This window comes from Antechinus flavipes, chromosome 1, assembly GCF_016432865.1.
Source record: "Antechinus flavipes isolate AdamAnt ecotype Samford, QLD, Australia chromosome 1, AdamAnt_v2, whole genome shotgun sequence".
NCBI classification, from domain to species: Eukaryota; Metazoa; Chordata; class Mammalia; order Dasyuromorphia; family Dasyuridae; genus Antechinus; species Antechinus flavipes.
The window spans coordinates 336,889,104-337,008,846 of record NC_067398.1 but is presented as its reverse complement, the minus strand read 5'-3'; the positions used below and the strand labels follow the sequence as shown (position 1 = coordinate 337,008,846).

Below are 119,743 nucleotides of genomic sequence, written 5' to 3'. Positions count from 1 at the left end.
CTTAAATATCATTTTCTTTCCACTCAAACAGCCTTCATCTTGGAGGAGCCAACCAGTGAATAAGTATCCATTATACAATTACTATGTGCCTATACAGAGAAAATGGCAAGGGGAACAGTTTATACTCTCATATATTTTACAGTCTAATGGTGCAGGGTCTCATCACCCACACTGTTGCAAAAGTCTTGGTTGTTCTACCTGCCTCCCTTTTAATCCATCCTCCACTCAGTTGTCAAAGGGATCTTCTTAAAATGCAAGTCTCACCATGTCCTTCCTCTACCCAAGAAACTCCACTGGCTCCTTATTTCTGTCAGAATCAAATATAAAATCCTTTGTTTGGTTTTTAAAATCTTTTGTAAATATTCATTCACTCAAGAGACATTTATTAAGTGATTACTATGTGTTACATTCTGCATTCAGTGTTGGGGGGATACACAAGAGACAAAAGACAAAAGAGACAAAAATATTCAGGAAAAATAGGAAATAATTACAAATTAAAAAAAAACAACAACAACACTGTAATTAAGATGATTGGAGAATGTTTCCTATAAATGACATTTTAGTTGGGACTTAAAAGAAGCCAAAGGAGGTCAGTAGTCAGAGCAGAAAAAGGAGAGCATTTTAGGAATGGGGACAGCTAAAGAGAATGTCTGAAACTAAAAGATTTGATGTCATTTGATCCTTAGTTTAAATTTTCTCATGACATATTATTTAACTCTTGTACTGTTAACTATTTAAGGGCAGCTAGATGGCACAGTGGATAAAGTCCTGGGTCTGGAGTTAGGAAGACTCATCATCTTCCTAAATTCAAATCTGTCATCATATACTAACTAGTTGTGTGTCCATGGGCAAGTCACTTGTTTGTGACTTTTCCTCATCTGTAGAATAACCTGGAGGAGAAAATGGCAAACCTATCCAGTATCTCTGCCCAGAAAACCCCAAGTAAGGTAATCAAGAGTTACATGTGACTAAATTGTATTTTCATGTGCTTTGCCTTCCCAGTTAGATTGTAAGCTCCTTGAGCACATGCATCCTGTTTTATACTCTTATTCCCCACAATGCCCAGTATATGTTTGAATCCTAGCAAATGTGCATTAAATGTTTGAAAGGCTTGCCTCTGTATTGGAATGACTACTTAGCCAATTCGCCCCCTCCTGGCCAAATTGAGAACTAGCAGACCTAAACCTAAGAGTTAAGTACCAAGGAGAGTGGCTAACAGTTTCTCTTAACAGAGCTTCACATGGAAGATTAGTACTAGAAGGAATCTTAAAGAGCTTTTATTCCAAATCCCTCATTTGATAATATTCAGAGAAAGGAAATGTCTCTCCCAACTTCAAGTGGCAGATCTGGAATGTAGATGCAATTTCTGTTGATTCCAGATCCAATTTATTTAGGCTACAAATCACTCATTCATCTATCCTTTCATTCATCCATTACCTATTTCTGCCTTTGGTTAAAAATTCTGAATTATTATTGAGTGTAAGGACAAGATTATCAGTTCACATATCACAATTTACATAATGTGCTAATAATAATTAAGGAGACTTCATCGTGCCAAGATTACACATATCAAAAAATATTTATGCATTGTATTCTGGAAGTAGCTACTTTTGTGAAAAGATCTGGAAGAAGAAAAACATCTATAAAATGGAGACAATAATACCTGCATTACCTACATCCCATAGTTGTTGTCAAGCTCAAATGAGATAGGGTATATAATATAAACATCAATTTTTAGCATTGTTGTTAATACTTAAGGCACATAAGCTGGCATATAGAGGCTGACAGTATGTTAGAATGGGCAAAGAAAGGATAGAAAAAGAAACCAAAAGATAGAATTAAAGGAAAAAAGGATGAGTGATGAAAAGGAAAAAAGGAGGGATAATATTAGCAAAGGAAAAGAGAGGAAGTTCTGAAGCATGGAAGCAAAGATAAGAAGGCGAAAAGGCCTCAAAGTTGAACAACTTCAAAGTAGCCAAGGTGATATTTTCTTAGAGTATTACATCCTCCTGCATTGAGAGAGAAGCCAATTTACTTCACTGAGGAAATTCCTAAGCAGAGCTGTGAAACTTACAGCCCACCCACCTTTGTGGTTCACAGAATTCTCTAGTGTGGTCTGAATCAAATTAAAATGTAATTGGGAAATATTTAAGAAAATAAATAAAAATAGATAATGTTAATGTGTTTTTCTTAGTTAATATATGGTCCACAGAGATCCTTATCTATGGTTTAGTGACTTCTTATTTCTATTTGAGATTGATCCTATTTTTCTAAAGGACAAGGTGAAGAAAGAATAATCTCCCTTATTTTTCTCCAGAAAGCCTTTTTTCCCCCAGTCAGATGAAAACACCCTCAGAAAATTCCATGATGCTATCTTATTGAGGCAAATTTGAAGTTCAAAGATATAATTTCCTTAGAACCAGATACCAGAGATTTGAGTATGAAAATGATATCCTCTTGGAGAGCAAAATCATTCTAATGACATCTTAATGATTTGGATAGACCTCCATGAACTTGCAAATAATATCATTCAAGAGACAGACTAAAGCCAAATAGCAAGAGCTTCTGAGAAAGGCAAAATGTCCTCTTTGGCCCCCAAGTTGCAATGTGAAGTGATAATTTCTTATCTCAGGAATTTTTTATGAAACCTCTCTATGGGTAGTACCTTTTCTCACAGCAGATTCAGTTTCTAGAGCAGATAGCAAATGAAAGAAAAAACTAAGGAGTCATGTTTTAACATTTAGACTGGAGCTTCATAAAATCTGGCTTTCTCAAGAAACTGCTTTTGTGTGTGAAAGATGAGACAATAGATTACATCTTTATTATAATTTGAAATTGTTATTCTAAACTGTAATAATTACCTAATAAAATATGTACATGTATATGCATATATATACACATTAGAATAGAAAAAGACAATTGTACATGGAACTGTAAATCTATTACATACAGCTTTTTTTTCTTTTAAAATATATAATAAATTCAGCATCTAACTTTCAAAGCTGCCCTGCTGGTCTGATTTTTTTTCTGGATTTCTCTTGTATGCATTTTAAAAAATGTTTCACTTTTTTTTACTTTATTTTTCTTGCTTTTTTTTTTTTGCAGCAAGACTAATATGGAACTATGTTATCCATGACTTCAGATGCATAATGAGTATACTATTATGTTCCTTTCTCAATGGGTGGAGGAGGGAATGGAGGGAGGAAAAGAATTTGGAACTCAAAAAAATTTAAAGTGTTTGAAAAAATAAAACTACACTCAATCAAAATAAATTCTAGAACCTTAATTGGTCATTGCATTGATCAGTTTTGTCTTTCTTTTTAATTTATTTTATTTTAAAAAACAGAATATGAAAAAAACAGAAAAGGAATACAAAAACAAAATAAAACAAAACAAAATTTTAAATAATTGTTGTGTGCCCAGCAAAACATCAGGGAAAAATTAAAATATATAACAAATGACCAATTCAAAAAAGTATATATATTAGTAGAAGAAATTATATTCATGAGTGTCCATCTATTCTTTAGTTCCTTGTAAATTATTCTTTTGTTCTCTGCCACATACCTTTTTTACTTTTTTTCTCCCCCTTTTACTCTCAAGGAGGCTATACTTATATATACATATACATACATGCACACACACACTTCCCCATTCTACCTTCACACACACACACACTGATGTCTGATCAATGATGACTCTTTACTTTAATTTTGCTCCTTAACTTGCCTTGCTATTATTTAAGCTCTCCCAACCATGCATCCCTCCCTTGTCTTTTCTCATCCTTTGCTTCCCAGTCTCTCCATCCCTCCCTCATTTCTTTATAGATGTTGGATGGTGCTATACCCTTAATGCATAAATGTAATGTTGCCTATTTAATCCCTGCAGTTTTAAAACTTCAAAGTTGTTTTTATCTATAGTGTTATATAAAATCTTCTTTTAATTTTGTTCATTTCACTCTGCATCAATTCACACAATCTTCTCAAGTGTCTGAAACGGTTTTTCATAATTCCTTGTGAAATAGCAATGTTCCATTATATTATAATCTATCTACTCTCCAATTAATGAACATCTTAAATTTCAGTGCTTGTCATAACAAAAGAGCTGCCATAAATCTTTTTATACATATAGTGTCTTTCCTTCTTTCTCTCACTTCCAGGGAAAAAAAGAGTGTTTTCCTCTGTTCTTTTCCAGTTTTGAGGTTTTGCTCAAATATGCATGTTCTTTGCTTGAAAGGGACTTCTCCAATATCTCCACTCAATGGAAACCCTCTCTTCCTTCAAGGCTCAGCTGTGCATCAGCTCTTTTGAGAAGCCTTCCTTGATCTCCCATTCTACTCCCAAATGCCTCTTTCCTAGCTTTATCATCTTGACTGACCTCTCCCTTACACAGATACCTTACATAATAGTCATTTGTCTCTATACCGAATTGTAAATTCTTTGTGAACATTTTTACATCTTTGAATTCCTCGACCAAACATAGGGGGTTATAAGTAGCTGAATTGAAGATGGACTGTCTGGTGTCATGGGAAAACAATTGGATTTGGAATTGGAAAAGTTTGATTCACAGCCCAGTATTTGTGCAAATCACAACCTTTCCCGACCCCAGTTTCCTCTTCAGCAAATCTTCCAAGTCTGAATCTAGAAATTCATCCTGAAGCTTCATCAATCTCTATCCTCTTCCTCTTGGAAGAAATATATAGTGGCTCTGTGCTTGATGTTTATTAATTTGAATTGAATTTGTTGAACTGCCTAATTAATTATGTTGGTGAATATTCTATATAACAAGGAGGATTTCCAATTTCTGATTGTTCCTTTGCCTGAGGCAGCATGTTTAGTCTGGCCCCCAATTCTTGAAATGGTGGAGATCTATCAGAGAATAAGAACATTTAGAAAATGTTGGAGAGGTCAATTTTTAGAGTAATACATGGAGATTCAAGATATTGGTCTTTTTAGTAGTTTTTCAAAGTTCAGCAGAATTTCTTTCACAAATCTCAAATCAAACTGAACAGCTAGACCGATTGATGTGATCTCTGATGTAAGGTTTGGCACCCAAAATTGGGGGTTTGGTCATGTGAAGAATTCACAATGGCTATTCTCTTTGGCAAAAGGTAGATTTATTTAGGGAAGAAGTTATCCCCTACTATTCCATGAGCTCTGGGCTTCATCTTCTTTTTCACAATTGGAGAATTTACAGGAATTGTATTAGCCAGCTCATCCTTAGACATTGTTCTTCAACTCACATACTATGTAAATGCACTTTCACTATATATTATCAATAGGTGCTGTTTCAGGCAAAATGAAGGGATACAATTAACATCAGGAATGGCAAATGTGAAATTGAGTTGGAGAGCATATGAAAGACAAGTTCCTCAGTGGAACTCATAATTACCCAGTAGAAAGGGAGCATCCTTTGAGGCTGGGGTATGCCCTTAGCTGGCAGACTAAATTGGATTGAGCACCCTAAAAAAGTTAGTTAGCTGTAAAGAAGAGAAGTGGGATTAGGAAGCATAGTGGAAATAATATTTGGCATGAGGGAAGAGGAAAGGGAAAGACACCATGGGGCAGAATGCTGAGGTGGGCTGACCCATAGGAGAGCAGTAGCAAAGCCAACGGCCATAAATTGTTTTATAGGGAAAATTTAGCCTCAGGGACTTGACATGATTTCTGATTGGATTACCTTCAGTGTGTGGAGCCACGGAACTAAATGGACCTTGATTATCACAGCCTCCTTCCTGCCTGCCCCAGGGATCAATTCTTTGGTCCAGAACACCATTCAGGACTTTTGCAGGGTCCATGGAAAGTCTATTTGCATTCTACAACCTGCTCCATGCGGGATTTACTTAGGTCAGTAGGGTCACATGACCTGGGAGGAGTCTAGCACCCCTCTAGAGTTCAAAGTGACTTAATCCTCCAATCCTACAGCCATAGTACTTTTTTTCTCCCATTTTATTTGTTGTTTTTCCCCCCTCTCCAGTCTTCTGGCCTTCTTTGTTTCTGAAAAAAGTTTTAAATATTTGAGGAAAAATGAAAGAGGATCCCAAGAAAAAGAGTGACAAGGGAAAGGATGTGGAAAAGGTTAAAGGCTTGACAATTACCAAATGAGAGGACTTTAATCTTGAGACTTCCTGCTAGAGGAGAAAGAGCAATGAACCCATAATGTGAAGACTTGGGTTCAGTATCATTATTACTTATTAGTTGTGTGACCTTAAGTAAATTACCTCTCCACCTCTATTTTGCTCTTCTGGCAAATAAAGACATTGAGTTTTTTATTTTTTGTTTCACTATTTCTAGCCATATGAAAAGATGCTCCAAGTCATTATCAATCAGAGAAAGGCAAATTAAGACAATTCTGAGATACCACTACACACCTGTCAGACTGGCTAGAATGACAGGGAAAGATAATGAGGAATGTTGGAGGGGATTGGGAAAACAGGGACACTGATACATTATTGGTGGAATTGTGAATACATCCAGCCATTCTGGAGAGCAATTTAGAACTATGCTCAAAAACTTATCAAACTGTGCATACCCTTTGATCCAGCAGTGTTTCTATTGGGCTTATATCCCAAAGAGATACTAAAGAAGGGAAAGGGACCTGTATGTGCCAAAATGTTTGTAGCAGCCCTGTTTGTAGTGGCTAGAAGCTGGAAAATGAATGGATGCCCATCAATTGGAGAATGGCTGAATAAATTGTGGTATATGAATGTTATGGAATATTATTGTTCGGTAAGAAATGACCAACAGGATGATTTCAGAAAGGCCTGGAGAGACTTACACGAACTGATGCTGAGTGAAACGAGCAGAGCCAGGAGATCAACACTTCAACAACAATACTATATGATGACCAATTCTGATGGACCTGACTATCCTCAGCAATGAGATGAACCAAACCAGTTCCAATGGAGCAATAATGAACTGAACCAGCTACGCCCAGCGAAAGGACTCTGGGAGATGACTAAGAACCATTACATTGAATTCCCAATCCCCATATTTTTGCCTGCCAGCATTTTGGATTTCCTTCACAGGCTAATTGTACAATATTTCAGAGTCTGATTCTTTTTGTACAGCAAAATAATGGTTTGATCATGTATATTTATTGTGTATCTAATTTATACTTTAATATATTTTAACATCTGCTGGTCATCCTGCCATCTAGGGGAGGGGGAGAGGGGGAAGGAGGGGAAAAATTGGAACAAAAGGCAATTGTCAATGCTGTAAAATTACCCATACATATAACTTGTAAATAAAAGGCTATTTAAAATAAATAAATAAATAAATAATATTTTTCGTTTCAGTTGTGACTCTAACTCAAGCATTGTCTTCCTACCCATAAAAACCTGGGCATATAACATGATATCATTTGCCCACCTGACTATTGCATTGGATTACTGAGATACTTATGGTCCTGCAAAATTAAATCAACTCTGAAAATCACATCTCTTCAGCACCCTCTGTCCTGGGGCCCCTTTCTCCTTCTGATTAAAGCGAATAGAGGGTGGAAGGTGGACATTGAAGATTACCCACCAAATTGTCCATTTAAGGAGACCCAGGGCAAAATATTCATCATTTCCTACTGGCTGCTGTACCTCCTTTCCTTTTCTTCTCCTCCTTGTTTTTCAATTTCTTTTTCTCTTTCTCTATTATTACATTTGTAAGCTCCTTAAAAGTAGGGGCCATTTTTAGGCTTTCTTTGAATCTTCTGTGCTTAGCACATAGTAGGCTTTTAATTGATGTTTATAAACTGATCATCCTTCTTCCTCCTCCTCCTCTTTCTCCTTCTCCTTGGATTTTCTTGGATTAAGTGCCTTGCCCAGAATTACGAAGATAGTAAAAATCTTAAGTAACATTTGAACTGAGGTGCTCCTGACTCCAGAGCTGGTGTTTTCAGGCTTCGTTTTCCACAATATCGATCAGCAAGTATCCTTCACCATGAAAGTTCATTGTGGTCCTTTCCTTTTTGTCATTTCCTTCAGGAATGCCTATTATTTTATTTATTTATAATTTTTACTAAAACTTTTTATTTACAAAACATATTCATGGGTAATTTTTCCCTTGCAAAACATTTTGTTCCAAATTTTTCCCCTTCTTCCTCCCATCCCCAACCTTAGTTGGCATGTAGTCCAATATATGTTAAATATGTTGAAATACATGTTAAATCATATATATGTATGTGTATACACACACACACACACAGTTATCTTACTGCACAAGAAAAATCAGATCAAGAAGGAAGAAAAAGAAAAACTGAGAAAGAAAACAAAACAACAACAAAAGCAAGCAAAAAACAACAGAAAGAGTGAAAATGCTATGTTGTGTTCCCCACTCAGTTCCCACGGTTCTCTCTCTGGGTATAGATGGCTCTCTTAATCACTGAACAAGTGGAACTGGTTTGAATCATCTCATTGTTGAAGAGAGCCACATCCATCAGAATTGATCATGGTAGAGTTTTGTTGTTGCCGTGTAATGATCTCCTGGTTCTGCTCATTTCACTTAGCATCATCAATTCATGAAAGTCTCTCCACGCCTCTCTTAATCATCCTGCTGGTTGTTTCTTAGAGAAGAATGGTAAGGAATGCCTACTCTAAGGAAACGCCCAGACCAGTCACATTCACTCTTTGTTCCTTTGCTCACTTCCACTATAGATTTCTGCCTGTTGGTTTTCAATTTCTTTCTCTATGATATTCCCCCAAAAAGCATCTGAGTCATGTGTGTGTGTGTGTGTGTGTGTGTGTGTGTGTGTGTTGGGGGAGGTCATGACTACTGAGAGGAAAACTTGAGATAGGAACAAGAGCTAGAGATTTCATATTTTTGATACTTTGAGAACTATTAATCCATTTCAGTCTTCAGATAACTTCAAACCTAGCTAATGAGAGAGTTCGAACTGTTTAGTGAAGGGAAACAAGCTTAGGCTATTAAAGGCTAAATACTCTAGTGACCCGTAAGAATATTTCAACCTTTAGGAAGGGTATACTGGAAGGTCACAGAGAGAAACTGAAGCAGTTACTGGACTGGGTGGCTTAAGAAGAACACCTCTTAGTGGGCAACTATTGTGATCTTTCACTAATTAACACATAAGGACCCTCTTTTTTTTTCTTTGTTGAATATATTTCAATTATATTTTTAAAAATTGGACTTTAAAAAAAATTAGTCCCTCCCACTCCTGTCCACCTGTTGAGAAGGCAAGTAAAAACAATGTGATATTGATTCTACATGCGAATTCAAACAAAATACATTTCCTTAACAGTAAGGAACCTCTTCTTACAAAGCTTGCTATATACTGAGCACCCTGCCAGGTGCAGGGGAAGATAAAAAAGCTTGAATGAAATAGGAAACCAGTACTGATGGCACTCACAATGTGCCTTGTTCCAGAGCTCACAAGCTGGTGGGAAGACAGGGGGCTCTGACTTCTCTGATTTATCCTCTGTCTTTCTGTAAGTTTAAGAAAGGCAATACACAGATCAAAGTGTACTATTTTTCACTTTCTTTTTTGTATATTTTCTTTCCTTTGAAGTCTGTGTTTTCTTTCACCACAGGACTAATATGGTAATATGTTTTGCATGACTGAACATGTATAACCTATATCAAATTGCTTGCTGTTTCAGGAATGGGGGCGATGAGAGAGGGAGGGAGGAAACTAGGAACTCAAAATTTTTTTTAAAAGAATGTTAAAAATTATCTTTGTATGTTAGTTAAAGAAGAAATAATTATTTTTTTTTTTTTTTTTTAAGGGAAAAACAGCATACAAAGCACTTTGGACTGCTTACCCTGCAGAATATTCTAGCATCCCAAATGTCACAAATAGAGCCCACAGGTGTCATACCCATGATTCCCATCCTTCCAAAGTTACCTACAGCCTGGGTTTGTTCATTGGAATTAAATGTCAGGAATCATATGAATGTTCCCAAAATTTGGGAAGATGCTTCTACCCACTATTATAGGACCAGAGATTCAGAGCTGAAAAGGATGCAAGAAGACATCTGTTCCAGCCCTCTTTTTGCTAATGAAGTATTTGAATACTAGAAATGTGAAGTAGTCTTTCTACTGTACTTCTCTTTTTGTCTGGGCAATTTCTGAACCACACATATCAGCAGGTCACAAAGGAGCAAAAGGATGGAAAATTTAAAACTCTTTTATAAGAATATTGAGAGTATTAGATAAACAGGCTACTACAGATATTTGTTTGGTACATTTGTGGTCCTCCACAGTGTTGATATACAACATAGTTGAGGCAGCAGGTTGGCACAGTGACTAGAGAATTGGATCTAGAGTCAGGAAAACCTGAGTTCTGTCACACATTAGCTATAGGATCCTGGGCAAGTCACTTAGTTTCTTTAACAGGAAGGATAATAAACTAATAACTACTGTCTTATGAAAGCACCCATCTTCAAGTGTTATTGTGAGGATAAAGTGAGATAATATTTGGAAAGCATTTTGCAAACCTAATTTTTTTTTCTTTATTCTTATTATCAGCAATTGAAATAATGGCCAGTTGCCTTCAGGCAGAGGAAGGTCCCACTAGATCTATAGCCAAAGGTCTGGCACTTTGGCCCCAAAGAAAGAATTGATTCCCTATTATTCAGGATGACTGAACTCTGAATTGAGTCTGACTGAGACTTAAATTTTCCTAATATGAGTTCTGGGACTGTTCCAAAACAAAGAGCTTATGTTCTGAGTTAAAGAGGAACCACAGTGAGTCAGAGCAACAACCTCTTATTGAAAAGCTTTAGGATCAGAAGTGGGACACTTCACAGTCATGTCACCAAAGACTATACTGCATCTCATCTTCAATATCTTCATCTGTAAAATGGGCATCAACTAGTCTTAATTTGAGGTCAAGAGAATCCCATGGGATCAGTGGATAGATTTCAGGATGTCATCATACTGTCAAAGGGGTTCACAACCCAAAAAGATTAAGAAGAATCCTTGTTCTTCATGAGTATGATTTATTAATTTAAAATTTTTTGGCTGATTGCATCAGTACCAATATTTACATCCCTTGGTAGCAACAGGATGGCTATAGGAATTTTGTAGCCATTTCTACATAGACTTGTTTTAGTGTATGTAAGGTAATTGGGGTTAAGTGACTTGCCAGGGTCATACAGGTAGAAAGTGTTAAGTGTCTGAGTCCAGATTTGCACTTAGTTCTGTCTTCCTTTCTTGAAATCTAATACTCTATCTACTACATCATCTAGCTACCCCTTCTACATTGATTTTTTTTTAAATGTATTTCTCTACTTGAAACAATATAAAATGGAAAAAGAAAAAAGATATTGTCATGTGCATGGAAATACATAAGATTCAAAATAGCTAACAATAAATTTCCATTTTCAAGAAAACAAATATAATAACAGAAGACACATTTAGAATTGTCCATCTTTTCTTTGCTTCTTAATTTTATTTTGTTCTCTGCTATGCATTTTTTACTTTATTCTTTTTCCCCCTGCCCCAAGCAGGCTACAGTTAAGCACAGATATATTTACATATATACACATACATATGTATACACAAACACACAATATATGTACACACATACACTTATACACACACATATATATATACATAAAACACATACACATACATCTAAAACAGTATTAATTTGGCTGACATATAATGTAGAATTCTCTATTTTGATTGAATCTTTTGTATAGCTTTGATTTTGTCTGAAATCAATGATTACTACCCCTACTTTTTTTCTAATGAATTCTAAATAAAATTTTTTCTAATAAATTCTAATGACTAAAAATAAATTGTCTAATAACTTCTAATAAAGTTTTCTAAGTAAGTTCTAATGAATTTTCAATAAATTTATGAGAAATTTTAATAAATTTTCTAAAAAATCTAAAATGATTCCTGATTATTATTTTACCTAGACTTTTTATTTTATTTTATTTTTTGGATACATAGATTTTTTTAAGGAGAGCCAATCATACTTTCTCTGTCTAGCTAATCTCTCAGAATTATTGTTTACTCCTGGTGTGTTTCAGAAAAAACAAAAAAAACTGGCAGCCCAGTTTCTGGCACATGAGAGGGTAATTGCCACTTTCCCCTCACCAGGAGGTCTTAGGGAATGCTTGTCAGAAGTCACATGATAGGAAGAAGGGTATAAGATCTGTAAGCCGTCATCCAGGGTTGACTGCTTCCTGATGACCTTGACTTTGGACTTGTAGGATTGCATGAGGTAGACAGAAGTGTCCTGGGCAACAACTGCAGAGGTCACAGTTTTGAGTATCTGGTGAGTGAGACAATGGGAAAACACCTCTGTGGGACAAACCTGGATCTGGGTGTAGGGTCAGTGACAGAAGCTGCCTGGAGAGCTAGCCTTATTGCCAAGACTGCCAGCTGTGGGAAAACTTAGGAGACTGTCAAGCTCAAGACACAGACTAATTTCCATTGCTCCCTCCCATCCCCCAAAGGACTAATGATTGCCTTGGATCATTGTATTGCTGAGAATAGCTAAATCATTCACAATTGCTTATCCTATAATTTTGCTGTTACTGTGTACAAAGTTCTCCTGGTTCAGCTCATTTCACTGTACATCAGTTCATCCAAGTCTGAAAAGATTCTACTTGCCATTTCTTAAGGTGCAATAATAATCCATCCTAATCCAAATGACTTCCTTAAAAAAAAATTATATCTTCAGTTTCTTCATGAACTTTATTTCCCAACATATTGCTTCCCTTTCCCTATTCCAGAAACTACCCCTTTTAACAAAGAAAAATGCAACAAAGTTAACATATTTTAAAAACCCACTAATATAAAATATAACAATTCACACTCCTACCTTTGCAAAGTATCTACTTATATCTCTTCTTTAATTATAATAATAATTTCATAGTATTTAATTTCAATTGTTTTGCTATTGTTCTCATCATTTGCTTTAACATTTTGTTTATTATATGTTTTCTTGCCCATTGCAAATAAGGACTCTCCTATAAGAAGGACCATCCTCTTACTTTCCATCATTATCATCTAGGTCCTAAAAGTAAACAATTCAAAGCCATTGGCTACATTTTATGCCATAGTATATTCCATGAATATGATAGTTACAAATGAAGATTCATTATAGCTCACATAATAAGATGTATAAGTTTCAACATGTAACACAACATATGTTTTATTAGTCTGCTTACAGGGCCAACATTCTGAAGAAATGTTACTTTTTTCTGAATGATATTGTCTCATTTCTTGTGTGAGCATTTCCCTCCTTAGAAAGCATACAGCTTAGTGTATCATCCCTCAAAAAAAGGCCTTTAAGAAATCCACTTCCAGCTGGAGAATTTAGATTTTGTATTCACCTAAAAATATAATAGGATTAGAATTCTAATGCCAATGGGTCTTGGCTGTAACAAAATTGACCAGCAAGGAAATGTAGTATATAATTTGGCCACAAGGTGTTGCTACTCCCAAGCCACCAGTTTAATGCAACATTATGTTTGCTGGTTTTCCCAAAGACCCCAGTATTCTCATCAAAGGATGTCATAGAGAAAGCTAAGTCCCATTTGGTATCTCAGGTTCATTCAAGACTAGAATAAAATGAGACACTTGTAGATGCTTTTAATATATTAACAAATATCAAAAGAAAAATTATTTAATCATGGTAGGAAAAGGCTGAATATTCAGAGCAAGGAAAAATATTCAGCAAGTATATAGCATACCAACCTCCCCATGTCTTGAATTAAGACCCTGCAAATGCAACTGAGAAGGAGCACTTTGGCAGTTAGGAATAGAACAGAGAGAGAGTGCTGTCACAAAAGCCTAGGAAGAAGAGAGTAATCCAAAAGTGTTAAAAAATATTAATAGTTTCTTTTTTAAAATAGTTTCTTGCCAGATTTTCTAGCTTCCTTGTTTCTGGGGCCCACAACTGGGTCCCAGATCAATCTACCTTGGGACAAATGCTTTCAAGCCATTCCATATGGGCTCCCTAATTTTTCTTTCTTTTTTAAAAATATATTTACTTTTAATACACATTGCTTTATGAATCATGTTGGGAGCGAAAACTCAGAGTAAAAGGGAAAAACCGTGGAAGGAAAAAAAAACAGACAAAAGAAGTGAACATAGCATGTCTTGATTTACATTGTCTCCATACTTCTTTTTCTGGATACAGATGGTATTTTCTGCCTTTTTGGGATCGCTTTGGATCACTGAACCACTGAGAAGAACTAAGTCTTTCATAGTTGATCATTGCACATTCTTGCTGTTGTTGTGTACAATGTATTCCTGGTTCTGCTTGTTTTGCTCAGCATCAGTTCATGTCTTTCTTTCTTTTTTTAATTGTTTTATATATTTTTTTCTGGTTATACATTAACTTTTTAAGTACACAATTCTTTATGAATCATATTGGGAGAGAAAAATCAAAACAAAAAGGAAAAACCACAAGAGAAAAAAAAACAGAAAAAAAAGTGGACATAGCATATGTTAATTTACATTCATTCTCCACAGTTCACTTTCTGGATGCAGATGGCATTTTTTTAAAATAACTTTTTATTGATAGAACGCATGCCAGGGTAATTTTTTACAGCATTATCCCTTGCATTCACTTCTGTTCCGATTTTTCCCCTCCCTCCCTCCACCCCTTCCCCCAGATGGCAAGCAGTCCTTTACATGTTGAATGGGTTGCAGTATATCCTAGATACAACATATGTGTGCAGAACCAAACAGTTTTCTTGTTGCACAGGGAGAATTGAATTCAGAAGGCATAAATAACCCGGGAAGAAAAGCAAAAATGCAAACAGTTTATATTCATTTCCCAGTGTTCTTTCTCTGGGTGTAGCTGCTTCTGTCCATCTTTGATCAATTAAGGCTCTCTTTATCGAAGAGATCCACTTCAGATGGCATTTTGTATCCAAAGTTTATTGGGATTGCTTTGAATCCCTGAACTGCTGATAAGAACTGGGCTTCCTAATTTCTTTCATTACTACACTTCGTGTTGGTATTGCAGGAATATGCTGAAGAGAAGGGGAGTAACTCAAATGTTCCCAGTTCTACCAGTGTCCTGGCTCACAACATAATTCCTTGTGATATTTGAGGCACTTAGAGTATTTGCAATAACAGTTCAGCTCCTTAAGCCACCTTGTGAACTACCTCAGGTTCCTCCTAAGTGAAATGAGCAGGTTGAAGTAGATGGCCCCTCAGCACCTTTCCACTGCCCTTCTATGATGTTCACTTTTCTTTCTTCACAGACATTGGCACTCCATGTCTCTCTGGCAAAACCAGTAGAATAATATAGGCAGAGGATAGCTAGATTGTACACTGGATTGAGCCCTAGCCCTGGAGAGAGAAGGACCTGAACTCAACTCCAAACTCAGACATATGCTGACTATGTGATTCTGGGCAAGTCACTTAACTCCATAGCCTCCCAAAAAAACAAAATATGGAAAGATTGAAGACATTACAAGAGCTTCCTAATTTCCTCAAAGCCATCTAGCACACTTTTCTCCTATTCAGCTCTGGGCCTGATAATGTGGGTTCACTCAGCCTTTCCCAAAGAGTTCTACAAGTTCTACAATTCATACATGGAAACGCATGTTGTCATCTTAACAATAGATACTTCATTCCCTTAGTATTTCCCATGTGACTAGTCATTTTTTTTAACCTGGTTGTTATCAGCACACCCCTTACCCTGCTCATTCTCATAAGATTATAGTGTAATTTTAAGAGTAGAAAAAAATCCTTAAAAATCATCTTGTCTAAAAATAGTCAATGACAATAGTAAACTAATGTTTGACAAACCCAAAGACCCCAGCTTTGGGGATAAGAACTTACTATTTGACAAAAACTGCTGGGAAAATTGGAAGTTAGTATGACAGAAACTAGGCATTGACCCACACCTAACATTATATAACAAGACAAAGTCTAAATGGGTTCATGATTTAGACAAAAAAGAGTGATATTATAAGCAAATTAGAAGAACAAAGGATAGTTTACCTCTCAGACCTTTGGAGAAGGATGGAATTTGTGACCAAAGAACTGGAGTACACTATTGAATACAAAACAATTTTGATTATATTAAGTTAAAAATTTTTGTACAAACAAAACCAATGCAGACAAGATTAGAGGGGAAGCAATAAACTGGGAAAACATTTTTACATTCAAGGGTTCTGATAAAGGCCTCTTTTCTAAAATATATAAAGAATTGACTCAAATTTATAAGAATTCAAGTTATTCTCCAACTGATAAATGGGCAAGGATATGAACAGACAATTTTCAGATGAAGAAATTGAAACCATTTCTACTCATATGAAAAGGTGTTCTAAATCACTATTGATCAGGGAAATGCAAATTAAGACAATTCTGAGATACCACTACACACCTGTCAGATGGCTAAGATGACAGAAAAAAATAATGATGAATGTTGGAGGAGATGTGAGAAAACAAGGACACTGATACATTGTTGGTGGAATTGTGAACAGATCTAACCATTCTAGAGAGCAGTTTGGAACTATGCCCAAAAAGTTATCAAACTGTGCATACCCTTTGATCCAGCAGTGTTACTACTGGGCTTATATCCCAAAGAGATACTAAAGAAGGGAAAGAGAACCACATGGGCAAAAATGTTTGTGGCAGCCCTTTTTGTAGTGGTAAGTAACTGGAAGCTGAGTGGATGCTTATCAGTTGGAGAATAGCTGAATAAGTTATGGTATATGAACGTTATGGAATATTATTGTTCTATAAGAAACAACCAGCAGGATGATTTCAGAGAGGCCTGAAGAAACTTACATGAACTGATACTAAGTGAAATGAGCAGAACTAGGAACTCACTGTATACAACATCAACAAGATTATACAATAATTCTGATGGATGGGGCTCTCTTCAACAATGAGATGATTCAGGCCAATTCCAATGGTCTTGTGATGAAGAGAGCCATGTGCACCCAGAGAGAGGTCTGTGGGGACTGAGAGTGGATCACAACATAATATGTTCACTCTTTTTGTTGTGCTTGCATTTTGTTTTCTTTCTATTTTTTTTTCTTTTTGATCTGATTTTTCTTATGCAGCATGATAATTGTGGAAATTTCTATAGAAGAATTGCACATGTTTAGCCTACATTGGATTACTTGCCATTTGGAAGGGGTGAGGGAAGGGAGGGAAAAATTTGGAACACAAGGTTTTGCAAGGGTAAACGTTGAAAATTATCCATGCATGTGTTTTGAAAATAAAAAAAAATCATCTTGTGTAAATCTTGTGTAATTTAACCCAACTTCTATAATCCTTCATATGAAGAAATTTAGTCTCAGGTAGATCTTATATCAGATGAAAGCAGAGGCTAAAATTCTGAGCCCCAGGGGACCTCTAAAGTCTGGCAATTCCATGGAAACGTGGTGAAAAAGGTTGGGTCAGCAGATTACTTGAGTAAATAAAATATCATTGATTCTATTTAGTGTTCTTTCTCTTGTTACTTAGGGCTTATCTGTGCACATGCTGCATTTCTCAGGAAAACATGGTGACTGTTTCCCTTCTTCAACGCACCCTCCACTCAGCTATCAAACAGATCTTGCTAAAAAGCAAGCTGTTTTTCAGATAAGACTCCCTAGCTCTTAACTCTCGAAGGAGTGCCCTCCTTTCCACCTAACGCCTAGAATTTCTATCTCTTCCTGACTTTCTTCAAGTAAAGCTCCAAGTTCTGCTAGAAGTCTTTTTTCTAAGCCCAAATAACCCTGTATACATCTTACTTGTATTAGATTGGGAGCATTTGAGAAGAGGGACGAATTTTTTTTGTCTTTATACCCACCTAATCGGTGCTTAATACATGCTAGCTGATTGACACAGTTGAACTTGAGGCGGAACTCAAATCTGATCAACTATCCTGTTTTTCTTTTATATCAGCTGAGTTCTTATTTGTCACACATCCAATAAATCATTTTCGTTTAATATCAAGTATGGTTTCTCCCAATGACTTTTAATTTTCCAAAAAACTGTCCAGGTACAGGTAATTAGATAAAATAGATATAAAATATAAAATTAGCCGTTGGCATGGATATTCAAGATTAATATTTATTTTTTAAATAACTTTTTATTGATAGAACTCATGCAGGGTAATTTTTTTACAGCATTATCCCTTGCACTCACTTCTGTTCCGATTTTTCCCCTCCCTCCCTCCACCCCTTCCCCTAGATGGCAAGCAGTCAACATATGTCAAAAATGTTGCAGTATATCCTAGATACAATATATGTTTGCAGAACCGAACAGTTCTCTTGTTGCACAGGGAGAATTGGATTCAGAAGGTAAAAATAACCCGGGAAGAAAAACAAAGATGCAAGCAGTTTATATTCATCTCCCAGTGTTCTTTCTTTGGGTGTAGCTGCTTCTGCCCATCAATATTAATATTTAAATAAGACTTTTAATAATAGAAAAGATTTTCTCCTTTCGTGCAACAACCAATTGGTTTCTTTGCCAAGGCTGTGTGGCACACTACTGGACCTCACCAGGTAAGAGGGGAGCTTGGGAAGAAGGATTTGGATGATAGATGAGTGCCCCATTCCTTTTAGCTTCTTAGGGAGGGCGGGAAGCCATTTGTCTGGTCGCCATCCCTCTCTGATCTCGACGCTGTACTTTTTTTTTACCTCCTCGGGAGGGGGGCGGAATCCCCCACAACCACCTTCCCATCACTATCCCTCCTCCCACCCCTCCTACCTCAGCCAAACAGGTCCTGGCTGCTTGTGACACTGATATCTTAGTTTTCTAAAATCCAGCCCAAATTCTTGAGCATCAATGATAACAGGAGATACAAAGTTTCTTCTCTCCATAAGCTTACAGTCTTATTTCTATAATCAGCCCGTGCAGACACCCTGTCTCTCCCAACTATCTCCAAAATAGGGCTCCCAATCCGGTCCCCAGTCCGGTCCCCAGTCCTTTCCTCCGCTTCACTCCATTCCAAAAAGCTAGCGAGAAACGTGGACCCGCGAGATCCGCATCCCATCTTTTCAGGGCGGATTGGTAAAGCTTAGTTAAGGTTAAAACGCGCAGGCGCATTGCCACAGAAATTCCCTCCCAGTAGCCTCCTCTGCTTTCGAGGGCAAAAAATTAACCACAGCGCCGCTGGTGTAGTGGTATCATGCAAGATTCCCATTCTTGCGACCCGGGTTCGATTCCCGGGCGGCGCACTTCCTTTTCCTTGATAAGTATCTATTTTTCTTGAAAAACTATTCTACTTCCTAGTGGGACGGGAGGATTATTGCTATTTCGTCAATTTAAAATTAGCCTTCAAATTGAAATAAACTTTGGATGGAAAATACCATCCGCACCTACAGAGAGAACAATGGAGATTTAATGAAGATTGCAGAATACTTAATTTTCTCCTTTGTTCTGATTGTTCTTTCCCTACATTACACACATAGAAATATATTAAAAAGGAACATACACGTAGAACTTATTCAGACTGTTTACTAGCGTGCTAGTTCCAAAATATTACAAAAATCAACGGCAAAGACCATCTTTACGTGTAATTGGGAAAAATAAAATACTATTAAAATAAAATAAAAATAGTCTTTTAGAGTGAGGTCCAAGTTTAGTAGACTCGAACTGTTCGCGAAGAAATGGTGAAAAATAGTTCACGCTGAGAAAGCATGGATACACAGCGAACTCTCTTCCACAGTTGAGCTTTACTCCCTAAGAGGTTAAAATCACAAGCGTGGGGAGGTGTTGGAGTTTTGTGGGAGTGGGCCTTTTAACTGATTGGCTAGAGATGCCCATGGTCTTCTGGGAATTGTAGTTTTAGAATTATCTTGGTTACGTAGCCCAAGACTGTGGTACACGTGACTCTCCTCCCATACACCCGGGTGGGAGAAGGAGCGGGGAGTGAGAGCTGGACTACAAATCCCAGCGTGCTTAGCCATTCGCCGGGTGAGGAATTAACAGATCTGCACCCCGCGGAGATCGGAAATCTAGGGTCCGGGAAACCACGATCAATCAGTCTCCCACTCTCCGATCAGAGATTACAGAAGAGAAATCAGATCTTGGGGAGCATCGAAGGTCAGGCTAGTTAGAATCCGGAATAAGAGATCTGAGCGTCAGGTACCTATCAGGGTAAAGGAGGGGACCAGGACAAGATCAGGGCAGAGGTGGGGCCAGGGGTCGGTTAAAGGGAAGAATTAGGACAAGATCCGAGATCAACCGAGGAAGCAACTGGGGAATCAGACTCAAGAGGATGTTTGTGGCCGCAGCAGCTGAGCGGAACAAGGAGCCCATTCTCCGGGTCCTGCAGCAGTACATAAACCCTGCCCTGTCCAACTTCCACGTACTGGAAGTGGCGTCAGGTTCAGGGCAGCATGTGGCCCATTTCTCCCAGGCTTTTCCCAAGGCAGTGTGGCAGCCCACAGAGGTGGACCAGCAGTCCCTCAACAAGTAAGAGGAGAGCTGGGGAAACGTTGGGGGCAGGGTCTCCCATCATGCCCTATTCCCATTGGCTTCTTAGCTGGGTCGGTCTGGCTCGGTGCGCACCCCTGGGTCCAGGACCACCGTTCTTTTTTATTCTTGGGGAGGCCGAAGCTTCTAACGCCCCCTTTGCCCCCGCTCTCACTTTTGCTCCGCCCGTCTCATTCCAAACAGGTCCTGGCTGCTCCGGATTTATTAAATATCCCCCAAACCCAGCCCAGATTCCTTCTTCTGCAGACACGGCAGCGTGTATTGGGTGGGGCGGCGAAAAAGGAGAACATTTTTGTATTTTTTGCCCAGGAGAACTTCTCAAACGGATGACTTCCCTTGGGAGGGAGAGGGGGTCAGGGATAGACTCGTAGAGGCTGGGTGGGACAGAGGGAGGTCCCTGATCTCTTCCCAGCACCCTGTGTTAGTAGTGTGTTCTCGGGCCCCCGCTCCTCCCACCGCAAGCCAACCCCTATCCCGAGGGAAGAGGAAGGTGGGCTTCACCCCTTAGGTCTGCAGCATTCTTGGTCAAGCAGAACTTGATTGTAACCTTTGGGGAAAGGAAAGTGAGTTGTAGCCAGGATGATTATATGCTAGCCTTGGTAGTGTTCAAGACAGCTAGTCCTGGGAAAATCAATTTTGATGGAAAAAGGAGCAGAAATGGAGAAAAACAGAACAGGATTCCAGGGTTTAAAGCTGAAAAGGGCCTTAAAGATCATTTTTATATTTGCTGAGAAAAATCAATGCTTGTCCCATGCAGGTAGCAAGCCCAGAACTAGGATTCCAACAAGCTTCTGAAACCAATTCCAGGGTTCTTTCGGTCCCCATAGCCATATCTGTCCCCCTCCCCCCAGGTGAGAGAGTGCTTATCTTTTAGTGAGAATTTACCTCCTAAGTCATATGGGCTATAATTGGGCCAGTAATGTTGCTGAAGCCATTGGGTCATAATTTGACTTATTTCGTACATTCAGAGTACCTTAAAAATAGAAGACTCCTCAGATCCAGTTTAACCTCTTCATTTTACAATTGTGGAAAGGGAACTTCAGAGAAGAAAAAACTTGCTGGAGATTACACAGTAAACTTACTAGCAGTGCCTTAATTAAAATCCAGATCTCTCGACCCTTTCAATCCCAATGCTACTATTTATTTTTTATCATTAATCATTAACCTGTGAGGTGGTAAGGTCCAGGATAAGAAGGGCAGTGTTTGGACATACAGGGCCATCTCTAGTTGTCCTGATCTATATCTGTCCACTGGACCCAGATGGCTCTGGAAGGGAAACTGAGGCAGGGGACCTCGCACCATCCTCCATCACTTAAATCCAATTCGCTTGCATGTCATGGCATCACCTCCCTGATGTCATGGTCCTCTTCAAGAACCAAGGACCAACTACAACAAGAGTCTCAGCCTTCCCTTCCTCAGGCTCAGGGCTTTCTCTTACTCTAGCATTTCAGCTTTCATCAAGAACGGGCGGCTTCAGAACGTGAGACCTCCCCTCTTCCTGGATGTTTCCTGCAGCTGGGAAAAGTGGGGAGGGATCCAGGCTAGATCTGTGGATCTGGTGCTCTGTATTAATATGATTCACATCACCCCCATGAGCTGCACAGAGGTGAGTAGGGTCTTGAGTGGACAGTAACTTAGAGGATGCATAGAATATCAAAGTTATGGGGGGAGGGGTCTTAGAGCATACAATGCCAGATCTGGAAAAACTCTTAGGATAGAGAAGTTAATATGTTAAGAACTAGAAAAGACCTTAGCTACCAGCTAGTGCAAATAGTTGGGGATTTCATTTAGTTGGGGAAACTGAGGCACAGAGAGGAAGAAACCAACTTCCTGGCACTCAGCAGGATTCTAGTTTTTGTTCAATATGACTTATTTATTGAATGGAGCTGTAGGAGATGCTCAGTTTGGAGGTAGTTCCTCAATATTTCTGTTTTCCAGAGCCCTCTTGTTCTCCTCAGGGGTTGTTCAAAGGAGCCGGACAGCTGCTGAAACCTAATGGTTTGCTGATCACCTATGGGGTAAGTGCTGCTCAAAGCCTTGAGTTCTGTTTTGGTGGGAATGACTCCCTCATCCTGCTGTGCCATCTTTTTAATTACCCGTTCCATATACTTCTTCTCCAAAATAGGCCCAGAACCTAGGAGGAAAGTGGGTTGGGGCAGGCCAAGAGTGTCAGTGGCCACTTGGAAGGAGGTACCTAGTGTCATGACCCAGGAGTCTGTCTTTGGCTCTTTGCTAGTAAATATTTTTTTTCCGTGATAAAACCAGGGCAGACATGGTTGTAAAATTTGCCCGTGATACCATGGTCAGCATGTTGGTAGAAATAAAAAATCTCAATAGGCTAGAATGATGCTTTGAACTGAAGAAGTTGAAGCTTAATAAAAAGAATAACTGTAAAGTCCTACATCCTAGAAGATAAAAAGGCATGACTGATGAGGTAGATGGGGTAGACTACAAGTTTGGTTTGAGGAGTCCTCAGATTTCAGTAGCCATAAAAATCAAATACTTTCCTCGACCACATTGAAAAGTAGAGTGCTCAGAAATTTGGCAGTGTTTTGACAGCACTCAGTCGTGCTCAGAATATGTGTGGAGAACTAGATTCAGTTCTGGGATCACTTTTTAGGGAGAATGTGGATGTCCATCTATAAAGAGAGGCAGTGGGGTGTAGTAAGTAGGGATCTGGCCTTAAATCATGCCTCTGATATATACTGTAAGAATGATCCTCTTTAAGTCACAACCTTTCAATGCCAGAGACAATTCTTGAAAACTAAAAATGGCAGATCAGAGGCAATCTACACTGGCAGGGGTTTCCTCACGGGGTATTCTGTAGATTAGCAAAGTATAAGGTAAAATCTTGGGGGAGAGGAAGGGCTCCAAATTGGAGCCTGGGTACAAAAGACCTGCCAGGAAGTTGAAAGGACTGGACATCATATGCCATGTGAGGATTAATTGGAAAAAAAACCCTGAGGAATGTTTAGCCTGGAGAAGAGGTACTTTGGGTGAAGGAAGAGAAGAAATGATAACTAATATATTTGAAGGGCTTTCCCATGGAGTATAGACTTGTTCTGCTTAGCCCTGGATGGCAAAATGAGAAACCATAGGTTGAAAAAAAAGTGATCCAGGCTTTAAATAAGAGGGGGGGAAGGGGGGGTGACAATATGAGCCCAGGTAGCTATCACAGCGGATAGAGTGCTGGTCCTGGAGTCAGGGAGATGAGTTTTCCTGAGTGTAAATCCAACCTCAGACACTTACTAGCTGTGTGACCCTGGGCGAGTTTGCCTGCATTTCCTTATCTGTAAAATGAGCTGGAGAAGGAAATGTCAATCCGCTCCAGTACCTTTGCTAAGAAAATCCCAGATAGGATCCCAAAGAGTGAGACACAATTAAAGAATGAAAAGCAATTAGAACTGCCTAGAAGTGTTGGAAGCTCCCTGCATTGGGAGCCCCTGCTGCAGGGGCTGGATGACTTTGAGGAGTACTATAGAGGGAATTCTTTTCAGGTGTGGGCTGAACTAGGAAGGCTTCAAGGTCTCATGAGTCAGAGTCTGTAAAGGTTCAGATTACTTTGGGGAAGGAAGGGATCTAGAGCTCCTCCTCAGTTTCCCATTGGCTGCTCCTGCAGAGGGATGACAGGATTCTACTGACTGACCTGTTGGGGGTCTCCATGTCCTTGACAGCCTTATGCCATCAACGGGAGGATCACCCCTCAGAGCAACGTGGACTTTGACATCAGCCTCAGACGCAGGTACGGGCACCGGCGGGGGTGTGGCTGGGGTGGCTGGGCCACCCAGGTCTTTGCTTCCTCACTTACCAGAGAACAGAGGAGTGACTTCATCTCCCTTTCCCTGTTTGATGGTTTTGCAGGAACCCAGCTTGGGGGCTCCGGGACACATCCCTTTTGCAGCAGCTTGCTCAAGCCAGTGGCCTGTATCTAGAGAAAATGGTAGGAACCCGCATGGGTACCAGTTTGGGCCGTGGAGTAAACGGGTGCTGACCAGGGCTGTTGTTGCATAGAACTGGGTTTTCTATTTTCCTTCCTCCCCTTCTGGTTTGGGTCTCCCTGGAAGCCAGAGGCAGATCTGTCTGTGTTACCATTGCGAGGTAACAGCAGTTACATGTCACCTACCAGGGTCAACATGGACAAGACGGCAGGTAGTGAGCTCACCAGGGGAGTCTCCATTCTCTTTATTATTCGTACTTCTCTTCCCAGATTGACATGCCAGCCAACAACAAGTGCCTGATTTTTCGAAAACAGTGACTTGCTGACCCCCCACCATCACTTCTCACTGCTTTGGGGAGGATTCCTGCTTTTCCCATTGCACTTGCCACAGTTCCAGGGCTTCAGAAAAATTAGGCCCCCGGTCACTACTGGCAATTGCAAAATTCATCCTTATACACAGGCTGAGCTTGGTGCTCAACCGGTTAATAGGCTTCCACCCTGCCAATTGGGGAATATTTATGAGTGTGTCCTAGCTTTTCAGAGGCTGGAGGACTTTTTCTCTAGGGTCCTGCCATGCAGGAGCAGAACTGGGGCTGAATGGCAAGCCTTGGCAACTCACCAGGTCCTAGTGTCAACCAGCTCTTGGCTGGCCTCCTTCCTGGGCCTCTGACCTCCTTCTCTCTCACCCCCCTGCATGCCTTCCAAGACATTCTCGTCTTCCGTGTGTGGGGAGAGTCCGGGGTGAAAGGTCAGCCTGGTGTCTGCTTGCCACCCTGAACGAGATCTACTTTTTTTGGCATGTTCTGCCAGTCACTGACTTGTGGCACTTGGGGGCCTCCGTTTCTCTTTCCACACGAGTGAGTTGTAATAAAGGGGCTCAGCTCTAACCTTCTGTGCCTCTGTGGTTTGGGCTGCTCACGTCCTTCTTCACGGGGGGAAGGGCCCCGTCCCAAGGCCTTTGTATGGTTGGCACCAGGCTGGGAGCCCTTGATCCAGAAAATGGGAACCAAGGGACCTCAGCAGCAGACTCGGGAGCATCCCTCGGTGGAGTCGAGGCTCCCCCTGGCGGCCGTGCTGAGAAGGGACTGCTTGTGCCTCGCTGGACTTGGGGTCAGGGAAAGGAAGCTGGGAAGTAAAAAGGGGCTGCCTCCCAGAACCAGGGGCCGGGAAAGCTGGCGCTTAGAAACTAGGTGCCCCCGTTAGTGATGGGGGCTGCCGAATCAGCTCTGGCTGGAGAGAGGCCTTTATCCTGTGGTCAGGGGAAGGCGCTGGGTCTCTTTAGGGTGAAAGAGCCGTTGCACCCCCTTCTGAGGCCTGCTTCCCCTGCAAACCTTTCCTCCCCGAGGGCTGGAGCTCTCTAGAAGCTCCTGGAAGAGCTCTGTCCCTCTGCCTTCCCTCCCTCCCCCCACTATCTCTGAAGCAACAGCCACCTCTGGGCCCCCAGTTCTTTTCCCCTCCCATCTTTCTGGCCAGTACCCCAGGCTGAGAGGCCTCTGTAGGGGCCCTGTTTGCCTTGTCTCTCAGCAACCACAGCTGATCAAATGGTTCCCTTTCTTAACCTCTGAGTCCCAACCCGGAGGACAAGAACAGGCCCTGACTGACTGCCAGGAGGAGACGTTGCCCTTTCCCCAGGGAGGTCCCCGCATGAAGGTTCAGGTTTGTCTGCCTGGGATCTAAGGAGGCCTCCTCTTCTGTGAGTTCTGACCCTTTCCCTTCCTATCTGTTCCCACTGAACTCTGACCCCAGCCCAGACCAGGGCTACACAGGGAACCCCAAAGCTGTCCGGGAACAGGAAGCACCAGGGGGAAGGAGAAGGCGACTGACTCCCCGACCCAGTTCCGCCCTCCTCTCTTCCCGCTGACCCAGAGGCGATGCCCCCGGGTCTGGAGCTGGCCATGTTTGGGAGAGAAGTCATGTTCCTACGGCTGTGGGGGCGGGCGTCTGGCCAGGCCGTTAGGCGGGCACTGCTGCCGGCCCCTCCGGGTCCCTGCCCTCGGCAGAAGGGCCACAAGGCCGTGAGAGAGAAATACTTTTTATGCACCGACTGGAGAACACCGGCTGAGTGGGGCGCCGGCCGGAACTCGGCCTTCAGGGACCCCCAGGCTCAGTCCTGAAAACGGTTGAGCAGCTCGCAGGCCTTCTTCTCGATCAGCTCCAAGATCTTCTTGACCCGCTTGTCGCTGGCGGCCCTGACGTAGCTGCTGGGGTGGAGCACGGCGACCCCGTCGTGCACCTCCCCCATGATGACCAGCGGCCCGTCGCCCGCCGTCATGTTGGGACAGGGGCAGTCCCAGTCCATGCCTGTCAGCGTCACCTCCAGATACTTGGTGTCAAAGAACTTGAGCCCCATCTTATCATCCTTGAGCACGCCCTCCAGGGTGAAGCGGGCAATGCCGGCGTCGGGCTCCTCGATCACTTCGGTCAGGCGCCCGATGATGGCAAAGTCACTGCGGCACAGGCTCAGCGCCATCTTGCTTTTGAGCCTGCAGGCCTTGCAGGGCAGCGTCCGGGGGAAAGGGCACGCGTCTTCGCAGCTCTCGCGGCTTTCGAAGTTGTTGGCGTTGCCCTCACAGCCCCCATACACAAAAGAATGGCACTGTTTAAGGAGCGGGCTGTAGGCCCAGCGAGCCTCCCAGCTCCGGCAAGGCCCCTGCACGGCGGGCAGGGCGCACACATCCCCGGGGCCCCGCGCACAGGCCCGCTGGCAGGCCTCGTAGGTCTCAAACCGGTTGCCGTTGCCCCCGTCGCAGCCGTTGTCTCGGAAGGTGGTGCAGCCGCCCCTTTTGGCATCGAAGTGCCACCGTACTCGGCCGCCGGCGCCCTGGCAGGCCTGGCGGTCGGGCTCCTTCAGACACTCCATCGGCGCGGGCGGGGGCGGGCTGGGGGCCGGGGGCTCCCCTCTCGGGGGCTCCCGCTGGATGACGGAGAGGGGGAAGTCGGCCCGGAGGAGGCCGGCGGCGTTGCGGGCGGTGCACGTGTAGAGGCCGGCATCCTCGGGCCGCGCATTGTAGACCACCAGCTGCCCGATGTTGGTGACCACCACGTTGCCGTACATCTGGTCGGGCCGCATGATGAAGTTCTCGCGCTGATCGCTCTGCTTCTCCCAGGTGATGTCGGGCGGGGGGCGGCCGCTCACGTCGCAGTGGAAGCTGGCCGTGCCCCCGGCGTAGACGGACTGGTGGAAGGGGTTGCTGTAGAGGGCGGGCGGGATGGGCACGTCGGGGGCCGCGCCCGGCGTGGGGGGGGCGGTGGTCTCGGGAGGCCCGGGGCTGGTGTGGGGCCAGCTGAAGACGTACTTGCAGGGGACCACGCTGAGGCGGAGGCCCCGCAGGCAGGCCTCGGCGTCCATGTAGCAGCGGTTGTAGTAAGTGAGGCCGTCCGAGGCGCAGGTGAAGTTGGGCTCCTTCTCGCAGCGGTCGCGGCACTTGCACAAGGGCTGGCCGTCCCAGATGTCGCAGTCGGAGCCCTGCTGGGGGCAGACGAAGCTCTCGCAGGAGGCGGCCGGCGCCGGGGTGGCCGAGCTCCCGTCGGCAAAGCGGGCCGCCACACAGCTCCGCAAGCCGCACACGTTGGTGCAGCACTTTTCAAACCCGCTGCAGTCCTGGGAAGGGGGGAGAAGAGGCGCTTAGAGCGGGCCCACCTCCCTTCTGCCAGGCCCGGGCTCCGGGGGGAGGCGCCCTGGACCCCCCTTTCTCCCGGGCAAACCCTCCAGGAGGTCCTGGCCTTTGTCGGGGGCCGGGAGAGGGGCCTAGAAGGCCCCAGCGAGAGCTTCCCTAGCGGCCCTCCCTCTCACAGAAGGGCTTGCCCAAGGTCAGTGAATAGACCGCCCTGGGTCTCCTGCTGGGACTAATTTGGGGCTCCTTCGGTGCAGACTAATTTAATTGTAGCCCCTTGGCTCCACCACTAACTGGCTTTTGGGAAATGGAAAAATCACTTCATTCCTCTTCAGCTCAGTTTCCTTTTCTGTAAAATAAGTATAATCATCCCAGCCATAACCACTTCATGGGAGAGCTGGAGGATCAAATGAGATGGGAAAGCACTTTGGATGTGAAAGTTTGCAGATGTAAAACAAGTAGGATTAGCTACTGGCTCCACAGACTAAGTGCTGGGATCTGATTGCTATTTTCAAAAAGGACTTGAACACAGTAAGTTTACTAGTAATACCAAGTTAATGGAGTGATGTAATTTAGGATAGAATCAAATTTTTAATAAATCCCAGAAAATCAGGAAGCCCTGGCAAATTTGAAGAGAATAGGGAAAGACAAGACTGCACGATTTTAAATTGTGGCTTTGGGAAAAATGGTCTGTGGCTTATGGTGACCTCCAGGACAAAGTACATAAGCAATATAACACCTCTCCCCCTTTCTTTAAAGCCACATGGCCCCTTGAGAAATTCTAGGCAAGGTTTGGTCGCAGAAGGCCTATCCCCCCTTCTTCATCCTTTCCCCACCCCCACCTTTGAGCCTTCATTTTTAACACAGCCAACTTGACTCACCACAAAATAAATCACTATGTGGCATAGAGAGTGGAATTTTTTTGGCATTAAAATGTGTATTTATAAAAGTCATATATTTCTTTTTAAAACCTCTCATTGCCTTCCACCACTCCTCCCCCCATGTTTTTGGGTGAACTTTGCTCTCCCTCATTTCTGGCATGATGTATAAATTAGGATCTAGGACATGGGACCACAAGGCAATCAAGGCTGTGCTGGCTTCAGGGTTGGTAAAAGGCCCTTGTCACAGGGATCCACGTCCAGTTTGGCATGCCGCTCACAGAGACTAATGGCGGAAGGGCTGGAGAATATAGAAGCTCAATTGATTTAGAGAAGGCTGAGATATAGTAGGGATTCAACTACAGTGCTCCAGCACATGAAAAAGGAATGGAGTAGACAGCAAGTAAACTGTCACTGCTGTATCCTCTGGCTCTGGGGCAAAAGGGAATGGGCTTAAATAGCAGCAGCGAAGAGTCAAGTCAGACACTGGGAAGAACTTCCAAGCTTTTCGGGTTGTTAAGTACAAGAACACTATACTAAAGGAGGACTGGAGGTAGGGTGGAGGAGTCTCCTGGGAAAGTGGAAGAACATCATTTAATTATCCAGGAGTACTAAAGAGTGGACCTAGACCCAGGTGTTCTTAACATTTTTTGAGTCTGAAACTTCAATAATCTGGTGAAACTAATGGATCCCTTCTTGGAATAATGTTTTTAAATAAAACACGTAAGGTAACAAAGGGAAATTGAAAAATCATTAAACAATAATCAAAACAATTTCATAGATTCCAGGTTAGAATCCTAGACTAGACAGAGGCAGATGTGGTATAACAATCCATTTAGGGATGTGATAGGGGGAAAAAAGAGCTCATAAGTGACATCTTTAGAAGTTTGTAGGAAAAAAATGATCTGCTCTGTACTTCCCTGGCTTCCTGATTCCTGAATTTCCAAAGACTTTGGAGTTTGTTATTTTAGTAACCTTTGGATGATGGTACGGGACTGTTTTGGGACCGATGGATGTGGAATCTTGAATAAAGATCACTGCTTAGGATTCTGACTGGGGAATACTACGGTTACTTGGTACTAAGGTGATCCGCATGGACTATGCTAGATAACTGAGTCAGTGAAGAGGGAAGTGGCTCTCTTTTGGCAATTCCAGAATACTAGCCTTAGAAGGAGCTCCTGCAACCCCAGTCAGAGCAGGAAGGCCCCCAGATACCCTTAAACTAATCTCCCCCAAGTCAGCCCCCCGGTTCTCACCTGATCCACATGGCATTCCCTCTCACAGGTGCTCTGGGCATCCACCCACAGGTTGGGATTGAGCTGGTTGGGGCACACACCTGGGTGGCTCACAGGTTCAGGCTGGAGGCTGGCCCCCTCAGTTAGCCCTGAAAACAGGGTCAGGATCAGCAGCAGGGCCGGCATGAGGATCATAGCCCCGGCCTTCCCCCGCCACCAGCCCCCAGCACCTCCTCCAGCTCCCCGGTCCCACTCTCCCTGCAGGCATCCACACTGTGGGGGCCCTTGGCTCGCTTCCTCCTTCTGAACAGCTCGCTCTTCTCGGGGTTTCTCTCTTCCCCTGTGCTCCAGTCAGTTCTTTCTCTCCTCTAGTGATTTGACTTATCTTCTTTGCCTAAATTCACCGGATTCACAACCTCCTTTCTCCCTGTTCCCTGGATCTACCTGAAGCCAGTGAGTGCATTAGATGCTGGGTCCTCCTGGAGTGGAATGGCTTAGCGCTCTCAGATCCATTGGGGAGAGGCTGTGGGCTAGTGTTGCTGAGACAGGGCTAAGAAGGCAGGACAGGACCCAGGGCATCTCCTGCTTCTGAATGAATCAGTCCATGTGGTTCTCGGCCCCTCCCCAGCCTCCTCAGGCTTGTTCCCAAACAGCCCTCAGTGGCTCCCAGGGGCTGGCCAGGGCAGTGAAAGGAGAATGGGGGTGGGGCGGGGAGAGGGAGGTACAGCCACCAGTCTGGGGAACTGTGGAGCTGACTGACTGAGAGAGGGGGAGACAAGTATGGTGAGGAGGGGAGTCCTAGGGGGAAAGGAAGAGGCCCATCCCTGGCGAGAGAGGGGGAGGGGGAGAGAGACAGAGACAGAAACAGGGAGAGAGAAGGGAGGAGAGAGAAAAGGAGGGAGAGAGGGAGAAATAGGGGGAAAGAGGGAGGGAGAGAGAGGAAGGGGGAGAGAAACAGAAAAAGAGGTAAAGAGGGAGAAAATGGGGAAATGGAGAGAAAGAGGAAGAGAAAGAGGGAGAAATGGGGAAAGAAAGAAAGGGGGAGAGAGACAGAGACAGGGAGAGAACGAGGAAGAGAGACAGAAACAGGCAGAGAGAGAAAGGAGGAGAGAGAAAGAAAAGGAGGGAGAGAAAGAAAATGGGAGAGAGGAGAAACAGAAAAGGAGGGAGAGAAAAAGAAACAGAGAAAGAGAAGCAAAAAGAAGGGAGGGAGACAGAGACAGAGGAGGTGGGAGTAGGCAGTTGTAATCTGAGTCTGGGCTTTGAGAATTGAAGCACCACTAACCTCAGACCAACTGTCTTGGCAGATTAATTAGGGAAATCAAGGTTCCCACCATGGGATGAGAATGGGAGGCAGGAGAAAGGAAATACCTATTTTCAGGGAAGGTATGGATCATTGGTCATGTGTTACCTAGCCCGGACACACACAAATACACACAAAAGAGTTAGTATGGGTCAACGGAGACCACTGGGCTGTAAAGCCATATTCTAGTCTGCAGCTTGATAAGAGAGGGGATTGGGCTGCCAGACAGATCAAGGTCTACTATTCTGTGACTGGGGATTCTCATCTGCTCAGGACTCCAAAGCTCTCTTCTCCCTGATCTTCCCAGACCATTTAGGTTAGTTTCATTTCCTCCCCCCACCTCCCAGTATCATTGTTAATGCTAGCCTAGAATGCCTCCAAATCCATATTTCACATTTCTTGATAGTTCTAGGGGTGTCGATCTTGACACATACTATTTTCCAGATGGCAAATGAGCCCTGGAGAGCACACACAATATACTCAGAGAACCACGAGGACTGTGGAAATCAACCTCGAGACCGATGCTCACATTTTACAAGTGAGAAAACAGACTTGGGGAATTCAGATGACCAAGGCAATGTCACACACCTAATGACAGGACCAAGACTAGAACCTAGATCTAATGCTCTATTTACTACTTGGTATTTTCTCGTGTACTGTGTCCTCACCCACGTTACATATCAATAAAGCCAGGGCTGGAACAAAAATCCAGGTTTCCTCACATCAAGTCAAATAAGTTTTAAAGCCTGACTTTTTGCTACTAGATACACAGGAGATCTGTATATTTTCACCAGAAAATTGCAAATATGTCCAATGACCAAATTTGGAGATTCTTAATTGGTTTTATTTATTTATCATTTATTCAAAATTCTATAAATCTTTCAAGGGTGAACTGAAATCTCTCTTTTTTTTTTTAAACTTTTTATTGACAGAACCCATGCCAGGGTAATATTTTACAGCATTATCCCTTGCACTCACTTCTGTTCCGGTGAACTGAAATCTCACCAGGACTCCAGTAAAGCCTTTCTTAGTACATCTCAAGCTAAGCATCCCTTATCTTTTTTGAAGTTTTACAACATTTGTCTGTTCTTATCTTCCAGGTTCTTATCATCCACAATATGGCATTGTTTGCCCTGCCACAGATAGCTTATCTCCTTAGTTGGAATGAATGGTCCTTGGCGAGAGTATAAAGAGCCAGCCTTACATTTTGGAAACCTAATAGTTAAACAAATAGCAGATGCTCAAAAATATAATAGTATACCTAGGACAGATTTAGAGTTGGGGTTCAGGAAACTGGGCCCTGAGAATGGGACTTGTCTAAGATCAGACAATCCCAGGACCTTTTGACTGCAGGTCCCGTAACACTTTCTAGTGGAAAAAATAAAATAAAATTTGTTCCTACATCTGGTTCCTATCCAAACAAAAGAGAGAAGAACAAACTCCTCTATTTCCTGTTTCCAAGATCCATCCTCTTCTTCGTCCATTTTGGACCCTTTATTTATTTTTGATGTCCTCCCAGCTATATTTTGGGAGCTGTTTTAAAAAAAAAAAAAAAAAAAAAAAAAACCAAAACCAGAGTCCTAGAGCCCAACAACATTGGCAGAAGAGCCAACAAGGTCATCTGCTGTAATCCTCTCCATTTTAGAGATGAGAAGGCTGAGGCGCTAGATGGGAACTAACAGATGTAAGGACACACAGAGAGTTTGTCGTGTGGAGCTGACCAACCACTCGAGTGCCTCTTTCTTCTGCAATATGTTGACTCTCTATTTTGGTTAATATTCAGTGGGCCATTTTTCAAATGTTTCTATACTAAGATCATATTAGTACAAGCAAAGAGAGCATCTCCACCCCTTCCAAGAGTAAACTGGGCTGTTTTGTGACAGATTTCATATATTTAAGTCTGCAGTTTAAATTGACTCGGTCCCCACATGAGGTCCCTACTCCCTGTGTTCCTCTTCCCAACCTCAATTGAGACAAAGACCCTGGACAAATCTGTCTGAGCGGCTCGTGGAGGCGGAGGAGAAGTGAATTGCCACATGAATTCTGCCTGAGGTATTGCTCTTCCAAGACTGGCTCCAGCCAGGGCCCCTTTAACAGGCTTGGAAGTGGAAGGGGGGGGGGTAGGAAAAGCTCCGGGCCCTCCCACTACAAAGATCAAAAGTGGGGTAGCGGGACAAAGGGCCCGCCAAGAATCTGCCCCTTTCAATCCATCAGCAGACTCCTCAGAGGTCCAGGGACCCTAGGGAGTGATTTCCTCTGACATTTCGAGTAAAAGAAATCCCAGTGACCCTGGAGCCTGACCTTCTGACCCAAGAGGCAGATCAGAGATGCTTGGCCTGCTCAGAACAAGAAGCAGGAGGGGAGAAGGAAAAAAGGCCAAGACAGTGGCTGGGGCTCTGAGGGAGAACTTATTCCCTCCTAAAACTAATGGGAAAAGGCAGCCTGGCTATGGGCTGGGATCTGGCTGGGCCAGACAGGTTCCCCTTACCTGGCCACTGTCACAGCTGGCTGGCCTGAGGAGACCCTGTAAAGTGGGCTCGAGTCAACAGTGTTAGTAGCTAGGAGATAAGATGGGGTGGCAGGCTGTGTTGCCTCTAGAGCTGAGCTCAAGGAGTTGCTGGGGAGTTAAAGGATTTACTTCACTTCCCTTTCCAGCCATCTCTTATTAAGCCTATAAAGGCAGGCCAGATAATTCTCTCAGGCAGAGTGATCAGAGACTAACTGCTGCTTCTGATCTCCATACCCACTGTTCCAACCTACCCCACCCCCACCCCCTTCCACCCAGCTTGGGAAAGTGCCTGAAAGTATTTTAAGAGTTCTCCCTTGCAGGTATTGTGCAAGGGCACCTCATTTATAGCCTGCTTCCTTTTCTGTGCAGGGGCTGGAAAGGGATTTGAAGGACGGTGTTACTCTGTGGTATCCTGAGTGAGGGGGCTTTCCTCTGTATTTTTCAGCAGCTATTCCAAGAGAGTCAGAGAAGTGTGCTTGCAGATCACTCATAAGTCTTAACTCATTTATGGAAAAGTAAAAATGACGCTCAGAGAGGTTTGAGGTTACACCCAGAGAGACTTTAGAAATTCAGGACTCTGATGTCATCAACCAACAGAAAAGCAATCAGAATTAGAGTTGGGGAGAATATAGATTTTTTAACCCAACTGGGCAGTGTCCAGTGCAAACAGCTCCAATGTAATTACTAGATGCTGAGGAGAAATCCCCAAAGTGGTAAATAGAAGGGAATTAGATAGGTTAACTGCTTGGGGGAAAGGGTCTGCTTATATTTCCACAGGTGGAGAAGGAATCAGATGGCTGACAATGAGACTGTTAAAAGAACTTTAAAATCTTCAGCTTTCAGTTCCTGAAAAACCAGCAACAATCATTGGATTTCCTGAGATGAAACAGAAAGAGAAAAACTTCAAAACAAAGGAGATTTAAGAAGCATCTGACACTGAAAGAGTATGGCTAACAATGAGACTGTTAAAAGGACTTTTAAAATCTTCAGGAATCATTGGATTTCCTAACACAAGATGAGACTGTTTTAGTTCTTGAAAAACCAGCAAGAATCATTAGATTCCTTGAGATGAAAAATTGTTGATGAGACTTTTGCAGTACTTCAGAGCTTACAGGGAACTATTGGATTTCTGGCACATGAACTAATGGACCATGGATTCCTTATGGATTATGGACATGTGTAAATTCTCAGGTTGATTCATGTTATTTGTTACATTACTACTAGCCTGTGTTATATTGCTATGTGCTTATGTAAATTATGTGCCAGATCTAGGACCAGAACCTAGACTCTCTAGACTTCCATCTTCTACCATATCGTGTAAATTTAACATGTTTCAGTTTGGGAACAATTAAAAAAAAAGTTTCAACAATTCTTTTGAAACTGCTTTCCAACTTACCAGGATCTGTGCTTATAACCATGAGGGTACACAGTTGGAGAGATTCCAATTAGAGACTTATTTCTTCAAAGCCAATCCCCTCAGATCAGAGATCTCTTTCAGGGAGAATTAATACAATGTAGAAATTTCCAAATTAAGTCTTGCCAGGTGGGATAAAGACTCTCAGGATTGAAAAGGGGGAGAGGAATTAGAGAAGATAAGAGAAAGGAACAGGAATTGATGTTAAATTATTAAAGATGTAGTAATAGAAAATGAAGTGAAAGTAAGACAAAGAGCAGGTACTCCATGGTAAACACAAGTGTTCTTGGCTTTTACGGCTAGATTAAGGATGTAAATAATTTAAGGAATGGGAACTAAAACTGTGATTTCACTGATATGTATGGGAAATTCCTGGGTTAAGAGACTCTATCCACTAATACAGGCTGGCACTTTCCCTGGAGCATGGAGTTTTAGAATTATCAAGAGGTTGTGACTTGCCTAGAATCATTTGATGAGTGTTTGAGTAAGGCTTCAAATGGAGGCCTCCTGGCTCCAAGAACAGTTTTGTCTCTGTCAGAAAAGTGAAACCTTGTGTGAAAATCACACTGAAAATATATTTTGTTGTTAGTCATTTTACTTATGTTCGATTCTTCGTGACCCCATCTGGGACTTCCTTGGCCAAGATACTGGAGTGGTTTGCCATTTTCTTTCTCTGGTTCATTTTGTAGATGAGGAAATTTTAACTAGCAGGGTAAAAGGATTTATCCAAGGTCACACAACTAGCACGAAGCTGTATTCGAACTTGGGAAGATGAGTGTTCCTAACGCCAGGCCTAAAACACTATCCATTGCACCACCTCCCTATCTAAAGCTAAACCCATTTCAAAATTAGAGGAAACCCTTTCCCTCCCACTCCCTCATTCCCCCATCCTAAATCAAGTCTGGTGTCAAGAGGAAGAACCGAATGGCCGAATAATCTGCACATTCCCCATAAAGTTCAAAACTGTTTTCTTGACATAAGGTATGAGAGGGAAGTCAAGGTTCCCCCCAATTCAGACAGCTTTTCAAGGAGATGCAGTCTTAAAAGCTACAGCAATCGCGTATATAGAAGGACTAAAGATTTGTATCTCACTTATTCACGAAAACCTGTTTCAGGGTTTGGAATCTCTTCTATATTTATGCTGTTATAAGCAATAATGCTGGGGCTGTGCTTTTTTTTTTCCCTTTCTGGGAGGGATTTAATTCCTACTGACACTGGGATGTTGGCTGAAATTTACTCTGATCTCAAGTGTATTACATCTCACCAAATGCCTGGAGGTAAGTATCACTCTCATGGGAAATAAAATCCAGGCCCGTGATTCACCCAAGGTCTCACATGGTGTCAGCAGGATGGCCAACAGCACAAGTGAGGGATCCTGACCCCCCGGGTCCGTTGCTCTCAACGTGCAGACCACCCTGGTTAGTTCTGGCAACCTGGTAAACAGGGGAAACTATGATAACCTTGTGATGTAGCTTGGACTCAATCATTTTACAGCTGCACATGAGTCATGGAAAACATTTTATTCCCAAACTCATCTGCTTCAGTTAGCCCGTTTCTGTACCTCACCCCTTGCCCTCCCTGCTAACCCCTACGTGTTCTCTGTTACTATCGACAGGGCAGGAAAACAGGATCTCTCTTCCTGGGGCTCCCTGAGCACCTGCATTCACACCAGCCTTTGTTTAGATGGCTCACAGTGATCAGAGATCACAGGGCATTTTCAGAACTACCCCAGGCATCAGCCACTCTGTCCTAGCAGAATGTTTATTTACTCTTTCTTGATCAAATTTCTACCCTTTTTATCTCCCCACTCTGCAGCTGCTATCGGATTTCCGGCACACACATGCACCAGTGTTTTCCCCCGACGCAGGAGGGTATGGGAAGAAAAGAATATTTAGAAAAAGGCTCACTACCCTAGAGGAAGAGAAATGCTGGCCTTAGACTAGACAGGCTGGTAGAGTGAAAAGTCCATTCAAGTCCCGTCTGGGCCAGACCACACAATGGGTTCTAGCTAGAACGACCTATCCTTTCCTTCCACACTTAATACCTTCCTTCCAAACAAGCATTTGCATGGCTTCTTCAGCTGTGAGTACAGTGAATCACAAAAACTAAACTGGCTAGACTCCTTGTGGTAGGATTAAAATCCACCCACCTGACCTCCCAGCTGAAAACCAAGTTCCAACTGTGGATTTGGGAAAATTTCAGCCCCACAATAAGTCACCAGAGGACTGGAGTAAAATAAATGCGAGTTGAATGCTGCAGGGTAAGTGGAGGTCAGGACACTGCCAGAATGGCACATTCAGTGATAGGAGACCCAAGAGAGGCCAGGGAGGTAGAGTCTGCATCTGCCAACAAAGCCCTTGGGGTCAATTAAGTGGCCACAAACCAGCTCAAACTCTGTAGCTCTGATTGTGAGACTCAGACGACCACCCAGGGAGAGGAATTAGAGATGGGGGGCCCCCACAACTGGGACTCACTGGGAAGTCCAAGTATTTTCACTCTCACTGTCTTCAGTATGGAGTCAAAAGACCTCAGAGCTACCTAGAGAAAAAGAATCACATCAACTCAAAATAATTTCTGTAAACTTCTTAGTTGTTTAAAAACAAGGAGACTTTAATTTATATAAAACAAAACATGTATATCACAGTTGAATTACATTTACTGTACAAAGAAATAAAGTCAAATAGAACACAGGAATGGTACAAGTGTCAAAACAGCAGCTAAGAATAGTGTTGATATCATAAATGTCAAAACCATTCCTCAATCCCTTTCTCCCCACGCCACCCCACTCCCAATCCCTAGGTCAATTTGATTCTGTTTCAGATTTTCAAAGAAAATAGATTCCATTTTATTTAGACGTCTGCAGGATCTTCCAGGTTTGACTTGTAGCATAGAAAAGCTAGGGAGAGCGTCAGAAATGAGAGAAAGAGGTCATAATGATCCTTAACCATCATCTCATTTCCTTCTGCTGCTATAAAGGCAAGAAACCCAATCCCTGTCCTCACATAGAAAACTGCAATCAGTTAGTGGATGGGTGTTCCCCAAAATCATAGGATGATAAGGACTCAGAATTCCCCAAGAGGCAGTGAGAGAATGTTCCAGAAAAGGCTCCCCAAATCCAAGAACAATCAGCTCCCATGACTATCCCAATTCATTCATCAGCCCATGCTTCCCTCAATGTTCGGTTCTGAAGATGATGATTGTCTTCTGCTCCACTGAATTTGAGTGAGTTGATGGCTATGGGGTTCTTAAACATTGATAGCCTTTATTTCCTAGGAAGGCTTAGTAAAAAGCCATTTGCCCATAGAGGTTAGGCCTATTTATTCTGTCCATGAATTCCATAGATTTCTATAAAGCAGTGGGACTTGATTTGGGAAATTCATGTTTGCGATTTGTTATGGAGTCTTTGGAGAAAGGTAAAGGAGATGAAGATACAACTAGTACACTGAAGGAGGTTTCTGGCCAGCTACCACCAGCTGGTTGCTGTGGTTGCTGAGGGCAGTCTATGCTCTTGGAAAGGAAGGAGCAGCTGCCGTGTGTGGCCACACCAACACTGAGTTGGGAAGTTGAGACAGGAAGAGGTAGAATACAGCACCGATGTGACTTAAGCCCAACACCCCCCGCAGGCACAGATGTAGATGAGACAGAACTCAGTGGGAAAGGCATAAGAAGAGCAATGGGAAGAGTACAAGAATCAATCACAAGCTGAGGGCAGTGAGTGTCAAAACACAATAGGATGGGTTTGGTTTGTTGTTTTTGTGGTCACCAGTCTTTTGGTGACTGGGACATGCAATTAGTTCTTAGAAGGCATCTTCAGTGGTCCTCATGTACCAAACAAAAGAGGCTATTTCTATGATGATGTAATATTTATCTCCCAAATGGACTCCAGAGAATCTAAGAGTTGATGACAGATCTTTTAAGTGTTGAAAATGGATGCTCTTTGTTCACAATGCACCAGATTACAAAGAAAACAAATTTAACTTGCCTGTAAACCAGCGCCCAGAGCCTTGTATACACTTGAGTACTACTACACAATTCGCTGATTTAGAACAGTTTCAGATGGTTGTTAAGCTTATTCTATTGTTTCTGATCAGCAGCAGAGAAAAGCAAGTTTTTTTTTTTTAGGGAAAAGGAGTGATAAAAATATTAGATTAGTATGCTGAAGCTGTTGGAAAAAACTGAGTCAATTTTATGCATAATTTACAAAGAAGAATGTGTGGCAAGCACATTTACAGTCACAAAGATGGACAGTGTCTATGTCTCTATGTCAGATGGAGTCCAAGAATCCAGAATCATGGATTCACTATCTCTGCAAAAGACTAAGCATAAAAGTAGCTCTACTACTCCTAGGCTTCCCTTAATCAAGTATTTAACAACTTGTGAATAGCTTAGGACTTTTCATTCTGGCACATATTTCATCTATCAAGCAACAAATATGAAGACAACATTACATATAAAGAGGGAATGATTTCCATGGCCAGTTTGAAGCAGCACATTTCTGTAGCAAATAAACAAAACAAAACAAAACACACGAGGTCATGGGAGCATATGAGGAAAAGTGTGAAAGGTACATTGGAGTAACCCCCCAGATTTTTTCTCACTGTGAAACCTTTTGATTTGGAGGCCTGCTGAAGCTTTCATACCTTCAGAAGCAAGGAATGACACATGATGGGTGAAAACTGAAAGGACAGAGTAGAGTCAATGGGATAGGGAAAACTGTAAACAGATGAAATCCAAAATGACTCCAGACTGAGCCCTGTGCTTCTCTAAGTGCACACCTTCCAGAAAGGACAGCTTCAAGTAACTGTGCTTTTATTCTCTTACCATGCTTGCATTACCCAATACTGTATGACAGAGGTGAGGAGACCCACAGGAACAAATTAGTCCAGATGTGTCCAGCATAGCTACCAAAAAGCAGGCAAAGGATGTGCAAAGCAAAGAAAACTCCCAGTCAGCATTCCCCCTCCCTCTTCCTATCGGCGTCTTCATCTAATCCACAACATTCTTCCTGTTTTCCCCTTGGGGTGAAGTGTATTCAAAGAAAGAACATTTCAAGCTTTAACAGTAAATTCCTTATTACCTTTGTGGAAAGAGTACTCAAACATCAAAAATACTTGCCACTGCAAAACACCTGTATCAGTTCATAGCTTTCCTTAAAGTGTTTTCATTCCCTTAGCAGATGCACTAGTAATGAGTGCAACGCTTTATCACATGGCTGATAAAGGTTTCCCTGACTGCTTTTTAAAAATTTACCCAAAAAAGTGAGATATTATATATACTTCTATATAAATAAGTGAAAAAGGCAGGCAAAGCTTCCTTTAAAATCCTTAACAGCCAGCTCCGCAAGAGCTTTTTTGTTTGTTTGTTTTTTTGGCAATAGCAGTATGATCCACCGCAAAATTGCCATACCCCCAAACCCTTTCAGTCTTTTTTTTTTTTTTAAATCAAGGACCTCTATAGCACCGGCAATTCATTTATGAGTTTATGGGTTCATGCGGCAGCACAGGTTCCCCTCACCACACCCTTTAGCTCTCTAGTCTCCACTATTCCATTCCTTTTGAGACTAGCTAAATTATTTTCCCTCCCGGCAATCATATTTTTTCCCAACCTCTCTTTCTCTAAGTGAAGAGGCAATCCCAAAGCTTTCTGGGTAGGGTGTAGCGTCCAAGACTTCCCTGCCAGTGTCATGAGATTCAGCCAACCCAAGACTCCAAGCACACCATCAGGAACATTCCCTAAGTGAAATACCCTGGCAAGAGATTAACCAAGGAATAACAGTGGGATCCATTTTTTTCTTTTTTCTTTTAAGAGAGTTGAATGTGCAAACATTTGTACATGGGTGGGTGGGTGTGGGTGTCTTTATGCTCACTGAGTTCTTCATTTTGCTAAGAGATCTTGCAGTTGCTGCGTGAGCAGTTCTGTGGGGGGCTCTGTGGAGGACGGATAGATTTAGACCTCTTCAGGCTATTGCCTTTGCTGCTGCTCCCACCCCCGCTGCTAGCTAGGGAATATGAGCGTCCATGCATCATCACTGCATTCATGCCATTGGCCATGGAGAAAGATTTCAGGTGACTTTTGATGGTGACAGGCAGCGGAAGCTTGTCAATAAGATGGACTGGGGTACAGGAGACAATTGCACGACAACAGAGGTCCTGTAAACTGAAGACTGGGGAAAAGCCAAAAGAGAAAAGAAAGTAAATTTCTAGCATTAGCAATATTATACCTCTGGTATGTAGCAAAGATGCTGTTTTTTCCGCTACAGAATTAGAAAATGAAAGATAAGATTATCAAAGGGAAAGAACTTTTGAATAGTAAAAATGAAGCTTAAAAAACACTTAAAGAGTTTAAAACTGGCTTATTTAGGAGCAGTGATAATAATATGAAAGCAACAAAGAGCAGAACAAGAACGGATAGAGAAACACACTATCATATATTTGGAGGTAGCCGATGTGTTTAAATAGAGTTCTGAATTTTTTTACAGACGAGGAGAATGGGGCCCAAGTTCATAAAACAATTTGTTTAGTAGATTTCTAAGTTTTTTACAATTCTAAAAAGTTTTAATCATATCACCTAGTGGAAGTTCAGGCCCTCTGGCATTAAATCTTGCTCTCTAATTCCAGTCTTTTTTCTCTTCTTTTTTTTAGTTAGTACTTGAAGCAAAGTCTTCTGAATCTCAGACCAGTATGCTTTATGCTACTCCATGCTGCCAAGAGAATATCCTTTTAGCCTACTTTCCTTTTAAGAAAAGTGTTTATAAAAAGCAACGGGACAGCTTCAATTGTCCACTTGATGGCACCTCTCTCCTCTTGGTCTGTCCAACAATAGAAGGGACTAATGAAAATTATTCTTGGTTCTGAGAAGAGCTGAGAATAACACTGAAACATCGCTTTGCTGAAACAAAGTCTTTTTTATGGACCTGCAGTGTTTTCTTTAAAATATTAGCTTTCAGTCTTATCTTATTATTTGGGAACTAAATAATAACTAAATAGCTATAAAGAGATTATATAGATCTGAGCCACAAGAGGTCATAGGGTTTCTTTTCTAGACTTACTACAAAAATAAATGAAGTATTTTTTCTTTAATAAGAAATAATTTGTGATAACCCTCAATTCTAAATAAATCAAGTATTATTTATAGAAAACTTGTGTGCTGCCACCCAGAGGACAATGAGAATACTTACTGATGTCAAGCAAAAAAGGACTTCTAAATTAGATTTTGTTTTTTGTAGCCTCCTTACAATTTAGGAGGCTTTTAAAGTAGATTGAAAATGCCAATCATTACAGATAGTTTTTGTTTTTTATAGTAATACATTTATGGGAAAAGATTAATAAATACAAAACAGATACTGTTTTCCCATGGGAATAATGTTATATTTGAAGCTTATGCTCGGAGAGATTTGGCTAAATTGTCATAGGGGTTTTCAAGCCAAACGGAATCTTAGCTTACCTAGTTCAACAATCTCTTTTTAAAACTAAGGAAACTGAAGTCTCAAGAGCTAAATTTTCTCAAAGCCACATTCACATTACTCTTTTTATTATACTATTGAGATGTTTAAAAATATCACAAAAGTAAATGTGTAATTATAAATTTTGTATAATTTTAGATAGCAAAATACAAAAATGTACCATACATATTATACTCAGGATGTCAATGTATTATAACAGATACCATAATTCTATTAAAAATAAGATCTAAAAAGAAGGTGCACATTATGAAAAAATATCAATTGCACTATTTTGTTTTCTTAAAAACTAGAATGAGTTGGGGGACTCCCTTAACACAAAGTATGAATAGTGGGCTCCATATCTCTCAAAAAAAAAAAAAAAAAAAAAAAAGGATTTTAATTGATAGCTTTTTTTCCCCTTAACAACTTTCTTTGTTGCATATAGAAACATTTGAAATTAGAGCACAGACTTTAGAAGTGTACTTAAAGTTAAGATTTTTTTTTTTGCTAAGGCAAATGGGGTTAAGTGACTTGCGCAGGGTCATACAGCTAGGAAGTATTAAGTGATCAAATTTGAACTCAGGTTCTCCCAATTTCAGGACTAGTGCTGTACCCACTGCACCACCAAGCTGCCCCCAAGTTAAGATCATTCTTAAAGCAACCTTTCTAGACATTCCAACTATGTATAAGAAGCTCAGTAAAGGGACAAAAATGAAAAGACAGTATGAAAAGTAAAGTATAGTTGGTAATAGCATGAATAAGACAATTTCTACAAAGCAAAGCCACTGCTCCTATTAAAGAATGTGACAACCTGTCAACTAAAAGTTGATATAGCTAAGTTACCCCTTCTGATGCTTAAGGAAAGGACCCCCCTCCTCCCCATTTTCAACTCTTATTAATATGATTAAACTAAAGTTCTCAAAGCTTTCCTCACCTCTATTGGGCCTCCAGATCTTCTCCATGCCATGTCGCATGAGAACAATCCTGGACAGTTCTGTGAAGGACTCAATCACATTAAAATTACACAGTGGGCTGACCTCAAAGAATGTCATGCAGTTCTTCTCAGCATAGGAGCGGGCTTGCTCAGTTGGTACCTGCCGCTTGAAGGCCAGGTGGAGCCTATTTCCCACTAAAATTCGGGGAACACCAGGAGCATGCTATAAGAAGAAAACAGAATTCAGATCTGCATCAGGTAAAGGAAGAACTTGGCAGTGAGGCATAAAGAAAGGAGAAGTAATAGCTACTAGTACAAAGCATGGATATTTTTCTGCCATTTTCATTCTAACAGAAATTGATTTTTTTCTACTTTGGCTCTCTGGGTTAGATGGAAAGAATAACATCTTAACAGGATATCTACGCCAGGCAGCTCCTATCACTGTTCTATGATTCATTTAGATTTTGGTTACTGGAGGCCTTTGTCAAGGGTGGTAGTGATAGTAGAAGCATCTTCCCAAATTGACTATTTTAGAAAATAGTCTTTTCTTCCTGATATGTTTCTTTATCCAAAAACCACACATACTACTTACCTCATCGATTTCCTTTATCCATCTGTCTATGCCATCAAAGGACCAGCGGTTTGTGATATCATACACTAGAAGAATTCCCTAAAATGGGCGTGGGGGTGAGGTAGGAAGGGGAAGGGAGAGAGAAAGAAAAAATTTATAAATTCCTGCTTTAATTAGGGTCACTACATAAAGATCCTTGGTAAACTTATTGACAGCATGGGAAAGACTTTCCTATGATCCTTGTAACCAAAGAAAAGGCTAAAAATATAGTCAACTCTCAATGTGCAACACACATTTCTATTAATTAGTGGCTATAGACTGGGAATCTTATACTTATATTATTTAACAGTAAAAAATAAGATTGCCCATTTGATTACACGTTATATCTTCCTTGAGGGAAGGAACCAGAGCTGTGCCCATAGTAGGTACTTAATAAAAATTTGTTCACTTGAATTGATATCCATGAAAAACTACATACCCAAGCAAAGGAGGTAGTAATATTATGCCCACTTTGCAGGCCAAAAAAAAAAAAAAAAAAAAAAAAAGACAAGATTTTCCTGAGGTCACAAAGTAATTGGTGATTCTGGAATTAGCCAGTTAAAGTGATTTATTCCTCTATATTATTTTGCCTTTTCTTTACCCGAACAGAGGTGGGTAAATCATCTGTGACTTTAACTTATCCACAACAACACTGCTCTATACAGATATATATAAGACTATAAGCTTCTAGAAGATAGGGGCTATTTAATTTTTTACTCTACCTTCAGCACCTAGCATATAGAGAGCATTTTCTTTGCAGGGAGAAGGGAACTATATTTGAAGAGTATTGCATGTACTGACAGACTTAACCTGATATGTTGGCTTTGTGGAACTCTTTTTTTTCCCCCCATTTGTAAAGAAATGAAGTATTTTAAATTCAGAAATTAATATATCAATAAAAAATTTAACCTACATAGGCTAATTTTATGAACTGCTTGGGAAGTTACATAAAATTACCAAAACCTTTATTTGGCTCTGTTTTCTCATCTATAAAATGTAAAAATGTAAAAAATAGCACTTACTTTCCAGGATTGCTAAGTGTCACAAAAAGATAGCTAAGCAGCATTGAGGTTCTTTTCTTTTTTTTCTTTTTGGTCGCAACTGAGATTAAGTAACTTGCCAGTCATACAGCTGTTATCTAGTTCTGACCCTATGGCTAAGGGAGCCATTGTATTACCTAGTTACTTCAGCAGTGTGGTCCTAATTGAGAATGGATTATATAAATACTTTTGTATGTTCTCATGATTTTTTTTTAAAATAAATGATTCTATTATTGTTCTGTAAGAAATGACCAGCAGGATGAATACAGAGAGGACTGGCGAGACTTACATGAACTGATGCTAAGTGAAATGAGCAGAACCAGGAGATCATTATACACTTCGACAACGATATTGTATGAGGACATATTTTGATGGAAGTGGATTTCTTTGACAAAGAGACCTAACTGAGTTTCAATTGATAAATGACAGACAAAAGCAGCTACACCCAAAGAAAGAACACTGGGAAACGAATGTGAACTATCTGCATTTTTGTTTTTCTTCCCGGGTTATTTTTATCTTCTGAATCCAATTCTCCCTATGCAACAAGAGAACTGTTCGGTTCTGCAAACATATATTGTATCTAGGATATACTGCAACATATCCAATATATAAAGGACTGCTTGCCATCTAGGGGAGGGGGTGGAGGGAGGGAGGGGAAAAAAATTGGAACAGAAACGAGTGCAAAGGATAATGTTGTAAAAAAAAAAAATTTACCCTGGCATGGATTCTGTCAATATAAAGTAATTATTAAATAAAAATTTAAAAATAAAATAAAATAAAATAAATGATTCTAAGGTGAGGAATTTAGATGGATAGGAAGAAAAAGCTAACAAGGGGATAAACCAGTACTGGGATTTCATGGACAGCATGGCAGAATGTCAAAAGAGATTCTATTGTATTGGTGAAGGCAAAGTTTAAATAGTTTAGGATCTAGGCTAGATAGGTAGAAAAGGACTGGCAGGGTAAAGGCATTAGGAAAATGTCTAGGGTCTAAAGTCTAGATGAAGATAAAGAATAAGTACATTGGCTATGAGGAAATGGTAGACTTGGAAAGCAAGGTTTTATGCAGAAAGTAGAAATCTAACATTAGTAGTTTATTCAGAAATTTTGGTTTCTAAGATACCTTTCTAGTTCTAAATCCTTTAAGTTAGAGAATTCTGAGTGATGATACACTGATGGGTGTAGATATGAAAGAGGAACTAAAAGCATAAAAGAATTTCAATGGCAAGGTGTTCAGTCACTGATTTAGCTATAGTTATCTCTTTTTCAGAAGTAAAAAAAAAATTCCTAAGTCATATCAAACCAGTGAATGGTACTATCAGAAGAGAATTTTTCTAATTCCTGGTTGCAAAGTATCCTAAGACCATGGTTTCACTGTTTATGACATAAACCATAGTACCCTGAATCATTTAAAATTGCAATGTTTAATCTAGCAGTTAGTCCAATTTCTTCATTTTTACAAATAAAGAAACTGAAGCTTAGAGGGGGGGGGAGAAATTACTGCTAAGGATTCATGCAAGTTATTGGAAGATTGGCTGTCTTAAGTCTTATAATATGAACATAATGGAATATTATTGTTCTATAATAACAATTCGAAATCAGCAGGCTGATTTCAGAAAAGCCTGGAAAGACTTACAACAACTGATGCTAAGTGAATCAGAACCAAGAGAACACTATACAGCAATAAGATTATGTGATGATCAATTGTGATGGACTTGGCCCTTTTCTTTAAAAAAAAAAAAAAAGATTTTAAAAAATTAATAATTTTATTTTTTTTAAATAAAGCCTTATTTTCAAAATACATGCCTAGATAGTTTTAACATTCACTGTTGAAAAACTTTACATTCCAAATTCTTTTTTCTTCCTCTCTTCCCCTATTCCCTCTCCTAAATAGCAAGCAATCCAGTATATGTTAAACATGTGCAATTCTTCTATACATATTTCTACAATTATCATGCTGCACAAAAAAATATAGATCAAAAAGGAAAAAATGAGCAAACAATAAAAACTCAAAATACTATGTTATGAACTACATATGTCCTCTCTCTGGGTAAAGTTGGCTTTCTTCATCACAAGGTTATTGGCACTGGCCTAAATCACTCACTATTGAAAAGAGCCATGTCTATCAGAATGGATCATCATATAATTTTGCTGTTGTTGTATACAATGTTCTCTTGGTATTACTTATTTCACTTAGCATCAGTTCATGTAAATCTTTCCAGCCTTTTTTGAAATCATCCTGCTGATCATTTCTTATAAAATAATACTCCCTAACATTCATATACCACAATTTATTCAGCCATTATCCAACTGATGGGCATCCACTCACTTTCTAGTTTCTTGCCACAACAAAAAGATCTGCCACAAGCATTTCTGAACATGTGGGTTCCTTTTTCTCCTTTAAGATCTCCTTGACATATAAGCCCAGTAGAAACACTGCTGGATCAAAGGATACGAACAGTTTGATAGCCCTTTGGGCATACCACTACATTACTCTCTAGAATGGGCTAGATCATTTCATAACTCTTCCAACAAGGTATTAGTGTCCTAGCACATCCCTTCCAACATTCAATCTGAGGTGTGTAGTGATACCTCAGAGGTGCCTTAATTTACATTTCTCTAATCAATAGTGATTTAGAGCATTTTTTCACATGATTAGAGATGGTTTTAATTTCTTCATTTGAAAATTGGAATCGGCTCTGTTCAACAATGAGATAATTCAAGGTAATTCCAATAGAGTTGTGATAAAAAAGCCATCTGTATACAAAAAGTGGACTGAATGTGGATCAAAGCATAATACTGTCACCTTTTGTTGTTGTTTGTTTGCTTGGTTTTTTCTCTGATTTTTTTTTCTTCCTTTTTGATCTGATTTTTTTTTGGCATAACATGAAAAATATGGAATATGTAAAAGAACTACATGTATTTAAGACTGTATTGCTTGCTGCCTAGAGGAGGGGGGAAGGGAGGAGAGAGGGAAAAAATTTGGAGCACAAGGTTTTGCAAAGGTGAATGATGAAAACTATCTTTGCATATATTTGGGAAAATAAAAAAAAACTATTATAAAAAAAGAATTCATTTCTATATGAAAAACAGCTAAGATGGATACTCCTTGGAGACAGAGAGTGCATCTAGTACCTCTTCATATCCTCAATTCCTAGAACAAATATGTTGAACATAATAGTTGATGTGTTTCATAATGATGATGATGATGATGACATTTATGGGATGAAGCTCTATTTTGAGGTTTTGGTCAGTTTAGGCACACAGGTAGGATATTCTACTTGCTTTAATGTCAGTTCCAAAATGGGTTAGCAGAGTCACTCTGCAAGCCAGCTCCAAGTTCTTGGTAGCTTGGTCCACACACTGAACTCTGCCCCCAGGGGCACTCTGGGGATATTTATGCAGAGGTGTTCCTGGGTGTTCAAACTAGAAACTTAGAGGATGGGATGTCAGTCACTTCAGGAGCATTTTACTGTGAAACCTTCCAGTAGTTCAGTGGATTAAGATTTGCTACAGGGACTTTTCTGTTATATCCCTCAGAGACCAATTATTCTGAATTTCAGAACTTTGGGATATTTCTAGTCTATCATGGTATCATGTTCACTTCTCTTTTCCTATGCCCCAAATATCAGAAAATTTACACTGTGTCTCAGGAATAATTTTCTATGAAACCAGCAGTGCTAACTAGAAAGTCATCTATAGTTGGTGAAAATAGATGAACAAGTTCTTTATTTTCACAGTTCAAGGAACAGTTTAGAAGTAGAAAAATAGGTATACTTTACAATTTTCTCCCATCTCATAATTCTACTTTGAAAACAGAATTGAAGAAACAGAAATCAGAGTAAAAATTCATACTATTTTCTCCACAACTCCATTCAACACACATATAGTTTCAAAATTGTCATCTACTTAACTTCTCTATTAAAAAGGAGAGCAAAGTAGAAAGTATAACTCAATATAATGTTTTTCAAAGATGACTTTTTCCCTTTTTTGGAAAAGATAATCTTCTAACTCCTTTCTACTAAAGTATCCTTCAAATACTGGGAAATTTATGTGTACTTCCTGAGGTCCTGCTAAAATAACAGAATGCACATAAATCTACCACTTTGGATTCTTTTTTTCTAGGTGCTAGTACCAAATTATTAGCTCATTATAGACTAAATACATGTAGAGGTCACTTCTTAGAAGAAGTCTATTCAAAACCAGCTGGCTATAGAAACATTATTGCCTGAGTGGGGGTGTGGAAACCCTTGTGGCCTAAAAATTATTGAAATAAAGAACAATTGGGTTAGTTAACTCCGTTAAGCACCTCTCCTATATTCCAGATGCATTCTAAAATCATCTCTAAAGTCTCTGATGTCCTACTTCTTAACCATAGCACTCTATCTGCTTTCCCCTCCCTTCAGCAATCTTTTAGATAAACATAAGATTAGATACCAGGAGACTGATTTAGCCACAATAATTTGGCCATCATTCAATAATGCTATTCCCCACCTTAATTCCCAAAGCCAGGCATAAATGATAATAAGCCCCTATTTTATGGAACATTAAGATTCCTACTGCTATTGAGGTTTTAAGCAAAAATATTTGTAGAAATCATGAAAAAAAAGTGATGGTTAAAATACATGAATATAAATCAGAATAATACACTGTGGGATTAGAGATTTTCCAAAATAGTTAATAAATCCCTCCCAAATTTTGTTGCCAGAAAAATATATTGAGTACCTTATAAACAATATAATCATTAATCTACACACTAATTCATTTATATTTTCTTTATTTTCGATAACTAATAAAAGTTTGGTTAAGAATTTTAAAACAACACATCCAAACAAAACTATTATTGGTATTTTTTAAATTATTATTATAAATCTTAGGGAATTCTTTTTTAAATTCTTGATTTCTATATTTCAAAGAACAAGCATTTATTTTTCTTCTTTCACTCTCCCCCTTCCTCCCTGTAACCAATATTCATAGTCAAAACCCACCCCCATCCCCAAATACCTGTACTGGACATATCTAAAGATGCACGTCTCCTTTTGCACCTTTAAATTTAAAAAGGATTTCCAAATAACTCTTTTCATTGGAGCCCAAAGTTATATGAGGCAACAGAAATAGCATCAACCACCCCCCAAATCCACCCATCTCTGCCCCACCCCAAAAGACAGAAAGAGCAGCAGAAACTAGGCTATGAATAAATATGACAAAAAAGATGGTCTTAGCTAGAAGTAACTCTATAAGTCATTTTTTATATATCTACTCCTCTCCCATGAACTTTTCTTTATAATATAAAGGGAAATAAAATCAGTTAAAAAAAAAAACACAATGGGCAAGGTGACCACAGTTGACAATGTAAAGCAAACTGCATATCCACAGTCCTCTTCCTTATCTCTACTGAAAAGAAGATGCAGTGTAAGACAACATGCATTTGAAAATGCTTTGTCTGATTCTCAAGCTAACAAAAAGGAAAAAGAAAAATATTAAATATTTAGAAAAGTTCATGGATATAAAAATTATGGAAAAATTAACTTTTTTAGTAAAAAAAAGTAAATCAGGAAATAACAACTACTGATATTTTCTCATTTCTACAAAATCTTATAAGAAAAATCTACACATGTATTAAGGGCATTTATTGATGAAAGTATGAAAAGGAAACAGCTTACCAAGGGACATATGTGCAATCTGGACAGAATATACAATCTATATTATAGATTTATTTTATAGGATATCAGTTATTAGAGAAATAACTTTTTCTTCAGTCACCAATCAAATAACAGAATTGAAGTTGGAAGAGATTTTGGAAGCAATCTAGTGCAAACTGTACTTAAAAAAGAAAGCCCTCTATATTATACCTGACAAAGGATCATTTGCTTGAAGATCTTCCTTCTATGAGGAACCCATTATCTTGAGAAAGTCCATTCTACTTTTGGTTAGATAGCTCCAACAGAAAATTTTTTTTTCCCTTATTTAATCCTACACGCACCTCTTTGGAGGGGCCAAGTGAAATAAATCCCTCTTCGGCTGGATAATACTTTAAATACTTGAAGATACCTATATTGTTTCCCCAGTCTTCTTTCCAGTCTGCTCTGGTTTTTATCTCTGTGGACAGTCCTTGAAGCAATTGAAGACAACACTCTACTTTCTTCTCCAAGTTTTTCTTTATAGTCACACAAATGGTTGAAAAGAACATAAAATACAAGACCTCACTGTGATCATTCTTTGCTGAATATAAGAAAGCAACTGATTCAGTAGAACAAAAAGTAGCCTGAATAATTTCTCCTCCAATAAAGTATTGTACATACTGACAGGTAGGTAGTCTCATGTGATAGTTGTAGCTTATTGCATGATTTGTGATATCACTGATCCATATATTTCTGCTTACAGAATGCCAAGTTCTTAGTATGCCTGTTAAATATTCAACAGTTTTTCTTTCCTTTCCTTTTAAACTTTTGCAAGAAGACTTATTTTCTGTGCATATTTTATTACTTCAATATTCCCAAGATAATAATTTAAGACAGTTTTTATAAAACTAAATGGAAATGCTGTGTACACTTATCCCACCCAAATAAAAGCCACTTGTGTCTAAGGCTGCTGAGGATGCAAAATTGTACAAAACACTAAAGATAAGTTAGCCTCTGTCATGTGCACCAATACTCAACCAATACTCTCGAAACCTTTAAAGCTAGAATGAACACTACTGACAAAGTAGATCAAAAGCAAGATTCTTTTCTCTTTATGCGAACAACAATTTCAAGTGGCACTGATGCAAAAAAATTTACCACTGCCTTTCCTCCAAAGAAGTAGGAGCAGACTATTGGTGTACATATGTGAAGACTCTATATAGGCCTGGGAAGAAGAAACAATGATGGTCCAGCAGGCTTGTTAACTGCAGGCTATGCTATGTCACTATTAAATCTCACTTAGACACAAAGGTTATATGTTGAATTGTGCCATCATTTTTTAGTGGCATGTTGGTAACTTTAGAGAATATCTGCTTGTAAGCATGTAAATATGAATTTAAAATATTCCTTGAAGTAGCTAAAAACAGAAGTGACCTGTTTGAAAGGTCTCTAAATATTACTATCAAGTGAGGCATAAAACAAGGAGACACAGCTTTCTAAAGATCTTTACCTCTGTCATAGATGATTTGCAGATTCCAAACTGAAGATTCCAAGATGCTCCTGTTTGCTGATAACACTGTACTATTCTAATGAAATCTATAATTACTCAAGGAAGTTGGTCCTTACTATCCACAAATGAAAAAAACCAACTAGATAAAAATGCCTATTGCCCAGACAATGCTGTTTCATCTTAGACACTGAAGTTGGACAATGAACTAGATCCAGAACTGAAAAGGAGGAAGAAATTGAGTTGAATCACATTTAGAAGATTATAGCATTTTTAAGGCTTCTCTCTGAAATAAAAACGAATCTTTTAAATATTAATCATGGAACACCACAGTCTCTGAAGAATTGCAGTTTCAGGTCAACCCCAAAGCAATTGAGAGGTTGCATGGTAGGCATTAATATGTCATACATAGCACATTGCTATGTTATGACGATATAAGAGAAGCAGCATAAGCACCAGAGAAACACCTGCTTGGAAAAGGTGACCTAGTCATGAAGGGAAATAAGACATTACTGTTGGACAGCCTGAATGTGCCAATGGTATTATACAATGTGAAGAGACTCAGGAGAAACCTTTAGCATAATGGATAGATTCCCTATAAGTGATTTATGGGAGAACATGGACAAGAATTATTCGGGATGGGAAGATATCCTTAAGAGGGCAATCTGCACTGCTGAAGGAGAAATCATATTGACTAGATTATGGAGACAATGAGGTATTATCAAAAGGTTTCTGTCCTGCCTACTCCTTTGGTTAAGGTATTAACAGGCATCTTGTACATAACACAAGTCAAAACAAAACTCCTTATATTCGTTCTCCCCAAACTCTCTCTTCTTATGAACTTAAAAAATAAAGTTTTGGTCAAGGGCCCCACTAGCCTTCTAGTAAAAAGTTCACAATCTCACTGTCATCTTCTACTCCTAATTCTAACTGACATGACATGTTTATTATGTTCACAACTTTTGTTTCTATCTTCACAGTATCTCTTGTATATAATTCCTTCTCCCCACTCTAGATGAAGCCTTCACAATCTCTTTTTTGATCATTGAACGCAATAGCATTTAATCTAGTTCAAGTTGCCAAAAAGAGATTATTTAGCACCTGCTCAATCAGTGTCAGGTATTCTATAAGGTTCTGGGGGATAAGGGGGAAAAAGAGGGAAAGAAAAGCAGTCCTTTCTCTTAAAGAGCTTATATTCGAAGAAGAAACATGGAATACTCTTCCCTCTTTCCTTGTACAGGCCTTCTAACACTTAAAGACTCTATTATGACCCCTAATTTTCCCTTTTTCAGACTTAACATTCTCAGTTCCTGAAAGAATTCTTGTATGACAGACTACTGTGTTCTGTTGCTTCAGATCATCCAGGTCCTTCCTAACATTTGGTGTCTAGAACTGAACATTATATCCCAAGTGAGATCTGATCAAAGCAGAGTACAACAGGATTATCAGTAGGCACATCCTAGACATAACTGAAGATATTTAAAAAGAATTCATCAGAACTTTGCAACTGATTATAAGCAAAGAGGAATGAGTATAGGATGATACCAAGATTTAGTACATGAGAGATCAGGTGAATGGTATCACTCACAGAAAGACAGTGAGTTCTTTATCTTTTTACTGTACCTTAGAACATGCCTTTATTATTACCTTCCCAAACTATAGCAATAGCCTCCTGATTTTGGAAAATGAAATGGAATCAACTGCTCTGCCATTTTACACCACAATGCCCTAATAAGACAAGTCAGGTGGTAATTATGCATTTATTAAATGCTTATTATATAACAGGTACTGTGAGAAAGGCCAAAATATAGTCATTCTCTCAGAGCTTACATTGTATTGGGGAAGAAAATATGCAAATAACTATTTACACACAAGATATAGACAAAAATTGGAAAGTATTATCAGAAAAGAAAAAGGGTAGGAATAAAGAGACTGGGACATAACTCCAACAAAAAGCTGGGGTTTGAGCTGAGTCTTGAAGGAAACAGGGAAGCAGTGAGCAAGGAAAGTAGAGGTGAGGAAGAAAAGCATTCCATGCAGAGGGGACAACCAAGGCAAATTTATGGAATAAGGAGATAAGAGTACCTTGTATGAATAACAGCAAATAGGCCAGTATCTGGATTGTAAAGTGTAAAGAGATCTCTGCTCAGTCCTCATCCTTTCCAATCTATCTGATACATGTGATACAGCTAATCATCCCGTCACCTCCAATATACTCTCTCCTCTCTGGGCTTTGGGTGACACAATTCTGTTTTCCTTTGTCTCCTACCTGCCTGACTGGTTCTTTAGTCTCTTTTGCTTGCTTATCATCTATGTCATACCTCCAAACTGTGGCTGAGTTCCCAGAGTTCTGTTCTGGTCTTCTCTTCTCCTTTTTCTCCCTGGATGCCTCCCAGATCTACATATCCAACCTCAATTTCTCTACCCAAGGTTCATTCTTTTATTACTAGTTATCTATTTAGATGTTTTTTTCTTTTTTTGCCTTCTGATTTCTTTTATTTCCTTTTTTATTTTATTTTATAGCTTTTTATTTACAATATATATGCATGGGTAATTTTTCAGCATCAACAGTTGCAAAACTTTTTGTTCCAATTACTCCCCTCCTCCTCCCTACACCCTCCCCCAGATGGCAGGTTGACCTATACATGTTAAATATGTTAAAGTATAAGTTAAGTACAATATATGTATACATGTCCATACTTATTTTGCTGTACAAAAAGAACTGGACTTTGAAATAGTATACAATTAACCTGTGAAGGAAATCAAAAATGCAGGCAGACAAAAATAGAGGGATTGGGAATTCTATGTAGTGGTTTGTAGTCATCTCCCAGAGTTCTTTCCCTGGGTGTAGCTGGTTTAATTCATTACTGCTCTATTGGAACTGATTTGGTTCACCGCATTGCTGGAGATAGCCATGTCCATCAGAACTGATCATCATATAGTATTATTGTTGAAGTATATAATGATGATCTGGTCCTGCTCATTTCACTCAGCTGTCTATTGGATGTTTCAAAAAAAAAAAAAAAGCCAGTGAGATTTTTTTTTCTTTAAATTTTGTTTTCAGTTAACAAAAATTTATGGCTTCACCTTCCCACCTAATCCACCCATTTAAAAAAGAAAAACACCCTGGTAACAAACAAGTAGACCCAATCAAAAATTAATTCTTTTAATTAATAATCACATCTCCATCTATTCATCTCATCTGATACCCTGAATGCATTACCTCTCTATCAAGAGTTTGTTCCATGATGGCTCCTCTGACATCACAGCTGGTTACTTCATTAATAAGAAATCTTAAGTCCTTTAAAGTTGTCTATAGTGTTATTTTCTAAACTCATCCAATAGTGATTTCCAGCACCTTGAAAACTATCTTTACATATATGTGGAAAAATAAAATAGCACTGAAAATTAAAAAAAAAAAAAAAAGATAAGGTGGTTGGTTTCAGAAAAACCTAGGAAGATATGTGAATTGATACAAAGTGAAGTGAGCAAAACCAGGAGAATATGGTACACAATAAATATGTTATGATGATCAAATGGGAAAAAATTAGCTACTCTGATCAAGACAATGATGTATGGCATTTCCAAAGGACCCATGTTGAAAAATATTATCCATCTCTGAAAAGAGCTCCTAAATCCTGGCTTGGGCAAGAACATCATGATCTCAGGTTGCTGAGGCCACGTGCGCGTGTGCGCATCCACGCATACACACACACACACACACACAGAGCCAATGTGAGAATGAACTTTTGGTTGAGTCTACATGTTTGTTACCAGTATGTTGTTTTTCTTTTCAAATGGATGGGTTAGGTGGGAAGGTAAAACCGTAAATTTTTGTTAATTGAAAACAAAATTTAAAACCAAAAAAAAATCTTCATGACATCTAGTTTCAAACATGCAATAGACAACCAGTGATATAAGAGTGAAACTTGGGTAGAAAAATAGAGGTTGGATGTGGGAGCCATTCAGGCCTCAGGCATCCTTAGCTGGAATCTGGTACAGGTTCTCATCATCTTGATCTTATAAATAACTTCAAACTTCCATAAACTCTACTGCTAGGATGGGTTTTTCTGTTTAGACTACTTTCTTAGTGTCTGCATACTTTGGGCAGTCTCTTTGTATAGACCTAAGCTGGTAATAAGCAGTAATTGTTTTTTTCTTGAATTTCTTGACCATTACTTTATTCAATGATCCTTTTTCATCCATACTGGATTAGTTGTGAAATAGCTAACCTATTCTACTTCCACGTACTCTGCCATACTGAGGAATCTCTCTCCTATGGAATGAAACTCACTTTTTCAGGCTTTAACATGAATAAATATTTGCTTTATAATTTGCCAAAGGCATCTATTGAAATAATTATATCACTATAAAATTTTGGTTAATTATACTATTTTTTCCCTGATGCTTAATCAGTCTTATAACTTTTGGTACTTCTAATTTAGTTTTATTTTCCAGATATATTTCTATATGGTCTATATAGGATTTTACTTAAAATATGGACATCGATATTTATTAGTGGAATTAGACTATACCTCTTTCTTGGCTTTATCTGACTTTATTATTTGGAAAATATCTGAGAAAAATTTTTGTAGATTAACTACAGTCTATTTTATGAGAAAATTTTCATAGCATAGCTTTGAATTGTCTTTAAAGTATTTGTTAAAAAAAATAGTTTGTCTGGAAAATGAATGGATGCCCATCAATTGGAGAATGGCTGGGTAAATTGTGGTATATGAATGTTATGGAATATTATTGCTCTGTAAGGAATGACCAGCAGGATGAATACAGAGAGGACTGGCGAGACTTACATGAACTGATGCTAAGTGAGATGAGCAGAACCAGGAGATCATTATACACTTCGACAACGATATTGTATGAGGATGTATTCTGATGGAAGTGGATTTCTATGACAAAGAGACTTAACTGAGTTTCAATGGATTAATGATGGACAGAAACAGCTACACCCAAAGAAGGAATACTGGGAAATGAATGTGAACTATTTGCATTTTTGATTTTCTTCCCGAGTTATTTTTACCTTCTGAATTCAATTCTCCCTGTGCAGCGGAAGAACTGTTCGGTTCTGCAAATATGTATTGTATCTAGGATATACTGCAACATATATAACATATATAGGACTGCTTGCCATCTTGGGGGGGGTGGAGGGAGGGAGGGGAAAAAACGAAACATAAGCGAGTGCAAGGGATAATGTTGTAAAAAAAAATTATCCTGGAATGGATTCTGTCAATACAAAGTTATTATTAAATAAAATAAAATTTAAATTAAAAAAAAAAAAATAGTTTGTAAATCCACCTGGTCCACAAGCTTCCCTCCCTTTGTTATATGCTCAAGTCTTTTTTGAAAATCTTTCCTTTTTGTTTTATTAGTTTGAATATTTAAAATGTTTGTAATGCTTGCTTTTATATGGGAAAGGTTTTCATCCAAATAAACTAAAAATCTTTTCTTTTGAAAGAAACTTCCAAGTATATTTCAATTACATTAAATGATGCAGTTATTCCACTACTGAAACATGTTTCTAATACAAGGATTGATTTTCAAAGCTCAAAGTTGTACAGCAAGAATCCATCTTTTCTCCTTACCCCACACAGAAGAAGATGGAAAGGTACTCTTGCAGGAAAAAAATGATGTATCTTAAACAAAGCATTTCAATGAAAGTATTTTATTCAAATTGGGGGGGGGAGGATGCCCACAATAAAAATTTGTTCAAACAAAATAAACTTCCTGGCAGTAATCTTAGGAAATTATGTGCCTTGTGTATTCCTTATTACTCATAATTGTCTTCTAACAGATATGAACCATTCCTACCAAGGGGACTTAAAAGTATAAATTGTTTAGTTCCTTTCCTCAAGCAGATATATATAAAATGTATATATCCAGTTAAGAGTATGGAAAAATGTTGAAAATTTATCAAACTCTCTCTACCCCCAAGTAAAACTGAAGGAAAATAACAAAAGTTCACCTAAGTGTTGCTCTGGAGAACAGACTATAAATAGAAGAAAGGCATGTACTAGTATAAGCCTTTAGTGTTTGCCTTGCTTGCCTGTCAAAAGCACATGCCCCCACATACTGTCCATCACAGTCATTATTGTGTTGATTTATTTTCAATTAAGTTTCTTAAGTCTAAACAGCACTGAAGGTGTTTGAAGATAGGCCATTCACACAGGTTTCAATGACTTCTTTCTTCCTTTCTCCTTTTCAATTAGCATGAAAGAGTACTGAGAATGAATGACATCTGTCATAAGAGAGATGAATATGGGTAATAAAAATGACTTCAACACAGGTTTTAAATCCCTAGAATAAAACCATAAGATTTTTCTTGAAGGAATCAATTCAAATGATTAAAAATTCATTAAATTTGGCACCAGTAAAAAACAACATTTATAATGAAACTGGAATGACATTATATTTAAAAAAACAAACAAACAAACAAAAAACCTGAAGCCAGTTCTCTATCCAATTTCAGAAATCTCAATTTATGGAACCATTTATATTTTTATTCCCCCACTGAGAAAAGTCAGCACTAAACTCCAACGACTGCCTGTAAAAAAAAAAATCAAACTACAGGGTGTTTTTGTTAACAAGCCTTTTAAAATGAACCTTGAAAACCAGAACAAACCTGTAAAGTCATACCCTGGAAAGAAATTAGGCCAAATTTATAACTGAGTAATCTTAAAGACACAAATTATTAAAAATTTAAAAGTTTATTAGGACACTAATTCTGAACTTCAGACTTCAATATTTACCACTGTTATCTAACATACTAATTAAGCATAGTAAGAGACTGTTGAATACTATGCAGCTTATTTTATTTTATGATTTACATTTCATTTTTTCCAAATTACATGCAAAAACAATTGTTAACATTTGGTTTATTAAAATTTTAAGTCCCAAATTCTCTCTCCCTCCCTGCCCTTGAGAAAGCAAGGAATTTGCTATAGACTATGCATGTGCAACCATATGAGACATTTCCATATTAGCCATTTTGAAAGAAAATAAAGACAAATATACAAACACACACACATATGAAAATACCAAGAACAATAAGGTTTTAACAACATATGCTTCAATCTGTATTAAGACTCCATCAATTCCTTTTCTGGAGGTGGATGCCATTTTTTATTTTAAGTCCTTCAGAATTGTCTTGCCTGATTATATAGTCTTTCTAAAGATGGTCACTGTCTAAAGGACCTCACACTTTATTTTCTATGTTATTTTTTCCCCAATTTCATGTAAAACAAATTTAAACATTTTTAAAATTTTGTGCTCCAAATTTTCTCCCTTCCTTCTCACCCTCACCCTCCTTATTGAGAAGGCACACGTGAAGTCATATACAACATTCCTGTATGACTTTGTTGCCTAGAACAGCTAGATCATTCACAGATGATGACTACACAATATAGCTATTATTGTGGACAATTTCCTCTTCATTTTGTCATTTTACTTTGGTGGTAATGTGTGAAAACCGAGTTAGCAGCCTGGATATCTTAGAATCAGCAAGAGTCAGGATAAGCAAAAGTCCTTGATCTTTATTCTTGGTCTTTAGAGATAGGAAGGAGTGAACTGGATGGCTGCAGAATCTCCATGACTTCTACTCTTCGTCTCCTGCCCAGAAGTGACCCTGGCTAGTCTTACTCCACCCCGTAGTCCCTCCTACAATTCTCCATATACACTAATTATCAAGCCAGCACAGGATAGTGGGAAGGGCCATTTGCCAAGCATATGCTTATAGAGTATTGTTCAATCAGTAATTAGCCTTAAGTGCTTGGTTGTCCGACCCCAGTGCATTAACTCAAGCGTTTCAGCCCTTTACAGTAATGGGTAGATTTTTTTTATTAAAAAAAGCACTACTTGGACAATATAAACAAAGAGAGCATACTCAGCCCCTCACTGAAAGCTACCCTGGAGATAGGGTGAAGGGATCTGGTGGGAGAACAATGTTACAGCTCCAAGTAAGCCCTGGCTATAACCACCCAGGAGGCTCAGCACTCACATAATCCTACAGTCAGAATTAAGTTTGACTTAAAAAAAAAAGTTTCCTCACTTCTGGATTCAGATGTCCTATTGCCTTAGCAGATTCTGTAACAGCTTTCTGATAATGACTTTCTTCTTAAGGTTAAATATCAGTTTGAAAAATTCAGGGAAAGAAGTCACCTTAGAAACAGATATAAGATCTTACAGAAGTTAAGGACTCTTAAGAACTGCAAAAGAACTTCTCAATTTAGTAATTAAAGAGTCATTGGTGAACTCTGTAAGAGCAATTTCAGTCAAGGAATAAGAGCAGAAACCAGAATGCAGGAATTAAGGAATGTTAGAGGAAAAGAATGTAGTGCAATGCTTTTTGTACCCATTCTCTCCTTTCAATTACTATAGGTCCCACTTTAGTTTCAAGTTCTCATCTCTAATCAGAGTTATTTTAGTTTTCAAACTATCTTTCCTCACTCTTATCTCTTCTCTGTTCAATCTATTCTATGAAATTTAAGTTATTAAATAATAATAACAGTAAGTACTGTAAGTTATAAGGTGTGACTCCTCCCCACATGGAATTTACAATTTAGTATAACAATATCCTCTCTTATAATGTGGCCAGTTGAATTTTGTAGCTTTATCTCATTTTTCTCTCCTCCTGTCTGTACCCATGCTTAAAGCAAAATGTATTTTGTGTTTATTATTCTTTAAACAATTTTGGTTCTGATACCAATCATTGGATTAGTTTTTATTGAACAGACAACTTAAAATGTCTCCTATAAAAGATGAGTTTTAGTCAAAAAAAAAAAAAAAGATGGTTTAGCTAGTGTTGTTGTTATTTTTAAATCCATACAGGGGGTACTAAAGAGTATTTAATTGAATTTAAAGCATTTTACTGGCATCTTTACAGATCCATCTGGTATTTATACATTATTTTTTATTTCAGTTATCTGTATATATCATATCCCAGTTAGTCAGCAAACATCAAGAGAATAGACTTCCATTTTTTCTAGCCTTTGGTCCAACTTTTAATCACAGAAGAGATATTTAATACAGAAGTAATATCAGTTTTAATAACTCCTCTAAAATCTACTACATTTTCCATTATAGAATTTAATTTGAATTCATATCCTCTAAGTTTTAGACTAATATTTTCCCCAAACATATCACTCTTTTCTGCAATATTAATCTTTCCTAAGGGACTATAATTCAACAGTTTGTGACACTGACTTAGTCTCTGTGGAATGAGAAAGAAACTATACTTTTTACTTTTGTCATTAATAACAAATTAGAGTTACAAAGCTAAACATCCTATTTACCGGTAGCTATTATTCCTTGAATACAAGTGAAGTGTGTAATACTCATTTGAGAAAAAAAGTCTCTACTTGTGAGAGACCATTTATATATACTATGGAAAAGATGTAATATTCTTAAGAGAATTAAAACGTACTTATGTGCTTTAATTTTATCATGCTAACAATTCAAATTTAAAAGAAAAAGCACTAGAAAATCAATGACAAGAGAAAAATGTTTTAGTTTTACCTGAGCACCTCTGGAGTAGGATCTGAAAATAGTACAAAACCTCCCCTGACCAGATGTATCCCTGAAACAAAAACAGAATTTGGAAAATTAACTATATAGAACCCAGCCAATTCTTCCATTTTCATCAATGCTTAACAGAAATAGAAAGTCCATGAACTAAAAAGATCAGCAGTAGGTAAATGGCACAATGGAGATTACTGGCCTTAGAATAAGGAAGATCAAATCCTATTCTTGATACTTGAAGGTTAGGTGATACTGGACAAATTACTTAAATTCTTTCAGCCACCATTTCCTCAATTGTAATATCATGATAATATTACCTATCTTATGGACTTTTTACAGGATCAAATGAGAACATTGTAAGGACTTTGCAAATTGTAAAAAGCCTTCTATCAATGATACTATTATTATTATTAGATATTATTTTACATTTAACTTCAAATTATATTCACAAAGGTGGAAGATTTAATTCAAGTCAAAGTACAGGAAGGATTAACATACAAAAGATGGTAACTAGCTCGTATTTGTCAGTGATGACAAATCTTGACAATAGACAAATGCCAGTAATATTTGCTACCTCACAGGATTGGTTTGAGCAAACTTTATAAATTATGCATAAACAATGATGAATACATATTTAGTGTATCTGCAAGAGCTACTTCCTGGAATAAAATTCATTAACTCCATAGCTCACATTCTCAGAATGAACGTATTTGGTGTAGTACAACAATGCTTCTTTTAACACATACTATATGTGGCAACAGAAATGAATTCTTGCTCTTAAATTTTAATTTAAGAAATAAAGTTATTTTATGCTGTAAACAAACCATCAAATGATTATGAGGATGAAAAATCTAGCCTTTTTGATGAATAAAAACCGTTTCTGTGTTATTAATAATCAATAAATTGATGATCAGTGATTTTTATCAGTAACCAAAAACTCCTAAGGATATTATGAAAGACCTTAAATCCTTTCTGAAAGGCAACTCCCCTAATAAGAAAAATCAACCCTGATTGGTGGGTATTTAAGGAGGAGATGGGCTAAAAATCTTTAGTTCTTCCTTCTGAGAACAAGGCTTGATCATGAGTCAAGTAGCCTCATAACACAGGGGAAGGGCAGTCATCTACTTTGGGACCTTTCTGGCTAGTTTTTTCCTCCATGAGCTGGGTTATACTGAACTTTATTGAAGGGAACCAAAAAACAAGGAGTTCCTCCTCCAGGCAAAGGCTCAACCAGACTGAATTCTGTTTATAAGCTAAATTAGGCCTCTCAGTTGGATGTCTGGCCCAAAATTAAGGACTAGTAGCAAATCTCATCACTTAATCATATCCTTCAGAGGTTGACTGACCTTTTCAGGAGTTATGTTTTAATAGAAATAAAAGGAAAAGGGGTGAATCATAAATTAATAATAGTATAATATCAATTTCTCTCAATCCCTTTCCTAATGAAAGACTTCTGAATAGGGCAACAACTGGTACTGAGCAAATGCTATCATATCTAATACAAATGTTTAGGAAATGTGATTGACCTAAAGCAAGTTACTTAACTTTTCTGAAACTAATCACTAACAAATGTCCGCTTCCTTAGCTACTTAAAGACAAGTCTTTGGAAATCCCTCTTAATTTTATAAAAACTATTACTGCTACCGCAACATATCTAACATATATAGGACTGCTTGCCATCTGGGGAGGGGGTGGAGGGAGAGAGGGGAAAAATCGGAACAGAAACAAGTGCAAGGGATAATATTGTAAAAAAATTACCCTGGCATGGATTCTGTCAATATAAAGTTATTATTAAATAAAATACATATTAAAAAATAATAATTTAAAAAAACATGTAAAAACTGCTTAAAAAAAAAATAAATAAATAATTATCACCGCAAGATTCAATAGAAGTTTTCTCCCCCAAGAGGTGACACTATGGGAAGGGTATAAAAGGATACCAAAATTTCTTGAATTTTTCTCTCTTTTCTCAGTTGGATACTTAAAAATTTCTCTTTCAACTCTAAAAATCCTAGGATTTTAGGGGAAAAAAATCATCACTTATAGAGAAGGAGAACTAAAGCTCTTAACAACCTAACTTTTGAAAACTAGTTTCTATAACAAGTTCTGGCATTACATCCGATGTTTAAAAAACAAGGCCTCATTGTGAACTGCCTCATCTATATATAAATAAATCTAAATGAGACATCTTATCACCTATGAAATTAGGCCATAAAAAGTTAAGTGTTTTAAAGTTTCACTTCCTAACCTACTAACTCACCCAATCTTTGAAGTGTTATAATGCCAGAGTCATACAGAAGAGCTTTCAACTAAATTTTTTCAGCAATATAAACTCACCAAAGTTCCAGCTTGACCCGTCTTCCATCCAGTAAAATTGTAGTCGTTTTATAGTCTATCCCTGTAAAAAACAAAATGGAAAAATACAAGTTTAAATGAAGAGAATAGAGCACAAGGGAATTAAGACCCAATGCTTATTAAAAGCATTCTGTATGGGTCTGCAAAAATGTGTGATGATGCAATTTCATATTAGTGGCCACAGAAATAATGCTGGATTTGGAATGAAGAGAAACTAAATCTACTATTTATCATCTATAAGCAAGTTGTCTCACCTCTCTGGACTTCAGTTTCCTCATTTATATAATGAGAGTTTTGGACTAGATAAGCTAGAAGCTTCCTTTTCAGCCCTAAATCTTATGAGCCTATTAAAAGATATTTCCTATTCATCTTCAGATTTTCTATAATGCACTAGGGAGCATAAACTGATAAAATGATAAAGTCTTACTGAAGAATATTTTTTTGACTTGAATATTCTAACTATTTACCTTCAGTTACTTTTCTTCAGACACAAGACTTTTTCTTTTTTTTTTTAATACCACCCTTCTTTCTTTAAAAAAAAAAAAAAAAGAGCAATAAAAAAGTCAGTCCCAAAGACATTAGTGGGAACAGAAGTATCTGAAAATTTACTAAACTAAAATTTAATTTATTGTCAATTCAGAAACTCATTGGCAGCTTTTAGTTTTAGGGTTTTGCTCACTTTTCTTTATCTTTCATAATATTTGATCCAATGGGCCAAAGATCATGTTCATTTTCTTTAACATTTATTCATTTTTAAGAACTATATAGGTGGACATTTTTCCTATGTGGCTGAAACATTACCTAACATTGGGACTCTCTAAGAACTGTGCTATTACTTATTATCTGTACCACTTGTCTGCCACTTAGATTGACTTATTTCTTTTGTGGGGTTTTTTGTGTATGTGTCTAAGCTTCAGTTATATTGTAAATTTTTTCAAGTGAAGAATCATCTAATCTTTTAAGCTGTAAAAAAATTTATTAAGGAGAATAATATATAATATATTTCGAATGGTTTCATTTTACAAAATAAGCAAAAAAAAATAGTAAAAAACACACTATCTTTCTATAACGAATGTAACTGATATGACAAAGCCCTTCCCATAGTCTAGAGTCTATAATGATCTCAGACAAGATGTCCAAATTTGACATCTCCCCCTATTAAACAATAAGGGAAACAGTCAAAATCTGTATATTTCAAATGTTTTCCCTATTAAATGATACTAGTTCAAGTTATTTCTTCAAAATTTTTCACAGAATCATACATTTCATAAACATTTATATATGCCCTATTTACTAATTTCAGTCATGCAGACTTATACACAGTAGGATACAATAAGAATAGAATGTTGTATTTAAGTATGAAATCCTAGACTTTTGAGCCAAAAAAAGCCTTTTATCTATGGTTCGAACAATATGAAAATACAATTCTTCAACACCAGTATTATCTTTTTGTGATAAAAGGAAGGTACTTAACTAACACTTCTATTTCCCTCCTGCCTCCCCCAACTTTGGTATATCAGAAGTATTCAGATCACTTAATGTCCATAGCTAAGTAATTTGGAAGATGTGGCTTTTGTAGATGTAAATATAAGGGTTAAGTTTAAGGATCTGCAAAACTCACTTCAAACATCCAAGCTTATGCTTCTAAGTGCACTTAAAACATTGTATCAGGTTAAATAACTCAATTTCTCACAGAACGTTAGACATTGATTCAGAAATCATATTTCATCTTGGTATAGAATTGGAGTATGAAGTTTCAAAGACAAGTCCCATCAATTCGCTAAGCCTGTTAAATGCTAAATGAAAGTGCTGGACTAGATAACCTTTTAAGATCTTTGCAGTTATATAAATCTAAGATTTTATTATCACTTCCCCCACTCAATTAAGTTCCCAAAGCAAAATCTTTTTGCCAGTTTTTTTAATTAAAGCTTTTTATTTTCAAAACATATGCATGGATAATTTTTAACATTTACCCCTGCAAAACCTTGTGTTCCATTTTTTCCCTCCCCCTCCCATTCACTTCTCTGGAGGTTAAATAATCCAATATATGTTAAACATGTGCAATTCTTCTATACATATTTCCACAAATATCATGCTGCAAAAGAAAAATCAAATCAAAAAGGAAAAAATGAGAAAGAAAACAAAAAACAACAACAAAAAGAGTGAAAATACTACGTTGTGATCCACACTTAGTTCCTACAATACTCTCTCTGGTTGCAGATGACTCTTCATCACAACACCACTGGAACACTGCCAAAGTTTTATTTTTATTTACTAAATTAGCCTAACTTTTTGTGACCTCATTTGGGGTTTTCTTGGCAAACACATTGGAGTGGTTTGCCATTTCTTTCTCCTCATCATTTTACAGATGAGCAAACCGAGGTAAAGGGAGTTAAGTGACTTACCTAGAGTCACAGCAAGTAAGTGTCTGAGGACACATTTTTTAACTGAGGTACTTCTGACTCCAGGGTTAGTATTCGAGCTACTGAACCGCCTAACTGTTCAGAAAAATTTTATTGTACCCTAAGAAATGACTATGAAGAATACAGAGAAAAATGAGAAAATGTACACGAACTCATGCAAAATAAAATAGGCAGAACCAAAAACAATATAAATATTAACAATAATTTATATATATATAAAAAAAAAACTTTCAAATGCTGTGTAATCTGTGACATATTTAACACGTATAGGACTGCTTGCCATCTGGGGGAGGGGGTGAAAGGAGGGAGGGAAAAAGTCGGAACAGAAGTGAATGCAAGGGATAATGTTGTAAAAAAATTACTTAGGCATGGGCTCCTGTCAATAAAAAGTTATAATAATAATTTTAAAAAATACTGTATAACTATAATGACTAAGGTTGGGTCCTAAAAAAGAAATGCACAATCTCTCTTTTTGGAATAGAATACATTTAGAAAAGTGACAAAAACAAAAGATATCAATACATTTTTTAGAAGAGATATACTGTTCACCAAATAAATATGCTAGGGGAAAGCAAATTTCCAATGTGAAAATTCATTTTGCCATTAGCATTAGAAAATGTTTTAACCTTTTATTCTTGAATGGAGAAATCTAGAGGTTTTTGAAACTATTATCAACAAATGTTGTATGAATTTGCAGATATTCTCCTCTATCAGGAAAAGTTGTACAGGGAAACATTTATTTTACTGATACAAAGGCTTTTTTTTTTTTTAATGGACACAAAGGATATATTACTACACACATTGAATGAGAGGCATTCATTAGTTTCAACTGCTTCAAACAGAGAAGTGGTTGATTAGAACTTATGTTTAAGCTTTCATTTACAACAAAACAATAGGGAGGCCAAAAGGTTTGCTGGAAGGAAAGGGTATAATATATATAATGAAAGAAACCTAATGGGAAGTTCAGCAGATCCACATCCACCAAACTACTCTCTTCTTTGGTGCTTGGCCAAGAAAATCTGCTTCCCTACATGCAGCTGGGTAAGGTCAGATGTGGGAAACCATGTTTCAAAATATTGTAAAGTATTTTGAGATCCTTTGACAAATAGTATAAAATAAGCCTCTTCCTAGAATAGATTAATGAATTTAAAAGACAGATACATATTGAGACAATTCTACTGTACCTTATTTTTGTTTTAATATTTGCCTTCAACACAAAATCACTGAAAGAAATAAATTGATTGTATTACAGGGGTTTTGTTATATATACCTATATATATATGGGTACTTTTCTTTTTTTAATATAAAGTAGTTTGATATTATCAAGCCAAATAAAATAAAATAAAAATTCAGCCAAACCACTTGCCAAATAAAATGGCCTGCTAAATTTTACCAAGAAAACTTAGTTCTGGGCAAGCACAGAAATAAACACAAAGTGACTTCTCCTTAATCATACATGTGTAAGATATTTTGGACATTTAACCTCATCTCTTACTTTACTATGAAATGAGCACAGATTAGGTGAAATTCTAGTACTTAGCAACATATCTAAAGAGAAGATTTTAGTTGCTAAATTATGCAGACAAGCAGAATATACAGTAGCAGTCATTAGGCTCCCTCACTAGATATCCTTTCTATATTTGGAATAAGCTTTTTAGAAGAAAGGCACTCAATTCTGAAAGAAAGATTCCTGAGGTTTTTTTCGCCTATTGTTCTTACTAATACCCAGGCATCTACTAATAGCTATAAATTTTATTGTCAATTTTAAAAAATGGCTTTTTACTTTTTAAGCAATATCAGGAGGGGTCTGCTAAAAGAATTAAAGTGAAGCCTTGTTATTACGCTATAAAAAGCCATGCAACCTATTATCTTAAATTCTAACTACTTTTGGCATTTAATCACAGAGATTAGACAGTTTAAACATTATTTTCAATTAAGACAGATTAGTCATGTTTTCATATGTAAAAATATATTATTCTTAGAATCCTGGATCCTACCAAAGCCCTAATAAAAGACATCACAAATAACTGCTCAGTTTCATCAATGAGTGCACCCAAATACTTTCTCAGGGAAGGTCCCTGGTCACTTCTCTTTGACAAAACATGTTAAATGGAGTATGAGGTTAGTATAAGAAAACTGTTCTGTTTTACAGAGGTGCCAAATAGGCACAAAAGCTTTCTGCTCTGGAAAGCAGTAGAACAGGAACATTTCAGTATGTTCAAGGAATCTTAAAGTTGCTAAAATGCAGGCTGCACTAGAAAACAGTGGAACATTATTAGGAGATACAAAAGCCAAACTGTTTTTGAAATGCCAAAACCAAGGAAACTGGTTGTGGAGCAAGAGGTGCCTTATTGCTCCCACAAAGGAGTAAAAAGAGATTTAAGTGAAATAGAAAGGAGCACTTTCTAATGGTAAAGGCTGCTAAATATTATATTCAGTGAAGAAAGTAATGGCATCTCCTTTGGAATTCTTTAAAATGGCTTTCTTTTGTTATACTTATCTCTATAAAAGTATTTCTAGAAAAAGGTTCAAGTAAAATCGCAAAGAAATCTAAAACTCACTCTTAAAACAACTTGTGTTTCAAACTTCTCAGCAGAAGGATTCAAGCTATTTTTCAAGTAAAAAAATTAGAAAACCAAAAAGACTTTTTAAAGCCTGTGATACAGGCTGGATACAAACTAAGCTTAATTCTCTAAAACCTTAGATGTAATTTCAGAATCTCACATCTCTAGCTAGAACTTGATGAACAATTAACATATTCCAAGTCTGAATTACTTTTCCCCTTAAGTATTTTGTGAACCTTCTGACACTAAAACATATTTTGTGATTTTGTGGAATTCTCAAATCAGGCCATACAAAAAACAAATAGATTTCAGTGATAACTATTACATTTTTCTTGGACATTCCCACTTAGATTTGGAAAGAAAATTAAGATTCATTTCCTAATTTATCCCATTATAGGTTAGCACTGTAACATCCCCCTGATGTGTGTATGAGCAATCTTAGTTCGATATGTTGTCAGTATCAAAAGAGTGATCAGGGTTGAACCAAAGAGAAGTTTTCACGTATGCTCAAGCATAGTCTGGAAGAAGAGATTCAATTCATTTCATGACAACTGTATGGTCTGTCTGTTTTTCTCTTTTCCTATCCCTATCATATATGGATAATTTGTGGGCAACTATAGAAGTCCCTTTTGGATGGGGTTGAAAAGAATAAGTTGAATAATTTGATCTACTAGTTAATCCTTACCAGTGAATCCATTCCCACCTCTTTTTCCTTACTTCTCATAGGAACAGCTGTACTGAGGACGATTAGGTCATCCCCCCTCCCCCCCCATATAATTGACAAGGCAAGTAAAGTGATGTTTCAAACCCTCACTGTTGACATAAAATAAGAGGGTAATTACTGTAACAGACTACAGTTTCTTCTCCCTCCTAAAGAGCTGCACTGTTTATCACATAGTAAAACAAGCTCCATTTATAAATCTTCCAATAACTGCCCATAACCACTGTTAATGTACATATGCACCTTACACAATGAAATATCAGACTCCAGCCAAAGAGTGCGCCCTTCAAATGAAGAGCAACTATGCTCTATTGTTTATAATTAGATGTTAATTTTCATCTGCCTAAATGCATCATTCACAACACCTTAACAAATCAATCCCTTTTTGCAGCTGTGCCTCAGAGAAAAGCATTATGTTCTGCATCTATCACTAGATGTCGCTATAGGAAAATAGCTCTCGGCTCCTGCGCTATTTTCTCAAGTTTCTTCACAACATAAGCTTTTTCTTCCTTTCCCAACCCCCACTCCTACCCAAAGTGCTATCTGCTTCTATTCTGGAGTAACTTCGGGAAAAGAAAAATTGATCATTTAGGTGCTATGTTTAAAACATGCTTTTTCTGTAGTAGACTGAATAAGCAGTACTAATCAAAGAATCAGACAAGTACAGAATTATAGCAAAAAGATACCTTAATCCTCAAATATATTTTTTGTGAGGCGGTGCCAGACCACTTGAACTTATAGGAAGAAGCAGCTATTTGCTAGGTAGCTCACACTGTTCCTCACTTCATCACATTTCCACATCCTTTTCTGGACAAATGGTGCATTGAACACTACCAAATGGAGACACATAATAACCATAGGTGCCTCTTTATGTGCCTCCTTTCTTGCAAGGTTGCGAGTTCAAAGGAAGAGAGGAAGAGGGACAGGAAAAAGGTAAGGTGCATACAATACTTGGGGAGAGGTAAGTCACCAATAACTGCCAATTTGTCTACTGTCTGGATCAGAAATTTCTAACTTGCAGTCTAAGAACTTAAAACGATATTTTTGATAAATGTATTTCAATTTAATTGGTTTCTTTTGTAATCCTATGTATCTTGTTTTATGTGTTTAAAAACACTATTCTGAGAAAGGATCTATACACTTAACCACAGAGATTCACAACACAAGAAGGTTAAAAAATTCATGGTCTAGATCAGAAGCTATCATCAAATGTTTAATGAATAAAAATATAATAAACACAGATAATATTAGTTTATAATTCTCCAAGTCTGTAGACTACAGTACATAGCCAGTCCCTGCCCCCAAGGAGGTTACATTCTTTTGGGGGAAGATAACTTCCACTCTTGATTATTCCTTGATATCTTTCTGGGTTTCAGTTTTCTAATTTGTTTCACTTTTCCAATTTAATTTTTATAACTGTAGACTCCTTCCCCCCACCCCCTCCCCTAGATGGCAGGTAGACCAATACATATTAAATATTAAATACGTTAAAGTATCATATTTAACATGTATTGATCATGCCTCCATGGTGGAGGGAAGGAGGAGAAACATTGGAACAAAAGGTTTGGTAATTGTCAATGCTGTAAAATTACCCATGCATATAACTTGTAAATAAAAAGCTATTAATAAAAAAATAAAAACAAATATGTTAAAGTATATGAAAAACAAACTATCTTACAAGAACTCCACTGACTCACTGATGAATGCAGGAAAAGACTTATTTTACATTCTTGAAAGAATGGGTGCCTAGTTGAGTAAACACACCTTTGGGACATCCTTGAAGCACAAGTCCCTTCCCTGATTCTCTATTAAATGGATGTTACAGAAGTTTCATGACATGAATCTCCACCCCTCAGTATATAACCAGTCCCTGCTCCCAAGAAGGTTACATTCTTTTGGGGGAAGACAGACAATTTTATGGCCCAGATGTAGAACTGAGGAATGATCTTTTCACTTTTGTCTTAGGAATTTGGTTATCACTGACTAGTAGATTATATCTATCTGACAGTGAGCAGTGTTTGTAGGAATATCTGAAGGCCAGAAGACTTTAGAATCATGGACATGGTTAGAACAAAAGCACTCTAAGGTCATGGGATCTCATTCCTGCTAAGTTTCCTCTAGAAGCAGTACCCAATCAATAGAAGTCCAGTGGCAAGACAAAAGGTCAGGACAACTGGAGATGGCCTCAGATACAATGGATGACCTTGGCATCTTTGATGTCTGACCAAACTCTGAGCCCTCCACAGGGCTGCTTCAGCCACCCATTTTACATGCTTGAAACAGATACCTCCCTAACTCACCAACGTGTTTGTGGCTTGTCAGTGACTCTCACCATGATTTAGCCCATCTGCTGAGTGCATTTACTTGAGGTGTGGCTGTTGCACATACTATGGCTTCTTGGAAATGCAGGTGAGTGTGGAGGGCCGGGTGGACACCAAAAGTGAATAAGCAACTCTGAAAAGGGCTAAGCAAGCCCTATTACCAGAAGTGCTAATCCTCCTAGATGGCTCACCTATAAGAGGTGTAGATGAGAAGTGATAAGAGTCTGAACCAGGGCTGTACTGTGTACATAGAAAGAAAGGAACACAAATCGAAGATGTTCTTAAGATGGAAGGCCAAGATTTGGCAATGGATCAAATATGTGGGAAGTGAGCAAGAGTATAAAAGAAGACACTGGGATTGCAGAGAATGGTGGTATCTTTGATAGTAATAGGGAAATTAAAAAGAAGGCAACATTTGGATAAAAAGTTAAAAAAAAACTTTTGGATGTTTTGGATGTGAAGAGTCTGGAATGTAGATGGAACATCTAGTACAGGAAGTACAAAAGAAGTTGTTGATATGGAGTTGGAAGCTCAGAAGAGAGACAGGAGCTAGATACACAGTTCTGGGAATATTAAACTAAAAAAGAAATGGATAAAGGATTTCTTTAAAAAAAAAAAAAAGGGTAAAACCACTTTAGTCTTACCAGACAACAAGCAGATGTCTATTTCTTCAAATAGCAGACAGTAATTATTCCAGAAGGTGTTTTGTCTAGGACCCAGACATATATACTGCACTGGCTTTGGACTGTTTTTAGCTACACAGATAATAAAGATGAGGATGACCCACTAAGTCTCCAGAGAGGGAACCAAAAGACACAAAGGGATAGATTATTCTTGTTAAGCAACCTAGAAAGCTGCATTCTTCTCTCTTTGCCAAAAGATAAAAACACTGTGCCTGAATAACTGAGCTACTATTTAAAAGAGAAGTCAGACAAGGTAAGAACCTGGAACATAAAGCATCATTTGTAAGACAGAAGTACTTCACTTAAAATAGAGTAATGACACTTGTTTCCCTTGAGAAATAGGGAGAATCAAACTGTGAGGATATTTACCTATAAGAAAATTCTGAAAAGTGAAGATGGGTACTTTAAATATCAAGACAGCACTTAAGTTGTTTAGCAGCTAATATGAAACATTTACTCAGAAAACTTTGACTATGACCATAAGGAGAATCAAATATGTTCCCTTTTTGCCTAAAATTCCTCTGTTTACCAAAACTAGTATCAGTACTAATAAATTGTGCTTTAAATGTTTTAAAAGTTACTTTTTTGGGGACTATAAAATATAACACTAATTCCAAAGAGGTTGATAAATCTTTTAAAAAGGGTAAGACATCAGGTTTATGATTTGCTTAAAAATCATTTGGGGAGAGAGCAATATTCATGATAAAAGTTCCCTTTTGTTTTGAACAAGTTAGTTTAATTTTGTGTAACTAAAAGTCAAAAGAGGGAGTTTTTGATCTCTCTCTTTCACTAAATTTAGAAGCATTAGCTCCATTAAATATTCCTTCTAATATGGGGGGAAGGGCTGGAAGGAAAAATGCAGCAGAAAAGATGCCTGAACTCCCAACTCTAATAAGCCAATTAATAGATCAATCAATTCTCAAGCTATTGAGCAAGAATTACAATAATCAATTCCCTTTCTATTCTTTCCTTCTCCCCTCAACAAGGGCACAACTTAAAATTCTTCTACTCAATCCCCTTTTCCATAATTTCTCTCAACTCCAATAACTGTTCTGAAAGAAAATGCAAATCTTTAATGGCATTTCTGAAAAGAGAGTAACAACAGCTGAGATGTTGAAATACAAATATATCTCTTGAAAATATTTGAACATTTGCTTTATTTAAACATTACCTCTCATGAAAAATAAGATATGGAATATAATTCTGCTTCAGCTAGCTGGTGACATCTCCCTTTCCATCTACAGAATTGCCTTAAAAGAAAATTACATTATTCATTTTAAAAGTAGAAGTATGTATTTATTCTCGTTCCTCCATACTGGGAAGGGTAAATTCTTGACATAAAATTTAACTCATGAAAGAGTTGAAAATCTCAATTAAAATCACTTTTCAAAAAGAATTTTCTAGAGCATATATAAAAATATAAAAGATTCTGGGGAATTTTTTAAAGTTAAGAAATTTTATTTCACTGCAAGAGAACAATGAATTCAGAGAAACATGCACAGCCTTGTATGAATGAACTGGTACATTTTGAAAAAGGTAGGATAGGAAAATAATTCACATTGTAATTTAATAATTTACATTAATCTTATAAATAAAAAGAATAACAAAACTGAATATTGTATGAAAATCAAAGTTGGCCCAGGGAAGAGGTGAGAAAAGGTACCTTGTTCCCCACTGTAGAAATGGGAGTCTGTGGGTATATAATACTGCATGTACTGCCAGATACCACAGATGTTTTGATTGGTCTCGTGAACTGTTTTCAATCTTAATTAGAAGGAAGATTTAGCTATTGAAGCATATAGATATAAAAAATAATAGGTATCAAACAAGAAAACTACCAGAGCTAGGCTTTAAAAATATTCATAAAAATGTTATGGAATATTGTTCTGTAAGAAATGACCAACAGGATGAATACAGAGAGGACTGGCGAGACTTACATGAACTGATGCTAAGTGAAATGAGCAGAACCAGGAGATCATTATACACTTCGACAATGATATTGTATGAGGACATATTTTGATGGAAGTGGATTTCTTTGACAAAGAGACCTAACTGAGTTTCAATTGATAAATGACAGACAGAAGAAGCAGCTACACCCAAAGAAAGAACACTGGGAAACGAATGTGAACTCTCTGCATTTTTGTTTTTCTTCCCGGGTTATTTATACCTCCTGAATCCAATTCTCCCTGTGCAACAAGAGAACTGTTCGGTTCTGCAAACATATATTGTATCTAGGATATACTGCAACATATCCAACATATATAGGACTGCTTGCCATCTAGGGGAGGGGAGGGAGGGAGGGAGGGGGTGAAAAGGAGGGAGGGGAAAAATCGGAACAGAAACGAGTGCAAGGGATAATGTTGTAAAAAAATTACCCTAGCATGGATTCTGTCAATACAAAGTAATTATTAAATAAAAAATTTTTTTAAAAAATAAAAATATTCATAAAGATTTTAGAGAGGGGGCAGCTAGGTGGTACAGTGGGGATTGAGTACCAACCTTGAAGTCAGGAGGACCTGAGTTCAAATCTGACCTCAGATACTTAACATTTCCTAGCTGTGTGACCCTGGGTAAGTCACTTAATCCTTATTGCCTCAGAGGGAAAAAAAAAAAATCGAACAAAAACGATGTTACTAGTGAAGAAACTCTATCACCTTCTACACTGGAGGACAGGAAATGTATGTGTGCTTGCGCATTAGAGAATAGGATAAAAACGATTCTGGATCTTACCGGTCTCTGCATTATTTATAAGATAATTTCTGCTTCTATCATACATATTAAATATAAGCTTTTTATCCCCCCTTCAATAATCTTTTAAAATTTTTATTTTCCTAAATTTCACAAATACCAAAAAGGAATATTTTCACACTCAGAACAGGAAAAAAGGATCATATGTGAAACCAAAAATCTCTTACATAGGAGCTTGCTTTAAAAAAAAGACAAGCAGGCAGGCAAGCACTATCCTTTTAACAAATAAAGGCAGTCAGGCAAACCAAATCCATACAGATACCATATTCAAAATAATGTCTCATTCTTCAGACATCTTCCTAAAAATTATTTCTGAATAGCAATATTATAGTTTTAAAAAATAACCACTAGTAACAGAAGAAATTCTAAATAATAATATATCCACTCAAATCAGACATCTTCTGAAACATCTCTTTTTAGTCCAATAGCCTTAATCTTATTTAGCAGCTGAGGAGGAAAACCTCCTTCTTGCTGAACCCAGCCAGGTCCAGCCTATGCCCTCTGAATGAATACCTAATAAAAAACAGGGCACATATGCTCTACTTGGAAACGTGCATTCTCTAGGAGCCAAATCCTCCGGGAAAAGTCGCTGTAATTATATGCATTCAATTCAAGCTGCTAAAAGGTTTCTCCTCCTCCACTTTATATAGTACATTTATTAAAATAAAACTCTCATCTTTATACTGAATCGGTAGAGTTACAATTGTACCCTTTGCATGTTGAACTCAGACTGGATTACAGGGTTCATTTCCCACCTGCATTCTTTTTTACAGACTGCAATCTTTTGTGACACAAAAACCTCAAACCTCTGATTAGAAGTGCTAATGCACTATACCAGCTGATTATAAAACTGGGAAGGTCTATTCCGAAAGTGAAATCTGGTTACATTAGGCATGGGTCACTACCTAATTCTATATGATATGAGTTTATAGACAAATGTCAAAAATTTGAAGTTTAAGAATGGATAATCACTTGGAATTCTTCCTTGGTGAATGCTGACAATAACATGCCTGTCATTTAGAGGTCACTTGTGAGCCATTTGGGTGCCTGAGGCAAAGGATTTCAGAAAGGAGCCAGATGGTTCTATATGATACACTTGGATTGTCCAACTCCCTCCCTAAAAAGAATGTGCAATTGCAACCACAGCTTAATCACTAAAGACAATATTATTCCCTTCAAATTTCAATTCAATTTAGTATTTTTATAAATAGAACCATTTCTTACAAAGCATGAGATGCCAAAACTGAGTATCATTCAACTACTTAACCTGGCACTAACTAAAGCTAACCTTTCCAGGATTATCAAGGATCGTCTCCTCACAAAGTTTGGTCTATTGTTCTGCTGATTAAAGGCATAAGTCTTCTCTTTGCATAGCTGCTCTTAGAATCCCAAAAGCAGGCAGTAACTAAGGTACTGCCTAGAAACAGGCTTCTACAGATACTATTTTGCATGTTACATAAAAACAGCTGAAAACATCCCCTAGTGACTGTGAATGTATTACTAACGGTATTAATACCAGCAGAAGCTCAGTCATCAGCAATAAAAGACAGAAACAAAAAAATCCTTTGGGGGAGGAAGAAGTAGAACATAACAATGTAAGATCTGCATACAAATAGGCCTGGATGTTGGAAAAAGTCCTACCCAGGCATACAGGTAAACTGATAAATTAGGCTTTTTCTCATCTCTAGTCCTTATATCTATTTCCATTTTTTTCATATCCTAACTAGATTTTACTTTTAACAGTATTTTATTTTTCCAAATACATGTAAAGATTTTTGTAAAATTCTATGTTCTAAATTCTTCTCCCTACCCTTTACTTTTTTCCCTTCCCAAGACAGCAAGCAATTTTATAGAGGTTAAATATCCTTTCAAATATAGTTCCATATCTGTTATATTGTGTGAGAAAACTCAGACCAAAGGGAAGGAAAAAAAAAACACAAGAAAGAAAAAAACAAAAAAGTGAAAATACTCTTATGCTTTGATCCATATTCAGTCTCCACAGTTTCTCTCTCTGGATGTGTATGATGCTGAATTAGATTTTAAAAACAATAAGAAACTGAAGGGTCTTAGAGAAAGCCACAAGACTTTTTGTCATAACAAGCTCTTTCTAGATGAATCACATTGTGGCAGTAATCCACCTCACCTTCATCAAATGCTTATCAAATGTCTCAATTTTCTAAGAGTACTTGAACCATTCTGCTATACAACAAAAGCCGATTTTAAAAATTGGTATTTTTATTTTTTTTGAGTAGCCTATAGGATCTAACTAATGAAGAACCCTGAAGAATAAGAGTAAAAAGAATCAAATAATAGTTAGACACAATAGAGTGGTCATGTGGAAAGAAAGATAAAAATTAAATAGAGAACCCTACAAAAACAGGAAGAAGAAATGTCTCCAGCACAATGGGTAGAAACCCTTCTGGACAATTTTTGGGAGACGGACAATATTTAGATAGGGTGTGTAGTTGTCATAGATTTCATCATAGATCCTATGGAAACAATCATTGTACTTGGTCAGAGTTTTGTTTTGTTTTGTTTTAAACAATAATAGCTTTCTGTTTTTCAGAATACATGCAAAGATAGTTTTCAACATTCACTCTTGCAAAACGTTGTATTCCAAATTTTTCTCCTCCCCTCCTTGACAGCAGGTAATCCAATACTGGTTAAATATGTGCCATTCTTCTATACTTATTTCCACATGCTACACAAGAAAAATCAGATCCAAAAGGGAAGAAAAAGGGAAGAAAGAATGAGAAAGAGAAAAACAAGGAAGCAAACAACAACCACTACCAAAAAAAAAAAAAAAAAAAAGATAAAAATATTATGTTGTGATCCTCATTCAGTCCATAGTCCTCTCTCTGGACTTCACTTAGCATCAGTTCCTGTAAGTCTCTCCAGGACTTTTTGAAACCTCTGCCCACTGGAATAATATTCTCTTCCTTTAATAATATTCTCTGCTAATCTTTTCTTATAGAACAATAACATTCCATTACATTCATATACCATAACTTATTCAGCCATTCACCAATTGATGGACATCCACTTCTTTGCTACAACAAAAAGGGCTGCTACAAACATTTTTGCACATGTAGGTCTTTTTTCTTTTTTTTAAATGATCTCTTGGAGATACAGTTAGAGTTCTTAAGACTTTAAAGCTGTTTTTACTACCTTTGTTCTCCCCATGACCAAGTTTATTTGAGTTTAATGAGTTCTAAACCAATAAATTCTCTTAAAGCACTTATAGATGGGTAAGAATATTAGAGAAAGTATACACAGACAATTAAATAAACTTAACAATATGCACTGTAAGACACTAAGAGAAAAAGCAGGTTCCAGTTATTGCTGCCATTTATACTATGTTGTGATCTTAGGCAAGTAATTTTACAGCTTCAGTTTCTTCTCCAAATTGCAAATGAAAATGTTTTTTGTCTCACAGAGAGGAACACTATTTCTGCCTAAATATTCTATCTACTTCACAGAGAACTTGTTCTGAGGTTCAAATGAGAATGTATTTTGTGACCATAAAATATTATAAAAATGTATATATCTATAGAGATCAAACTTTCAGCTATTAATAAGAGATTTGCTGGCTCTGGTGTGGCTCTGGCTACCTGTGTATTAACTCATAAATTCTGTAAAGTAAATAGGTTTTAGATGTTTAAATATGTATATTGCTGAATTTCAATCAAGAACATTTTGCCTATATTTTTCAAGCCATGCTCCATATAACACTAATTTCATAGGATAGCTCTAGGGCAGAGATTCTTAATCATTTTTGTTTAAAGAAAAAAACAAAACTTTGACATCTGTTAAACCTATGGTGTACTTCTCAGAGGAGAGATTCTCCTTGAACCCTGTGTCTGTGGGACCCCACCTCACAGAGGAAACAAGATAAACAGCTTCATTCGTTATCTAGGTGGGATGGGTTCAAGTCATGAGCTAATAACCCTATTGAATTGAAGAGACTCATTCAATTCTATTCAAATTCAGCTCAAGCTGAAACCTAGTTTGTAGCCAAAGCTCCTATTATAGAAGAACCAATTAAAAACTTGTTTCTTTCTGGAGATCCTGACATACAATGCCATGCTATGCCAAGGAAATTTCTGCCCACTGGAATAATATTCTTTTCCAATGCTACCCTCTCTTTATCCTTACCTCTTTTCCTAAAGAGACTTTTTGCCTTTCTATTGGGATTTCTCTAAATTTCACTTCTCTGCCAGAACTACTCCACTGAGGAATTCAGCCTTTCTATTCTTGCATAGTAAAGGCTGACTTCCAATGCCAATAATAAACCTCTTATCAGTGTAGCTTTTTCGGGTCTGTAAATTCCTTTACAGAGAATCTCTGGCCGCCAAAAGAGGATTCCCCAAAACTCCCTACTCTTGTGCCAAATCCCAAGGGTGTTGAGGGAGTCAAACCTTTCCATTTGCTTCGCTGAACCCCAAACCTGCCTGATCACCAGAAACCCTAATCTCATTTTGGTTCCCTAAATCTAGACCTCATCATTTGGTTCCCTGAAAGAGAACCCCAAAACCTAAATCTCATCAACAACTTCTCAGCTGTCAAGGTCTAGGACACTATGACCCAAGAGACAACAATTCAATGGATAGAGCAGGCTACACATATCTAATACATTCAACTCTACATCTTCTCCATGACTGCCTCTACCACACTATAACTGAGCAGGGGCTTCGAAAAGAATCCAATTAAATATTCTTGCTTCCCTTCCCTCCCTTATTCCTAATTCATGGAATTCAAACTCTGGGATAGAGGAGGAAAAGAAAAAAATTACTTATACAATGACTATGATAATGCAAACATAATACCATTTGATTTTCACAACAGCCATGTGGAGGGAATTAAGGCAAAATGAAGTTGTTTGACTAGCCCACATGCAGACAGTGTTCTGACCCAAAATAGCTCAGCTGGTGAATTGAGGAATAGAGGGAACTGGGAAAGATATAGGTGTAAGGTTGTGTGGTATTCCACTATGTCTAAAAAACCCAACATACAACTAGGGGCAGTTTTGTCTGCCCATAAGTCACTTAAGATAATAAATCTGATGAAGCACAAATTACCGAGCAAGGGAAGAGGCTTCAGGTGGCTTTGAGATCCAATCTTCAGAGAAAATACCATAAAAAGATACATAAAAGTGATGGGGGTGAATCCTGAAACTGTGTCCCCTTTAATATGTAAAAAAGGGTGATTCAGGATTTCAGGCTCTCCCCTGGGAAAAGCATACCTTTTCCAGACAATGCCCTACAAGTTAAGTGGTCTCATTTAGTTGGAGATCTTGGTCTGATAGCCCTATCGAGTAGTTCAAAACTGCAAGATAAGTAATCTCTTTTCAACTGGAAATGTAGGCAGGGGACATTGACAACATTGAGTGAAATTTCATTCCATTTTGAATGAAAGCCCAAACCTCAGACAACTCTGAACCCCAAATCTCTGCAGAAGTCTGAAACAGGATTATGCTTTGCCAAGGAAGCTCTCTTCTTGGCAAAGCTCCTGCCAGGATTTTTGCCCACTGTGAAGCTATTCTCTTCCCAGTGTTAACCTTTGCCATTTTCCTAACAGGACCTTGCCACTAAGAAGTCTGTCTTCCTAGCAAAGATGCCTTCTCAGCGCCAATAAAAAATCCCTTTTGTCATATAGATTTTCTGGTTTGCTTTCACATTTGACATGCACCGACCAGAGAATTTCCCACCCCAATTCTTGCACCTCTTCACTACTACTGGCCTAATCATTTGAACCTTATTCAAAAGGAGAAAAGTGATCAAGTTAGGGGGTAGGGGAGGTGAAGAGGAAGGGGAAAAGGACCGAAAAGATCTTAGAAGGAAGAAAACTCACTTCATATTTGAAGGAATATGACCTCCAGATCAGGCAAGAGAGTTCAAATTTCTATGAATAAATATTGCAAGATAAAGGAAAATTTTCCTTTTCCTTTCCTAATAAGGAAAGACTATGGATTCCCAAAACAAAATACAAAATCAAATTATAAAAAAACCATAGTGACAAGTATCAAAAAAAGAAAAAAAGAGGATTACTTATTAGAAATGCAAATATATATGGAAATGAAGGACAAGGAAAATGTGAAAAGCAATTAACAATAACCTGAACATCCCAATATAAGAAATAATACAAGAAAACTACCTAGAACTTTTGTACACAAAAAATAAAGTGCCAATCAACAGAATCCATAGATGGTCTTCAAGAAAAAAACAAAATTTAACGATTCTACTAAGAGCGAGCAAATCCTAAAAACAGCAAGGAGAGAAAGATTTTTTATGTATGAAGAAAAGTTAATATGGGTAATACAGAATTATTCTGTCCTCACCAAAAACTGCAATAGGGGACAGAATGTGTTCTGAAGAGCAAAGTAGCTCAACTCAAGATGATTTACCTTGTTCCTAATGAAATGAAAAAAAGTTAGAGAGATGTTTAAAATATTCCCTAAAGCATAAAGTACATAAGATTAGAAAGGAAGTCATTTATATTGAAAGTTATTAAGAAAAAAATTTCTAGGGGCAGCTAAATGGCACAGTGTTTAGAGCACTGAACCTGAAGTCTGGAGGACAAGTCCAAATAAGGCCTCAGACACTTAACACTTCCTAACTATGTGACTCTGGGCAAGTCACTTAATCCCAAATGCCTCAACAACAATGACAACAACCACCAATTTCTTTAAATTTATAAATATTGGATTAAGAACCCCTGCTCTAAGGGATCCCAGAGGAATAAAAGTGTTATTAATATAATCAACCTATTTCAGCAAGATCAGCAGGAAAGATTTGTCAGTAGGGCCTTGGGAAACTAGTGAACCAGGAGTGGGTGTGGGTAGTGGCAGCAGCTTCTGGAGCCTTCAGATCACAAGAGGCCGCTTTATTAGAACTGAAGAAAAGACACTATTGCTTTAGCACACTAGCTCTTATACCTACATTTGTGTGGAGACACTCCTCAAAGTTCCAGGGCAGAAAAGAGTGCTTGTGATTCAAGTACTAAAAGGATCTCTGAAAACATCTGTAAAAAACCCCTGAGGTGTGAGATGGTACACCCTCCACCCTGGAAATGTAGCTGTACTGGGAAAGCTTGGTGGCACAGTGGATAGAGCACCAGCCCTAAAGTCAGGAGGACCTGAGTTCAAATCTGGCTTCAGACACTTAACACTTCTTAGATGTGTGACCCTGGGACTGAACCCCAATTGCCTCAGCAAAAGACAGAGAAAAATGTTAATCAAATCAGAGAAAGAATTGTTTGTGTCAGAATACAGATTGAAGCATACTTTAAAAAAAAAAACAAACTTTATTTTTCTTAAGGGTTTTTTTGGAGGAGAGAGAGGGAGAAAAATCTGTTTTCTTTCTAAACATGACTTATGGAAATATTTTGTATAACTTCACGTGTACTTTCTTAGTGGGGGGGAAGGAGGGGAGGAAGGGAGAAAGTCTTGAACTCAAAGTTTTAAAAAATATAAAAAACTGCTTTACATAAATTAACAGAAACTAGTTTGGTAGCATTGAAATTTGCGTGATGCTTTTTAAAAATAGATAAATTTGGAGTCAGAGGGTATATACTTTTAAAAATTGAATGTTAAAACTATTTTTTAAAAAAATGGACTTACTTGTTAAATGTTAAGTCACAAAGGCAGATAGATCTTTTGACCCTAAGTCCAACCATATTTTTCTTTTTTCTCAAGAGTATTTTATTTTTCCAAATACATGTAAACAGTTTTTAACATTCATTTTTGTAAGATTTTGTTCAAAAAGAGAATTGTATAAATATGTTTACACATTGGATTTAAGATCTATTTTAACTTGTATGACATATATTGAATTGCTTGCCATCTGGGGAGAGGGTGGAAAGAAGGAGGGGAAAATCTGAAACACAAGGCTATGCAAGGGTCAATGTTGAAAAATCATCCATGGGCAGCTAGGTGGCGCAGTGGATAGAGCCCAGAAGTCCGGAAGATATGAGTTCAAATCTGGCCTCGGACATTTAATACTTCCTGGCTATGTGACCCTGAGCAAGTCACTTAACTCAACTGCCTCAGCAAAAAAGAAAAAAAAAAAAAAAGAAAAATCATCTACTCATGTTTTGAAAATAAAAAGCTTTAAAAAAAAGATTTTGTTCAAAATTTTTCGCTCTCTCCCTTACAACTCTCAAGATAATAATCTGCTATGTTATACAGCTACAATCCTTTTAAACATATTTCCATATTCATCATATTATTCAAGAAAAATCAGACAAAAGGGAAAAAATCATGAGAAAGAAAAAGTAAACAAACAAAAAAAGTGAAAATATTATACTTCAATATTTAGTTTCCATAATTCTCTCTCTGGATGTGTATGGTACTTTCCAATCCAAGTCTATTGGAATTGTCTTGGAGCATTGAATTGCTAAGAAGAACTAAGTCCAATCATAGTGGATTATTACCTAAGTTTCTTGCGCACAATGTTCTCCTGGTTCTGTTCACTTTACTCAGCATCAGTTCATGGAAGTCCTTCCTGGTTTTTCTGAAATCAGCCTGCTCATTATTTCTTATAGAACAATAATATTCATATATCATAATTTATTCGGGCATGTCCCAAAGAATACCCATGTGTTCAATTTTCAATTCCTTGTCATTATAAAAAAGGGCTGCTACAAACACTTTTACACATGTGGGTCCTTTTCCCTCTTTTATGATCTCTTTGGGATACAGAGTCAATAGTGACTGTAATGATCGCGTATTTAAAATCAGCCGGAGTCAGGAACTCAGGTTAAGTGAAAAATCTTCAGTCTTTGTTGAAGTGAAGAGGTGAAAAAAGACTGCGATAGCAATATGGACAAGAAGGATTGCGATAACAATATGGGTAGCTGCGACAGGAAGCCAGCTAGCAGAGCAAGTGGGGCCTGAGCTCTCCTCCCCTTCCTTTTTCACTCCCCTGCCTCCACCCACCAGAATCGTCATTTCCTATACAACACATCAGGACTTGCACAAAGAGTGGGCGGGGCCATTCTTTCTTTCTCCAAGCTTATATATTAATAGAGTATAGTCCAATTACTATTTAGCCTCATGTGCTTGGGACCTCAGTGCATCAACTCAAGCCTCAGCCCATTACAAGTGACACTGCTAGATCAAAGGTTAATACACAGTGTTATAGTCCTTTGGGCATACCAACTATCTTTTCAAACCATAAAGATGCCTCGAATAACTATAGCACACTCATTTAATTCTACTATTTAGGTCTTATCTGAAAACAAACTGAGAATCTTGGTTATAAACCATAAAAATCACATCATTAAGAATAGTATTCAATGCGACTACCTGCTATCTAGGGGAGGGGGTGGAGGGAAGAAAGGGATAAGTTGAAACAGAAGTTTTTGCAAGGGTCAATGTTGAAAAATTACCCATACATATGCTTTTATTATAAAAAGCAAAAATTAAAAAAAAAAAGAATTCAATTCTTATGGTGCCCCCAATTTCCACTCCATGAATACTATTATTAAGTCTCCGATTATATAATGCCATGAAATCATCTTTAGGAGTGAACTAGTTTAAATAAGTCTCCGGAAGGGAAGAAACTGAACACAAAACAGCTCCCAAGTTTCAGGAGGGTATGGAAGAAGTCACTCTTATCAAATTGCTGACTGAACCTTAAAGGGCAAGAATATCATTACCTACAATTGCTGATTCAGTCACCTTTAGAAATGATTTTACAGAGTACAAAAAAAGAAGGCAACAGGAAATTAAATAAAGAGGAAATTTCAATTTTTTATCTTTTGGGGAGTAATATTATTCTCCACTAGTCATCATCTCAGTAATTTTGAGTATGTAACTGTAACTATGAGAAATCCATTTTCCTACATAACAATTTGATTGCACTGGAAAGTAGAAGCTATAAAAGAAGGCTGTTCTGAGAAGATGGAAAAACAAAAAAGATGGCAATGTTCAGGGCCTGGAGTAAAACATCAAAAACAACAGTGTCTGCTGTTTTTCTGCAAACTCCATTTTGGAAACAGGAAAAAGACTTTGTTATCTTCTCTATGAAAATTTAATCATGTTTTCAGGTTTCAACTTAGAACTACATTTTCAAGACCAATTTGGTCATGAGGCTGTCAACATCTCCATTTGTGATTTCACTATTCCTGTTAATTCAATGATTACTTCTCAAGCCTATATAATCAGCTATCACTTTTCTTAATTCTAGTACTGTGCCTTTGAATGTCTGTGGGACATTTTTACTTTTTTTTTAATTGAATTCCCCACTGGCACCAGGATCCCAGCTTATCCAAAACTGAATTTTATATCCCCTAAATTCCCATTAACCCAAACAATTCCGCTGCCTTCAAATTTACCAATTTCTTTTGAAGGTAACACTCATTACTCAGGTTTCTTTGAGAGATGACTTAGGTTCATAACCTGGGAATCATGTCATCTGGCTCTTCTGCCTCTTTTGTCCCTCCCTCTCCCATCCCATTCCAAACAGTTGCCAAGTCATTATGGTTCTTATATCTACCTCCTTTTCAACACTAACATATGATTACTACCCTAATTCAAGCCTTTATGACCTGTCACCTAGGCTGCTGTAATTGTCTAACTATTCTCTTTGTCACCTTTCTTTCCCATTTTCAATCCATCCTCTTAAAAAACTTTTAGGCATAGAACTGACCATTCCCTGATCCTTCTTTTAATAGAAACTGCTCTTTCCAAGATTACCAATTATCTCTTAATTACTAGATCCTGAGAAAAAGCTGTTGGGTATATATAGTAACCAGATCAGAATCAGACATGAGACCAAAATTCAAAGAGACTCAAAAAGTTACTAAAAGGTAAGAAAGTAGAAGCAGAATATGGATTAATTTTGGAATAGCAGGGTAAAGTGAAAGTTTTTAAAAGCTGAATAAACCTGAACATGTGTTTGTTGGAATTACTGAAAGAGTAGATAAGATAGGGGATGATCAACATGGAGAAAGGTCATCTTTTCCTTGATAACAAAAGGAGACTATATGACTATATAGAGAGGTTCTGAGACATCAAATGACAGAACAGAAATCTTATAATGGATGACTTCGATTTTCCTAGTCAAATAGCAAGTGAAGACATCTGTGAGGAACACTGGAGACATGGGAAGTTAAAGGTTTGAAACAACTGTTGAGGGGACTAAGGGTCAATTAAACTTTTAAAGCTGTGAGGAACTGTAGAGCTTATCTAGTCTCAATATCTTCTTCATTTTGCAGATGGGAAAAACTGAGGCTCACTGGAGGTTAAAATAAATTGCTAATACTACAATTGGTGGCAGAGATAGGACTAGAATTCAAGCCTCTTGTCTCCAGTACAATATTCTTTCCATTTCGCTATTCTGTTTCTCAAAAAGGAGCAGAAGACAAAAAGGATTAGAGAAGAAGCAAAAAAATTTAACAAGTGGTACTATTAACAGTAGACCTGGTTTTTAAAAAGTAAAGTCAACTGGATACATGAAAATACAATCACACAAGTCTTCAAGGAGACTATATTCCTCATGTCTGACATGATAGTTACTATTCTCCTTCTCCCTCCAACAAGAGAATCTCACAGAAAAGCTTATCAGGGAGTGCTTTGGTCATTGATTGATAGACTTGAAAATGAAGGTGGCCTAGTTGTACCAGACCCCAAACTATATTATAAAGCAGCCGTCATCAAAACCATTTGGTACTAAGAAATAGAGTACTCGATCAGTGGAATAGGTTAGGTTCACAAGAGATAACAGTCAATGCCTATAGTAATCTAGTATTTGACAAACCCAAAGATTCCAGCTTCTGGGATAGGAACTCGCTATTTGAAAAAAATTGCTGGAAAACTAATACAGTATAGCAAAAACTAGGCATTGACCCACATCTAACATCTTATACCAAGATAAAATTGAAATGAGTTCATGATTTAGATATATTATATTATGAGCAAATTAGAAGAACAAAGAAGTTTTCCCTCTCAGATCTGTGAAGGAAGGAATTTGTGGCCAATGAAGAACTGGAGTACATTACTGTATGCAAAATGGATAATTTTGATTATATTAAGTTAAAAAGTTTTTGTACATGATACTGTATGAGTATGTATTCTGATGGAAGTGTATTTCTTTAAAACTGGGAAGTGAATGTAAACTGTTTGCATTTTTGTTTTTCTTCCCAAGTTACTTTTACCTTCTGAATCCAATTCTTCCTGTGCAACAAAAGAACTGTTCGGTTCTGTATACATATATTGAATCCAGGATATACTATGACATATTTAACATGTATAGGATTGCTTGCCATCTGGGGGAGGGGGTGGAGGAAGGGAAGGGAAAAGTTGCAACAGAAGTGAGTGCAAGGGATAATATTGTAAAAAATTACCCTGGCATGGATTCTGTCAATAAAAAGTTATTTTAAAAAAAAAGTTCATCACTGAGATCAGAAGTTAAAAAAAAAAAATTACTCTGGCATGGGTTCTGTCAATAAAAAGTTATTAAAAAAAAAGTTCATCACTGAGATCAGAAGTTAAAAAAAATTACTCTGGCATGGGTTCTGTCAATAAAAAGTTATAATTATTAATATATATAAAGTTTTTGTACAAACAAGACTAATGCAGACAAGATTAGAAGGGAAGCAATCAATGGGAAAATTTTTTACATTCAAGATTTCTGCTAAAGGCCTCATTTTGAAAATGTCCACAGAATTGACTCATATTTATAAGCATTCAAGCCATTCTCCAATTGACAAATAGTTAAAGGATATGTACAGACAATTTTCAGAAATTGAAACCATATCTAGTCATATCACCATGGATCAGAGAAATGCAAATTAAGACAACTCTGAGGAACTACTATACACCTCTAAGATTGGCTAAGATGATAGGAAAAGATAATGATGAATATTGAGGGGGATGTGGGCAAACTGGGACACCAATAATACATTATTGGTGGAACTGTGAATGGATCCAAACATTCTGGAGAGCAATTTGGAACTATGCCCAAAGGGTTATCAAACTGTGCATACCTTTTGATCTAGCAGTGTTTTCTACTGAGTCTATATCCCAAAAAGATCTTAAAGGAGGGAAAGAAATTCAGATGTGCAAAAATGTTTGGGATAGCCCTTTTTGTAGTGGCAAGAAACTGGAAACTGAAAGGATGCCCATCAGTTGGAGAATGGTTGAATAGGTTATGGTATATGAATGTTATGGAATATAATTCTTCTATAAGAAATGATCAACAGGATGATTTCAGAGAGACCTGAAGAGATTTACATGAACTAATGCTAAGTGAAATGAGAAGAACCAGATCATCATTGTACACCAGGAGATCTACTGAAAGTGGGATCACAACATAGTATTTTCACTTTTTATTGTGGTTTTCTTGCATTTTGTTTTCTTTCTCATTTTTTCCTTTTTGATCTGAATTTTCTGATGCAACATGATAATTGTGGAAATATGTATAGAAAAACTGCACATGTTTAACCTATATTGGATTACTTGTCATCTAGGGGAGGGAATGGAGAAGAGAGGGAAAACATTTGCAGCACAGGTTTTGCAAAGGTGAATGTTGAAAATTATCTATGCATATGTTTTGAAAATAAAAAGCTTTAATAATAATAATAAAGATACTGGCTTGAACATTTTATTGCTTTCAGTGACTAAACTTGACCAAACAGTGAAACATATCTCCTCGAAGCAGAAATAAGATGTAATGGGGGGAGGGGAATGAGATATAAACATTGTGAGACATAACCAACATTCTCCTTATCTATAATGTACGTTCTGTTTAACTACACACTGTTAAAAGGTAAAGTACTTTGAGAAGTGTATCATTAGGAAGTGACAATGAAGTAAACTAAGCATTAAAATTTTTTTTTTAATTTAAGAGGGAAAAGGAATCATATATTCAAAAATCTTTGTGGCAGCTCTTTTTGCAGTGGCAAGGAACTAGAAATTGAGTGGATGCCCACCAGTGAAGCGGCTGAATATTATTGTTTTTTTAAGAAATAATGAACCAACAGATTTCAGAAAAGCTTGGAAAGATTTATATGAACTGATGCTGAGTAAAGTGAGCAGAAATACGCAAATGCACAATAACAGGATTATGTGATGATTAAAGGTGATGGACTTGGGTGGTGGTGGTTGTTTTTAAAGAGTGAGGTGATTCAAGGCAATTCCAATAGACTTAAGAAAAAAAATGTCTTTCACATCCAGAGAGAGAACTATGGGACTGAATGTTGACTGAAGAATAATATTTTCACCTTTTATTTTCCACCTTTGTGATTTTTTTCTCTTTTGGTCTGATTATTCTTGCACAACATGACAAATATGAAAATGTTTAAAAGGATCGCACATATTTAACTTATTTCAGATTGCTGTCTTGGGAATGGGGAAGGTAAGGGAGGAAGGTAGAAAAGTTTGGAATACAAAATCTTATAAAAATAGATGTTGAAACCTATCTTTATATATATTTTGAAAAAATAAAATGGTATTGAGGGGGGAAAAAAGAAGTAGTGACTAATAATAGCATTTTTCTAAATTGGAACTTTTGTGAAACTGCAAAGCAGAAATTATCAACCTTTCTATGACTATTTATCCTGTGCAACATCCATGCCTTCCTAAAAGATCACCACAGGGAATCCACACTATACATTGTAGACACATGTAAGGTGGAAATTATTAACTGAAGACCACCAGTAGCCCAAAGTGGTACAATGACATTAAAAGCTCTTTTTTCAATATTATCATCATCATCTCTACAGTGGTTTAAGGTTTATAAAAGGTTTCCCAAAAGTCACTTTATATACAACAGTAAAGCAGCATTATCTCCATTTAACAGCATCTCCATCTGCTTGTGCAGAGAGTTTGAGTGATTTGTTAAGGTACAAAGCAGATAGATACCCTATTTCAGGTTTTCTGACAAAGATTCATGTCTTATCTTCTTTATATGATCATTTGCTTCTTTGTACAGATTGTGAAACATAAGGAAATGTGTCATTTCTTCTATGTGACAATGAAAGTTATTTAACCTCTCTGTCTCAGTTTCCTTATGTAAAAGAAGGATTAGACCAACACTTTACACTCCACAATATATTCTAAAGGGATCAGACCTTAATATTAAAGATCATACTATGAAAAGAAGAGAAAAATAATGATCTCAAGTTCCCTTCACACTCTAATTCTATGATCCTGGGATCTTACAAGTCTATTCAGCTCAATTCTTGGTTCTTGACTTCCCTTTTAAATCTCCTAAAACCGTCACTTTCCTGAAATATTATGATATTTAAGAAACTGACAAATATTGAAACTGCAATTTTATTTTGTGCCAAATACAGATAAAACTCAGTATGACAATAAACATAGGTTTTATACACATATAAACATATACACCCCCCCAAAAAAAAAACCTGAGGTGTTCAAAATATTTTCATATTTGTTCATAACAGTTGAAATTTTATAAACAATTCCTTTTCTAAAATTAAAATAGTACTAAACTTCTGAAGGCTTTTATCACTGCTACTAGAATATTGAATAGCAGCACCGTATAGTGGAAAGAGTGCCAAGTTTAGAATTAGATTATCTGCATTCAAATTCTGCTTCTACCACATTATTTTGGGGAAAATCTCTTCATTTCTCTGCACTTCAATTCTCTCATCTGTAAAATATGGTTGCTGGATTGAATGATCTCTAAACTCTCTTCTAACTCTGTATCTATAAAATACAAACCTTTATTAAGTAGTCATGTTTCATCTATCTAATGTCTGTGCATCAGTTTTTCAGTATTGGGCTACACAAATAGGGAATACTGTAATTTAGATATATAATCTTGCCAAGATCCCAGAGAGAGTTAAAAAACACTCAAAACCGGAACTCCTGTTGACAGATTAATTCAGGAGAGAAAGGGCTAAAAAGTACCATATACGATTAACTCAGAGCTATTTCTCACTCTTTAAAGGAGTAAGTATGAAGAAAAAAAAAATCAAAACACCAATTGACTGCAAATTAATTACCAGGGCCAAAAGTGAGTCACTGAGGCTTTAATTGCTTAATTTCCTGTCCTTCCCATCTCCCTTTTCCCACTAATTTTCCTCTACCTCCCCAGCAGAATTTTTTTATAGTGGCAAATAAATGGAAGCTATTAAGTAAATGAATATATATTTCCTAGAAAACCTAGCTGAACAAATTATGGCATGAGAGCAATGGGTTATACCATAAGAAATTTTGAAAAGGATAGTTTCAGAGAAACTTGAAAAGACTTATGTGAGCTGAAGTATTTGAAGTGAGTAGAAGTGAAGGAAAATTTATATAATAACAATAACACTGGAAAGACAAACAACTGAAAGATTTGGCTCTGATCAATGAAATAACTGATCACAATTCCAGAAGATCAAAGATGGCATTTTGTATGATTACTCAAACTTGTTACAAAAAGGGAAGGAAGGGAAAATGAAGGGAAAGGGTAAATAATAATAATTTCTCTCTCTCTCTCTCTCTCACACACACACACACACACACGAAAGAATATGTCAATGAAAAGTAAAAAAAAAAAAAAGTACAGGAGAACACAACAGTTTTAGAACATGCCGAATTGAGACAAATTTACTTTAAAAATAAGAACGAATATATAAAACTCATAGGTTTCACATATAATCATCTTTTTTTGTTAAATGCTCAGGCCTTAGTTTCTTCATTTGAAAAATGAGGAATAAAGTCTTCCAAATTGGTATGATGATAGCTATGTCACAATTTAGTATTCTGCTACAGAGAATACATATCCAATACAGATAATCCAATTCTCAGGAGATTCACAAAACATTCTGCCAAGCACGTGTTTTTACCTATGACTTTTACAAAAGGAAGTGTCCAAACAAAAGGTATCTCCTTACTCTGCAGAGCTTCTTTCCTATGAGTCATTATGGCTCCCAAATCTCAGCACAATTCATTTCTTAGAGAAAAGTGAGTGAATCTGGCTATTTATTAGTCACAAAGGCCATTTCACAATATAATCACAATATAAAATTGCTTGCCCTGCCACTATGCATCCAATTGGCACATCCCCCCTCTTAAGGTTATCTCAAATTTAATGATTCATTAATGTTCTGTTTGTCTGATTTATATATACTCTTTGCTAGATAATATATTGTTGCATTATTTATAATTGTTCAAATAATTAATTTAGTATAGAATTTGTAGTCAAATTCTGAAAAAAAGAACTGTGGTCAGAAACATCCCTAATGATAACATTATTGCAATGAAAATAGGAAATTGGACATGATTTTAAACTTTTCTTTTTTTGAAAAAATAAGTTTTTATTCTATTTTTTGTTTTATATAACAGTAATTCTCAGACACGGACTTCTTGCCTCTCTCATCTCCCTTAAATTAAACCTTTTCTTGTAAAAGTAATAAAGCAGTTAGGCAAAAACATCACCAATACAGTGAGTCAAAGAACCTTTTAAAAGAAAAACCCACTCTAAATTCAAAAGCTGTTTATACAAGACAAGGTTCACAGAACTACAGACTAAGGGTTGGAAAACTTTAGGATATATAGTCCATTTCACACTCCAACAAAAATCTTTCTTATAACATATCCCTCAAAAAAAATAAATAAATAACATATCCCTCAAAGATTCATCCCACTTTTGCTAAAAGACCCAATAATAGAATCTACTACCTCCCAAGGTAGCCATTCTGTATTCTGTATTACAATTCTTAAGACTTTAGATGAACATAAAATCTGTCTTCTCTTAAATTTCCACCCATTGTGTCTTACTCTATCTTGGGGAGTCCAGCAAAAATGTTCCAATCCATTTTTGTTCCTTCAAATATTGAGGATAAACAGATTTCCTTAAATCTCTTCTTTAGGCTAAATATCCCTAGTTCAATTAAAATTCACATGGCATGGTCTCAATAACACCACCCTGACTGCCCTCCTGTTGATATTCTCTTGTTCATTATTTTGTCCAAAGATGTAGTCCCAGGCATGGTTTCAACTTTTCACCAGGCTGAGAAGCTTTGGGCTTCCCTTATCAAGTGGAATGGAATTACAGACATCTTTTCAGTATAAATGTTCTCTGGCCAAATTATATATGGTTGATAAATCTGGAACATACTACAAAATGCCAAGGAATCTAAGTTACTGGATAATGAAAGAACAATGAATGGGTTATGTGGGTAGGGGAGAGAAGAGGCTGCAGTATCATTCTAATAATGACTTATGTTCAAGAAGTGACACATGAAATATAATTAAGGAAATATATGACTAGAAAAGGTAAGCCAGTGATGAGGTAAAAGTGAAGGACAAGAGATAGACAGATGGCATATGCTATTTATTAGTCTGTATAAAATATAATTTGCCTTTTTTTAAATGTAATTTCATTGTGGTTTTTATTTGGGTTTCTTTTTTTTTTCTTCCACTAGATTATAAACTCAATAAGGACAGAGATGGAGTCTTTTCCCTTGATGTTAGTCCACAACATCTAAAACAGGCTTTAAGCATACTGAATGCTCAATTAAATGATCATCTTTGATCTTTTACTAAACCTATGACAGTTTATGATTAGTAATCAATTTAGAGTTGTTTGTAATTCAGGAGCTGGTCTTCTAAAAGCTGTTTTTACTTTAACAATGCTATCATTTTTACTGGTATATTCCAATTTAACTTTTGATAATTCTTACAAAGAAATGATATATTCATTTAGCCATTATTTTGCAATGCCTTTCCTCCCACAGCCAGCATCTAAGTCTGTGTCTTCACCTTATTAGGGCAGCAGCCTCTTAACTGATCTCATTGTTCCTAGTCTCTCTTCGCCCTTTCCATTATTTCTTTTAGACCAATAACGAGTATTATTATTCTACTCTGGAAGGAACCCTAAAGACTTTTCTCTCATTTAGTCTCCCTTTCAAAGTAAAAATCCTTTTACAGCATCTTTAAGGATGGTCATCCATTCTTTGAGCATTTAATTCTACATGCAGTGGAAAGAGCTCTGAATTCAGAATCAAAAACAGAACTTTCTTAATTACTCAGTACCTATTCCTGAACTTTAGAACAAAACAGGGATTGTACAAGCATATATTTCTGCCTAAACAAGATTCTCTATTTAATTGTCATTTAAAATTTTATGGTTTATTAACTCATAGGATCACAGTTAGAACTGGAAGTACTTCCCAGCCCTTTATTTTATAAATGAGAAAAAAAAAAGTTTAGTGACAAGTAACAGGCAGATTTTTTTTTTTAAATACTGTCTTATCTATCTAAGTAAATAGGGGTAACTTGGCATCTTATTGGGTGGTGGTGGGTTTTTTGTTTTTTTTCTTAATTTAGAAGTTTTAAGAATATTCACTTCAAATTGCCTATCAGGTGGCTGAGGAGATAGAAGTATATGTCAACATCAAAGTCATTCCATATGTTTTTCCCCATCTTACTGATCTGTCCTTCATAGCTGCTGAATCCTTTTTTGCCCACATTTTCCACAATGCTCTTGGAAGACCATCCTCATATAGTTAAAACCACCTAGGATCAAGGTCAACCATTTGTACCAGCAAATTTTCCCTTTGCTTCTGCTTTAGAACTAATTTCTTATTGGTTGATAATAAATTTATGTCTCCTAGGTATAATTACAAAATAACAAATATTCTCTACCTCTCCCCATCCCCAAGGGAAAAAAGGGCTAATATGCTGAACAGATTTGGGGTTACAATTATTCACTTCTATAGCACTTATAATTTTAAAATTGTATAGTGTACATAATGTGTTTTTATACTTATTACATAATTTGATCTTTACAGTCACTCTGAGAAGGGCAGATCAGAACCAAATGAGAACTGGAAGGAATCTTAGAAATTACCTAATCTAGGCTGTTTATTTTGATTATTATTGTATTATGCTTATTGCAGTGATTCTTTTGACTACTCCAGTGTGTTAGGGCTCTTTGGCTCCTATGATAAGTTTATTTAATACTTACTATGTACCAGACACTAAAGTTATAAATATAAGCAAGTTAACAGAACAGTTTCTACCCTCAAGGAGTTTACATTCCAATATGGAATACAACACTAAAAAGAGAATTGAAAAAGAAATAAGTTTGGGGGAGGTGAGGGTATCTCAATAAGGGGCATAAGGACACCAAAGGAAATTGTATGGAAGATGTGGCCTTTCTTCCCACCACACCTCCAGTAAAATAAGGCACAGAGCTAATTTAATAGAGCTAATGGAGCCAACAGTAGAGTACAAATTTCTTGAAAATAGTCTGGACTGCTATGCTTTTTGAGATACCACTGTGCCAGAATCTGGGTGTTAACCATACTCCTACCGTGTATCCCCGATAATAAGACCTATCCTAAAATATATATATATATATATATATATATATATATCTCATAATCATAATCATAAAAGGTGAAAGGGAGTGAGGGAAGTAAATAATCTTCTATGCTTTTTTAATCATCCATGAACTTCTTTGGGGTTATCCATTTACTTATATTAAATACAAAAATGTTTTAAATAAGACCTATCCTGAAAATAAGCCCTCCCCTTACTATGAAAGATTCCTCTAAAATAAGCCCTCCCCCGAAAATAAGCCCTATTGAGATTGCTATTGTAGTGAAGGTGATCCCCTGCGCTACACGCTATATTACGGTACCCTCTGTATGCACTATCCCTTCACCCCCACTCCGTGAAACGCACGCCACGCTCTGAGCTGCATCCAATCAGAGCTGCAGCCGTGAACGCATCATCCTGTTCTTCCCCAGTGATTTGCTTGCTGGCGCCATTGAGAGCAGTGCCGCGGAGGAGGGCTGAGGCAGGACAACATAAAAACCCGGTATGTAAGCAGGAGTGAGGGGGCATGATGGAGGATAAAAGAAGAACTCAGCCAGCACTCACCACACTAAAGAAATGAAGAATTTTCTTGTAGAGAGAAGAATAGATCAAGTAATGATTCCTGCAGGAATGACTGCCTATCTCCACACCCTTGATATTTCAATAAACAAGCCATTCAAGGACCATTTGCGCATGGAAGTCAATGACTACACTGAAAATAGAATGGAAAGAAATCAGCGTGGAAACTTTGTGAAGCCCTGTCTGCAAGAAGTCGTGACTTGGGTGAAGAAGTCGTGACTTGGGTGAAGAAGTCATGGGATAAAATTACTGACAGCTGTGTCGCCAAGGCACTACAAGCAGGTTACCTAGACAAGACATGTTCATTTAAAGAGAGCTATATCGCTGGACATGACAGATTGGGGCCACTTCTTCTGAAGGAAATAGAGGCGCAAGACATCCAGGACGGAATTCAGGGTATGGACACCTATGACGATGTTGTTGAAGAAGATGACATCATCCTTATTGAATAAAGGTACTTTTTTTTGTCCACATTTACCTGTTTATTAAAATTGCTGTCAATGTTCATTAAAATAAGCCTTCCCCTGAAAATAAGCCCTCTGGTGGTTTTCTGTCCAAAAAATTAATAAGACAGTGTCTTATTATCAGGGAATCGTGGTATGTTACCTACATAGAAAGTTTCTGTGTCTTCCCTCCTTCACCCCTTTCCTTCTCTTCCCCCTCCCTCCCATACCCCCAATCACTTGACTATTCATTCTCATGTTTATTCTTAAATCATTTTAAATTCTAGTATAACCCAAGAGTATTATTTAGTTATCTCCTTATGAAGTTATATTAAAATTACAAACACACATTATATTAAAATTACAAAGCACCTAGCCTACACTATAGTTTATTAAATATTAAGTTATAGAAACTCTTTTCCTTAGCAGTTATTTATATTTGTATAGCAAACCCTTTAGCTCCTATGCTTAAATATTAAATGTTATTTGCTGTACAACTTATTGTAAACAATAATACAAAGACAAAAATATTTGTAAAATTTTTAGCTACAAAAAAGATCATACTATCTATTAGTCTTACCTTCTTTCTGGAACACAGTGCCACCATTCAGTCAGTCCCTCAAGAATCATCTTATTTATTTCCAGCATAAAGATTAAATTCATTTTTTTCAGAAAATTCTGAGAGAAAACAGTTCTCTCTATCCTCTCAAACTATTCTCCAACCATAGCTAATAACCCTCCAGAATCATAGTCAACACTCTTCTACCTACTTATATACACAAAAAAATTCTCTGGATAATATTTTCTTTCTAAGATAGGACTTAAAACATTTCTAAGGAAAGATTTCTGCAGACTCTGTCTTCTGTTTCTCTGAAGTCACCATATAACTATCTCACCAGAATAATAGTTAAGTTCGGGGTTTTTATAGATTAAGTAAAAATTTCAACTCTTCAGGCTCTTCATAGATCAAAGTTAAAACTCATCAACTCTCTTCTAACTCTTCAAAGAATGACAATTAAACTGTCACTAACATCCCACAGCCTCTTAAAGAAGCAAATATGTGTTTGTGTGTGTATTTGATTTTAATATTTTTTCACCTGCATACTAGTGTCAGCTGACATTTCTTGCTGTTGTCAGTGGGCCTATTTTTAGCAGTTTCACCTCTTCTAATTTGCTATTTTTATTCTGCTGTGAGTTAGAAATCAGATAACCACATTTGTTAGAACTGTCTAAAATTAAGAATGAATAGGTCTCTTAAGTGAGGTTCTGAAGTATTTTAAGTCTGAGTAACAAATTTTAGTATATGAACTTTTGGAGAGTAGTTAAGAGGCATTTGTTTGCTTTTTGGTTTCTGTTTTCTAAATAACTGTGTCTGCCCAGCATATGAGATGTTACTTTAACTTAGTACTTTAATATTTACATTATTTCATTAGTTTAGGCTACAAACAATGGGAAGCATTGTGGTCTAGAGGAAAGCACATTTGAGTAGGAGGAATCAGAGAGCATTTGGGTTCAAAATCCAACTCTGACAGTGTTTGTGTCACTAAATTACTTAACCTTCCCGGGCCTTAATTTTTTCATATATATAAAATGAAGAGGTTGGATTATTCTAGATTCATGATCTATGCTCCTTTGTGTCCTATTGAATTTTTTTTTTGGGGAGGAAGGCAGATCCTCTTTTGAGGATTAAGGGTGTAATGACACAAACCACTGTGACAAAGGAACATCTATCTGGTCAATATGACAAAAAAAATTGGAAAATGTTGGAGGAGATATGGGAAAACCAGGATACTTACTAATGCATTGTTGATAGAACTATGAATTGATTCAACCATTTATTCTGCAGAGCAATCTGAACTATGACCAAAGAACTATAAAACTGAACATGCTCTTTGATCCAGAAATATTGCTGCTAGGTCTCCATCTCAAAGATATACAAAACAAAAAGGGAGAAAGGACCTAATTGTACAAAAATATTTATAGCAGTTTGGCATATACTTGTGGTGGTTAAGCATCTGAAATAGAATGGATGCCCATCAATTTGGGAACAGTTAAACAAGCGGTGGTAAATGATTATATTCCTGTGCTATGAGAAATGACAATGAGGATAATTTCAGAAAAACCTGGAAAGACTTACATGAACTGATGCTAAGTGAAGTGAGAGAAAATTGTATACATAATAACAGCAAAATTGTTTGGTGAAGAACTGAATAATAGCTATTCAGCAATGATCCCAGATAATCCCAAAGGCCTAATGATGAAACATACTATCTACCTCCAAAGAATGGATATGATTTGAATACAGATGGAAGCATGCTATTTTTAACTTTCACTTTTTTCCTTTTATTTGAATCTTCTTATACAAAATCACTAATATGGACGTATTTTTACATAATTGCAACATGTATTACCTACAATCTAATTGCTTACCATTTTGAGGAAGAAAGGAAGAGAGGGATAGAATTTGGAACATAAAAACTTTAACTAAAAATGTGTAAAATTTTTTTAAAATTATAATATACTTAGTGTTAATATCAATACCTAAACATGCTTTGAAATTATATTTAACCATTTGGTACTGGCTAAGAAATAGAATAGTTGATCAGTGGAATAGATTAGGTTCACAGGATAAAATAGTCAATAACTATAACAATCTAGTGTTTGACAAACTCAAAGACCCCAGCTTTTGGGATAAGAATTCACCTCTCGACAAAAAACGCAGGGAAAATTGGAAATTAGTATGGCAGAAACTAGACAGACATTGATCCACACATAACACCGCATACCAAGATAAGGTCGAAATGGGTTCATGATCTAGACATAAAGAATAACATTGTAAACAAATCAAAACATAGGATAGTTTACTTCTCAGATCTGTGGAGGAGGAAGAAATTTGTGACCAAAGAAAAACTAGAGTTCATTACTGATCACAAAACAAATAAATTTTGATTATATTAAGTTTAAAAGTTTTTGTACAAACAAAACTAATGCAGACAAGATTAGAAGGGAAGCAATAAATTGGGAAAACATTTTTACATTCAAAGATTCTGATATAGGCCTCATTTCTAAAATAAATAGAGAGTTGACTCAAATTTATAAGAATTCAAGCCTTTCTCCAATTGATAAATGGTAAAAGGATATAACAATTTTCAGACAAAGAAACTGAAACTAATTCTAGTCATATTAAAAGGTGCTAATCAATCTCTGATTTGATCATTTCTCTGATCCATCACTATTTTTTTCTTGTGAGGCTCAATAATTGTATAAATATATATACATATATTGGATTTAACATATATTTCTACCATGTTTAACATATATTGGACTACTTACCACCTAGGGGAAGGCACAGGGGAAGAGAGAGAAAATTGGAACACAGGATTTTTTGCAAGGGCTAATGTTGAAGAATTGTCTACGCATATGTTTTGAAAAATAAAAAGCTTTAATAAAAAATTATATTTAATAAACTGAGGAAAATATTTTCACATTCAAAGGTTCTGATAACGGCCTCATTTTGAAAATATCCAGAGAACTGACTCAAATTTATAAGAATTCAAACCATTCTCTGATTGATAAATGATCAAAGGATATGAACAGAAAATTTTTAGATTAAGAAATTAAAACCATTTCTAGTTATATGAAAAAATACTTTAAATCACTATTGTATATTTTTATCTAAATTAGTCTTATCCTGATTCCTTTAATTTTTAAAAAATGTCTTTATTAATAGCTTTGGGTTTTTATATCATCACTATCATCTCAAATATTCTTTCCCCTCCTGGAGAGCCATCCCATATTACAAATAGTAATTTTTGCAGGGGGAAAAAAAAAAATCAGCAAATTGACCAATACATTGAAAAAAAAATCTGAAAACTGTGGGCCACAATTTGGGGTGTCCTTTCATATAGATAAGTCCAGCTTGAATTTTATAATTTTATTACATTTACTTTTTTTTCATGTGTTATCCCTTCCATTTACATTTAAATTCTGCTTACTTACCCTCTGCTCAGTTTCCATAGGTTTTTCTAACCTTTATTTTCATGATATAATAGGATCAGAACTGGAAAGGACCAGAGAAGCTAAAAGCCCATCCCCCTCACTTTTACTGTTGTAAAAAATAAGACCCAAGGAAATAAAGTGATTTGTCAAGCATCACAGAAGCAATGTCAGCTGTAGGATTTGAATCTAAACCCTCTGATTCTAGGGCTAGAGCTCTTCCCACTGTACCATTCTATCAATGCTTCAAAGTGAAATAGAAAAAGCAATAAAAGAAGTAAACCTATTGACTGTGATTAAGCATAAGGTAGAACAGCTACAGAAGGGTAGAAAAGAGATTTTCAGAAATTTGTTCAGGCTCTATAGTAGGACTGGAGGCAGATTCCTTCTGATTCAAGTAGTGAAGCGGTACAATGGAGTCTAGATAACCCAAGTTTGAATCTCATTTTAAATAGTAATAGTTTGTGGTCCTGGAAAAGTTACTTACCTTCTCTCAGCATCAAGGCTAGAGCTGGCAGGGTTACCAAAGGCTCAGGACTTTGGAGCAGGCTGGCTTAGTAGGCAGAAACTACAACAGGGGAGTTTTCAACATTTTTTTCTTTTTTTGGTGTATGTTTGTGTGTATATTTGCATAGTGGTAGAGTATTGAAATGAATATTAATTCTGTTCTGTTAAAGACATTTGGGCAGAGCTGGCTCCCTTAGTTTCTTTCTACTAAGCCACTTTATAAGAGATTCCCATTAAAAAAACTATTCTCTTGCACATGTTTGACCAATATTGGATTACTTGCTATCTGGGGGAAGAGGAAATGGGGAAGAGAGGGAGGAAAAATTGGAATATAAGGTTTTGCAAGGGTCAATGTTGAAAACTATCTTTACATGTATTTTGAAAAATAAAACTCTATTACTATTAAAACAACAATAACAACAACAACTTTATTCTCCAACTTTACCTAGATATCAGACCCCCTATTTGCACTGTCATTGCATCAGGTTCTAAAAAGGATGATCAAAGTGACTCATACATTTGTGAAGCAAAAAAAGATCAAAACATGCCTGCATACCTACCTGTCTGAGTGAACAAGCTAGACAAGGTTCAATTTTTTAAAGTTATCTGACTGCAATAAAAGAAAAAGGATTGGTTTCAGACAGCAGCACTATTTGCCACACCTTTCAAAGAAGACAACAATCTTTCTACTTTCCTGGTTGCCTTTTGCTCTTCAGGTGGGAGGGCATCCTATTATGTTTACACACCAAAAAAAGAAACCTAGAAGAGTATAATGAGCTTTCTTCCCTTGCTCACTCTTAACTGTTTTTATGGCAATGAAGCAATTACAGTAATTCTGAGGAAATAAGTGTTCAGAGGCATAGGAAATTCAGGTTCTTTTCTCCAGAATTTTCTATTACTTCATAACTTCTAATACTTCTGGCATCAGCAGTATAAAACTTTATGGTTTAAAAATCTACACTCTACATACATTATTTCATTTCCGTCTCAAAATAATCCTGTTGTGATTCTATCACATGCCTTATTACATTTTACACATAATAAAAGTGAAGCTTAGAATGATTCAAGTGATTTACTGAGTCACATGTTTAAGAGTATTAGACAATGTTACTATTACAACATATGATCTATCTTCAATAGATAAGGGAAAAGAAATATAGTATAATACTGAACAAATTCTCACCCCACTCAGTTATTTAGTCAATGACAAAGGAGAGAAAGCACCATAAACAAGCACCTCTAAATAAGGTAACAAGGAAATAAGGCTTCCTAAAAAGTCATATTGATCCAAATAAAAGCCATGCCTTAACAGAAATTATACCTCTACACAGAATCTCTTTGAAAAACTACATATACACAGAAAAATGATAAGTGACTCTCAAGGTTTTCCACAAGCCTAATTTGAAGAAAAGGTGTGGCCTATATTCTCATCAGTATACACCTCTCTCAAAGACAGCCAGTCATCTTTTGTGGAACTAGAATTAGACTGTTCCCATGCTTCCAGACAGACAGCTAAAAGCCAACAAAATATAAAGCAGACATCCTTACTGGACTGGAATACATCAAACCTAGGGCTTCTATTTTTTCTAAAGAATTGCTTAAATAATACCAACAGCAGAATCAGTTGCTCTATACTATACTTTTCACCCAGTTCAGTGAAGCTCATGACATTTTATATATATGTGTTTTTTCTGGTATGTGCCAACAAGGAGACCAACATTAAATATGTTACCCACCCACAAAATAGTCTTCACTGCAACACAGCAGGCCTTTTTTACCTTTTCTAATAAAAGCAACTTTCTGTTGGAAATTATTGAAAACATTTACCTTTTTTTGCCCCTTACTATTACTCTGGGCAGATCTGTAAATTTTATACATCCCTTCCACATTTCAGTTTAGTGTTTCATAGGAAGTGTGGTAATTAGACTTACAATGTAAACAAAAAAGACAAATGAGGAAGGCTGGATGATTCAAGATTGAAAATGCTGTCAAATTTACTTAGTTTTAAAGCTAGAGCATGTTACTCATGAAACTAACATTGAGGGTCTTATTCATAAATAAAAAAACAGTATTTTGCAAGGAAGATACATGCTCAGGTTGGAATGTGTGAATTCTTAAATTTCGAAAAACTGCCAAGATTCTATTATCTTGACCCCATAGCCAGAAAGAAAACAGGGACCACTTGTCATATAGTTGACTTTCTATCATCGACTTTCTAAGTCCTGCTCATTATAAATAGTTCAGTAAAACCCATCACCACTGCTGGGAAAAAACTGAAAAACATAAATATTACTATCTGAATCAGGAGCATCACCTATGAACATGAAGATCATATCATAAATTTACATTTTAATTGATCAATTAATATCATGAACTACCAATCCCAATTGAGATTCTCCTAAGCTTTCTGAAGAGTTTTTCAGTAGTCTTAATATTTCTTTCTCTCACCTAAAAAAACAAAAAAACTTATGCTGATTAAATCAGAAAAAAAATGATTTCCCTTCTTAGCTTCCAAACTGTTTCCTCCAGGATAGGTTTAAGAATACATTTTCTGGAAACTCTTCAGAGGAAATCTGTTGCTTCAGTCTCCTATTGAATAGGAAGAGGGATATTTAGCTCCAGTACAATCAATCCCAAAACACTATTACTACTACAAATAAAGAAATAAAAACCTAGTAGGCAATATAATCTGCTATTTGAAGGTCAACAAATTAAGATATAGTCAACGCTATCAATGTTCATAAAAATTTCAAGAAACAAAGGAAAAAAGTAGATTAGAAAAAGCAGGGCTTTTTTTCAATAAAATGGTATTTTTAAAACACACAAAAACTCAACATTTGGAAAGATTCAATAATGACTTTTAAATTAAGTCAATATAATCGAAGAATCATTGGGATAATGTGCCCACTCCAGGTTATCTTGGCTTTCACTGAGCATGTTAACTGGATTTCACTGAGTATTTTAAAATACTTAAATTAACAGGGAGGACAAGCATTGACTGAATTAATGAACTTACTCATAAAATTTAAGGCTGAAAGAAATTTAAGAGCACCTACAATAAGTAATTCGCCCAGTTTTTTCTTCCCGGGTTATTTTTACCTTCTGAATCCAATTCTCCCCGTGCAACAAGAGAACTGTTTGGTTCTGCATACATATATTGTATCTAGGATATACTGCAAAATATTTAACATATATAGGACTGCTTGCCATCTAGGGGAGGGAGTGGAGGGAAGGAGGGGAAAATCAGAACAAAAGTGAGTGCAAGGGATAATGTTGTAAAAAATTACCCTGACATGGGTTCTGTCAATAAAAAGTTATTATTAAAAAAAAAAATTCACCCAAATTCAGTAAAGTCACAATTATAATTCACATTCTTTGATTTCAAATCTTGTGTTCTTTCCATAAGACCAAATTTCATTTAAACATTTCCTAGTCCTGAAATCTTGTTTTAAAAAGAATGCTAAAAATACCAAGAAAGGAAGGCGTTTTATTCAAGGCACAGCAGGCTGATTTCCTGAACACTAAGTATTTTCACACCTGATGGAACAGTTTGTCAGCATCCATCTGTCATCTGTATCAAAAAACACCCAACAACAATATGCTGATAACTAATTCTACACTCTGGTACAATCATGTCATATGACCCTAACTAATGGACGACAATAATGCTACCATGGAACCTGGGCCACAATCAAATGACTGATACAAGACGAAATTCCATCTGACATACTACCCCTTTACATCTTTCTAACCATTCTCCTTTTTTTCCTTAAGTCTCTTGAACCCAACTTTTTAGAATCTAGAAATCCACTGGGCAGGCACAATATCATGTTTAATATGAGACTCAAAAATGCTTTTGCTACTCAAAAGAATACTTACAGCAAAATTTACTTTCATATCATATGCTGAATACTTTTAAGGGACCCAAACTGTTATTTTCAAGAATGTAGTTTGCTCTAGACTCTAGTTGTATTTAATCTCTCTTTAAGGTTTAGGACCTTACTTTAAAATGAAAAAGATGGAAACAGATTGCAAATTGCCATGGACCCATACCCTTCTTGAGTGTTACATTTTAACTACTGTTGAAGGGATGAAGGAAAAAGGCAGTACCAATTGTCAGTTAATTATAGTCTTCAAAACCATGATAAATGGTCTGTCACAGTTTCCATTATAAAGCTTGATTTAGCAGGAGGTAGACAGATTAAGCTTGTATTAAAGTATAAAAGAAAAGCTTTAGATGGGACCTACTTTTAGAAGACTGATTACACAAGGTATCCCTAAGTCTTTGCAAATATATTTGTCTGTACACAGCAGGAACCAAATGCTTTTACTGATTCCCTGCTTACATCCCTTACCAGCATATATAGAGCAGATAACTAAAATAAAAAGTAATTTTCCTGAACTAAAAGTCTATTATGGAAGTGTCTATTGTGTCAGTGATGAAGGCAAAGTTGTAATTAAAGTTAATATACATTAAGCACCTATTGTGTTACCAACCTTAATGCTTAATGACTTAAGATACAAATTCGGATAAAAATTCACTTTTGAACTGATCTTTAGGAAAGGGGTTTAAAAAAAAAAAAAAAAGACTCAGGAAGACGTGCTAATTCTAGTCCCTGATAGCAAAAGCAGCTTCCTGGATGGCTACAAAACAAAATCTAAGCCAAGATTGAATAGTTCAAAAATATATAAACAACAAAGATCTGGAGCTGTAACCTGAGCACAACTAAATTTAACTGTTTTTATACTTCCTAATTACAAAACTGCAGTGCAGTTTGACTAATCCTCCCCCTTCCTCAAGTCCTTACCATTGCTGTAGGCATAGGGGGATTCAGAAGCTCCATCTTGAAGACTCTCCAGGATTTCTCCTTTTCCAACATCACTGTCTCCTACCAGCAGAAATTTGAGCAGATAATCATAGCTCTTCACAGGGCTGCCCTGGGTCCCCATTCTCCCTCTCATTAGCAAAGAGGCAGGATCTGCATACTAAACATGCAGCACACAGACACAAGAGCACAGGTTCCACCTTCTGATCTTCAAGAGATGATCCCCTGAGGGGGTTGTTGTAGTTGTTGAGGAGGGAGGATGAAAGTAGAGGAAAGATTCACCCTCTCAAAAGGAACTCTGTGTCCAGTTCACCTTCCATTATTGATCTTCCGGGTAAAAACACTCCTCCATCCTGACATAAAAGAAAATGCCAACTAAGTTATTGATTTCCTTTAGAAGACACCACAAATGTTTTGCCAAACTACCAAACCCAATATATGGCCCGAGAGCCATGTGTAACCTGCAGTGCTCTTTGCTAAGCAGGGAGTTAAGGGAGGTAAAGATGACCACAAGCAAGGTAAGAAAAGCAGTCAAATTTATTAGCCTGTATTTCAGGTTTTCACTTTCACTGCTCTCTCCTTCTTAAAAAGGGATCGTCCCTGAAATGATTCTAATAGGACAACAACCAATATCTTTTTAATACCTCTATGCAAAACAAAAACAGTCTAGAACATCTGGGAAGAAACAATCCAAACCATTACTAGATAGATCCTATCCACCTTCTTTACACTTTTATAAGGTTCCCTCTTCCCTCAGTCTCAGATCTTTGCTTCCTTTAGCTTCTTTTTTTGGGGGAAGGGGGATCCTCAAATACAAAGACACGGGATCTGCTGAGATTTGGTCTTCCCGATCGATGAAGTAGATAATTTAAATTCACGCCCATCTTCCCGCAGCTGTGTCCCCCCACCTCCAGGTTCATTGTTCATCCCCACCCCACCTCAGCGCTTCCCCTGCATCCGCCGCAGGTCCCTTCCTCCAGAGCCCCGAGACCCTAGAACTCGAGGTAGTAGGGGAGCGGAAGAAGCCCGCGAGCTGGCGGGGGAGGGAGTAGATATGGGATGGGGGAGGGGGGCGGCTCCCGAGCTCTTTTCCCCGAGGCGGGTCGGCGGCAGAGGGGGCAGGAAGGTTGCCTCCGCCGAGACGCACCTGCTCCTCCTCAGGAGAGCCCCGAGGCACGGTCCGGACTGACTCGGCCAGGCCCACCGCTGATGTCGCCACCTCCTCTCAGGCCCGCGCCGGCTTCCTTCCCTCCCCGGGCGGCCGCCGCCCCAACGCAAGCCCGGGGCCGAGCGCGGGCTGACTGGGTGGGGGCCGCCCCCTCACGGCAGGAAGGACGACGAGGAAGGGGATCCCGCCAGGAAGGGTCCAGAGAGGACAAGGCACCCGGAGAAGGCTGGGCGGGATGTCTCCAGGCCGAGTTAGGAGCCGGTTCAAAAGCAGCGAAAAGGCTGTTCCAGGGCGGCCTCGGCTTCCAGCACCCACTGCCACAGAGACTCGCCGCCCCGCCCCTCTCCTCGGCCAGCTCTCGCCCACAGGTTCTAGGCTCCGCCTTCTAGAAACCCCTATTGGTCGCTCGCCACCCGCCCTCCACGAGCCATTGGCTTACCGACCCCTCCATCACAAGCCGCCTGCGCCCGCCCAACCTACTCAGTACGCTCCTCCCTCTCCATACCCACTCAGACGAGGCGACCAACCAAAAACTTGCGGGGTTAGGAAGATTTTTTTTTTTTTTCTCAAGCTTCCCACTGCGACCAGCGGAGGAGGGATGGCTCTCGACGTAGGAAGACGCCCTCCCCTCCCGGAAAACTACAGATCCCATCAGAAAGTCAAATCTCCTTTTTCTCGTGAGGGATGGGAAAGAGCGAAATGCATTGCTTAGTGGGAATTGTAGTCGTTTGCAGTCATCCTATCAGAAGCCGCGTGCTTGGCCTGACCAATCGGCCCTCAGAGAAGTTCCGTGCGGCGGGACTTCCGGTATCTGCTTATGCGCTCTGGAGAAGAGGTAAATAGAAGGGGCGGAGAGCCGGAGAGTAGTCTTGCCAACCTAGAGGGCAACTCTGAGGAATTAGCTGGGTGAACAGGAGAATCGACCCCTATCCTGGAAGAGGCCTCAGTCTTTTGGGAGAGGGCACCTCCTCTAACCCAGGATTGCTTAAGTGGGAGACTCGCAGTGGACCCCAGCTTTAAAGGAGGAAGATGGAAAAGGGAGAAATAAATGGCCATCAGTCATGAATCATGTATTAATCTCCTACTGTGTGCCTCGCATTATGTTAAGTGTTTGAGGGTGATACAAGACTGCTCTCAAGGAACTATGCAATCACCTGTTTACCAACAAGAAATATAGAATAAATTGCACTACTTCTGCATTAAGGCAGAAATTGCTCAATACAAGTGACCAGATTTTAAACCACGTTAACAACCTTACCTAGGTGTGGTGAGGTTGACATCAACGTTTTCAATTCTGAGAAAAGCCCAAGGCGGAGGGGAACTGAAGAGACTGATTGGTCCAGAAAGGATTCTCGGAATGAGGCTTGGGGAGGTGGAGGTGGGTGGGTGGGTGAGTGGCTGAATTCCAGATAGTGGGAGTAGCAGAAGCAGGGATTTGAGACCTGCTCAGTGTGATGTGCTCTCCAGGTATCGGGAACAAAGAAAGGCAACAAGCACAGAAAGCCTTAGAACCTAAGAAATCATCAAGTCTAGTCCTTTTCTTTTGAACGCTAAAATAAATGAGCTCTAAAGAGAGGAAATGATGTGTCTGAGGTCATACTTTGTCTTATCCTTTCGATTGAATGTCAGTCACAGCTCTGGGGTTGGAGTAAAGATAATGCGAAGTGGAATTAAGTCAACTAGCATTTATTAAACACTATTTTATGTGTCAGTTATTGTAATAAGTGCTGGAGGATACAAAGAAAGAAAAAAATCCCCTTTCCTCTGAGAGGTCACATTGTGGTGGAGGAAACACCATGCAAACAACTATCTACAAGGTATATTGGAGGTAATCTCAGAGAAGCATCAGCTTTCTAAAAGGTATCAGGAAAGACTTCTTGCTTGCAGAAAATGAGATTTTTAGCTGGGACTTGAGGGAAGCCTGGAGATAGGGAGGAAGAGAATTCCAGGCTTGAGGAACCGCCTATGAAAATATGCAAAGTAGGGAGACAGAGGTTCTAGTTCTGTCAGCTCCCAGGTGTGGAGAGGAGTGTCAGAAGACTGGAAAGGCAGGAAAGGGCCCGGTTATTAAGGGCTTTGAAAGCCAAACAGATCATTTTATATTTGATCCAGAAAATTACAAGGATCCATTGGAGTTTATTGAGTGGAGGTGGAAGGGTCGAGGATGTTAACAGTCAGCTGCCTTTTTTTTTTTTTAATTAAAGCTTTTTATTTTTCAAAACATATACGGAGACAATTCTTCAACATTAGACCTTGAAAAACCTTGTGTTCCAATTTTCCCCCCTTCCCCCATGCCCTCCCCTAGTTGGCAAGTAGTCCAATACATGTTAAACATGGTAGAAATATATGTTAAATCCGATATATGCGTACATATTTATACAATTAAACTGCAGCACAAGAAAAATCAAATCAAACCAGTAAAAAAAAAAGAGAGAGAGAGAGAGAAGCAAAATAAAATGCAAGCAAACAACAACAAAAAGAGTGAAAATGTTATGTTGTGAACAACACTCAATTCCCACAGTTCTCTCTGGGTGTAAATGGCTCTCTTCATCACTGAACAATTGGAACTAGTTCGAATCATCGCATTGTTGAAGAGAGCCATGTCCTTCAGAATTGATCATCTTATAATCTTGTTGCTCTGTATAATGATCTCCTGGTTTTACTCATTTCACTTAGAATCAGTTGATGTAAGTCTCTCCAGGTCTCTATTAAATCATCCTTCAGCTGCCTTTTTAAAGGAAGATCATTTTGGTAGTTGGGTGGAATGGAGGGCAAACTGGAGTAGAGAAAGACTTAAGGCAGACTACTGGGTTTGTATCCTTAAGAAATTATAAAAGACGGAAAGGAACCCATATGTGCAAAAAATGTTTGTAGAAATAATTTTTGTTGTGGCAAAGAATTGGAAAATGAATAGTTCCTCATCAATCAGGGAATGGCTGAATAAGTTATGGTATATATGAAAGTAATAGAATATTATTGTTCTATAAAAAATGATAGGAAGATCTGAGTTCAAATTTGGCCTCAGACACTTAACACTTCCTAGCTCTGTGACTCTGGGCAAGTCACCTCAATTGCCTCAGGAAAAAAAAAATTATGAACAGGCTAGTTTAAGAAAGTCTGAGAAACATTTACATGACCTGTTGCTAAGTGAAGCAAGCAAAATCAGGAAAACATAGTTGATCAATACACAGTCTTGTTGTTGCTATATACTATGATAGACTTGGTCCACTAGGGCATTCCCAATAAACTTTGGATGGAAAATGCCATCCACATCCAGAATGAGAACTATGGAGACTGCATGTTGGTCAACAGGTACTATTTTCACTTTTTTTCCCCTTGTGGTTTTTCCCTTTTGTTCGAATTTTTCTCTCCCAACATGATACATATGGAAATATGTAAAAAATGAATGCACATGTATAACAAAAAAAATTTTTTTTACATGTAATTGGGGAAAACAATAATAATTAAAAAAAAAAAAAAGACTTGGGGCAGGAAGACCAACCCAAAGGATATTTCAATAGGTCAGGGATAAGATGAAGATAAAGGTGGAGTATGTCTTCTGGCTCAACTTCTATGATTCTGCTGTCCCCTATGAATTTTAGAATATGACAACTGCCTTTGCTGGATGCTGGCCAGAAACTTTGCCCTAATGGCTTTAAAAACAGTAAAGCTTATAGTAAACAAGTGACTTGAATCCATAGTTTGGACTTCTAAACATTACAAATAGCTCTTTATTTAACCCTTTTCTAGTTTATAAAGTATATTATTCACAACCATTGAGGTAGGTAGTATAAATAAAAAGCTGAGGTTTAGATTAAGTGATTTGTCCAAAGTCATAAAGATAGTAAGTAGCAGAGCTGTTTCTTTAAATAAAAATGTTTCAACAACAAAAAATATATAAATGAAAACTTTAAAAGAGATTTTTGCTTTCCCCAGTGAATTACCTTTACCAAAAGGGTTCAATGCTTGATTAAGAGTAATAACAGCTTAGTTCCCACCTTCAGAGAGTTCAAAGCACTGGGCCTCATTATTTTTCAGAACTTTTCTGTGAGGTGGTAGGGAGGCAACTGATCTTTCCATTATACAGATGAGTTAACTAAGGATGAGTGGTTTGCCTTAGGTCACACCTTAAATCTGAGACACAGTCAGAGCTAGATCTTAGTAGTCTAACTAGTAATTTTATAGGCTTCATTAAATGGTTCCTTCAGGCAAAGTGAATGTGCTAAGTGGTGCCTACTTGTTAGTTAGAGGGGAAGGGGAATACAAAGATTTAAAAAATGGTCTTTTTCAATATAAATTAACTGTAAAAACCGAAATAATAAACTAAGAATTAAATCATGAACAAAGAAGAAATATAAGGCAAAGTGCTTTATTGGGACAATAGATGAATTGAAACATATTTAGATAGGATGAAGTTGGGAGATATTGTAACTTCACTAGATCAGTTCCAGAAGGCTTCCTAAAAGAAGTCATCTTCATGAAGGCTTCCCCTTCTTGCAGGCCCCCCTCCTCAAAAAGCAGATTCTCCACCAAATTTCTCAGCATTGTGCCTGACCTCTCCTTTGCCCTAATGTCATTATTTTGGATATTGCCCTTCTGTTCCCCTCTCCCACTCCTTCTACCCCCATGAAATTATAAGCTTTTTGAGAACAAGACAGGGACTTATGTTGGAATCTTTACAAACTGCTAACTCATTAGAGTTGATGTTTTGGGCCAGAACTTGAAATAAGGTACTAAGTAGAACTAATTGATAAAATGCTTGTGTTCATACCTTTACTCATTGGAGTTCACAACTATGGGAGATTCACAAAGTAAACTTTGTAACTTTGTGAATTCACACCTCCCTTGAAGCTCTTAGGGCCAGAGAGAATTCTGGGAGAGAACCCATAATCCCGCTCTCTGGTATATAAGAAGAAAGCAGAGGCCCAGTGGTGAGAATTCAGCCAAATTACATGGAGAGGGAAGCAGTCAGAAGAAGCCATGAGTTGGAGTTGAGCTAGAGCCAGGAGAGAATTACTTCGGAAGGCAAGAGAGACAGATTCATCTTTGTGCTGGCTGGAGGCTGAAGGGAGCAGAGAGAGGCAAAGGACAAAGCTGCAGGAGCTCTCAGAACCGAGCAGAAAGATAGGCCTCTAAGAATCTAGCTATCCGGGCCCACGGAAAGAGACAAGATCTGGAAGGAGAAATAAACATTTGTATTTTTACCAGCTGGTTGCATTTGGGGTAATTATTGATCTGAACTGATACTAAGGCTGCCTCCAAGAAAACCTCCCCAAGAAACCTGCTCTCTCTCCCAGAGAGAACCATCCTTCTTATTATTTTAAAGAAGAACAAGAACCTCAACATTTTGGTGCCCGAATAGACTTAGATTTTATTTTGCTATTGACAGAGCATAGCAGTTTTTTGCATTAAATAGGCACTTTAAAATGTTGGATTGAATTGAGGTAGACTTTCAAAGGCAATTTATGGGATAGGGAGAGGTAGTCTGAGCCAATGACTGCCTTCCTGAAGACATTTTTCTTCAAAAGCTTTTATAAACTCTATTTTCACAAATGCATGCTAGAGCACTGAATTTGAAGTCAAGAAGATCTGGTTTCAAATTTCCATTCCAACACTTATTAACTCTATGGCTATGGATAAATCACTTAAACTCCAGGAGACCATTTCCTCTTCTAAAATGAGAATAATAAAAATATAAACACCCGTCTCACAGTATTATTTTGAGAATCAATCAAGTATACATATGTATATGTATGATGTGTGTGTGTGTTATTTGTTTATCTGTGTATAAGTTGTATCCTATTAGAATGTAAGTTTCTTGAAAGCTGTTTTATTTTTGTCATTTTATCCCTATCGAATAATACATAAATATGTGTGTACACATGCATGGTTTAAAATGGGGGAATAAATAAACTCTCTATCAGTCAGTAAATGATTCAAAGCAAAGACATTTACTAATATTGATGCGGGTAGGGTCATGTGGCAGGGATGGGTGTGAGATTCTCCTTTTCCAAGGCACCAAGGTATGGGCTGCTCCAGGAAGGAAATTTGCTTACTCAAAAGGCTGTGATAAAAAAGGCTTTTATTGTTAGAAAGATACCAAAATAACACTCTTGATGGGCAATTATCATTCTCAAGAGAGAAGTGATTTTTGCAAAGGGACATTTTCTGAAGGCCTACTTTATACAGAGATAGAACAATAGAACAGAATAGGCAAGACTACTTAAGTTTGTATATGAAAGGGCATATTCCCTGGATATTCTTCTTCCTGGCTCCAGAGGATGTGGGACCATTTAGGTTTGTATATGAAAGGAGTCATTCTCTGGAAGTTCTTCCTGGGTCCAGAGAATGTAAGTCCCTTTAATTTTGTATAACTTTTTGTTGGTGATTTTACATAATTTTACAGGGCTGTCTGGTTTCACTCTCATTAATATGGCACAGTAAAAACAGTACCTAAAAGAAGTTCCCCCTTCCCCATAAACCTGGGGCACATTTTCTCATAATATACACAAAAGAATGGGCATATTCTTAATGTACCAAAGTAATGAAATGTGCTTTTTGGAAACTCATGTAGCTAAGGCATCCCGTCCCCTTAGTACTACAGGGACCAGATGTCTGCTCTCCTTTGTGTACCATCAATTCCACCCCATCCCCAAGACATAGCATTTCTGCTGGGAAGATGGCTAGGCTGGGCTGGGCTCTCTAGATCTGATTTTTCTGAAATTTGATTCTTGACCAACAGGCTCTGAATCAGTACTGAACTCTATTTTTTGCTGCTAGAAGTCTCCTTGAAGCTGTTCCTTCCATAAATGCTGCCTATGTCTATGTCTGTGTCTATCCAAAGAATATAGGTCTCTATCCTCTGCCTTCTTCCTTATACTCTGAATTGCTTCCGATAGGATATTGGGCTGCATTATAAAATGCCTGGATTATAGGGAGGAAAAGGGAGAAGGAAATAGATAAAAATTCCCTCCTCACCTCACAAGGTAATTGCTTCTTACACACTGGCCTCTTTTTAACTTCTGACTCCTACTCAGACTGAGCTGGCTAGTTTTTTAAGGGCCACTGAACTCTAGGGATTCAACCAATCTTCAGGCACCGATTTGTCCTTCCAGGAAGGAAACTTTAATTTTGAAACAGATCCAGGAAATCGAGCTATATTTACACCTCATTTTCTTTCTTTCTTTCTTTCTTCTTCTTTTTTTTTACTGAGACAATTGGCATTAAGTGACTTGCCCAGGGTCACATAGCTAGGAAGTGTTAAGTGTCTGGGGTCAGATTTGAACTCGGGTCCTCCTGACTTCAGGGCTGGTGCTCTATCCACTGCACCACCTAGCTGCCCCTACAATGTTCTCTTGGTTCCACTCACTTCACTTAGCATTAATTCATCTAAGTCTTTCCAGGTTTTTCTGAAATCAGCCTGCTCGTCATTTCTTATAGAGAACAATAATATTCCATTACATTTGTATACCATAATTTATTCAGCCATTCTCTAACTGATGGGGATCCACTGAATTTCCAGTCAGAATAATACTTTTGTAAGATCATTTTGAGAGCTGAGTAGAAGACGAATTGACTTGGGGAGAGACTTGTGGCAGGGAAACCAACAATCTAATCCAAACCAATCTGATATACATTAATTAAGTGAGGTGCCAAGAACTTCACTAAACACTGGGGGTACAATTAATAAAAAGACAGTTCCTGCTTGCAAGCAGCTTATGAAAAGGTAAATTTCTCCTCTCTACAAAAGAAGACATTGAGAGGAGTTTGTTATTCCACTTTTCATCATTCAAACTGAGGGAAAAGGAGGCTGAGGGAGGTGGTGGTAGGGCTTGAGTTAGCAATGATGAGATTAGAGGTGATGAGTTTAATTTGGAAGTTTTAATTTAATTTGCTTGTTTTGTCAAGTTGAAACCTGGCAGACCAGCAGATGCAGAGTAAAATGAGCCATAAAGTCCAGAAAGCAGTCATAGCTGAGGTGATGAGGGCCTTTACCAGTGGTGGAGAGACACTTCACTTATATAATTCTAGTTCTGAAAAAATTAGTTGCTGATTTGTTTGCTTTGAAATTTCATTTGTCTAGGGGCATAGGTCTAGTCATATCTCTCTCTCTTTTTTTAATTCCCTGCCCCCAATTATCAAGCATTTTTTCCCAGCCTATCTTTTCCTTCTACCTCCAAAAGAACAAATTTTTGTAACATATAAACATAGTCAAGCAAAACAAAAATGTGTCTCTTATTCTGCTTATTAATATAGCACTGTTTTTTCAATAGACAGGTAACATTCTTCTTCATTGGCCTCTGGAATCATAGTTGGTCTCTACACTGATTAGTCTTTCAGAATTGTTCGTTTTGGTTCTTTTCACTTCAGTCTTTATTATTTCATACAAATCTTACCAGGTTTCTCCTGAAAACTTCTCTTTCATCATTACTTGAAGCATAATAGTTTTTCATTCATTTACCACAATTTACCCAACCAATTCCCAATTAATAGGTTTTTCCTTAATTTCCATTTGTCTGTGACTACAAAAAGAGTTGATGTAGTTATTTTTCTTTTATCTTTTAATAGGTCTTGTAGTGATATTTCTGGGTCAAAGAGCACAACTTAGTAACTTAGTAACTTTTCTCTGTGGTTTCAAAATGCTTTTCAGAATGACTACCAATTCACAGTTTCACCAAGAGTTCACCATGTACTTGCTTTCCTGCAGCCTCTCCTACATTTGTCATTTTTTTTTTGTAAACTTTGTTAATTTGATAGGTTATAGTGGAACTTCAGACTTCTTTTAATCTGCTTTTACCTAATAGTGATTCAAAATATTTTTATATGACTATCCATAGCTTGGGTTTCTTTCCTTGAGAAGTGTTTTTTCAAATCCTTTCACTGTTTCTTAATTAGGAAATGACTCTTGCTCTTGTAAATTTGATCATAATTCTAACAGAAACAGTTACTCTAAATCTGAGTTCTAAGACAGTTCTTCCTTTTGAATATGACAAATTGTAGTACACTAGAATAATATGGACACCAGAACTATTGTTTTATTATTATGGAACAAATATGATTTTTCTAATTATAAACAGAAGATAAGAATTTTGTTTCTAATCTTAAACTAAAGTGAGATCATTTGCAGAGACAGAGTCTAAACCCAGAAATATAAGGGGGAAAGAGAGAATAAAGAGAAAAGGAGGGAAAGAAAAGAAAGGAGAAAGAAGGACAGATTACTGTACTAGCTGAACTTGAAGCTAAAAGTGATGGATACTATAATTGCTATTGAATAAATCCAGATGAGAAGAGAGGAAGAGCTTGGAAGCAAAGAATCAGTAGAATTATTCTGCTACTTGACAGTGAGGTGTGAGTTAAATAAAACATGAATTAACTCAGCCTAACAATAGAAGCATCTATCAAATACAGAAGGTACATTTATTAAGGAATTTATATGGATAGTTTCTGAGATAGAAGTTATCAAAATTTATAATCCCAAAGCTGTGAGTTATCCAGGAGACATAGATTTTACTTCAAGTGTATATCTACTCTTTCCCAGAAATACAGAGTACATTGTTGGAAAGTATAGTCCAGGTTCTATGTGAATTATTTTGTATTATCATGCATTTGTTTTAATATGTGGATATCTGTGGTGTTATTGTTAATTTTGATTTATCAGTAAGTCATTAAGATTTAATTGTATTAATGAACTGAAAATTGAGTGAATGCCCATCATTTGGAAAATGGCCGAATAAATTATGGTATATGAATATAAGGGAATATTATTGTTCTATAAGAGATGATGAGCAGGCTGATTTCAGAAAAAACTGGAAAGACTTACATGAACTGATGCTGAGTGAAGTGAGCAGAACCAAGAAAATACTTTATACAGTAACAAAATTTTGTGATGATAAATTGTGATGGAATTGACTCTTCTTAGCAATGTATTGATTCAAGGTTATTTCAATAGATTTGGGATAGAAAATACCTCAGCATGCAGAGAGAAAACTATGGAGACTGAATGTAGATGGAAGCATGGTATTTTCATCTTTTTTGTTTGTTTTTTTTTTCCTTTATCATGATCTCCCCCCCCCCTTGGTCTTATTTTTTCTTTCGCAACATGACAAATATGGAAATATATTTAAAAGAAGTGTATATTTTTAACCTATATCAGATTGCTTGCTGACTTGGGGAAAGGGCATAAAGGAGAGAGGGAGAAAAATTTGGAATACAAAGTCTTACAAAAAAATAAATGCGCGCTTTACATGTATTTAGAAAATAAAATATTATTGAAAGTTTTTTTTTTAATTGCATTGTAATTGTGAGTGAGTAGAAGGATATGATGGGGGATGGGGGCGCTTGAGAGTCAAAGTGGTACAAGGAGAGAACCTCAAAATCTTCCCCTTTAAGTTCACCCTCCCTCTATTTTCTGCACATGTTGTAACATGCCTGTGTTTTCTCCCCCATTAGAACGGGAGCTTTTTGAGCAAAGAAAATCCTTTTCCTCCTTTGTTTGTATCCCTAGCCCTTTTATCATAGTTTTGGCACATAGGTGGATTGACACATTGTAACCAAGACCCACTATAATTTTATAAAATGTCTTCTTATTCAACTTCTTGCCCAATTATTACATTCCTGGGGTAAAACTTTTCAAAAAACATGGCCCTATGTAGTACTGTGTTACATGTTCCTTCCCCAAAAAAGGAACTAATTAAGGATACAAGATGAGTTTTGACTATTATCCTCAAATAAGAAAAGGAACTGAAACCTAGTGAAGGGAAGTAATTTGCCCCCATTCCATGGCTAGTAAATGGTATAGCTGATTCTAAGAACCTGGATCTTCTGAGTCCCAGCTCAGTGCTCTGGTTTAGTACTTTGTCCAGTGTAGCTACCTAGGAAAGAGCTTGTAGGTTATAAACCCCCAAGGACATAAAACATAACTTCTTTGGCTCCTTTTTGTCTGTCTCCTCTCTGTTCCATAGCTAATACTTTCAAGTTTTTTCTCCAGTCCCTTTCTGCCCCCCAAGATTATTATTATTAAAAACCTTGGAGCTTCATAGTGACTATATTTTCATATATGCCATTCCTCCTCTCCCCCACCATCAACCCAGCCTTGGAATGTCCCAATCCCAATATTAAATGCTAATTAGCACTTATATATAAAACTCTAAGGCTTGCAAAGTACAATATCTCATTTTACTCTAGGGGATAGTGCTATTTTTGTCTCATTTCACAAACGAGGAAATCAAGACACAGGAACTTGAAATGATTTGCCAAGGGTCACATAGCAACAGATATTTGAGGCCAGATTTAAACTGGTTTCAAGTCCAATGTTCTATTCACCCTGCCACCTACTTTTCTCCCTAGTGAGGCACTCTGTCACTCCAATTTGCTACTCTGCCTGGTTTAACTCCACAGAACAAGATGCCCCTCCCAGGTTAAGTTCATCACCTCTAATCTTATCTCCCTGTTGATAACTCAAACCTAGATACCATCTCTCTTTGATTGGAGGGTAAAATTACAAAGGCTTCACTTTTTGACTCACTCCATTCAGCATCTGCAGCTTTTATATTACCTAACCAGATACCCTTTTCAGGTTAAGCTTATCACCTTTACCCTCATGATTCCAAGAGCCAACTCAAGCCCTTAGAAAGGCTCGAGGGTGGCCATCCAAAAACATCCCAATGACTTCCTTTTAGTGGGCAGAGACTGGACTTTGTGGTTCTCTCCACTTTGTATCTGCTGTTCTGCCTTGTTTCCACTCCAACAGCACCCCTATGTGTTTTCCTCCAGCCCTGACTTGTTTTCCTGTCTTTTGTGTGTTTAAAAGGTATTGTACACCTTTAAGTTGTAAACTCTTTGAGGGCAAAGACTGTCTTTCTTTTCATTAATTGTAGCTTCAGCTTGTGGCACTAACTTCAAGCATTAATAGGCACTTAATAAATGCGGCTTATATTGGATTAACAGCCATTATTTTGAACTTTCCTCTAGGAAAGGGCCCAGAGAATGGGAGTCTTACCACTGTTTTTCTCTCTGGAGGTATTCCTCCCTTTCTATATTTATCCTGCTGAAGAGTTAATTTTAGAATCTGAGGATCCAGTAATTTCATGAAAATTTGGTGAATTCCAGTCTCTTCATCCATCCTGTTACTCAGAACTCAAAACACTTGAGAAATAAATATGTGAGGTGTATTGGCACAAGACAAAAGTGTCTGG

At 37.7% G+C, this 119,743-nt stretch overlaps 3 protein-coding genes and 1 non-coding gene across 4 annotated transcripts; 2 read left to right on the top strand and 2 right to left on the bottom strand.

Moving 5' to 3' along the window:
- Positions 1–19,028: 19,028 nt before the first annotated feature.
- TRNAG-CCC (transfer RNA glycine (anticodon CCC)) lies at positions 19,029–19,099 on the top strand. The gene has a single exon. It is a non-coding gene; the product is annotated as a tRNA-Gly (tRNA).
- A 720-nt stretch (positions 19,100–19,819) lies between these two features.
- On the top strand, positions 19,820–25,184 carry METTL26 (methyltransferase like 26). The gene is made up of 6 exons (XM_051968999.1): positions 19,820–20,339; positions 21,804–21,966; positions 22,319–22,378; positions 24,035–24,102; positions 24,222–24,300; positions 24,568–25,184. The coding sequence occupies exons 1-6, from the start codon at positions 20,143–20,145 to the stop codon at positions 24,613–24,615; spliced, it is 615 nt and encodes a 204-aa protein (XP_051824959.1). The 5' UTR covers positions 19,820–20,142; the 3' UTR covers positions 24,616–25,184.
- A 94-nt stretch (positions 25,185–25,278) lies between these two features.
- On the bottom strand, positions 25,279–35,191 carry WFIKKN1 (WAP, follistatin/kazal, immunoglobulin, kunitz and netrin domain containing 1). The gene is made up of 2 exons (XM_051969020.1): positions 30,046–35,191; positions 25,279–27,898 (listed from the first exon to the last, which is right to left on the bottom strand). The coding sequence occupies exons 1-2, from the start codon at positions 30,217–30,219 to the stop codon at positions 26,402–26,404; spliced, it is 1,671 nt and encodes a 556-aa protein (XP_051824980.1). The 5' UTR covers positions 30,220–35,191; the 3' UTR covers positions 25,279–26,401.
- A 2,641-nt stretch (positions 35,192–37,832) lies between these two features.
- Positions 37,833–106,532, bottom strand: RAB40C (RAB40C, member RAS oncogene family). Its single transcript, XM_051968989.1, has 6 exons — positions 106,364–106,532; positions 64,272–64,332; positions 61,932–61,992; positions 44,218–44,295; positions 43,626–43,848; positions 37,833–41,413 (listed from the first exon to the last, which is right to left on the bottom strand). Exons 1-6 carry the CDS (start codon positions 106,515–106,517, stop codon positions 41,133–41,135), a joined length of 858 nt encoding a protein of 285 aa, XP_051824949.1. The 5' UTR covers positions 106,518–106,532; the 3' UTR covers positions 37,833–41,132.
- Between the last annotated feature and the right edge of the window lie 13,211 nt (positions 106,533–119,743).

What these genes read in the sequence shown, in the direction of transcription:
- WFIKKN1 (XM_051969020.1), bottom strand. Translation starts at nt 30,219, where the DNA reads ATGATCCTCATGCCGGCCCTGCTGCTGATCCTGACCCTGTTTTCAGGG. An exon ending in GGGAATGCCATGTGGATCAG is followed by an intron (nt 27,899 to 30,045) that starts GTGAGAACCGGG and finishes CCCCCTTCCCAG; the next exon opens with GACTGCAGCGGGTTTGAAAA.
- METTL26 (XM_051968999.1), top strand. Translation starts at nt 20,143, where the DNA reads ATGTTTGTGGCCGCAGCAGCTGAGCGGAACAAGGAGCCCATTCTCCGG. An exon ending in GACCAGCAGTCCCTCAACAA is followed by an intron (nt 20,340 to 21,803) that starts GTAAGAGGAGAG and finishes CTCTTACTCTAG; the next exon opens with CATTTCAGCTTTCATCAAGA. An exon ending in CCCCCATGAGCTGCACAGAG is followed by an intron (nt 21,967 to 22,318) that starts GTGAGTAGGGTC and finishes TGTTCTCCTCAG; the next exon opens with GGGTTGTTCAAAGGAGCCGG.
- RAB40C (XM_051968989.1), bottom strand. Translation starts at nt 106,517, where the DNA reads ATGAGAGGGAGAATGGGGACCCAGGGCAGCCCTGTGAAGAGCTATGAT. An exon ending in CCTACTCCAGAGGTGCTCAG is followed by an intron (nt 44,296 to 61,931) that starts GTAAAACTAAAA and finishes CGCCCATTTTAG; the next exon opens with GGAATTCTTCTAGTGTATGA. An exon ending in GATCTGGAGGCCCAATAGAG is followed by an intron (nt 41,414 to 43,625) that starts GTGAGGAAAGCT and finishes GCTTTTCCCCAG; the next exon opens with TCTTCAGTTTACAGGACCTC.